General features: G+C 32.5%; 13 protein-coding genes and 8 long non-coding RNA genes across 27 annotated transcripts; 14 read left to right on the top strand and 7 right to left on the bottom strand.

The window, feature by feature from the left end:
• The first annotated feature begins 13,403 nt into the window (after positions 1-13,403).
• On the top strand, positions 13,404-17,514 carry LOC103864026. Its single transcript, XM_033289813.1, has one exon. It carries the CDS (start codon positions 15,563-15,565, stop codon positions 16,493-16,495), a length of 933 nt encoding a protein of 310 aa, XP_033145704.1. The 5' UTR covers positions 13,404-15,562; the 3' UTR covers positions 16,496-17,514.
• Positions 17,515-22,446: 4,932 nt separating this feature from the next.
• On the bottom strand, positions 22,447-26,216 carry LOC103864025 (lysine histidine transporter 1). Its single transcript, XM_009141791.3, has 8 exons — positions 25,983-26,216; positions 24,606-24,760; positions 24,141-24,524; positions 23,472-23,865; positions 23,277-23,382; positions 23,096-23,187; positions 22,946-23,014; positions 22,447-22,788 (listed from the first exon to the last, which is right to left on the bottom strand). Exons 1-8 carry the CDS (start codon positions 26,010-26,012, stop codon positions 22,690-22,692), a joined length of 1,329 nt encoding a protein of 442 aa, XP_009140039.1. The 5' UTR covers positions 26,013-26,216; the 3' UTR covers positions 22,447-22,689.
• Positions 26,217-26,633: 417 nt separating this feature from the next.
• Positions 26,634-35,214, top strand: LOC117133494. The gene is made up of 2 exons (XR_004457343.1): positions 26,634-34,736; positions 34,823-35,214. It is a non-coding gene; the product is annotated as an uncharacterized LOC117133494 (long non-coding RNA).
• A 3,162-nt stretch (positions 35,215-38,376) lies between these two features.
• On the top strand, positions 38,377-45,790 carry LOC103864024. 2 transcript variants are annotated; one of them, XR_004457340.1, is made up of 3 exons: positions 38,377-42,871; positions 43,171-43,215; positions 43,302-45,790. It is a non-coding gene; the product is annotated as an uncharacterized LOC103864024 (long non-coding RNA). The 2 variants fall into 2 exon arrangements; XR_632156.3 differs by having other exon boundaries at positions 38,378-43,215.
• Positions 45,791-52,301: 6,511 nt separating this feature from the next.
• Positions 52,302-56,452, top strand: LOC103864023. Its single transcript, XR_004457349.1, has 2 exons — positions 52,302-55,916; positions 56,319-56,452. It is a non-coding gene; the product is annotated as an uncharacterized LOC103864023 (long non-coding RNA).
• A 1,255-nt stretch (positions 56,453-57,707) lies between these two features.
• Positions 57,708-63,453, bottom strand: LOC103864022. 4 transcript variants are annotated; one of them, XR_632154.2, is made up of 5 exons: positions 59,662-63,453; positions 59,426-59,494; positions 58,869-59,018; positions 58,305-58,418; positions 57,708-58,219 (listed from the first exon to the last, which is right to left on the bottom strand). It is a non-coding gene; the product is annotated as an uncharacterized LOC103864022 (long non-coding RNA). The 4 variants fall into 4 exon arrangements; XR_001958191.2 differs by having other exon boundaries at positions 59,426-59,872; positions 59,999-60,115; XR_004457337.1 differs by having other exon boundaries at positions 57,708-58,168; positions 59,426-60,236.
• LOC117133501 lies at positions 63,239-87,656 on the top strand. Its single transcript, XR_004457352.1, has 3 exons — positions 63,239-63,249; positions 72,031-72,037; positions 87,255-87,656. It is a non-coding gene; the product is annotated as an uncharacterized LOC117133501 (long non-coding RNA).
• LOC103864021 (prohibitin-3, mitochondrial) lies at positions 64,604-66,578 on the top strand. Its single transcript, XM_009141790.3, has 3 exons — positions 64,604-65,045; positions 65,732-66,264; positions 66,374-66,578. Exons 1-2 carry the CDS (start codon positions 64,734-64,736, stop codon positions 66,251-66,253), a joined length of 834 nt encoding a protein of 277 aa, XP_009140038.1. The 5' UTR covers positions 64,604-64,733; the 3' UTR covers positions 66,254-66,264; positions 66,374-66,578.
• LOC117133500 lies at positions 65,052-65,713 on the top strand. Its single transcript, XR_004457351.1, has 2 exons — positions 65,052-65,410; positions 65,444-65,713. It is a non-coding gene; the product is annotated as an uncharacterized LOC117133500 (long non-coding RNA).
• Positions 69,311-70,691, top strand: LOC108871628. Its single transcript, XM_033289831.1, has 2 exons — positions 69,311-69,547; positions 69,739-70,691. Exons 1-2 carry the CDS (start codon positions 69,361-69,363, stop codon positions 70,086-70,088), a joined length of 537 nt encoding a protein of 178 aa, XP_033145722.1. The 5' UTR covers positions 69,311-69,360; the 3' UTR covers positions 70,089-70,691.
• On the top strand, positions 72,850-77,093 carry LOC103864020 (AUGMIN subunit 6). Of its 2 annotated transcripts, XR_004457325.1 has the most exons (14): positions 72,850-73,153; positions 73,222-73,278; positions 73,344-73,438; positions 73,516-73,666; positions 73,773-73,898; positions 74,001-74,157; positions 74,275-74,335; positions 74,415-74,736; positions 74,892-75,017; positions 75,436-75,597; positions 75,686-75,938; positions 76,069-76,533; positions 76,691-76,800; positions 76,912-77,093. XR_004457325.1 is itself a non-coding variant. In XM_009141789.3 (13 exons), the coding sequence occupies exons 1-13, from the start codon at positions 72,938-72,940 to the stop codon at positions 76,729-76,731; spliced, it is 2,232 nt and encodes a 743-aa protein (XP_009140037.1). In that variant the 5' UTR covers positions 72,901-72,937; the 3' UTR covers positions 76,732-77,039. The 2 variants fall into 2 exon arrangements, 1 of the variants encoding a protein (XP_009140037.1); XM_009141789.3 differs by having other exon boundaries at positions 72,901-73,153; positions 76,691-77,039.
• On the bottom strand, positions 77,665-78,652 carry LOC103864019 (arabinogalactan protein 24). The gene has a single exon (XM_009141788.3). The coding sequence runs from the start codon at positions 78,014-78,016 to the stop codon at positions 77,813-77,815; it is 204 nt and encodes a 67-aa protein (XP_009140036.1). The 5' UTR covers positions 78,017-78,652; the 3' UTR covers positions 77,665-77,812.
• Positions 83,388-85,204, top strand: LOC103864018 (protein WVD2-like 7). The gene is made up of 5 exons (XM_009141787.3): positions 83,388-83,625; positions 83,888-84,489; positions 84,579-84,635; positions 84,726-84,771; positions 84,868-85,204. The coding sequence occupies exons 1-5, from the start codon at positions 83,551-83,553 to the stop codon at positions 84,973-84,975; spliced, it is 888 nt and encodes a 295-aa protein (XP_009140035.1). The 5' UTR covers positions 83,388-83,550; the 3' UTR covers positions 84,976-85,204.
• On the bottom strand, positions 85,257-86,311 carry LOC103864017 (ribosome biogenesis protein BOP1 homolog). Its single transcript, XM_009141786.3, has one exon. It carries the CDS (start codon positions 86,118-86,120, stop codon positions 85,437-85,439), a length of 684 nt encoding a protein of 227 aa, XP_009140034.2. The 5' UTR covers positions 86,121-86,311; the 3' UTR covers positions 85,257-85,436.
• On the bottom strand, positions 86,522-88,438 carry LOC103864016 (cystinosin homolog). The gene is made up of 8 exons (XM_009141785.3): positions 88,126-88,438; positions 87,920-88,052; positions 87,664-87,753; positions 87,439-87,563; positions 87,306-87,348; positions 87,104-87,221; positions 86,962-87,011; positions 86,522-86,863 (listed from the first exon to the last, which is right to left on the bottom strand). Exons 1-8 carry the CDS (start codon positions 88,242-88,244, stop codon positions 86,729-86,731), a joined length of 813 nt encoding a protein of 270 aa, XP_009140033.1. The 5' UTR covers positions 88,245-88,438; the 3' UTR covers positions 86,522-86,728.
• Positions 88,439-90,541: 2,103 nt separating this feature from the next.
• On the top strand, positions 90,542-92,785 carry LOC103864015 (ATP synthase mitochondrial F1 complex assembly factor 2). The gene is made up of 4 exons (XM_009141784.3): positions 90,542-91,018; positions 91,905-92,079; positions 92,148-92,425; positions 92,506-92,785. Exons 1-4 carry the CDS (start codon positions 90,608-90,610, stop codon positions 92,617-92,619), a joined length of 978 nt encoding a protein of 325 aa, XP_009140032.1. The 5' UTR covers positions 90,542-90,607; the 3' UTR covers positions 92,620-92,785.
• Positions 92,549-95,446, bottom strand: LOC117133496. Of its 2 annotated transcripts, XR_004457346.1 has the most exons (3): positions 93,577-95,446; positions 93,114-93,388; positions 92,549-92,816 (listed from the first exon to the last, which is right to left on the bottom strand). It is a non-coding gene; the product is annotated as an uncharacterized LOC117133496 (long non-coding RNA). The 2 variants fall into 2 exon arrangements; XR_004457345.1 differs by having other exon boundaries at positions 93,114-95,446.
• A 397-nt stretch (positions 95,447-95,843) lies between these two features.
• LOC103864013 (protein NOI4) lies at positions 95,844-96,946 on the top strand. The gene is made up of 3 exons (XM_009141782.3): positions 95,844-95,991; positions 96,171-96,362; positions 96,497-96,946. Exons 1-3 carry the CDS (start codon positions 95,983-95,985, stop codon positions 96,518-96,520), a joined length of 225 nt encoding a protein of 74 aa, XP_009140030.1. The 5' UTR covers positions 95,844-95,982; the 3' UTR covers positions 96,521-96,946.
• LOC103864014 (uncharacterized membrane protein At3g27390) lies at positions 96,527-99,448 on the bottom strand. The gene is made up of 9 exons (XM_009141783.3): positions 99,355-99,448; positions 98,760-98,868; positions 98,491-98,683; positions 98,284-98,420; positions 97,918-98,206; positions 97,736-97,842; positions 97,525-97,657; positions 97,008-97,441; positions 96,527-96,931 (listed from the first exon to the last, which is right to left on the bottom strand). Exons 1-9 carry the CDS (start codon positions 99,446-99,448, stop codon positions 96,682-96,684), a joined length of 1,746 nt encoding a protein of 581 aa, XP_009140031.1. The 3' UTR covers positions 96,527-96,681.
• A 4,220-nt stretch (positions 99,449-103,668) lies between these two features.
• LOC103864012 lies at positions 103,669-105,958 on the top strand. Its single transcript, XR_632152.3, has 2 exons — positions 103,669-104,850; positions 104,935-105,958. It is a non-coding gene; the product is annotated as an uncharacterized LOC103864012 (long non-coding RNA).
• Positions 105,959-132,704: 26,746 nt separating this feature from the next.
• On the top strand, positions 132,705-134,315 carry LOC103864011 (BAG family molecular chaperone regulator 2). The gene is made up of 2 exons (XM_009141780.3): positions 132,705-133,000; positions 133,804-134,315. The coding sequence occupies exons 1-2, from the start codon at positions 132,721-132,723 to the stop codon at positions 134,010-134,012; spliced, it is 489 nt and encodes a 162-aa protein (XP_009140028.1). The 5' UTR covers positions 132,705-132,720; the 3' UTR covers positions 134,013-134,315.
• The last annotated feature ends 236 nt before the right edge of the window (positions 134,316-134,551 follow it).

Raw genomic sequence — 134,551 nt, 5'->3', positions numbered from 1 at the left:
ATGAACCTTTTGTTATACTATAAAAATGTTTAGGTTAAATATATAAACTGAAGGTCTTTGAGCGGCGTGAGACTCACAAATCCATTTTTCTCTCTTAACCTTAAAGTTTCTTAATCTATTTGGGGGGAGATTTTCTGGTTCTAGTGACGATGCCAGATCGTTTTGAGCTTTTTCACCATTTCCTTCAGCTTCCAATAGACACTGTCAAAATAGTTTCAGTCATTCTGAAATGCACTCTCTCTTCTCTTGGCGAATCAGGTAATTTTTTGGTGCGGGGCCTCTACGAAAGCTCAATGGTCCTAGTGGCTCGTCGGATTCTTAGGCTCAAGCGTTCTGTCTGAAAACAATGTATAATAAACCAAAATCCATTTGTTAGTCATCGAGACATAAGGTTTGTACCGGTTTTTGTGAGGGAAAGCGCCGACGACGGTTCTATCTTCGGGGATGGCGGTTCCTCGGGATGAGTCTCCTTTCTGAGTGTTGACGTAACTACGTACTTTTTTAAACACCCGGTTTCCGTGAAGCTGTGTATACCTAATTAGTAGTCGTCGGTGTTCATCGGAGTCGGTAGCTTAGCTTCCCTTCTCTTCTTTCTCACGTTGTCTCCTCTGACTACCCTTCTTGATTTTTTACTTCACCCAATTTCAAGTGACATAGAGCTGCTGATTATTCCGGTAAACCGGAACTCTGTAACTATTTTTGATCCTTTTTAGAGTGTATTAACAAATTTAATGTTAAAAATTAGTGCGGGAAAATTAGAAGTGTCAAATATTATTCAAAATTTAAATAAATTTTACTCATGAGTATTTTTCTAGTGGTTGCAAAAAAATCATTTAGCTCTTCGTAGATGATTATTCTAGTTGGGAGACTACTTTGGAACCGGGTTTTTAATATATATAGTGGAAGCAAACTTAATGTAATTGTGTTGGTAAAAAAATCTTTGTTCCTAATGGCTAGATGGATGGGCCTAAAAACCTAGGCAACAATTTATGCGTATCTGAATCCGGTTGTTTCCCTAGCGATAAATATTATAAGTAGTGCAGTGTTAAGCTAGTAAGAAAATATTTGGCTGAAGCTTTGGTGACTTGCTGCAACAGCCAAGCGAGAGTACATTGCCCCAAAAACTTGTGAGAGCGTTTGATATGGCCATCCAAGCAAGTACAAGATGTAAGTTTTCTTGCTTCTATCCTTTCAACGTTGTTGTGCATCCCCAAAATTGGCATAATTATGCTTATATTTTCAGCTCTCGTCCATTCAATGTACTGCTTAGGCTTGTAGAAAGTTAATTAAAGCAAGAGAACCCAAAATTTTGGTTCTTGTTTTAAACATAAAAGGCTTCAAAAAAAGCCTAATATTTGTTTTTAAAAGTATTGATACAGAAAATCGATTAAATAATTACATACACACAAACTTTTCCGACTAATTAAATCATTCATTATATGGATAATTTCAATATCAGATTCATTAACCAACTATTCTATATATATATAATATGATAATCAAAGTTTATGTGATGATTATAATATGAACTAGACTTCGATCCACGCAACCACGCGGATGTTTGTTTTCATTTATATTTACATATTTTTTTTGTTTTACATCATTAGTGATATATAATAGTGTATATGACTTATTTAAATACAATAGTGTTATATTTTAGTTGTTTGTTATCCAATTGATTGTTTCAAACCGTCAATTGTATTTGCAGCTACTTATTATATTTTATTTTGTTGAATTTTTCGTTTGATTATTAGACATTATAATATATGTAAAAATATAATAAACATGAAAATTATTTTCATGTCCAATGAATTTTGTTGTGAACTGTATGATAATGTATTCTGTGTATAAATTTTTCACTTGCTTGGTTAATGTTCGTAATATGGTACTGCGTAAAATGAAACGGGCAATAAACTATGATAGACGTAGTTTTCTCTTTGTTATATAAAGCGACGAATTGTGTTTGTAATATATAAATTAATATATTGTTTTGGCATAACCTATGCTTCGGAAACTAATTAAATCTTAGTGACACAAATTATAATATACCATGTAATTATAAGGTTAGTTTCAAAATATTTTCCTGTTTAGTGGTATTTATACTTTTTAAAAAGATATAGTAAGATTTTATTAGATTACAATTTTACAAAAATCTGTAGAATATCTTTTTATTTATTTTATTTTTAGTTTATCAGAGGGGTTTCGTAAATGATTTAGGGAAAACTGTTTTTTTAGAGCAAAAAAATGGTAACTATGTCCCTTTAAACTAATCTATACTACTTTATGTCCTATTAAACTAATTTTTTCCAAAATGGCAGTAATATCCTTAAAATTGTAATTTTTTAAAATAGATATATATTGAGTTCGACAAGGGGGATCGATCGATCCCACTTTACAAGGTAGAGTGGATCGATCGATCCCGATCATTATGCAGAACAAAAAAAACGCGAAATATATATTGATCGACCTGGTCCATTTCACTCGATCGGCGAAGGTCGATTTACACAGATCGACCGATCTGTAAGTATAGATCTGAAAGTATGACACCATCCCGGATATCTACCATCCCGGATATCTCAGTCGATCATACTCCAAACCCTTCTATGGAGTATTTGTTACCACCATATACTGGTCAGTTTGATTCTGGAGCACCACCATTAGATGGTACACAGCAGCAGCAGTTCGCATGGACTGCCGATACATTAGTCAAGCTCTCGACGATGATGCAGACTGTGTGGGGTGCACTCGCAAAGATTAGATGTCCATCTACTCCTTCCTGCTGCCACGCTCCACAGACTTCAGAGGCAGCTGGTATGACTAGAGACGACGCAGGAAATGAACCATCTGATGAAGCAACCGATGCAGAGCGAGGTTCACGCCTCCATAGGAGCAGACAAGCACCAGGACAGAGTAGGAGCTGCAGTCCTGACGACCACCAATGATCAGTATCAGTTATATCTTTCCATTGTATTCCACCGGTTTGTTAAATTTTCTGCGCATTTCGAATTCGGATATGGGTTGTTTGCATGTTTTATATATCCAGTTTGGATTATAACTTTTATTAATTATATAACCTATAGTAAGTTACCATTCTATTAAGTATAGTCATGAAGGAGAAGATAAATAGAGGTTTTTATCATATGCTCTCTATTTTGGTGAGTTAAATTCGGTTCAAATAAGATTTATCAGAGTACAGGATCGATCGTTCCAAACGGTCGAACGATCGATCCAAATTGCTGATCGATCGATCTAAATAGTCGATCGATCGGTCGGTACGAGATCGAGCTTTGCCGATCGAGAGAACTGTACCAGGTCGATCAAAAGATTGTCCGTGTTTTTGTTTGTTTTGCATATTGATCAGGATCGACCGTTCAATATACATATCGATCGATCCAGACGTAGTGGACATCACAGTTTGTTTAAGGGATTGATTGACTCAGATCTTCTAACCAAGTTAATACGTCATGAAAATTAAACAAAGTTCTTCCAAACTGAAACAAAGTTACTAAAATTCAAGCAAATATAATCAGAAAACTGAAACAAAGTTGTCACAAACAGAAACAAAGTTACTAGAAATCAAGCAAATAAAGTCTCGAAAACTTTCACTAAATTGTGAAGAACACAGCAAACAAATCCACTATATTGGCATCTTGCAAGTTGCTCTATTATGACCACCAAGACCACATCTACTGCACTTACAAAACTGACCCCCCTGTGATCCTTGTGATGATCGGATTTTGTCTTCAACAGTTTTATATCTGCGTTTTCTATTTCTTCCAAGAGATCTTCTTGTCTCAGGCGGTAGCACTTCAGAATTTTCCACAACTTGTGGGACAGACCAACCATCTTCAGGAACTGAAATGGGATTTATTCTTTCTTGATAAGCTTCTCTCCAAGCTCATGTGGTATACAAAAAATCAGTCAATGTATATGGTTCTCTACCAACAAAGAAACCAGCTTTTATTGCGTGTCTACAAGGGATTTTCAAGAGGTCGTACTTCCCACAAGAACAAGTCTGTTTGTCCAAATCAACAAAGCAGTCAATTGTATCGCCTTTAACAAGCAGCTGGCTATCGGTTACAGGGTAAACTCCAAAAGTTTTCCCCTTTTCAATTCTCCTATCAATCTTTTCCTCCACATCTATGGTCAAACGGTGGGTGTGCTTTGAAATCAACTTCTTACGCTTAAAAAACCAGCGTGTCAGCATTTCTCTAATATTGTCTAACAAAGAAATTACGGGAAACTCTCTCGGCGAACGCAACGCAGAATTTATCGACTATGCATGATTGTTTGTCCTAATGTCATACCTGTATCCATGAAATTGACATCTAGCCCACTTTTTGACATCTGCTTCCATAAGATAATTTCCAATTGCTGGACTGATATTGTAAACATGAGCAAACGTCTTCTTGAAATCAACCACTCTGTAAGCCTTTGAAGCCTTAGAAATCAACCCAGCTAATCCCTTCCCCTTGAAATATGATATCACATTATTCAACAAATGATGAATACAAATACCATGTCTCGCTAGCGGATACACTTTCTCCAGTGCCTTCGCTATTGACACTTGTCTATCCGAAATAAAAACTAAACCATTATCATCAGCAACAACAACTTTTAATTGTCTCATAAACCATTCCCAAGACTATTCATTCTCAGAGTCTACTATCCCAAATGCAATAGGATATAAATTTGAATTTCTATCTATAGCAGTTGCAACCAGTAGCACCCCTTTGAATTTACTCTTCAAGAATGTTCCATCGACAACAATGACACGCCTCATGACTGTGTTAAAGCCTCTGATCGATTGGCCAAACGCTATAAACAGATATCAAAATCTACCATCGACGTCAGTCTTGTAAGAGGAATGTGTACCCGGATTGGCCTCTCGCAGTTGGTGCAAGTATTTTGGTATTTTCCCATAACTTTCTTCTGGAATACCTCTAACAGTGTTGACTGCATATTCACGGGAATCCTATGCTAAAGAATCAGAGATCTCACATCCATAATCATTACGCATAATCTGAACAATATTTTTCGCTTTAGGCCCTTTCTTGATACCTTCATATTTATGCATTATCAGACTGCCTATCGTTTTCGCTGAAGCTGTCTTTCCGGCACTGGTTTTGTTTGAAGGTGCGCAGGAATGTACACCGACATACTTCTTAATAATAAAATATGTGGAGCCCTTCAAACACTCAGCTCGAGCACCCCAAAAGCACACCTTATCAGCGCATCTAATACACCAAACTAATTTATTGGAGTTGGTAACTGTGTAGTGAAAGTTATGCTTCATTGCACATAACTCAAACCTCGCTTTCAAAACTGTTTTGTTGAGGAAAAGATCTCCCGTCTTAACCAATTTGACCACCTGACTCTTTGCCAATTTTTCTCTGTTTTCTTTTTCAGAATTGATGTTGTCAGCATCATAATCATCTCCTTCAACCTCGTCTTGCTTCATCTTTCCTTTCTTCTTCTCGTTATGCTTGTCAGCATCATAATCATCTCCATCAACTTCACTTTGCTTCATCTTCCCTTTCCTCTTCTCGTTATGCTTAGCCCCCTTTACAATATTTGAAGCGGCCCCAATGTCAGAAGGATTTCGCTCGTTCTCTTCACTAGTACTTGCATCAGTTGGCATCTTATTAAGATCAATGTCGATCTTATTTGGATTTCCTTGCTTTGCTTTATAGCTGACACACAATTGAGTTGACTGATGCTTCTTACAAAACCCTAGAAAATTTTGAACTTGCCTTGAGTTTCCAATGATCACTGGTGGACATTTTGATGAATTGATCAATCCAATAGGAAGGTAACTCAACTCCAAATCAGCATATGTTTCTTCAAAACCAAAATCCTCTATAACGTTTTTCTGTAACTCTTCCAGAGAAGACTTCAATTCCAAAGCAAGTAACCTTCCCCTTTTCTTTTTATCGACATTAAAACTCCAACCTGAAGATACAACCAATTCCCAAACACCACATGAAGCATAGACATGAATCATGGTAGAAATAATGTGAAAATTTTGTGAACAATCAATGGAATATAGAAGACGGCGAAGAAGGTTGCCAAGGTTTTTTTGTCGTTTTTTTGTTCCTTTTTCGTTTTTTTTTAAATCGATTTTTTTAAAAAAATATAAAAGTAAATATTCTCAAATATTTTGTTTCCATATTTTTAGGAACTGATTTCTTATCCGTAGAATACAACTATTCTGTAGAAATCAGTTTCTACAGTTTTTTAGAATTATAGTAATGTTTAGAATTTGATTTCTACATGTTTTAGATTTATAGTAAATCTGTAGAAATCGGTTTCTACATGTTTTAGAATTAGATTAATGTGTAGATTTTGATTTCTAAGAATTTTAGAATGGTAGGTTAAGCGCGGAATGTGTATTCTACATATTTGTAGAATACTCCTATTTACGTAGATCACGTATTCTAAACATTGTAGATTCAATGAAAAAAGTAGATTTCGTTTTCTACTTCGTAGAATGTCATTTCTACTTTTTTTAGAACATAATCTTAAATTTAAAATTTTAACTTTTTTATAAATGGAAAAAATACCATTAAGTTCATATAGGTATTTTAACAAATGTCACTATTTTTCCAATTTTTTTTTGTTTGTAAAACTATTTATTAAAATTATTTTCATAAATATTAAAGGGTGTTATAGGAAAATATGACACAAAATATAGATTAGTCTAAAGAGACATAGTTACTGTTTTTTTGCTCTAAAAAACAGTTTTCCCAATGATTTATTGCCAGCCCAGCTATTGGGGGAACTTGTGTAATGCAGTTGTAGTTGTACTGAACAAAGGCGTACGAGGCTTACCAAACAAATAACCAAAACACATTATATTAGACTAAATATTATGTCTAATTTGAAAAAAATATGTGGCTTCGATTTTCTTTATAATTTTGGAGCTTACAGCAAATGTATTTTTCTAATATACATGAAAAACGAACCCGCCATCAATCATCCGGTCTATTTCAGGATTCGGGTTAAGCAAAGAGCTCAGACAAAAATGTCATAATTTGAATTTTTTTTTTTAAAGCTAACCCGTAACTTTTGTTTGCTTAATTATAACTTTTAGTCTAACTATAACATTAACTATAACATACATGAATCACAATATAATCCGCGGTATTCAAATGCTTAACCAACGGATTAGTCTCCTCTCGAATTAAGCTTAACTACTTTTGTCATTGTTATGCAAATTTTCAACTATATAATATATACGAATCTCTACTAATAAAAGGGAGCTTTTGAGGCTCCATAGGGCGTCCACATCAGCGGAAAAAATTTCTCCCAAAATCTGACACGTGGCATAAAATATAGTTTTACATTTTAATATTACTTATTTTTGAAAATTGTAAAAAATATGTAAACATACAGCATAAAAAAATGGAAAAACTACATTAAACATATGTAAGATTATTATTTTTCACTTAAAAAAAGACGGCTTATCTCCATAATGTAACATTCCCGTTTTATAAAAAAAACAAAAAAAATTATATATAATTTCGAAAATAATAAATATATGTAAAACATACAACATAAAAATGGAAATACTACATTAAACATATGTAAGATTACCATTTTACATTTAAAAATAACAATAATATGTAAACATACAACATAAAAAATGGAAAATTTACATTAAACATATGTAAGATTACCATTGTTCACTAAAAAAACGGTTTATCTTCATAATGTAACATTACTATTTTATAAAAAAAAGAAAAAAAAAACATAAATATAACTTTTTGACTATTTGTCCAAGTTCGTCTATTAAACATTTCCGTTTTACATTAAAAATGGAAAAATCTCTACTAATAAAAGGGAGCTTTTGAGGCTCCATAGGGCGTCCACATCAGCGGAAAAAATTTCTCCCAAAATCTGACACGTGGCATAAAATATAGTTTTACATTTTAATATTACTTATTTTTGAAAATTGTAAAAAATATGTAAACATACAACATAAAAAAATGGAAAAACTACATTAAACATATGTAAGATTATTATTTTTCACTTAAAAAAAGACGGCTTATCTCCATAATGTAACATTCCCGTTTTATAAAAAAAACAAAAAAAATTATATATAATTTCGAAAATAATAAATATATGTAAAACATACAACATAAAAATGGAAATACTACATTAAACATATGTAAGATTACCATTTTACATTTAAAATAACAATAATATGTAAACATACAACATAAAAAATGGAAAATTTACATTAAACATATGTAAGATTACCATTGTTCACTAAAAACACGGTTTATCTTCATAATGTAACATTACCATTTTATAAAAAAAAAAAAAAACATAAATATAACTATTTGACTATTTGTCCAAGTTCGTCTATTAAACATTTCCGTTTTACATTAAAAATGGAAAAATACGTAAAGATTTAAACATCTATCTTAAAATATAAAATATAGACATTAACTAAATATAAAGTATTACTTATTTTCGAAAATTGTAAAAAATATGTAAACATACAACATAAAAAAATGGAAAAACTACATTAAACATATGTAAGATTACTATTTTTCACTTAAAAAAAGACGGCTTATCTCCATAATGTAACATTCCGGTTTTATAAATAAAACAAAAAAATTATATATAATTTCGAAAATAATAAATATATGTAAAACATACAACATAAAAATGGAAATACTACATTAAACATATGTAATATTACCATTTTACATTTAAAAATAACAATAATATGTAAACATACAACATAAAAAAATGGAAAATTTACATTAAACATATGTAAGATTACCATTGTTCACTAAAAAAACGGTTTATCTTCATAATGTAACATTACCATTTTATAAAAAAAAAAGAAAAAAAAAAACATAAATATAACTATTTGACTATTTGTCCAAGTTCGTCTATTAAACATTTCCGTTTTACATTAAAAATGGAAAAATACGTAAAGATTTAAACATCTATCTTAAAATATAAAATATAGACATTAACTAAATATAAAGTATAAGAAAGAGAAATACTCAATTAAAAAAAATAATAAGTAAATATTATAAATATATAAATATACGAATTATATATACAATAATAAGTAAATGCACAATTTTAAAAAAATGGAAAGAGTACATTAAATATTAAACATCTATCTTAAAATGTAAAATATAGATATTAAGTAAATAGAAAGTATAAGAAAAAGAAATACACAACTTAAAAACAATGGAAAAAATATATTAAGATTTAAACATCTATCTTAAAATGTAAAATATAGATATTATCCAAATAGAAAGTATAAGAAAAGGAAATACACAATTTAAAAAAATGGAAAAAGTACATTAGTATTTAAACATCTATCTTAAAATGTAAATCAATCTTAAAATATAAAATTATTAGTAAATAGAAAGTATAAGAAATATAAATACACAATATAAAAATAAATAAATAATAAGTAAATATAAAATATAATCCCGAAAGATGACACGTGGCATAAAATAGAGTTTTACATTTTAATATTACTTATTTTTGAAAATTATAAAAAATATGTAAACATACAGCATAAAAAATAGAAAAACTACATTAAACATATGTATAATTACTATTTTTCACTAAAAAAAAAGAAGGCTTATCTCCATAATGTAACATTACCGTTTTATAAAAAAAACAAAACACATTATATATAATTTCGAAAATAATAAATATATGTAAAAAATACAACATAAAAATGGAAATACTACATTAAACATATGTAAGATTACCATTATATATTTTTATTTTAAGAAAATAATATGTAAACATACAACATAAAAAATGGAAAAACTACATTAAATATATGTAAGATTACCATTTTTCACTAAAAAAAACACGGCTTATCTCCATAATGTAACATTACTATTTTGTAAAAAAACAAATGATATATAATTTCGAAAATAATAAATAATATGTAACTATACAACATAAAACATGGAAATACTACATTAAACATATGTAAAATTACCATTTTACATTTAAAAATAACAATAATATGTAAACATACAACATAAAAAAATGGAAAAACTACATTAAACATATATAAGATTACCATTGTTCACTAAAAAAACGGTTTATCTTCATAATGTAACATTACTATTTTATAAAAAAAAAAGAAAAAAAGCATTAATATAACTATTTGACTATTTGTCCAAGTTTTTCTATTAAACATTGCCGTTTTACATTAAAAATGGAAAAATACGTAAAGATTTAAACATCTATCTTAAAATATAAAATATAGACATTGACTAAATATAAAGTATAAGAAAGAGAAATACTCAATATATAAAAAATAAATAATAAGTAAATATTATAAATATATAAATATACGAATTATATATACAATAATAAGTAAATGCACAATTTTTAAAAAATGGAAAGATTATAATAAATATTAAACATCTATCTTAAAATGTAAAATATAGATATTAAGTAAATAGAAAATATAAGAAAAAGAAATACACAACTTAAAAACAATGGAAAAAGTATATTAAGATTTAAACATCTATCTTAAAATGTAAAATATAGATATTATGCAAATAGAAAGTATAAGAAAAGGAAATACACAATTTTAAAAAATGGAAAAAGCACATTAGCATTTAAACATCTATCTTAAAATGTAAATCAATTTTAAAATATAAAATTATTAGTAAATAGAAAGTATAAGAAATAGAAATACACAATATAAAGAAAAATAAATAAGAAGTAAAAAAAAACATAAATATAACTATTTAACTATTTGTCCAAGATTTTCTATTAAACATTGTCGTTTTACATTAAAAATGGAAAAATACGTAAAGATTTAAACATCTATCTTAAAATATAAAATATAGACATTAACTAAATATAAAGTATAAGAAAGAGAAATACTCAATATATAGAAAAATAAATAATAAGTAAATATTATTAATATATAAATATACGAATTATATGTACAATAATAAGTAAATGCACAATTTTTAAAAACTGGAAAGAGTACACTAAATATTAAACATCTATCTTAAAATGTAAAATATAGATATTAAGTAAATAGAAAGTATAAGAAAAGGAAATACACAATTTAAAAAAATGGAAAAAGTACATTAGTATTTAAACATCTATCTTAAAATGTAAATCAATCTTAAAATATAAAATTATTAGTAAATAGAAAGTATAAGAAATAGAAATACACAATATAAAGAAAAATAAATAATAAGTAAATATATAATATAAGTAAATACCAACTTTAAAAAATGGGAAATTACATTTTTTTAACGCTGATTTATTATGATCTTACAATTATGATATAGGAAAGATTACGTAGACGATTCGACAACCGACAATACTACCTGCATTATGAAGACCTATGCCTAACTGCATCACCTGAGCCGTCCTATGAAAATCCACGCTTGACTAGATTTACTTGCACCATGTTGAAGATCTCTTGCAAGCCATTCCTCTTTAGTCTGTATAATTGTTTAATAAACCGCTCTCTCCAGGACTTGAAACTTGGATTTCCTGTAATCTGCAATAAATTGCATAGTCTGGGATTCGAACCCCAGACCTGGGTGTAGAAGCCTTTAAACCTTAACCAATAGGCTACGGTGCTTCCACATGGGAAATTACATTAAGATTTAAAAATATATATTAAAATTTAAAATATAGATATTACGTAAATAGAAAGTATAACAAATGGAAATATACAATTTAAAAAATTGGAAAACGTACATTAAGATTTAAACATCTTTCTTAAAATATAAAATAGAGATATTAAGTAAATGAAAAGTACAAGAAATGGAAATACATATACAGAAAAATAAATAATAAGTAAATAATGTAAATATATAATATATGAATTATATATGTAATAATAAGTAAATACACAATTTTTTAAAAAATAGAAAAAGTTCATCAAGCATTAAACATCTATCTTAAAATGTAAAATATATAATATAAGTAAATACACAATTTAAAAAATGAAAAAAGTACATTAATATTTAAATATCTATTTTAAAATATAAAATATAGATATTACGTAAATAAAAACATAAGAAATTGAAATAAACATTTTAAAAAATGGAAAAAGTACATTAAAATTTAAGCATTTATCTTAAAATGTACTTATATCTTAAAATGGTAGTAAATTATATAAAAATGGAAATACCACATTAAAAAAAAATGTATAGTTTTACATCAAGAAAGTCCCTATAAAACTCATTATTCCATCCACATCAACCTCACAATATTAAGGAAAATTTCAAAGCACTCGAGCAAAAAAATGGTTTCACCATCAACTCTTGCCGTCCCAGAAACCTTTAATGACCTTGACTGAGATTTTTTTATAACAACAAACTTTTTGTTAGGTGGATTCATTGTCGGGAAACCCGCAACTTCCAAAAGCCGAACTTATTCATGGGAATTGAATTGCTTTTCATAGACTCAAAGGTATTCTTACAAATTTAAATTAATCTAATCCATAATTTTATTGTTAATATTCATACTAACTCTCTCATGACCAAACCATTTCAGTTAGTAACCATTCAAACGTTTATCCCGAAACACTTCCTTCCTCGCCGAATCAGGTATTGATTCATGTTGGTTTAGTTTTGTTTTTGGTTTACTAACCGGTTTAGGATGGTCCTATTGTAAATATAATTTAAGTTGGTTTAGCATATATTATATTTAAAATAACTTAAATTAAATAATAATAATATTATGCTTAAAATATAATTTCAGAGAGTTTTCAAATGTAGTCAATATATAATATCTTAAATTTTTTTTTTAAATATACATAATTTATATATATAGATTAATCTTCCAAACTTAAACCATTATATTATATATGAATAATGTTTTTAAATAAAAATAATTTCTAATTTAAAATAAAAATAAAAACAACAAATGGTTATTTTCAAATAATGGATGTAATTTAAATTATACTATCATTTAACAAGTATTAGATACGTTTTGATATATCATTATTTTCTATTTCCAGAAAACAATAAATTGTTTAACATCAATATCATCTAGGTTAAGTATACGAACAACACAAATTCAAACATCACAAAAAATATTTACATAACCATTATAATACAATAATTTAATCAAAAAATATAATTAAAAAATATTAAAAAGAATAGTTATATACTTAATATTTGAAAATAAAAGATATTTTTGCTAAAATTGTACTTACCTGGCCAAGGAGATCGACCATCTTTTTACGGATCGATCGAATGTTGAGCATGTGGTCGATCCGAAAATACTCTGCAGTTTAATAAAATCTCTAAAACATTTATTCCAACGCTCAAAAGATAATTTTACTAAATATGATAACTAGATAGCCAATAAAATTACAAAAAAATATTTAAATAGTAAAAAATATGTTAATTTAACGTTTTAAAATTTAAAAATAAATTTTAATTATGATATGCATTTTAACATTTATATAAATATATATCAGAGCCTAAATATAAATAATTTAACAACTTAAATTAGAAAAAATAAAAATCCCGGGCGTAGCCCGGGTTAATCCCTAGTCAAAGAATAAAACCCAAATCATATCTCTCTGTATGGACCTATCAGAAATGGTCCTAAAATTTATATTTATATATAGACATTATGTGGTGGGGAAAAATGAAGAGTGACGCTATTGGTGAGGAGAAAGTCCACGTGGACTTTAGCTTTTCCATAGTGGTAGAATAGATGGTTGCTGCTTATTGGTCCAGCGCTCTGTTTGGACCAAAATCTCAAACCCATATCACGATAGATACGCTTAGAGCAAGAGCATTAGAGGTTCAAGAGGAGGTTCACACGTTTTACGAGAAAAAAAAAATATTAAAAAAAGCAAAAGTGATGAACTCACCCCTTTTCACCTCTTCTGCATGATACCCTCTCTCTTAAAGTTCATCACTGTAGCGCGGGCCCCACGACACGTGGCGGCCCGCGATTGGTCAATTTTTTTTTTTTTTTTTTAAAAAAAAAAAAAATCAAAATGAGGAAAAGAAAAACTTTAATAATAAAAAATTAAGAAGGTGAACCCCAAAGGGGGGTTCACTGATGCTCATGCTCTTATATCTATATCTTGTCGTGCTTTTTAAATTCAAAACTCAACAGTCCTCTTACTATTGGTTCCCTTTCTTTATTATTTATCTGTACTTGTTTGGCTCGATATAATCCTGAACACGTGTGTATATGTATGTTATGTATACGTACGCCACATAGTTCATATATATACACAGCGGACAGATGCATGTATATGATGTACATAATATATACACGTAAATTATTGTATGTTAATGTGACTGTTTGAACTTTATATTTTAGCTATATTTATTTTTAACGAGTATAAAGTACCTATACAAGTCTCTCATATTTATTCAAATTAAATTTTGAAGTCTAAAGAGCATCATCCACAATCACAATTTATTGATGAGTCTTTCACTTCAAAAAAAAAAGTAATTAAAAAGAGAGAAGCACTCCTTCATGCTGCTTCCCTCATCTACTCCACATCTGAATTCACATCTAAGCAATCTACTCACGCTAGTAGCGGTCGACGAAACTCTATAGGGTCCTCGTGTTCACCGTTTGTCATTTTGGTCTTATTCTTCGTTCTTGTAGGACCTGCAGATGGGTTTGCTAACGCATGTCTATCAACCCATCTTGCAAGAGGCACAACTACTATCTAATTCTGCTTTCAGTGAAATTTTATGTTGCTAAAAAAAGTAATTAAAAAGAGGGAATGGTAATTTTTTCATATATGAAAACTTTTAAGATAATTTTACGAAATTCGTCTAGCACTTTTCTTACATATTTATTTTGCATTATTTAAATTTAAAATAACATAACTATGTAAGATTTATAGATATATAATCATTTAGACTTTATATGAATAGACTTTATACTAATTAAGCACGATTGATGCGTTAGCTAGTTTCCGTTTTTATAAACCACTTCCAGGAATAGGTTAGTTACATTATGGAGTAATAATTTTCATACAAATCAGCGTAGATATATTGATAATATGTATAACTATATATGGACATTTTGATCCGTTGATCGTATATATATTTCGGTATTTAGTAAAACATATAAGGTGACCAAAAAAAAAAGATGTAAAACATACGGTTAATCATTTACATTGTGTAAATTACTTAGTTCTTCATATATATCGAATATTTATACGTGCGATGATCTATACTTCATTTTATGTTAATTCGAATACGTATATATAATAAATATATGACTGATTGGCTATTCATTTAATTACATCTTTTTGTTTTGTTGTTGTGCCATCGATTCGTGTATGAAGTTTTGTCTTCAACATAAATATGTTGAAATGCATCGTTGATGAGGGACACATAACACATACGAAACCAATCATAAAATAATTTATTCTCATACGCTAAACACTTGCCCTAGCCACGTGTTCAAATCCTTACTTTCCTCTTCTATCTCTCATACTTTCAAACTTTCAGCATATAACTCTTTTTTCCCATCTTTTATACATCAAAACACCATAAATGAACAGCTAAACTACTAACCCTACCGGAGAGATAGAGAGATGAAGACAGACTACGGAAAGCAGCGGGAAGCTTCTGCTTGCGATGATGTTACAGATCAAGACAAGACCGTTGTAAGCAGGATAATGCAACGGTTCCGTCCAATCGCACCAAAACCACCTGTCGGCGAATCTTCTGACGACACAAAGAGTTGCAGATTCCTCCGAAGAAACCGAAGATTTAAACGAAAGTATGTTAGGGTTCAGAATAAAAACATCAGTAGTGATAGAAGTAATAATAATAAAGATATGATATGTAGTAATAAGAAAGCTTGCGGCGATGGAGAGAAGATAAAGACGGATCTTGATGAAGAGATAGGCGGTGAGGATAAGAGCGATATCGTCACACTTCAGTTGCTTCCGGATAAGGATAAAGATCATCAAGCTGATAAGGATAATACGGATCCGAGTGATATGGATCCAATAACGAGTTTAAATATATCATCATCTTTAGATCGGACGGTGGTGGAGTCGTGGTTGACGGTAGAGTGTGTTAATAACACATGTACTGAACTGGGAGGGTATCACAAGCTACAGCTAAGCCGTATGAATGAGGGGGAGGAGATAGTGATGAGGATGCTGTATTTTGACACGTGTCCTTGGTTAGTTTCTGATGGATCAAACCGGGTCTATTGGATCAACCGGGCGTACCGGAATATGTTGGGAGATCCGAATGCAGAGGTGACTATCAAAGTATGGCTGGTGGTGGCGACGGACCTTATGGAAGAGATGTCGTGCATGGTGGAGTCGTACGGTGCGGTGACATGCAGGGTTAGGGTTCGGTATGATACGTCGACGTGGAGGAATGAGAAGAGTCACTCGGAGTCAGAAGTGAAGATGACTGTGCCGTGTGATGTATGGAGGATGGGATCATCAGGTGGGTTGGCTTGGAGATTAGATGTTGAATCAGCTCTAACACTTGGAAGGTATAACTGAAAACAGAACCACTGGTAAGCAACATTACACTATGAAAGCAACTTAATATATGCATGCATGTATATATACTAACTTAGACTTGTGACTAATTTTCGTCAGAGTTTTATCCAGCTCCGGCTTTTAGTACTATTGTATGAGAAGATCCGAACCATGGATTAATTATCTTATTTTCTTGTTCCAAATATACTGGATGGTGTTGCTTTGATATAATTGTCTTTTCATATAACTATGGCGTGTAAAGAAAATGTGTAGGCAAGATAATTATCTGACAAGTGATTCGCATTTTAGATGATCAGAGCAACAGAATATTTGAGTATGTTTCTGCAGAATAATCATAAAACAAATGTAATCTAATTTTAGTAGATTCACGATATTGTATATTAAGTCATAGAATATAGCAGAATGACTTTTAAAAATATAAATATGAATGTTCGGAAATAATAGACGGGATAATCACGTACGTAAAAAAATGGTATATCATTCATCACTTTAGAATCATAATCCCGTAAGGAAAATAAGGTACGGTATTGTAGTAAAACTATATCCAGTGTATTTTGATATTCTTTATTTTAAAATAGAGGAATTTTATAATAGAGATTTGTTCCAATGTAGTTTTTAAAAGTATCAGTTTCTAAATATAGAGTAAAATATAGAAAAATGTTATTTACTTTTTATAAAAAGAGTAAAAATTGCAATTTTTATTTTAAAATAAAAAGAGTTTTTAGGAATAAAATAAAATAAATTAAAATGTGTTGAAATAATTTTGCTTTTAAATATTATTATAGAGTCAAATATAAAAATGGGTTGGAGATGCTAAAATCTCAAAGTACACGTTTTAGGCCTGGGCATTCGGCGTCCCAAACGGGTTTCGGTTTTATCCAATCGGGTTTCGGTTTTTCGGGCTTATCAAAATCAGCCCCATTCGGATTATATGAAAGTTCGGTTCGGGACCGGTTCGGGTTCTATCGGATTCGGGTCGGGGTTAGTAAATCTTCAAAGAACCGGTACAACGAATATACTTTCGGGTTCGGGTCCCAATCGGTTTTTCGATTTAAAAGTACCTGATTTTTACCTATTTTATAACCAAAACATGAGTAAAATCTGTTCTTCAGTTTTAAAAATACCTGATTTGTACCTATTTTGTAACCAAAACTTAAGTAAAAATCGATTCAAAAATAAGGAACATCAACCGTGATCATTCAAAATCGAACGAAAAGTAAATATATTTACTGATAAAAAGAAAACCAAATAAATAAAAACATAAAATGAAAGCCAAGTTCTCATGAAATGAGAAACATTGTTTAACGAAAACAAAATCTAAATCTAAATACTTCAAGATTCAACGGCCATCTTCAACCATCAACCTTAATGTAATAGAACCACCAACCTTCATGCAATAGAACCACCAACCTTCATATAATAGATAAGTATTTTAGATGTTCAATATTTCTTAATGTATTTTGGATACATATTAGGAATTGAGATCATGTTTGGTACAAGATCTTTTCGAGGTTTTGAATGTTTCGGGTTCTATCGGATATCCATTTAGATTCGGGTTCGGTTCGGATAATACCCATAACCCAAAATACCACAAAACAAGATCCATTTGGTATTTACGTCGGGTTCGGATCGGTTCGGATTTATTTTTATCGGATCGGATTCGTTCGGGTTTTCGGGTTCGGTTTATTTACCCAGCCCTAACACGTTTCATTTTAATTCGGTTATCTACATGCCGCTCCTCAATGTTTTCATCCAACAAATTAGTCGTAAGTTATAGTTTATGAATCGTTTTTTTTTAAGGTCATATTTCAATTTTTCCTCGTTTTTATATTTTGTTGATTGTTTATTTTAATACAAGTACATACAGTACACCCTATACATAAAAATATAGGAGAGTGAAGAAATCATAAGTGAACAGATGGCATTTTTAGTTGGAAGAAGTCATAGAAAGGGCTGTCTTGGTTGGTCCTTGTCTATATATATGGATATTTCTTTCTCTTCTTTTAACGACAGACCCCATGATTTTATGGACTAACCTTACAGCTCACACATGCATATAGCACAAATTTCACTGGACCTAGCTAGTACTTAACTATATTTTGCTATCTACACTATAATATTGATCTGCGTTGTGTGGGGTTATATATAAATACCTTTTACTATGTTTATTTATTATTTACAGCGTAGAAAAAATCTATTGTTTTGTATATGCATATTTTTTTATTTTATGAAAGGATTATCTTTGTAGAAAATAGCAGTTACATATACATTATCTTTCCAATATTATGTTGGAGATTTTTTTCACCTATAAGGAATTGGTAAATGCGATATTCAAATCCCTTGAAGAACTATTTGACGAAATATGTTCTCACATTCTTTTTTTTTTGAATTATACAGAGGTATCCTGGCCTCACATAAGTGATCCAGACTAGTCACGTGTTGCCACGTGTCGGTCCTCTGTCCCTGGCGATGTCGAAATGTTAATTCCCCAGTGGCCGGGATTCGAACCCAGGTGGCGGTACTCACAGCTGTAAGCCCTTTACCACTAGAGATAGAAGCCCCGGTTTATAAATAGTCTCAAACATTGATCCATCAGGAAAATTACACTTATAAGCAAATATATTCCAACCAAATTATCTTGTGTATGTATATCCGGTGATAAGACATGATAAACCGGAATATTAAATGAAAGTGAACAAGAAAACGCCAAAACAATTGTTTATCAAAAATCAACATATTTTGGTAGTTATTAAAATTAATAGTAAATTTGTTTAAACTTCATAAAATATTAATGAGTGCAACCATATGAAACCATAATTATATTATATTTTTATATTTTAATTTATTTTATTAAGTCCTTCAAAATGATAAATTTAAAAAAAAAAAACTGTTGCAAAAATGAATGAAAAGTAAAAAAAAAAAAGAGATGGTGAATTGTTGACAAAAAGTGAAGTAATGGGGTTGACAAAAAAGAGTGAAGTAATGGGCTCTAAATGTATGGGCTTAGGTCTGCAAGATGGGCCATGGGATTAAGGCAGAAACTTGATTATAATTTGTGTTTATCTTCAATGAAGCTATGTTCTTGAATAAGAACCTCAAAACTTCAATTCCAGGAGCCGTTACAACTGGTTCTGGGACCAAGCGCTTATGTAACTCGTATTCGTCGTCGTATTAAGCTACGGTGGTTATAGTGAGAGTTAAGATATGCTATACATGTTAAATTTCTTGTGTTCTTATTGCTTTTAAGATTTTACATTTGAGAAAGAGAGAAATCTTGTGATCAACTAGTTCTTCAGATTAAATTTAACAAAGAAAAAAAGACTTAGGTTATAATCATTACGGTTGTTTAAAAAAAAATGGTTATAATCATTACGTTCTCTAGTTATTTTTCTCAAACCAACTTAATTTTGGGTCATGAATACTAAATAGAGTAAAATCTGATTGTTGCAGACCTAGTATTTAATTTCATTGGATAGGTTCCTTTCAATGACGATGATCCTTCAAAAGTAATTTTCATGTAATATTCAACATCACATAGGGAGAAACTTGTATTTCTACATGCATGCATCTTGTTTTGTAATGGATTAAGTGTCTAATTTATTATTATTATACTAGGGACCGGTACCTCGCGCAAGCGCGGGGTTCGTTTGCATTGTTTTTTTTTTATCTCTTGAATGACATAGAGGCTTTTGAATATACATCACTCTAACAGAAATGAAGAAGACTTCTTTCTTTTGCAGCTTCTGAACACAAGTTTTCAAATGAAGTGTAAGTCAAAAATCTCTTTTGATAGAGTTTGAATATTGTCTAATCCTACTTAAGTTCGAAAGAGAACTTAATCCACCATTTGAACTCAGAATCTGTTTCAGATGTTTGCATCCTTCTGTAGAAAATTCAGTCAAATGTGGTAGTGGGCCGAGGTTTAAAGGTAGCTCCTCCAGCGCTCCCATTGATGAATTATTTCTTCAATAATATGAGCTCATTGATAGTGTCGCTGTCAGGTATCTTAGAAAAGATGCTCAGTGCATCAAATGAATCTTCTGGAGATTTTTAGATATCTGTGCCACTAAGATCTAGCTCTTCCTGTGATGTCAACATTCCTAGACACAAAGTTAACTCTTGAATATATTTTCAAGTCTTTGTACTAATCCTTTAAACATTTTCAAGCTGAGAATTTGATTCTGGTAACTTCTTTGTTGGAGTTTCATCCTTAAGAAGATCTTCCTGGCATGGTATATCACCAAATTTTTATGGTAGGACACTCAGATTTGAACAGCTAGAGAGGACAAGCTTTTCAAGATGCTTCTGTCCAGAAACATCCGCAAGCAACTCAGCGAGCTTTGGAGAGTACCTACAATCCCATGGAAGTAATGTTTTCAAAATACCTACTGATCTAGAAATCTCCACCTGCACCTTTCCAGGAGAAGCTTCTCTAAGGATTTATGGTTTGATAACACAGGAATGGCTTCTAAGCTAAGCCACACAAATTTACAACCATTAAATTCCCATCCACCTGAAGGGTACAAACAAAACTTTTAACGGTGAAACTCTGACTCAAATTACATATACTTGTCAATGTTTAAGGAAAGACGAAAGCTTAGCCCTTTTTTTGTGCAACATCATTTGGTGGAACATCATTTAATGGACAAACACTCCACTGTAACCATGTGAATTTCAGATGGACGAATTTTAAGATCTCTTGCCAAAAATGGTGATTTCAGACCTTTTCGGCTTTTCATCTGTTAGAAATCTTTCAAATTTGTTTTGTAGATTCCAAACCCAGTGTCTTCTGCCCTCGAATCCCTTGCTAATTTTTTTTGAAGTCAAATATGATTCCTTGGATGGATGATGTTCCATATTATCCCATTACATAGAAAAGAAAAATCATGAGAATGTAAGTCAAATACAAATGATATATGAATGTAGCTATAAATAAATTACTTTCATCATATGGTTCAATACAGTCATAATTTAATCATGATCCGAGAGCTTACTTCACACTTTAGGATTCCAGAGTCCGTATGATGATGCTAATATCTCCTTGCATGTAAATATGCAGCTCTTAAAATCAGTAGTTATTGTTAGACCAATTTTGGTAATGATGACATCTTGAGGAAGGACTTGAAGGAGGCTCACTTCTGTTTTGGTAGGATCTATTTTTGGTTTAGAACTAATCGAAATATAGTGTTTTGTCCTTGCTTAATTTATTTATATAATGGCAGAATGGTGTGCGTAATGGTTTCATCTCCGAAACGTTTGTGTAATTTCTCTTCATTAACAATTTGTTGTTTGGTATCTAATTGCCATTATCATCCCTCAGATAGTTGTAACAGTTGTATTTTTATGTTTCGGGAGAATAACATAGCATCTCATCTTGTGTGGGTCAGATTTTAGGTTTTGTTCATATTGTTTGCCCAGTCCCATTAGATCGAAAATGTAGTAGCGTGTCCCAATTTTCAAGGAAAATAATATGGCTGAAGTTGATAAATAATATAATGCAAAATTCAGAAATTTCTTGAGATGTCTTCTAAGCTAACTAACGTATAAAGTGGGTTTGTTGATGGACTTTCTAGTAAATTAAATATAGACTAACAATCAGCACATAAATGTCTCTAGATGTGATTAATTACATAGTTCACCGAAGATATATACAATATATTTACTTGTGTGGGTCACACCTAATAAGAGAAGTGTTGAGGTGGATACTCTCAATGGAGAGAGTGTTTCATTATATATATGATTTCTTAACTCGGATCCGTAGTTTTCTGATTTGTGTTGTTATATGCGACATATAAAATCTCAATCATCAGATATTAATTAATTCATTTGTCAACCATGGATTAGATTAAATGCTTATAATGATGGAACCTAAGAGAGTGTGAAATATCTATCATTTTTGTCTTGAGAACACAAAGAATCTTAATATATAAAATAAAACCAAACACATTGAAAAAAAAGAAAAATATAGTACTATTAGTCTATTAGTTTCCTGGCACAACAAAATATATTGTTTAATATAATAATAATAATAATAATAATAGATACAAACACAGTAACACACACAAAATACAAACTCTAAAGCTATTACAAATTCAGACCTCATGAGACCACTGATTCTTATGTCTCATGTTGATCTTTTAAAATCTTCTTCACACAGAATGTTGCTTAGTGATATGACACACATTACATAGCATTTACGAGTAAAACTTGTATTCCTTTGCTTGAATAACGATCGTCCTTAGCCCTCCAATCGGCGACAAGACCATTAAGAAAATACCAAACACGATACATACCTGAAAGTAAAACAACACACCACATTTTTTTTTTTTTTTTTGGTAAAACAACACACCACATTTGATTTCTTTTCTTTTCAGAAAATTAAATAGTTTCACAAAACACAACCACCGGTTTGATTGCAAAGCTAGAAAAACTAACAATAATGTTACTTACCCAGTTGGCCCACCAAGATAAGCCGTACTTCCTAGGTTTGTAGATAGCTAGCCAAATTATGCAAGGAAGCTGAGAAAATAACAGTATTTAAATTAGATTATTAATAACTAACTCAGACTGAGAAAAAGCGTTTAGAAAACGCAATCTTACGAAGTATGTCGTTGGAGCAAACGCGAATCCACCAAAGAACGCTAAAAGCCCACCAAAGAAAGGAAACGTCATACCTAGAAACATTGTTACAGCTACATAAACCAAAAAAAAAGAAGTCAAAGTCAGTTTTATGGATCGCCATAACACCATTTTCAAAGTTCTATATATACACATAACTTACCAACGTAGAAATTGCGAACACAGAACCGGAGAATCGTGGTAGGTCTGAAATTAAGCTTCTTGACCAACAAAGTTTCCATCATGTCAAAAACTGGCATTGCATAAATCTGCAAAGAAAAAAAAACAAGGTTTAGATTCGGTCAATTTTAAAATTTTATACGAAAAATGATTAAAACCGGTTAAGATATTAACCGACCTGGTAACTACCAATAACGTGGATCACAACGAACATGTTTGCCGTCGCGATTAACCAAGCCGGTTTCTTAAGTGACATGAGGATATTGTCATCAACACCGTTCCCGAAAATATAATATCCAACGAAGGCCACCGGAAAATAACAGAGCGCGACGACGATGTAAGCAACAATGACTCCTTTCCACATCGGACCTTTTGAAGGTTTCTCAGGAGTTGAAGGGATCGTTGCTTGGATCTCAAGGACCACGTTGTGGCCCGCATAAGCGAAGGCAACATCACCTAAACCGCTGAAGAAATTGAAAACCGTACCGGCCGTTGATTTTGCTTTGTAACCGTATTCAACATCTTCTTGAACACCTTTACTCGCCGAAGCTGCCCATGCGATTGTTGAGTAGCTATAGACCAAAGGAAAAGTATTTAAAACCGGTAATGAACTTAACTGAACCAAAATTATATCTGGTTTTAATTTCCACAAAAAAATGCGAACCGAGACTAAACCAAACCAACATTTAATTACCTTTCCCATCCTTAATTTTGAAATTTAAAAAAACTAAAGTACCTAATTTTGTATTGGTTGCATAAACCAATTCTCAAATTGTACCGATTCTCATACCGGCCTATGTATAACCAACACCCTAGCCGAATTTAATAAACCGGTTATAGTATTTACCTGAGAGACATAACCGCGGCGGCAAGAGACACACCGGATATAGAATTGAAATTGGGGAGATGAGAGAGGACGAAGTGAACAGAAGCGAATATCATGATGAAGTAAGTAAGTTTGATGGGTTTACAATCATCACAAACAAGATCATGAAACTTCTTTAGTGATTTGCCTCCAGTGACCATATAAACGATGCAAACGCCTATTTCCACGATCAGCTGTTGCGGCACGACTATGTAAAGACCGAGTTTTTCCCCGAACGCGTGTTGTCCGAGCTCGTGGTAGCGATCGAAACGCTTTCCCGGAACCATTTCGTGCATTTCCACCATTTGCCATAATGTGTATAGTGTTATGATCCATGAGAGAACCATTACTGTAATTCCTGGTCCCCTATAAAACCAAATTAAAATTGGTTTAGTTTTTGGTAGATCCGGTTTAAAATCACTAACCGGTTTGGATTATAAAATTTACCAGCCGAGCTGAGACATAGCGTAAGGGAGGCCGAGAACTCCGGCACCAACCATGGCGGTGACATTGTGAAAAGCAGAGTACCACCACTTAGCATTTCTTGATGAAGTAATTGGTAACCAAGCATCTATTTCTTTTTGTCTCGCCGATTTCTCATCCTGTTTTATTTCACAAAATTGGAAGAAAACATTTAGTTTTATTTTGGTTTTCACAAATATTTATGTCTCGGGCTCAAAAAGAGAGATGTGATAACTTATGGGGCAGAAGAAGAATAAAATGAAAGTTATAACTATGTATTCTTGGAAGATCTTTTGGTTTAAAATGATTTAGGTGGGTCACCAACCTTAAGTTAAGATCTAAACTACGCGCAAGAACCAAAGTGAAGTCGATTAATATGTTCATTACTAAAGAATAAAAGTCAATGATTTATGTCGGTTGCAAAATTCATTTTGTGATGAGCGTAATAGTACAAATAATAAAGTTTGGGGTAAAAGGGAGAAAATTTGAAAGTGTAAGGTGGGTTTTGGAAGATCTGTTTGTCATTTTAGATGGCGGTCTAGGTTGGTACAAGTTCCCTAAACTTTGGAAAAGCCATACGTACGGTATCTGTAAAGGTAAATATCTAACTTATCAACAAAAAGTTATGAACAGTTGTTTATTTCTTTGTTGTCCTGTAACTTGTAATAATTCAATTGCGCAATATGAAAAAGAAATAATAATGGAACATGGTATTTTTTTTTACTCGGAAATTTTTAGGAAGAAGAAATATGATAAAAAATCTATAATTTCCCGTAAAAATAACCGTCCATTTATCTTAAAGTTTCAGCGTTTTGATTTTTCGTAAAATTTCCAGGTTTTTTTCAGTTTATTTGACTACAATTTACTCGGTGTTTTGTCATGGTTAATATAAATATCTCTGGAACAGAAAAAATAGTCAGACGACTCAAACCAAAAGTCACGAAGTCAAATATCTTACATCAAATCTAGTTTTGTATTTGGGTTCTTAACATTTCTTCTCCTTCGTCTATATCTCTGACCATCACAATTAATTTATTTTTTAGATATTTTTTTTAAAAAAATCTAAATTTAAAAAAAAACGAATCTTTGAGAAAAAGGCGACAAAAAATCTTTGTAAGAAGAAAAATACAGTTGGCGATGATAAAGACAACAAAACTAACCTTTTTTTTTTTTACGAAACAAAACTAACCTTCTTTCTCATAATTTTTACTAGAAAGATTATTATTTTAATAAATACACTCCATCCCATTAGTAGTGTCATTCATGAGAAAATATAACTAAAAATACAGTTTGGTTATACCAGAATTCAACAAACAAAATATTTTTAATACAATAAAGCAAAAAAAAGAAAGAGAGACTCACATAATCATCTTGAGGAGGTTGAGATACCATGGTGACACAAAGAGAGAGATTGAGGAAGAGAGAAATGAATAGGAGAGAAGAAGAGCTTCACAACTTTGTTCTCACACTTGAGAGAGATATTATGCTAAATATATAGAGCTCCTCCTGAAGTTATAAACACTCATACATCTATATATATGCACTTAATTAGTTTGAATATTATGAGAGAGAAACAGAGGGTGTGTATGTTAAAAAGTTGAAGTTTTTTGTTTGACTTCACAAACTACTTGTGGAGATGGGCACAAGATTTGTGAGCTGGAATCTGCTCCTAGCCTCCTATATTTAAGCAACTAACAATATAATCTTTAAAAAATCAATACAAATTAATCAATTAAATATTATTCACTATTCATTCATCTACTATAAGTGTTTGTTTATGCATTTTATTTCACATAGTATAGTATCCCTAGGTTCGTAACTTAAATAGATGAGGGCGTTTGCTTATTTTATAAGTTTAAAGCTTATCGACAATTTGTATAAATCAGCTGTGTATGCATTTGATACTATATTGTGAATATTTAAAATTGTCACGTAAAATATGAATGGTGAATGACGTAATTCATTGACTCGGCTCTGTATAAGCTATAGTATGTTTTGCTTTATAAGCTATCCTTTATTGACTAAAATAAAGTGGGAGAAGAACACCGTTCTCTTTGTTCACACATCAATCAAGTCGTCTTAATTGTCGTCTACACAATATATAAACAGTATATAGTATAATATTCGTGAAAAGAAAATAAGAATCAAACTATACGTCAAAAATATATGAGGAATATTTTGCTACTATATAAAACAATTGGTTCACTGTTATATTACTAGATAGAGACGTAGTTAAATGCGTTCGGCAATCTCATTTTTTTTTGTCAACGTTCGGCAATGTCTTTAAACATAATACTAGATTCTAACGGCGGGTATATGTTTTGTTTTATATTTTTTAGAAGTTTAATTTTAATATTTATGTTTTCTTTTGTAATAATCATATTTATGTTTTTCTTTATAATAATATTTGTGTAAAATATTTTTTAAATTATCCGTAAGAGGTTTTGACAATTGCATTAAATTTGTGATGTTGCATTACTATACACTTGTGCCATAGCTTTTTTTTTTTTTTGACAGCAAACAATTCACAGACTCATATTGACTCTGTAAACCAAATTGGAAACTCTGCATCCATGTGTACGACGAAAGACGGTTGATGCCGGGCACTGCGTGCTAAGCTATCCGCCTTTTGATTCGCCGTTCTTGGTACATGAACGATTTCTGAGTTGTGGAAGCTTCTTCTCAAAAACTTGATGTCTTCCAGATAGGTTCCAAATGCAGGCCATTCCTCGGATTCCGAAACCATCTTCACCAACTGAGAACAATCTGTTGCAAACGTAACCTGAAATGTCGTAAATTCCTCATGCATTCAATTGCCCATATCAATGCCTCCACCTCCGAGTGAAGAGGTGATAGACATGCACATACATTTCGTGCCCCTAACAAACCATCAAAGCCTGGTAAAGTACTAAACCATCCTTGCCCTGAGAACTCAGCCTTATCTTTCCAGGATCCGTCAGTACTTGTGTCATAGCTATTTCAAACATTAACCTTATACTTTATTTCTAAACAGTTATTAATTTTTAAATAACAAAGTATAGTTATAATTTTATTTAGTAATCAAATAATAATCTAGATTTAGACCCGCGCTTTAAAAACGCGGATATGTGTTGACTGATTATTTTTACAAAATTTGAATAGTGTTAATTATTCTTATAGGACACACATGATTATTTGAAACATTAAAATTTTACAGTTTTGCAAAATCAGGACATGGATTTTTTTACAATTTTTTTATGTTTTTTAAATATGCTAAATATTTTTGGTAATGATAAATTTTGTACATGTGGAAGACTTTATATTTTGCTAAACAGGTTAAATATGATAACATATCTTGTATATCATTTTTGTATGAACATAAAAAGTCGATAGTTTTTGTGCATAAAAAATAAATTTGAACACAATGATATAAAACAATAGCAGTGTTTTGAAAACTGAACCAGCCGAGGCCGAACCGGCCGGACCGTAACTCGCACTTCTAACAGGTTCCGGATTATGCTAGAATCGGATTTGAGTTAAACCGACAAATCTGGTAAAAAACGGTTAAAAACCATGAAAATTTGCTAAAACCGATTATCCGGTTTGATATTTAAACATGGTTTTATGAAATTCAAGTAAAAAAGATACATTTTTTTTAAAAAAAATCATAAAAATAATATTATTTTAATATCTATATAAATATATTAGTTTTCATTACATTAATATATTGTTTTAAAAATTTTCATTTTATTTTCATATAGTTTTTAGATTCTGAAAAAAAAAATATAATAATAATTTTATATATACACATATATGTGTATATATATATAATTACTTAATTTAAAATTAAATTAAAATTTGAAACTTGATTGGACCGGTCTGACCATTGACCCGATGCCAATGCCCGGTTCTGTTTTCAAAACATTGAGCAATAGATAATTACTTTTCGATATTAAATATTTGAATAAAATTTTTTTACACATCTATTTGATTAATTTAAAACCTAGATAAACATAAGTTTTAAAACTGGTATTACATATGATGCGTTGCAGTTCATGTACTAATGATTTACCTTGGCTTAGTGCATAGAGATGATTTCATTTTTACAGCATGTCACGTGTTCGATCGAATTACAACACTTTTTGTGTTTTAAAAAAAAAATAATTTCTTTTATGAATGGCACTATTGTAAATATATCTTCATCTTTCTTATGATAACTTTTAGGTTTCTGCAAAAACATTTCCATGGCCGTCATAAAAAAATTATCATTATAGGCTGCAATATTGCGGTTTTCTTTTAGATCCTTCATCAACTTTGCAGATCTGGTATATAAATTCCATTCCAAACATTCAAAACCCAGGAATATGGATTATTTTTACAAAACCAATTTATTAACCGAATTTGGCAAAATCGCCACGGTAACTCTCCGCCGAGCGCTCCATCACCGAGCAATTGATCACCACGCCCGCGTTTCTGAACCTAAAAATATGTCTGTTTTTGTGATTAAACCTACGGAAATTTGTGTTTGTATCATACTTACACAAATTGTTAGTTATATGAAATTGTACGATTTGAAATTAATGTTGTCGACAGTTTGAGAGAGAGAGAGAGAGAGAAGTGAGTCCGGCATATTTTGCTAATTGAATTAGTGGTTACAATATTTGTATAAAACTCATAAAAGTCAGTTATAATTGATATTTAGAAGATGGTTATAAAATATATTGGACACAACCTTTATCAACTAGTCATACTGCTGTTTTAATAGAATAGTTTCTGCACAATTTTAAGACGGTTATTATTGTTTTTCTTCTAAGGAACCTGTTGTTGTTTGCATTAATTTAAAAATTTATGGGTTATTTAAACTGACGTTATGTAAATCTTGCTTTCAGTCATACACGAAAATTTTATAATTTCTGTTCAGACTTCCAAGTCACCTAATCAGAACAAACTATATATTTATTACTCGTGGAAAACTACAACAAGTGTTTTATTTGGTTGTGATTTTGAGAGTTACACATCATCTATCTCTCTTTTTTCTTTCTTCTTTTTTTGACATCAAACATACCGTTTTGATATGATACTATATATACCGTTTATATGCTGACAAAAAATATAGTATATATATACCGTTTATATATTGTGAAATAAAATGCAGAAATATAAACTTCAAATAACTTTTATATAAAGACAAGCTAGCTTATAGTTGACCGTTCGTTTATTGTCCATGATTATGTTTCTAATTCAAAGTAAAATCAAAACAAAAGTTACTAAATAATACTCATCGTTTTATTTTATTCACTAAAAGTGTCGTTCTATATTTCCAATGTATATTTTAAATAAAATTTTCGTTTTTACTTTTATTTTTAATTAATTAATTGATAAAACCAAACAAAAAATATATTAAATATGGATAAAACAAAAAAATTAACAATTTTATTAATTCGTGTGCAAAAACCTTATACGAACAGATGACATATAATCTTGTTGGTTTTAAATTGTACATGGTCGATTAGATTGTACCAACTCGGTTTATTAGGATTTTTGGCTTCTTTATCTTTTTAGATTTTTTTATTTTTATTTTCTCGCTTGCAATATAAACAAAAAAAAAATCAAATATGAAGAACTTTTATAAAAGAAAATCATGCTGGTTCTCGTATAGTGATCATAAAAATAAAATTTAAATTTATCACCATATCCATGACCAGAATATTAACCAAAAGGAACTATTACAAATTTATTTCCTCGTCTATCAACTATGAATCCAACAATTAGGCTTGGGCATTCGGGTCTTCGGATTGGGTTCTGGTCGGTTCCTATCGGATGAAGATCTTTTGAGTCCTAAACATTTGGATCCAACTAGATATTTAGAAATTTTTTGTTTGGGTTAAGATCGGTTCCTGTCGGATCCGAATCGGTTCAGATATATAATTTATACACCCACAAAATACCCATAATTTTTTGGATATATTTCGGGTTTTCAGGTCGGTTCGGGTAGTTAGGACCCGAAATACCCAAAAACCAGAAAATACCCGAAAGAAACATACTAAAACCCGAAAAATATCCGAGTTTTTACCCGAAGTCTAACCCAAAAATAAAAAAGATATCCACAATTTTATTCAAATATCCGAACTATATTTCTGAAAATCTAAAATTTTACCTGAAACCCAAAACTATAACCAAAAAGCTGAACCCAAAACTTAAAAAAAACATCCATGATACCAAAAATATACCTGAAGACCCAAATATACTATAAATTTTAGGTATTTCGGGTATCTGATCGAGTCTCAGATAATACCCAGACCCGAACCGAGATCCGCGTATCCAAAATAATTATACCCAATAGGTACTTTGGCCTAGATCCGGATCCGGAGCCGAACCTGGACCCGAACATGTATTTTCGAGTCGGTTTCAGTTTAGATTTTCGGATCCGCGTAAAATGCCCAAGCCTACAACAATATATGAGAAGTTATAAGTAACCATGGCTAATTAAAATTCGGGTTTGAAGTGATTTGTTGGGTTCACGCACCTTTTATGAGCATCTCAAAATGCAATTTTTTTTACAGAAGAAACACTTTCAAAATCATATGGTCACCTTGAAATTTAACTCTAAGAAAATTTATAATTTATTTCTTCATCTTCAATTTTTTAAATAATAAACTATTAAAGCTTCTATAAACAAATAAAACATAATATTTTAAAGATATTAAAATAAGATTTATGAAAATATAATAATTAGTAATCAAATATAACTATAAATAGTATAAAATATATGATTTTTTTTAAATATAACAATACTAACTAAAATATAATATATAAAGTTATTTATGAGATTGTAAAATACATAAATTATAATGGTTAAAGTAAAAGTAAACAGTTTTTGGGTTTCTACTATTCACCCACTCAAAATTTGAAGAGAGAATTGTCTAGCAAAATCCCTAAAATGAGAGGGTAACGGCTGTTAAATATGCTATAAGCCAATAATTCTTTTGTGAAGCTAATACAATAGTTTTATGGTTGCTTATGTAGCAGTTATTCACTATCTTTGTAATACTTTCTATGTTACATCATGAATGTCATTTTGACACATTTCTTTGTTATTAAAAATGTCATTAATTTTTTAATGCAGATTATATTTACTCTAAGTTAATTATTAATTGAAAATGAATTAATATTATAAATAATTTTATTTATTTCAAACATTATTGATTAAATATCTGTAATAAATAAAAAATAAAAATATATCATTTTGTTAATACATGTAAAAATATTTAAATGGCATTTTCATAAGATGTAGTGAATAATGATTTATGGAGTATTTTGACAAAGTATGATAATGTATTTTTTTTGAAAAATGGAGTAAAAGGGATAATGTATTTTAGTAAATTATAAAAAATCATATTTTTTGGCTACCTAGTTTCTTGGCATTTGAAAAGCATAACGAGGAAAATTGAGGTATTTTGTTCAGTTCCGCCTTTGAATTTTGGTTTTATTTGCCAAAAAAAAGATCCCTAAAGAAAGGATAGAAAGAAATATGAAGAAAAAGTACGACAGAGGAGGTGATTTTGGGTAATTATTGAATTTGTGTTTTTTTTTGTTATTTGGCCTTTCCCTTTAATTTTCTGTGTTTTCGTTCTGACATCATCTATTAAATTCTTAAATTAATTTACTGGTTTTAGTGTTTAATATGTGAATGAGGAGGGTTCATAGAAATATCCCATGAAACAGAGGGCGACTTTAGAAAATGACGAGTCAACGAAAAGAAAAGATAATGAAGTGGCTGGTTCGCTTTTAATAATCTCCATTAAACTATTCTATCATTTCCTATATTGTCACGTTCTTGCTATTCGGTCAAGTGGTTTCTTCCATTGACTTTTCTTTCTTAGTCGTTGTTGTGTTTGATTGATTTGGCCTTTGTTTTACGGCTGTAATGGCTCGAATAGATCATTGATGATATTTTTATTATAATTTAGTTCGGTATAAAACATTTCAAGCAATGAAGAAAAGGTTTACGAGAAAAACTATATTTGGTCTTGATCATTGATCAACATAGATAAATGTATTAACTATTAAGCTACAACCATTAGATTTTGGAATTTTGGGGGCTGAATTCAGAACTAATCAAGCGTTTAACATTAGCCATAAGAGCTTTACACGAATCTATGACGTGTAAATAGTGGATGACTTGTCTTTTAATTTAACACCCACTCATCAAACCATTATGAACTTTTCTACTAAAAATTACAGTGACTTTTCTTTTGATACTTTTTTTTGCTGTTGGTAAATTAATCTCAGTTACTTGATTCAATACTTGTATATTTTGTCAATAGACCACATTAACAAAAGGTCTGCATAGTTTCTATTGAAAATGAACATTAAATTAACACCAACGCAATTAGGGATTCGATCTAAACGCATATCTACATATTATTATTATGTCTATTATAGGAGAAGTTATCTTACCCCTACGCATGTGAGCATTTATGAATTATATGGCAGGAACATGTTCTACATGTATTTATCCATTGAATTTTATCCGTTGCTTTCACAGTTCATATAGCGGTGAGCACGAGAACTCAACATTACTCAATTTGCTCTTTTAACTTTCTTAATCATAGAAAACTAGTTAACCTCAAGCATTAATTGAAAGTGCAAAAACTAACCACGACAAAACCGAACACAATAGAAACATAAGAAAATTCTCTACAAATAATATATTTTATAGTTAACTAGGGCGTGATTAGCTTGAGGGCAAAAACCCAATACGTTAAAGCCACCAAGGTTCGATTCTCGGCCACTGAAGAATTAATATTCGGCATCGCCAAGGATATGAGATCGACACGTGGCAATACGTGACTAGTCTGGACCACTTCTGTAAGACCATGATACCCATGTATAATTCAATAAATAAATATATATATATATATATATATATATATATATATATATATATATTTACAAGTGAATTTACAAGTTTCACGAAAAACAATATTTTAGTAGCTCAAAAACGCTCTTGATCTATTGATCTAGCATTAAATGTTCAAGGATTTATACACAATCCAAAACCATTTCAATGAAACCTTTTTAGTTGATAGGCAATCCAAAAACATTTCAGTGAAACCTTTTTAGCTGTTTTGCTTACTTACAATAAGCCTAAAACCTTTTTCTCTAAAGTTCTATTTCATTTGTGTTAAATACATCACTACAAGAAATAATCGTTTTCATAGCACTAGAGTATAGCGTTTTTTGTCTTTCTGCTATGGTTGATATACCCCTTAATTTTAGATAGCGTTTGTATATTTGGAAACGCTATGGTAGAATGGTATATTCGGAATATAATGAAATGCTATATTTAACTTTTTGAATCCCCAAATCCTAAACAAGTTTTTAATCCCTAAACTATAAACACACAACTTAAAACTCTAATATTCTCATACTATAACTTTAGATCTTAAACATAAACTCGAAATTTACTCTTTAATATTAATATATAACTTTCAAAACACAAAGCCTTAAATCTCCAATCAAACTCTAACAATATAATCCCTAAACCACATACTTTGACATATATCATAAGAACATTAAACCTAAAACTTTAAATAAAATATAATTTTTATAATATATATCTCCGATTATGTATAATATTTCAAATTTACATTATACAATTCAAAAATAAAAATAGAACCATTAAATAAAAAACAACACAAAAAGATAATTATAGATAAATGAACAGATAATTCTTATTAGTTTTGTTTTCGGCCTTTGATTAGTTTTGATCCAAAGGCTAAAAATCACTCTTTTATGATCTTCCTCCTTCGTTCTTATTGGTCCATTCGTCAAAATTTGGATTAATATTTCTGACCATTGATTATTTGTAATCCAATGGCTAAGAATTCATCTTTTCATTTTCCTTCTTCTAGACTCTATCGATCTCTTCCTCTCTGTATCATTCCCTTCATCTCCCTCACTGTCTCAAACACACACACACACAATTCATGTAACACACATCTCCTTTCTCTGTAACACTCTCCTCACACACACACGAGTCTGAAGGTGGAGTCGAACCCATCGACCGCGGATCTGAAGATGCTTGACCACCGCCATCTCCCCCTTTCGCTACCGTCTCTCTCACCACCACTGGTCACCTCTCTCTCTCTCTCTCTTTTCTTTTAAATCTGGTTTTCTGTTCTCATTAAAAGTGAGGAAGAAATGGTGATTGTTAGCAGATGTGGTAGTCATTGGGTTTGCGGCTAGGAGGCGATGGAGAAGCTGGTGGTCGTGAGGAGAGGTGGTGGTCATGGGGCTTGCGGCGAGGAGGCGACGGAGAAGCGGGTGGTCGGAGCAGAGTGGTGGTCATGGGGTTTGCAGCGAGGAGGCGACGGAGAAGTTGGTGGCCGTGAGAAGAGGTTGTGGTCATGGGGCTTGCGGCGAGGAACGGAGAAGTTCGTGAGGAGGCTGGCTCAAGAAGATTAGGTTTTGATTAGGTTTAATTAAAATTAGGTTAGATTAGATTTAATTTTTAAAACATTTGGTTTAGTGTTAAGTGTAAACCGATTCTTATCTTCTATCAAATGTAATTTATAATGTTTAATAAAAAAATAATTTATTATGTGTTTAATTATTAAACCTACAAATAAATAAATTTGAAATAAATAAATTCTAAATAATTAATTCTAAAATAAATAATTTAATGTAAATAATAACGGTAAAGATATGCTATTAAAAATATTTAATTGCATACAGAAAAACGTTATAATATATAACAATAAGATAGCAATGCAAAAAACTGCTATCTAATGTGTTTGACCTACTATGACGGACGATGATACAGCGTTTCATAAACCGCTATCGTATCGCTAGATAGCGTTTTCCGTCCGCTAAGAAAAGCTTTTTTTCTTATAGTGCATACAATACTTTTCTACACCTATGTATACTTAAAAGTTTTTAATCTGGAATATCCCATGTCGAAGCTCAGACTAATCTCCAAATTGAAGTGCATTCTACAGATGGACCATTTTTCAGGTTTTCAAATGACGTCCAAAATATGGTTCTAACTATATCCACGTGACCACATAGATAAGTAATCTGAACTAGCAATAACTCGAACCCAGATATCTTAAAAACACTGAGAATTCGCCTCCCGACCACACCCACTTGGTTATTTATACTTAATAGTTTGTGGCTAACATTTCACAAGTAAAGTTATATAAATCACCATGTGAATCTTCCTTTTTTTAATTTTGTACCAAGAAAAAAGAAACTTCTCATAAAGAAACATGAATTTTTAAGTTTTCAATTTTCTCTTCGAGATACCATTTTTTCGATAAACCGCTTCTGGCTTTGTCTTCATCATTAAAATTTGTCCATACTTTAATACCACGTTATCAGCTTCACTTTATGTATAATTTTTAGTTTAATACTATTTTATATAGTATTTCTTCTGTTTCATATTAAGTATCATTTTAGATTTGTGCATACAGATTAAGAAAAATGTTTAATTTTGCATCTTTTCTATATAAAAACATCATTACCCATACACCTAAACATATTTCAACCAATAGAAAAATAAACTGGAAAATAAAGTTAATAAATTCTGTATTGAAATGCTAAAACGACACTTATTTTGCAACAAAAAAAATTTCTCTACCACTACAAGAAAACACAAGTTTAACGAGGAAAATTAACGAGGAAAAAAAATCATCGTAAAATTACGCCGATTTTGCAAGGAAATTACGTGGAAAACTAAAAGCATCGTTATTTCCTCGTAACGTTACGACAAAACAGATTCGTCGTAAAGACGATGTAAACTGACGTGGCTTTTACGAGGAAACACTATTTCTTCGTAAATACGACGTAAACTTCGCGAGTTCTTTACGACGAAATATTTTACGTGTACTTAACGAGGAAATTTTGAATCCACCAACTTTGTAGGTGCCTCACGTTTTTTTTGGGCATCCTATTAATTTTCGTCGTAAATTCATAGAAAAATTACAACTACCAGATTCCAAATTTCCTATAAATATGGATTTTGAACATCATTTTAAACACACCAACAACAAAAAAACGTGAAAGAAAAAAAAATGGTTGGCTCCGGGACTATTTACGAGTTGTGGAAGTGGATGTATATGCATAGAGATGCTAACGGGAGAGTGACGAAAGAATACCTTTCGGGGCTGGAGACATTTATGCATCAAGCAGATTCAACACCGCTCGCCCATGAAAGTGGTAAGATGTTATGTCCTTGTCGGAAATGCAACAATTCGAAATTGGCAAACCGTGAAAATGTTTGGAAGCATTTAATAAATAGAGGTTTCACGCCAAATTACTATATCCGGATTTTATGTTATTTAGTGTTGATTAGGTGGATAATGTTGGGAAATATACTGTTGATGTTAATTTTAAAAATTAATTTTTTTCCCATGGTTCGAAAAGGCAAACTTACTGCCCATTACAGAGAGATGTTCGGTGAGCCAGATAGTCGTTTAGACCCGTCTTCTTCAGCTCCCGGCTCTTCGGGTCAGAAGACTGTCCCCGAGATTCAGTAAAGTCAGAGAGTCTCTGGGTCTCCTTCTTCTAGTGCACCATCGGTTCCTCATATGCCTCCCCCGATGGCTCATCCGACGATGCCTCCTCCTGTGCCTCCTCCGATGGCACCTCCGATGCCCGCCGAGATTCATCCCGATTTGATGGTGCCTCCCAGTGCTCCTTACTCGCAGTACACTGTAGAAGACATTCTCCGTCTGCCAGGCAGAGAAGGTTTACCAGTCATCAACCCCGACCGACCGGACGGAACTTTGTGGTATGTTACATTTTTTTTATTCGTTTTAAATTCTTTTATAACATTAAAAAATAATTTATATTTTAAATTTGTATTTTCCAGGTTTGAGGTTGAATGATGTCTTGCATCGGACGTAACCGACACGATGAAAGGTTACTTCTCCATGCCACATCCGAACTGGAGTAAGACGCTTCACTACGTCAGAAAGACGCGGTTCCAAATTTACGCTGTAAGTTTCTATTAATTAATTATATATATTTTAATTTTTCATGATTTATATATATATATATTTCTTTCTATAAAACTAATTATAAATTTATTTTTTCCAACAGCAAAAATATAATTAGGCCTTGGGATCACTGAGAGGGTGAGGAAGAAGTTTATCGCGAAGCCGAAAGTTCGCTTGTTGGACACGGTCTCCAACTGGAAGGGTGACTGGATCGTGAAGGGGTATGAGCGTGGCAAACCCGCTGAGCTCACCACAGATGTGTGGGATGGCCTCATCCGATATTGGCGCCTTCCTGATTCCTTTAGAATCGCCCAGTCTTGCTCTAACTCCCGTAACACGGTCGACGAGCACGGGAACGGGCCGATACTTCACACTACGGGCCAAAAACCCTACGCCGGTGTCCGTTTGGAAATGGTAATTAAATATTTTATTAAATAACATTTTTAATTAATATATATTTTTATATTTTTATATTCTAACTTTCTTAAATGTTTTTTAGGCCAAAGAGACGGGACAACTCTTGTCTCTTATGGAACTTTACGAGAGGACCCACAAGAACAAGGCGGGCCAATTTCTAGATGGCAAGTCCGAGCAAAGCTACAACGATTTGGCTGCTCGGGTCGAAGAACACCAGACCCAGCTGACCCAGCAGTCCACCGACGGATTACCCGTCACCTTATCCACACCTGAAGTGGATAAGATTTACGAGGAGGTAAATTTTATAAAATTTTAAATTTTTTTTATTATTCATTTAATTTTGAACTTTAAATTTTTACTAACAATATTTATTTTTTGTTTTTAAGGTTGTCCCTAAAAAAAGGGACGGACGTTGGGGATTGGTTCCGTCAACGATGTTCCGAGAGCGACATCGTCTTATTGTCAGCGACGGGATGATGAAGTCTCTCAGCTGCGTATAGAGTCCGATGAGCTGCGTAGAGAGTCCACTGAGCTGCATCACGAGTTGACGCGATCTGCGTTCACAGCTTGTGTGGGTGGACTCGGGGGCTTCTTGTACGTTGTAGCTGCCACAAATCCGGAGTGGGAGATCTTTTTGAGGAACATGCGACAACAAAATCCTATTCCAGGCGAGTCAACATCCGACGACACACATGCCGAGGAGGATGTAGCGAGGAGGAGTGATGAATTCTACCGGGCGATTCACGACTAGCTCTTAGTTCTTTTTTATTTGATCAGTTCTTGTATTATAAATTCAAAACTTATTTATATATAAAATATTTTGGTTTTCATTTTTTTAGAATTTTAATTTTATTAATAATTTAAATAATTTTAATTAGCTTTTTAATTATAATTTTTTATATTTCTGTAAAATAATGAAACAAAGTAAATTCGTAGCTAATTTTGCGACTTCTTTACGTGGAAGTTTAACGAGGTTTTTACGAGGAAGAGTTTACAAGGAAATGACGTGGAAAGTTAACGTGTTCTTTACGAGAAAAACTTTCAAGGTATTTACGTTTACTTTACGAGTATTTACTTTCGAGTTATTTACGTGTGTTTTACGAGGAACTCATTTTGAGGTATTTACGAGAAAATTTAGCGACGTCCTTACGTAGCTTTACGACGAAATATTATTCTTCGTTTTTATGATGAAATCATTTCTTCGCTACGTTACGACGAATTAGCGAGGATATATGCGTTACGACAAACGTATAACGACGAAACGAGTTTCCTCGCTAATTCCTCGTAATACTGTTTTTACGACGAAATCACGAAGAAAACCGCCCTAGTAAATCTTTTGTTTTCTTGTAGTGTACAATTCCGTGAGTATTTCACAACTGATACATAAACATCTCATAAAATTTATATTTTTAGTTTCTAAAACTTAATCTCACTGCACTGATATTAATGGCATCACTATATATATTCTTTTCACATAAGAACCTGACTTGCTTCAACATTTCTCCGAGATATTTTAAGGAGATTTGTCAGGAACATCATATGAGAGAGTAAACTCATTATTGAATTTATCTTTTGAGGTCACCAATTTTTTTTATTTTTGGTTAAGGTCCAAAATGTTTTTGACCTAATAACGAAAAAAAAAGAAGTCCAAACTGTTTTTCAGAATTTACAATTTCTGTGAAAGTCCATAGTAACAAGGGAAGAAATGAATGAAACACACTTCTATCAATGATCATCGCCAATCAGAATGGTCAACCAAATTATTATGTTAGAATGATTGACTCTGTAATTGCTATTGACACGATCTGGAACATCACTACATAGTACCTTCCTATAATCTATTCTTTGAATGTAAGCATCGCTGTGAGTATAACTTACATAATTACGTTCATTGAATCATTGTACTATTACTAGTTTGTAAATAATATATGGGTGACCATTAGCATAGCTTAGTAGAGAAAAGTTATTTGTACTAAACGACAAATGTCGATCATCCATAACAAATTACTTATTAAGCAAAACAAATTAATTATTTCTTAAGCTTAGTTTGAAGATCTGACTTACAAGAACATCTAGATATTTTATATATTGTAGGAGGAGAAACTATTTACGGCTTTACTATGAGCCAACAAAGTCGAGTCAACTCTCCAATGTATCATATTAATTAGAAAAACATAGTATATACAAGAATTTTGAAGGATATTTATATTTCTTATTTTCAAACATGTAAGATTCGACACCGAAACATTTGACATTTTAGATAACGTGCTGAAGTCACCGTGTGTGACTTTGTAAGTAAAACTCCGTCATTCTCTCTATTTTTTCATAGTATACGAGACGAACTAATAATGAATCTTATATAAGTTGGCGAGCACGTAATCATTCCAAATATAAAATACTTGGAAGGTTTATATGTATCCAGATTTAAATTTGATTCACATGCTACCCTAAAATCCGCTAAAAAATAGGATATTCGGAGTGTCCGGTTCCGAATCAAGATAGTAAAATCTTGAATCCGTCCATATCGAATCCATATTTGTATCTTGATTTTTAGGTCCGGATCCATATATGTATTTTTAAAATATATTAATATTTAATTTATTAATAATTATATTTGACATATTAAAATTTATACATAAATTAGTTTTTTAATATTATATTTTATAGTATTATATACATATTTATATTTATAATCTTGTATAAATATTTAATATATGTGTTATTTTTAGACTTCCTGTGTTTTAAAAAAATTTCTTATATTTTTTTTTTCACAGATCTGGATCTGAATATCCGCGGCTAGTATGTTATCTAGACGGATATCCGAAATCCAGATTCGACATATCCGAATCCGGATACCCTAAGTTTCTTGAATTCGAGTTTGTCAAATAATTCGCGTTATATTTTGTTCAAGAATGTTGACTTGTACCAATTGACTTTAGGAATATATATAACTGTGGCAATTTGATTTGAATTATTATTCGATTTAAAAACACTGAATATATAATAAAGTCCAATACATATAAAACTTATTCGATTTAGAAATAACAGTTTTTTAAATAATTACTAGGAGTTTTCTTGGCCATGCGCAGAAATAATAGTTTTAAATACAACATTCTTTTATTTAAAAATAATAATTTAATTTACATTTGGACATTATTATTTTTATATTTTAACTTTAACGATTTGAAAACAAAAAAGAGTATATACATACTTTTGCAGTCTTATTTCTTTTGCTTAGGTTTAACTATTTCAATTTAATTTTATTTCAATTTTAATAAAGTTAAAATTATGTTTTACGAAAAAAGAATTTTTAACTATTTTATATTTTTAATGATTATTTATTTTAAACATATCTCTTATCTAGTTATATATATAAAAGTTCTAATGAATTTTTTATTTTTTTTTCTCGTTAAAATATGTTAAATTGCGAAAATCAAATTTTAATTAACCTAATGAGCCGATATATAAAATTTTAATCATCTGACTATCAAAAAAATTGATTAGTATTATTTTATTTTTGTATTTTTAATGCACACTTACAATTAATTGTGATAACATTTATATACTTATACATAATATGATATAAGTTGATGTAAGAAGTTATATTCATTAGTATATTTATCTTTCTTTATTTATTTATTTGACATATATATATATATATATATATATATTAATTTAATAATGATATATGATATATGAGTTATTAGTTATTAGTATATTTTAATAGTCTTTCCAAAAATAAATAAAAAATATATATACATATATATATATATATATATATATATATATATATATATATAAAGTTTATATTAATGATGATATATAAATTAATAATCATTACCATATTTAAAAAAACTTTACAAAAGAATATAAATCTTTATAAGTAAAATTGTACATGTCATAAAAATGTTAATGTCATGTCACATTTTTTCAAAGACATGTCATCTTTTTTTTTTTGTTGAAATTGAATGTGGTGATGACAGATATGCAAATTAATCCACAAATAATATCTAGGGGTTATATAAAATATATACAGAAAATGTCAAAGACAAAAAGGTAATGTTCGAGGGTTACCCTTTCTCTGTCCAAGCGATGGGTGATAAGGATTCCATCTCTGTTACGACCGCTGTCGGTTTGACCTCTCGTCCACCGTCGAGAATCTTCTTTCTTTTTCCTTCTTTTCTTTTCTTCTATGCATGGCTGGTTTAACACTTGTTACGGGCCTTAGGGTGATTTTTAACCGTTTAAGATTTATATTTATTTAATATTTAAAACTAGTCAATAATATTTTGTATATTTTGTAATGAAAATAAAACTATATATATATAAAATATTTTTGGGCCTTTTTAATTTTACTTATTATGTTTGTTACTTTTTTGTTTGCTTATACATTTCTAAAAATATTTGGCCTTCTTAACTATTAATATACAGAGAGACACGGTCTTAGACCCGAAGCAGTAGGCCGTTTGCCCCCCTTAATTAGCCGGCCCTGCTTCCACGGTCTTGATGATGTTTGTTCAAAATTAGGCTCTGCCCTTGCCAAATCCACCTCAAGAGCCACCAACATTAACTTTTATTCTAAACATGTTCGTTGTGACCTCCTCTCGACCCTCCTAAGATTCACGACCCACCGGATCCATTCCATTCCCTCAGGCGTCCCTCCTTCCATTTGTTTGCAGCTTCTTCTCTAAGTTCTGGTTCAATGACTTTTGGATTAACCGAAGTACTTTTTCGTATTCTTTAGAGAGTGGTTATCTACTGCTTGATTCAGCTTTCAATCTTGTCTCATTCCCAATTGGAGCCATGGCTACCCTTTGTAGAACCTTCCTCTATTTTTGTAGTCTTCACAAAGTATGGTCTCTGTTACCTTTTAGAACAAGTCATATACAATTGAATATTACCATGTATTAGTTGTTGGATGTATCAATATACGACTACCTTTATCTCATTATGAGGATATTGCTCTCTCTTTGAGTCTTAACCTTTGGCTCATGTTAACCAATATGAGGATGGTATACTCTGTTGAGTTTCAGTACAGGACTTATTTTACCTCTGTGTGAGGAAGTCAAGCTCTTGTAGCTCTTTATTATCTCAATATGAGGTTTTTATTCTGACTTTTCTCTTGTTGGATTTGTTGTCTATCGTTTCAGGTTTGACATTTGAAAAAATAGAACTCATTTACTCCAAAAATATAAGTAAGTCTTTGGCTCCAAGTTAGTTTATTTCGTAGTTGAGGTTCTTGCAACTTCACAACTATTCTCCATTGAGGTTCTCTTCACAGCTTTCAGGTTCAACTAGTTGGTGGCCCTGGTTTAAAATAACGTGTCATCCTTTGAGGATAGGAGGAAGGTCAAATTTTGAACGCCTTGCCAACCCAAGGCGTAGTCTGCAGTCTGTAGTCTGAACAATACACATAAGATTAATGAGTCAGTACATAAAAATCATTCTGGTTCTTCCATTCTTTGTCAATATCCCATATCATTAAAATTTAAGATAAATAAGTCTTTCATAAAACAGAGAATCAAATCAACAAAGTTTTAAAACAAAGAATCAAACCAACAAAGTCTTAAAAAAAGCTAAACATAAAACCTAAGTCTTCATATATTTGGAAACCTACTTTATACACTGAAAGTAAAAATCACCGCTGCCTTCGTACTAATCAACACCCACAAACTTATTAGCCACATTTCCAACATATTCTTGAATTTCATTCTCATCATCATCATCATCACTCAACATCACTGGAGATGGTGACGGCCTTTGAGAAACTCTTTGACCTTGAGTTTAGCTTGTGGATGAATTGTTACCTTTTTCGCTCATACTTGAAGATGCTCTAGTAGGGTAACTAGGCTCATTAAATTTGGAGGCCTTGCTTACCAGTTCCCATGTTAAATCATCATCTGCAAACACTAGATCAACAAAGTCATCATCCGAAGATTCTCCATCCATTCTTCCTACCAATTACGCTCACCAATTTTTTCTAGATCAATGTTATCTTTCAGATAGTAACAATGTTTTAAAGCACAATTTTTCTTAACAAAGACCATGTTATTTAACCGGACCTGAGCCAATCGATTCCTTTTCTTGGTATGGAGATGTTGAAACACACTCCAATTTCTCTCACAACATGTTGCACTACACGTGAGACTAAGAACTTTTACAGAAAAATCTCTAAGTATTGGAGTAGAAGCTCCATAAGACCACTACCACTCAGCTGGTGCCTTTGTTGCCCTTTGTCTTAAGGCCATGGGATTACCAAAGAGTAAGAATTCTTAAAATGATCTAGCTCTTTAAGTACATGATCTTGTGTTGTAACTTGAGGAACCAATCTTTCAATGGTGTTGTGTAAATCTGTCATGAGCTCTTAACAATTCATTCCAGGCCCTTTGTACTGAAATTCAAGATTCAAAAAGTGGCCAGCAGCATGAAAAAGGCTGATAGATTTGGCAGTTCCACCTTTAATCAATTATTTTCAGAAATACGCTTGTACTGATCTCCTTTATGGAGGAAGGTTTTGGCAATCGTCTCCTTAGCTTTATTGTTTGCTTCATAAATGTACCCTATAGCTGGTTTTTATCCCCATCTACCGCCCAGTCAACTTGATTCTATAAACAAATTTTTTTCACAAGTTGTCTTACATAATGATTTGTTTCACCTTCTTTGCTCCTAATTCTTTTGACCACTTTGAATCAATCCAATCTTGAGAAGTTATAAACTTTCTCAAGTTATACTTGTGGTGGTAGTACTGTCCAAGTGTGGTGAACGACATAGACAAATCATTTTTTGATGAACTGATGGTCTATGCAATTGTTTTTGGCTTGTGAACCTTCTCATCATATTTACGAGAGATGTATGACCATAGATGTAGCCATTCAAAAAGATGCAGCTTCTTATTGCAGCCTTAAATAAAGGAATCTTTTGTAGATTCTCCAACATGAGATCAATGCAGAGTTGATGATGTTCTTTTGTACAACTGAATCATGTCATCCATCAAACATGATTGAACAGCCTTTCGCTACCCATTAGGCTTTGTGTTCCACCAGCTGATTCTCAGTTTCCTTGATTTCTTTAACCTAGAGAGGAACTCACAGTTCGTACATACTTGGTGGCTTAAAACCAAAACTATATTGAGCTACAAATTCGAGTTCCTCCTTGAAATTGTCATAATTGGATGCATTGAAAAGCACTAAACGCGTTGTCCATAAGTTCTTAATAACATACTCCAAAAAAATCTTGTACGTCTTTTCTTCCTTTCAATACATCAAGTGGAATAGGAGCAACAAAGATGTCTATAGGACCCTTACGTTTCTTCAGATTGAGCAGACATGGACGTTTTTAACTTGTTTGAAGTTCTTCTAGTTCATCATCATAACCAAACGCTGGTTGTTGCATTTAGAGGGAAGCTTTAGCTACAGCCTTGTTAATGAGAAAATTTTGACTTCTTTATTCACATGATCTACGAATTTAGGACAGAGAGTAACAGTTGGCTAGCCTCCAACCATATGTTGTTCAACACATAAAACTCCACCATTGTGACCTTACCACAAAACTTATATATCCAACAATCAAACTTCTTAGAATCAGCAGTGGCATACTTTTTGGCTGGATCGACTTGTTTAGTCGAAGTATACATGGTGATAAGAAAAGAGTATTGATATTTAGAGAATATAGCAGAAGCAAGAAGCAAAAGATTTATGAAACCAGAAGCAAAAGATTTATAGAACCAGAAACACAAGAAAAAAAAAATATATACTTGGATAGTAGAAGAGTCACACACAAAAGTATCTTTATTCAAAAATGTAAAGACGTTAATTATTTTTTACGTGAAATGAAGTTTTGAAACCGCAACAAGAAGTCGGTATTAAATGGTAATCATAATTCCCAATTTTTGAATGCAAAATAACTTGTGATAGGAATCTTACCTTTAGTTGCATAAGTAATTAGGCGTAAGGCTTCCAAGGCGGCTTCAGGTGAGGTTGAAGCAACACTTACTTATATTCACATGGATTCACCTCCTCAAGGCGTGACCCCCAACCGAGGTTCGCCTCATGCCTTAGAGAAGTCTTAAAACGCTTTTTGAAACCCATGTTGGTGCACTGTTGTATGTGGCCCTGTGTGTTTGTTGACGTGACTTCTGTTGTTGCTTATGTACTAATTGTTATTGGGCCTGGGCATTTCTGGTATCGGTTTGGTTTGGTTCGGGTATTTCGGATTTCGGGTAGTTTTGAGTAGGAGGCTAGAGGATCCATTTACTACCTGGCATATGTTTGGTTTGGTTCACTTAGGACAGTTTCGGATTCGGTTTGGTTTGGATAGTAAAACTAGGAACTAAAAAGAACCCGAAAAAATTTGGTTCTTATTTGGTTCCGGTCCGGATTGGGGTAGTTCGGATAATTCAGATAAAATATCAGTTATTTAGGGTAAAATATCAAATAACTAGGATGATTTAGATAAAAAATATTTCGGATTACTTTGAATATTTCGGATAAAACTATCTGGATACTTTGAGGTTGTTCGGATACTTTATAATAATTTAGTAATCTTCAAATATTTTTGGATACATTTAATAGATTTTGAACTACAATATCTATTTAGTTATGTTATATGTATATATAGTTGATATTTTTATATATTCGGATACGGTTCGGTTCTCGATTCGGTTCCAGTTCGGTTATTTCAGATATAGAAATATATGAACCATTCAGATATTTGAAGATTTCGATACGGTTCTGGTTTCGGGTATTTTGGTTTCGGTTTGGTTCTTCGGTTCTGGTTTTTTTGCCAATGCCTAGTTGCTACAGCATCTCTGGACAGTAGATCATCTCATTCTCAAAGTTTCTTTTCACTTTTTAGCAATAATAGAGTTATTAGTTGCTTAGGTTGTATGCTCCTATTAATTTCTTTAATGTTTAGGTTATTAATCTATGTAGTTGTGGTTCTTTAAACCATTTTAGTTTTTGTATCTTCTTGTATGTTGAACAATTTAGAGTAAGTTCCAATATATGAAAACTAGTTTGACGAAAAAGAAGATATACAGTAAATAATAAAATAAACATGTGATTTATTGATACTTTTTTTCAAAACCTTCTCCCTCTATGGATTATTTAAATGTAAATCTATATAATAGTACAGTTTTCTCACTTCTGAAAGTGTCCACGTAGGTGGTTTTGTGGGTCCCACATTTTTTTTTTCTTCTAGGGTTAGTATTCATTTACATTTGTGTATTCTTTAGATAGTTTTTCGTTATACTCCAATTAAATTCTCCTTAAAGTTCTTATTGTTCTCATCCATTACCAAAACTGAGTTTTTCTCTCCTTCGCTACTTAGGTAATAACTGTGATGGCTACATGGCTTATATCTGTTTGTTAAGTGTTAGTGTGGGTCTGTGGATGTATGTTAATCAATAAAAGCAATTGAATTAGATAACTTTCACGCCAAACAACTAAAATGGTTTTGTTTTTTTTTACAGGTTAAAAATTTGGGTTTAGCCCAATTTTGACGTTTAAGAATGTGCAAGTGCTCAACCTGAAGCATATGCAAGACGGATAAGTTATTGCAGTAAGCTCACCAAACTTGATGGAAAATTTACTGGATAAATAAGGTGTTGTCATAGGTAGTAATAGTTTGCATATTAACATGATAAACTCAAGCATCTTGCTTAACTGTTGTTTGTCTTGCGTTGTGTGCTGCTAGCAGGAGCGGATATGACTGTTCACTACAGGTCTGAATGTCAGGATAACTGTGAATATTAGTAAACGTGTTGATCTTATTCATGACTTTACAAAGGTATTTATACAAAGTGTCGATATCTGACTTATAGGACGTCAAGCTTATCACAACTGAATCCATATTTATCTCTAACATATATCCTAGATAAATACTATCTTTATCTAATACTCCCCCTCAAGTTGGAAGTGTGAAGATTTCGAATACCCAACTTGAACAATAGATTCTCAAACTGAACTCTCCCAAGTGCTTTGGTTAGTACATCCGCTAGCTGCTCATTGGTGCGAACATGAACTGTAGAGATTAGGCCAGCCTTTATCGCATTCCTGATGTTATGACAATCAGATTCAAAGTGTTTGGTTCGCTCATGGAACACCGGATTAGCTGCTATATATATGGCGGATTTGCTGTCACAATACAGCTTAACAGCTCCTTTAGGTTCAAAACCCAGTCTTTTGCCAACCTTACAAGCCATTTGATCTCTCTCGTTGCCTCAGACATGGATCTATATTCGGATTCGGCTGAAGAATGCGACACCACATCTTGTTTTTCAGTCTTCCAAGAGATAGGAGACCCTCCAACAAGAGTAACAAAAGAACTTACTGATCTGCGGCTAGTAGGACACGAGTTCCAGTCAGCATCGCAATACACCGAGATGCTGAAATCAGAACTAGAACTCAGCAGAATTCCTTGACCAACCGTCCCTTTTAAGTATCGAACCACTCGCAAAGCAGCCTCCCACTGATTCTCTCTCGGCGTCTGCATGAACTGCGACAAGATATGGACAGCATAGGTAAGATCTGGTCTTGTCACAGCCAAGTATATCAAGCGTCCTACAAAACGTCTATACTTCCTTGCATCTTTCAGAAATGCACTTTTGTCAGTCCCCAACTGATGTCTTTGTTCCATTGGTGTAGCTGCTGGTTTGGCACCAAGTAAACCCGTCTCTTCAATAATATCAAGTGCATATTTACGCTGTGTAAGCATAAAACCTTCCTCTCCTCTTCCAACTTCAATCCCTAGGAAATACTTGAGCTTCCCTAGATCCTTCATACGAAAGCAACGTCCAAGATACTCTTTAAATTTAGTAACCAACTCCATATCATTGCCACACACAATAAGGTCGTCGACATATATCAGAACCTTCAACTCCAAACCATTCTTCTCATACGTAAACAATGAATAGTCTGAATAAGAATGATGAAACCCATACTTCTTAAGCGCATTTGTCAGCTTTGCAAACCAACATCTAGGCGCTTGTTTCAGACCATAAACAGCCTTATGTAATCTGCAAACCTTCCGTGGATCAGGATGATGAAAACCCTGGGGTAACTTCATATAGACTTCTTCATGCAGATCTCCATGAAGAAAAGCATTATGTACATCCATTTGATGCACTATCCAGCCTTTCCCGGCAACAACACGCAACAATCCTCGTATTGTAGTCATCTTGGCTACTGGGGCAAAGGTTTCATCATAGTCTTCACCCTCAACCTGTCGATTACCCAATGCTACCAACCGTGACTTAGGTCTCTCGACAGTTCCGTCTGCATTGTATTTATATTTAAAGATCCACATATTCCCAATGGCGGTCTTCCCAGGCGGCAAATCCACAATGCTGTAGGTCTTATTTATTTCAAATGCTTTGATCTCACTTTTCATTGAATTCCTCCAAATTTCATACTGAACTGCCTCCTTGAAGTTCCTTGGTTCGACTTCTTTTGTCACTGATACCATGTGAATATTAGTAAACGTGTTGATCTTATTCATGACTTTACAAAGGTATTTATACAAAGTGTCGATAGCTGACTTATAGGATGTCAAGCTTATCACAACTGAATCCATATTTATCTCTAACATATATCCTAGATAAATACTATCTTTATCTAATAATAACGTTGACAAGGGGTTTGAGACCAACACACCTATCTCTTGAATCACATCCAGTTTCGAGGAGGATGCTCACTTGCTCAGTCTGGTGCTACAACTCAGTCTACTCTTTCTCATTAATCTCCTGAGTCAGGTTCCCTTTAGAGACAAATATCTTGTCAACTCATGGCCCGCAAAAAACAAATTCTGAGCTGCAAAGGTCTATCTCTTAATTCCCCCATTTTCTTAAATTAATTAAAACCTCTCCAAAAGGTTCCCACGTTACTGTCTCTTTGCAAACATATTAGGGGAAGTAAGTCTTATCAAGACAACTTGCAAGGGGCGGATGCACCTTGTCAGGTACGGGGGCACGTGCCCCCGACTAAATATATATTGTTCAGTATTAGTTGGAACGTAATAGCTTGAACTAGTTCAGTGGCTTCACTTCCCTGTCATCATTCAACTATCCGTGGTTCGAAGCCTCTATTCTATTATTTTTTTCCTTTAATCTAATCTGCTCTTTTATTTTAGCCTCCTGCTGGGTCCCATATATGGTCGAGTAATCTAAAGAGACGTTTGCCATATGTTATTGTGTTTTTCAGCGACTTATTTTCCTTTAAAAACCCCATGTATTTTCTTTTTATTTATGTTTAATAACCTCTTTCATCATGCCGCTAAATATAAATTCCATATATTTAGTTTATACTAGATAATCTAGTTATACTCATTGAAATGATTGTTTTCGTTATTGGAATGATTAAAGGAATTATAAAAAATCAAATGTCACAATAAAAATAAGTTGATAAATCTAAAACACTTTTAAAAAGTCAGAATATATTTTGTGCAATACTAAGAGTTAAAATATTTATAGTTAACTTTTGTTATGTGTATCATTTAAAAAGAAAATATTAATATGTGCATGTGCCCCCGATTCAAAAACTTTCTGGATCCGCCACTGGCAATGACCATGCCCATACAACTCAATTCATTATGGCGAAGATCCCAAAATTTTAAGGTACCTAACACGTGTATCAGCCACTTAGAGCAAGCGCATTAATGAACCCCAGGTTGGGTTTCACAATTTGATTTTTTTATTATTTATTTTTTGATTTTTCTTTTGATTTAAAAATAAAAAATAAGCTAACCAATAGCAGACCGCCACGTGGCGTGGAGCCCGCTAAACAGTAATGATCCGGGTTCATGCGGAAGGAGCGTGGCGAGACGGAGTCATGCATATTGTATTATTTTAATATTTTACTTTTTCGGTAACCGTGTGAACTCAAGTTTACAATCACCAATGCGATTGCTCTTAGAGCATCAATATCACCGTTTCTTAAAACTGTTCTTAGTATTATTAGGATTTAAAGAAAAAGAAAATTGCCTATTATTAGATGAAATGTTCCTTAATTAAGAACAACTAGATTCTGACCCGCCCTTTCGAAGGGCGGGTATATTTTTTGTTTTAATTTTTTTGAGTAATTTAATTTTTATATTTGTGTTATTTTTTTAATTTATATTTGTGTTTAATATCTTATATATTAAAACAGAAGTCACAACCTTGATTCATGTGTGATTTTTTAAAAAATGGACCTAATGGACCTATTCATAGAAATTCATACTGCATTTTAATTCAGACTAATAATAAATAGATTTCTTAAAATATTTTAATCATAATATCTTTTGATATCTTTTCATTTTAAATATAAATATATTTATTTTAAAATCTAACGAATCTGTTTAAAAAGATTTTTACAAGATCTTCATTTTCAAAATTATATTTAAATATTTTCACTAATTTCGAAATTAGTTTAAAATATTATTATACATTAATATATTCAGTTATATAAAATGAAAAATAAAAAATCTATAATATTTTATTTATTATATAATCATAATCAATCATATTAAAATAAAATTATTATATTGAGCTAAATATAATAAAATTGTATTAAATTTATATATTTATATATTTTACTTTCGTAATTATAAAATATTTATGTTCAAAAATAAAATTTAATATGTTGGTAAGATGGGTTAACATTATCAAACTATATAATATTTGTATAAAAATTAACATGTATTTCTTTAAATTTAATAATATAACATCTTTGTAACTACTTTAATCATAATATATTTTTATTTTAAATATAATATATATTATATTTTAAAAATTCTAATAAATCTGTGTAAAAATATTTAAACAATAACTTAATGTATTTTAAGTTATTGTTTAGAAATGAAAATAAATAAATTATATCCTATTTTATCTATTTTTATAGTCTTGATCATGTTAAAATATAATTATTATACTAAAATAAATATGATAAAATTATATTCAATTGATAAATTTATAAATTTTATTTTCATAAGTATAAACTATTTATTTAAAATATAATATGATGATAGAACGGCTTAAAATTAACAAACTATATAATACATGTCTAAAAATTAACAAATCTTACACTTTTATATATACAATAATAAATTATCTAAAATGAATAAGCATAAAAATATTGATAAAAAGAAATCCAGTTTTGAAATACGGGTCAGAATTTAGCATAAATTAAATACAAAATATTTTTTAAATATATTTTCTCATGAATATATTAATTTGCTTAATAACTAAATGCAAATATAATAAGATAAATATATAATAAGAAGTGGTAAAATACATAGGTTTAAAAAATTAATTAATTATAACATGTAAATTATAAAATTGTTGTATTTGAAATAGTTATATAAATATTTAAGTATATGATTAACATTAAAAATATATACCATTTATGTTCTAAAATAATAATTTATGTATAGAAAAGTGAAAACAAACACCCGTACAGTTGCACGGGTCAAAATCTAGTATTCTATTCAAACACGATTATGATTGATATACTGGAACGGTTCTTAGAGTGTTATATCTGAAAACTAATATCAAATTCAATCCGCACCAAAAACCGAACAATGTTTTTTGAAAAATGTTTTAAAAAATAATTTTAATATATTCTGTTATATATATATATATATATATATATATATATATATATAAATGGGTTAATATGATCTTCAGTAACTTTAAGTAAAATCACATTTAATAAATATTTTTAATCGAATAACCTATTTAAATTTCGTTAAATAAATATCATAGAATATATTTTTATAAATAATATTTATATATATATGTAAATGTGTAAATATGATTTTCACTAACCTTAATTATAATCACATTTAATATATATTTTCTAATCGAATAACCTATTTAAAACCCTTTAACTAAAACTCGTTGAATATATTTTTATAAATAATACTTCTATAATAATATCAATTTAATTAAATAGTTTTAATAATCTTAAATTTACTTCCAAAAATATACTTTTTAGATTTTGGTTGGACTAAATTTTCTATATCTTAAATGATTTTGTTAAATACTTCAATTTTGTATTTAGAATATGCTCATATATATTTAGTTTCAGATTGAAGCATGCTATTGATTTTGACAAAATACTACATTATTCGAAGGATTAAAGAATAAATAGCTAAAAACATATACTTTAATCCATTAGACATATTTTGTTTATATTTTGTTTTGCACCTATTAGACATATTGTGACTAAATATTAAAAACATATACTTCATATCTATTCTATCTAATAAATATGATATCTCTTATAATTAGGATATACAATTGATCTAATCCATATTAAATTAGAATTTTATATTTAATCTTACCTATTAGCAATATATGATATATTTTTAACTTATTTAAATATTCCTTATCGGTACCTTTTTTTCCTTAGCGGTACATATAACAAACAATATGTACAGACTTTACAAAACATTTACGATAATTCAAATTTTGGAACATTTTATGAACTGGAAATTAAAAAGTAAAATAAAATTAAAGAAAAACTTCCAGAATACACCATTTATAATCCATGACCAGATTAACTATTTGATAAAAGAAGATATATACTCCCTCTGTTTTTTAATATTACATATTCTAGATTTTTAACACATTTTAATAAAACACATTAAATTTGCATATTTTTTTGTGTTTATCTTTGTTTCATAATTTTAAACCGATAACAATTCAGTAAGTGCAATTAAGTTTTTTGAAATTTGCAATTAGTTAATAAAACATATCTTGAAAATATAAAAAATAGATCTTTTTAAAACAAATTTTTTTCCTAGAATATGTAATATTAAGGAACAGAGGGAGTATTATTTAGTGGGTCAGATAATTCAGTAAAGTGGGTCCTGATTATTTCTAATATAATTGATCAACTCTTCTACGTAACTGCTTCCTACGTCCATTTTAGTTAATTTTAGATTCAGTTACTCAATTATCTACATAATTATGAATATATCAACTGATGCAGTTATATTTGATGCAGTTATATAAAAATCATTTTTTTTTAAATTGGACTCAACTAATATCAATGGGGCATGTTCCTGTTTTAATAGTGAGGACGGGTATATTTTTTGTTTTAACTATATTTTTTGTTTTAATTTTTTTCAGAAATTTAATTTTCATATTTGTGTTTTTCTATGTAATCATATTTACGTTTTTCTTTGTAGTCATATATATGTAAATCTTAATCAAAATCTATTTTATAAAATAATAGTAATGTAAAGATTGATTTGGCATACACTCAATCTTTGTAATTATATGTCCGTATATCCGTTTTTTTAAAATCATATTTGTTTGTTCTAGATCTTTACCCGCGGGTATAATGTCCACTTAATAATATAAATGACCAAAAATATTTATGTAAAATTATTTTTATAAATGCTAAAGAAAATATAGCAAGTGTGTAATGAAAATAAAATAACTGTGTGTAAGGAAAAGAATGATTTTGGTTTCCTATTACAAACGACTAAAATCAGGAATTGATCAAGAAATTTCATTTATGGTAAGTATTAAGAATCAAACTTATTTGATTATGCTTGGAATTGGTTAAACCGAGTTTTGTAATTAATAAATTTGGGATCAATAATATTAAATTTCAGTGGCCTGGTGGCAATTGTTGGTTCAGTTGCTTGGAATTAGTTTCCTAATTTTTTTTTGTCGGCAGTTTCCTAATTCTATACGACAAAAGCTTGTTGTGCATTTTTATTTTTTTTTTTTAATAAGTGGCATAATTGTAATTTTCATCATCTTTTCCAGATTTTTTTTTAGGGTTTTGACACTGTAAATCTATTTTCATGCGGCCATCAACTATTTCCTTGTAAATTATCAAATTGTTGTGTGATTACGTATCAGTAGTCTCAAATACATAGATCTGTCGTAAAAAATCAGTTTTAAACATTCAAAACTCAAAAAAGAAAAAAATCGCGACCTTCGATTTGCTCGCCGCTTATGACGAAATCACCACGCCCAAGCATAGCTCTATATCTCGAACATTTTCGAACATGGCCCTTTGTCTTAATTTTTGTAGTCTTCGACCAGTAAGTGGAGCGAAGGAAATCAGCTAGAAAGTGAATTCAGAAACCACAAATGGATAGATAATATAATTTGTGTACTCTGAATTTGTGTCTGAGTTCTGTATTTGTTTGTTACTGAGTAATTAATCGATGATCATAAAAAGCGCTTTTAAAGAGAACCTGATAACTGCTTCTGCTAGAGGTAGAAGAAGTTATAAATTACAACATAGTTAGTGTTTTAATATAATTAGATGCAGTTATATAAAAATCAGTTTTTTTTAAATTGGACTCAACTAATATCAATGGGGCATGTTCCTGTTTTAATAGTATTGATTTATAATCTATGACCAGATTAACTATTTGATAAAAGAAGATATATATTATTTAGTGGGTCAGATAATTCAGTAAAGTGGGTCTTGATTATTTCTAATATAATTGATCAACTCTTCTACGTAACTGCTTCCTACGTCCCTTTTAGTTAATTTTAGATCTAGTTACTCAATTATCTACATAATTATGAATATATCAACTGATGCAGTTATATTTGATGCAGTTATATAAAAATTATTTTTTTAAAATTGGACTCAACTAATATCAATGGGGCATATTCCTGTTTTAATAGTATTGATAACAAACGTTCCTTATGAACACGTGTCTCTTCTTCTCTTGAAATAAAATTGGACAGTACTTCTCCCACCGCAATCACTCCAACCACCACCGCTTCCCTCCCTTTCCCAGTTCCCACGATTAGTCGCCACTGCTAATGAGAGCTTTACTAATCAATAGCTAGGAGCGAGAAACTGCTTTCCTTCTGGAGATATCGGCGGCAATAATGATAACGGAAACAGCATTGGCAGAGACGATGGTTGGTGGTTTAACGGTGGTGATAAGTCTTGTCCTGCTTCTTCCAATTACGATTAACTCTGATGACTCTTCTTACCACGCTTGATTGAATTGGGTTTACAGTTTTAATGGAATTTAAGTTTCTGGGTTTGATTGTTTGTCCATAAAGCTTTGATCTTTGATGATATCTCTTTTTGAGTTTTGCTTCAATAGATCTCTGTTCTTGCCTTGTTTATTTACTAAGAGACAACAAAAGTATCTACCAATAATCTACCCATTTCCTATTGTACCTTAGTATTGTCTCTTGGTCTTAAAATATTAATAGAAAATGCTAACATACCAAAATTTTGTCCTGACGATAATGTTGCTCTTAGGTTCTTAAATAGCTTTACGTGTAGGTTAATATATTCCTAAGGACCTAATCTGAGTCCACACAATGCAGGTCTGCAACAGCCTGCCTCAGTGTCTTTGAAGACCAAGTGAGGCCTACTTCACAGAAAAAAAATAGAAAGGGCGGGAGTGGACGGTTATTGAATGGTTTTTCAACGTTAAAAAAGGTTGGTAGATTAGTTTCAAAAAAAAAAAAGTTGGTAGATTGGTTTCACAACTCGCTTTCTTTAATACTATTTCATATATGTAATTATGACTCAGTTTTGAGAATAATGACTTCTATTTCTATAATGTTAAAAGTGATGATGCTTATATTTACATTTTTACTAAGATAAAACTTTTAACTGCGGTATATTCCATGAAAATTGTATGATCGAATTCCAAGTTCAAAGTGCATTGCTCCTCACTGGTGATACCATTTGACATTAACTCGATCTCGCACCAAGGGCCTCCCACTTTTGTCGTCGCAGACTGATATGCTCAATTAATAATTTAATACTCTCGCGTAGTCATTAATATAGTAGTTTGATTGTATAAATGATTAATTTAAGCGTTGTATTATTTACTTCGGTTTGTTTTAGTATTTATTAGTATATTTTTTTTCCTGTACGGTGATAAGATATATTTATTAGTATACTAGGGTTTGGCCCGTCCTACGGACGGGTTAGTAACTAAAAAAGTACATAATATATCATATTTTTTATTAAATATTTTTAAATGTATAGTTTATTTAAGTTTTAAGTTATCTCTAAATTGTAATACCAAAAATTACAATTATACGTGTTTCAAATTTTTAATATTGCAATCATACATTTGTATCTATTATCTATTTTGATAATTCATTTTTCTGCATTTCGTGTGGAACATTTGTTAATTTTATAATATTTATTATAATATTTTTTAGTTATAATTTAACACTTATCTTGATCTAACAAAACAATATTTTAGGTATTTCAATTCATATCGTTTTCGTTTGTTTAAAGGGGAGAGTTGTTATTGGATAAGTGTTAATGTCCTTCAAAAACTTATCCCGAAATTTTAGAGGCTTTGAAAATTGTAAACTTTTTAATAATGAATTTAATAGTTTGGGAGTCTGAATAATTTTTTTTACAAATTTGGGGGTTTATATCGATAACATTTTTTTGATCATTTGGATTTGTATTGTGTCAATATTGTTAATTTTTTTACAAAATCAAATTTCAAGTAACTCTTGTATATAAAGACAGAGATATCTATTATTTGAAAACAAACATAGAATTAGAGTGTTAAGGAAAAATAAACATATAATCAAAGTGGACTTTTTTTCTTTTGATTCAAAAATATTTTTTAAGTGATAGTGTAAAAAGAAATAATGTATATATATTAGTTTGAACTTATTTAATATGAAAAATTTCTCGGGAAACTTACTTTAGATAATAACACTTACTTGCAGCAGTCTATGTATTAAAATAAAAATGAGTACTACATCTTATTGCATTCATTCGCTAAGTGAGTACTGCATCATAATCATAAATTATATATATTTAACTTTTTTGCTGAGTTATGATGCAAAACTATATGAGTCAACACTCTCAGTTTCATCTACAAATCTAAGATCTGCAAGCATTAACGGCAAGGAAACAAATGAAATTACTAAAACAGAATACCCAAAGATGTAATCTCACAAATTTATTATATCAAGTCTAGAATTTGGCAATCTGCAATAGAATCCAAGACCCATGAACTGTTTGCAGTTCTTGCTCCTGCTCTCCAAGACTTCAACATCAATTCGTCTTTGTGTCAGAGTTTTCTTCTTGCTTGGCTCAAAACTACACACTATAACTGTTCAAGTCATCAGTAGAAATGGATCACCTCCATTGTTCCTCCTGCTACTATATCTTGAAGATATCCTTTGTAAGCAAGCTTGAAATATCCAATAATGTAAAACTTCAGTCCATTATAAAGTTTTGGTTTCTGCGTATTGGTAAATTAAACTGTTACGATGTTCATATTCTCAAGTCTGTTGGAACATATATACAGAGAGATAAACGAAGCTAACCTTGTTCAAGGCTATGTCTTCCAATATAAGGTCCTTGTCGTGTTCCATGATCATCTATGGAAATCTCATGTAGCTCGGTTATACATTCTATGTTTTTCAGACATGCATTGATCCCTGCAAGAAAAGATATAGACACACTTTGGCAAATTTGTGATTTGACCAAATCGCAAACAAAAGAGTAAAAAAACCATATTTCTCTTCATTTGTAAGTCCTGAACAACATAGAACATATTTCTTGGGTAATCCATGAACAGGCTTGCTCTGGAGCTAAATGATGTCAGTTTTTTTTGATACTTGATTAGGCTGAGAGTGTTGTGGCCTAGAGAAAGTGATTATAAGCAATCTATTTTCAAAAATAAGAATCACCTTATAATTCCTATCAACACATGAAAATGACAATACCCTTTACTGGGAATACACTTGCATTTTATTTCTTTTGGATTAGTCTATCCACAGGGGAACTTAGAGGATGCATTTGAAGGGCATAGCATTACAAAGTTCATTTATTCATAAGAAAAGGTGTTAAAAAGGAACTATCATATATATAATATATGCAACACTTACATTGTCCCATCTGCATTTTGGCATCAGTTTTGCACATTTAACGTGAAACTTTTCTTGCAACTCGCATTGTATCAACCGAGTGATGCACCTTTAGTCGACAGCCACTGCTAGTTATTATCCACGTTCTTGTCAGCTCCGAAGCTAGGTTGACTGCGATAAGGTTGTTGAAGTATACATTTAGAGTCTTGTAAATGTAATAAAGTTTCTTATATTAAGTCAGTGAGTATCAAAAGCATATGTATGAACATTTACTACTATTCACATTTCTTATTATTAAGGACTGTTTTTGTTAACCCCCCACTAAACTCTACAAAGACAGATTCACTTTTATGGTGGTAAGTTATTTCTCCCGATTCTTGTCAATGTAACATTCCAATTAATTAATTGGTTAAAATCACCTAAAGGTCTACATCTAGGACTATAGTGTGAGTTAATGAAGCCTACCTCTGTGTCTTCTGAAGACTGACAAGGGCGAGAAACACAGAATCAATACCATATATATTAAACTGACCAAAAATCCAGAGGACTAAGATATTCCAGAAAGAAAAAAGCAATACCTGTAGATCTTTTGATATTCTGCTTTGGTTTGTCGATTGGATTGTGGAAGATCAGGTTTTGTGAGCTTTCTAAGGAGGATCATCAATATCAGGGGAGAGGCCGTTAAAATCATCGGTCATGATTGAAGATCACCAACATAAAGACATATCATTGAATAGGAAAAATATTTCAAAAAGTTTCTTTTTTTGGGGAAAACAAAGTTTCTGAAATTATGACTGAATCATAAAATAGTCACCATCGCCGATTAAACTGAGTGGATGAACACGTGATACAGAGCCACAATCAAAGGTCTTGAAGAGAGCATCCAACGATTTGACTTGTCTTCTCATCGACAATTGACATGTCTTATCATCGACCTTGATCTGAAGTTTAATAACTTGTTAACTTGATGATTAAGCCTCACGTTCATGTTCAACTTCTTTTCGAACCGTCCTTCTGCTGATCCTCTTTTGTTCAGATCAAATGAAAATTAGAAAAAATTATGTTCCTAAAAAGTTGAAAACGGAATAGTAGTGGGTTCGATGTAAATGTTAAGATTAAAGGAGATGTAAGGGAAAAGCGGATGACGTTACACATGTGGTGGTCGGAGTGCTTAAGAGCCGAAGAGTTATTTATATTTTCATATCGTCAAACGGAAACGAAAAAGAGGAAGAGCAAAAGGAAATGGGGTTTTCTGGGCCATTCAGATTAACATGCGGGATCGTAAAAAAAAAAGAAGCCCAATAACACTTTGATCCGTGTGACGTGGCAAAAAGCAACCTCCCTATTGGATGATTTTCCAAGCTGACGTGGACGTCCTCCCTGAAGTTCATATATCCCTTTTAGTATAGTATATATATTTTCTACAGACTAACAATTTCTAACATTTTTGACTTGACATTTGTTTTTATATTTATTATTAATAAGTGTATTACATTTCACGGAAATGTTTATATTTATCCAAGTACTGATGGTGCGAAAAATAGAAGTACCAGAGAAGCCTACTTCACCAAAAATTAGAACGGGTGGGTGTGGACGGTTATTATTGAGAAAATCCTTCTATTAGCCTTCTTCTCTTTGATACGTCGATAGCTACAAACCTTATGATCATAACTAATGTGTACTAACTGATAGCCATCTTGAACTGATTTTTACTTTGACAAAAAAACACAGGCTAGCCAAAACTTATTTAATCCCAAATAAAAATAAACTTACTGTTACGAGAAGCCTAAGAAATAAGCTCACTCCACTTTATAGAACACTATATGGTGCTTATTAAACCCGACGACCGGTTGAACCAGAATACAGAATTACATGCCACATTGTAAAACCATGACCATAGTTAACAAAAACTCAAATACAAGCCTGTAGATCCTAAAATCTACACTAAGAATCTGATAGGGATCGGGAGTTTAATCAGGATAAGATAAATGATGTAGGCAATAATATCTTTAGAACACAACGATATAATCAGTTTCCGGTAGGCAAAAATAGACTTTTATTGATGAATGAGTTCGAATACAATGAGCAAAACGAGATCGAATGTTACAATCAGATCGTTCAAAGAAAAGATCTAAAGGTTGATGAAAACAAGGTCGAAGTGTGGGTGTAGCTCTCTCTAGGGTTTTCAACGTGTCCTCCTTCGTATCCGTTCCTCCTTCTTTATAGTGGGTCGACACCGTGATCTTCGTAACCGCTCCGCGATCTCCGAGACCTCGGGGTCTCTGTCTCGAGCTCGAATACTCGCTATGGGCTTCGGTTCTCGCGGCCCATGTCTTTGATTGTGGCCCATTAATGTATTGACTGAAATTGGGTCCAACAAAGCTCATTTTAATTAAATCTACACTGTCACATACCCAACGTACAACAATAAAAACTTCTGATGAGGCGTTAAAATATCAAAAAGCAATAATCACGATTTTAAAGAAGTTAGCCATAACCAAGCTGATATCTCCTCATTTATCACACAAATGAGAAACTACAATAATGAGGCTGTTAAAATGGAGGACTAACCTGATTGTATACCAGTGTTACAAAAAAAAGTGTTACAACAAAAAGCCTGTTTGGATACTGAATACATGAAGCATCAAACATCAGTTCGTAGAATGTAACCACCAAACTTCACATTTCATAGTACTGCCACACGTGAACTAACGCTGGGACACTAGATCTAATGTCCCAACGAATCCAAATAAGTAAGTCCACAAACAGAACTCCACGTATATATTAACTCCAATTTACTTAAAATAGGCCCAATCTTATCATAAGGTAAGTAGGAAAAACTTCTTCAACAGGAAGCAACTGCAAACAAAAGACTGAAACATTAAACTAATGCGATCCAAAGAGCCACTTAAAAAGAAACAGACCATAAGCCCCACTAATCATTCAAAACACTGTTACAAACAAAACAAGAACAAACAAATATCAATTGTTTTTTGTTGAACTATACTAAATCTTGCGCGTAGCTATCTCTGGTCAGGTTATTAAAACCGAAATCCTTACAACAACAACCAAGACGGATCATATCCTGCTACCATGGATCATATTGTCACCACCAGAATCCAACCATCCATTCACCTTGAAACGACGCCAGTTTCCAATCCGGGTTTGTTATGCAATGACAGTAAATAAAATCCAAGGACAGACTTTGTCAAACATTGCTCTATACTTGCCTAAACCAGTCTTCAGCCATGGTCACCTATATGTGGCACTGTCAAGAGTCACTAAAACCAAGGACCTCAAGATTTTAAACATGAGAAGAAATGAGGATGGGTGTAGGACGATAGCCAACATCGTGTACAGAAAGGCCTACAATGGCCTGTCACAATCAATCGATATGTTAACAAATAAAACATCAAATCATAAATCAGAAGCCATGGTTTCAGTTCACATATAACCAACCCAAACGAATAACAAAACAAACAAGCAAATTAACATATTCAAACCCTCTCTCTTGCAGGTCTAACTTTCGACGCCAACGAAACCTCCGAAGATCAATGACTACACCGGAGGAAGACGGAGCTGATGTAAGCAAATCTCTAATCAATCAGGCTGTAAAACAATTATCATTTTCAATCTCACAAACTAAAAACGCAAAGTACTGACAGGAAGAAAATTGTGTCGACTTTCCAGAAACGGAAAAACATGAGTTTTCTCAGAAGCAGACAAAACTACAGATTCAAGGCCGAGTTCTTTTGAAAGAAAATGTTTTAAAACCCCGGTTTTACTTAATTACTATATTGGGCTATAAACTATAACAAAATTTATTTATTTGGTCCACCTATTTCAAACTTTTTTTGTCCGCCACAAATTATTTTTAACAAACTCCAGTAAAAATTCAAAAAATAAATGATTTTGTAACTATATAATTTTATAAATTTCTATAGTTATTAATTTTTAAAAATACATTTTATTACAATTCTATATTTCTGAAATTCATTTAGGGAAAATATAAAATATTTTAATTTATTGTTCGGATAATTGTTAATTTTTAAGAAAAAAATTTTATATCTTTTTCCTTACACATTTTTTAATTTATATACTAACAACTACCTAACTAAACACTAACCAACTCCATAAACTTCAGTTTTTGAACATGAAAGCGCTAATACTTTAAGATATGAAAATATCAACACATTTCAACCTAATCAAACTACGTGCCTTCCAATGTTCATTTCATCACCATTACAGACAACTAGGGTGTCAAAATGGGTCAAATGGGTCAACCCAACCCATAACCCAAATGGGTTTATTGTTAATGAGTCATGGGTCAACCCAATCCATTTAATAAATGAGTTGGATTGACCCATGACCCATTAAATTAAATAGGTTAGATGGATTAATGGTTGACCCATCAACCCAACATCTTTATAATGAATTATTTTTAAGTTAAGACCAAGTTGATCGAAATGAGAAAACATTTTTTGTGGTTTTGTCGAAAAAACGCATTTTTGCGGAAAAATGAGTTTTTGCAGTTTCGGCGGGAAAATACGTTTTGTGGTTTTTGTGGAAAACAAGTTTTTGCGATTTAGTCAGGAAACTACGATTTTGTAGGAAAACAAGTTTTTTTGCAGTTTTGGCGGGAAAGCGCGTTTTGTGGTTTTAGAGGAAAATGTGGTTTTGCGGTTTTGGCAGGAAAACACGTTTTTGGGGTTTGGTGGGAAAACGCGTTTTTTGCGGGAAATTGCGTTTTGCGGTTTTGGCAGGAAAACACATTTTTGTAGTTTTGGTGAGAAAACGCGTTTTTGCGGAAAAACTGATTTTTACAGTTTTTGGCGGAAAATTGCGGTTTTGCGGTTTTGGCGGAAAATACATTTTTTGCGGTTTTGGCGCAAACGCGGTTTGCGGTTTTGGCGGGAAAACACGTTTTTGCGGGAAAACTGGGTTTTCAGTTTTGGCGGGGAATTGCGTTTGGTGGTTTTGGCGGAAAAATGTGTTTTTGCGGGAAACGTGGTTTTGCGGGAAAACTAGTTTTTGTAGTTTTGGCGGGAAAACGCGTTTTGTGGTTTTGGCGGAAAAACGCGTTTTGCGGTTTTGGCGGGAAAACACATTTTTTCGGTTTTGGCGGAAAAACGCGTTTTTGCGGTTTTGTCGGAAAATCGTATTTTCGCGGTTTTAGCGGAAAAACTTATTTTTGCGGTTTTAGCGGGAAACGCATTTTACCACCGAATAAATAATTGAACTTTTGAGAAACTCATGATTTTCCAATTCTATCAAACCTTAGAATTGGGTGGTTTACTCATGGTTTTCTTAATTGAAAACAAAATGGGTCAGAGTTGACTCAATCCAATAAATCCATTAACTTGCTAATTCATTAACTTGTTAACCCATTAACTTATTAACTCATTAACCTGTTATCCCATTAACCTATTGGATCAAAAATAAAAAGTTCATTTGGATTAATGGGTCAACTTGGGTTGGGTTAACCCATGGGTCATGATCCATTTTAACACCCTTACAGACAACACACAAAAACAAAAATTCAGAATAAAAAACAAACGACAGAATCCCGTAGACATAACTATGCAATGCATCAACAACGTATCCGGCTCTGCGCTTGCGCAAGGGCTATGCCCCTGGTATAATAAATGTTGCAATCTTGTAAATGTTTTCTCTCCTGTGGGCCAATCTATCTTCTTATATTTTTGATAATTCTGACGGGCTATTAATGGGCGTAACCCCAAGTTATTGGGTAATAAACTTGGCCCATTAAAGCATTTTCCATAGTAGCTTCCATAAACCCTAACAAAACTCTCCTCCTCCTCTCGTCGTCGTCTCAATTTCTTCCTCACTTCGTTCTCCACGCCTCACCCTACTCCGAATCGAGAAATGGGAAGCCAACAAGCAGCGGTTTCGTTCCTCTCCAATCTAGCGAAGGCGGCTTTCGGTCTTGGAACGGCGGCGACGGTGCTGAACACGTCGCTATACACCGTTGACGGCGGAGAGAGAGCTGTGATCTTCGATCGATTCAGAGGAGTGATGGACCAGACCGTCGGCGAAGGGACTCATTTCCTGATCCCGATTCTGCAGAAGCCTCACATCTTCGACATCCGCACGAAGCCCCACACGTTCTCTTCGATCTCCGGCACGAAGGATCTTCAGATGGTCAATCTCACCCTTCGTGTTCTCTCTCGCCCTGAGGTATAAATTTCGAACTAGACTTAGCTTGATCGCCACGAAGATTGAGGTTGTGCTGATGTTATCATAGTTCGAATCTCAGGAATTGGATTTAGGGGAAAAAAAAATTGGATTTAGGGGTTAGGGTTTTGACTATTAAGGAATTGGATTTAGGGGTTAGGGTTTATGGAAATGTAGTTCAGAAAATGATTAGGATAGCACTAAAAAAAGTTTTTGTCACAAATATAGCCTCTAAGAATAAAAATAACCAAAATAGCACTTAATGTTTTATCAAAAGAGATAAATATGCACTTATATCCCAGTGGTAAATTAATTTAGACATTAGTGTTTAGAGTTAAGGGGTGGAGTTTGAGATTTAGGATTTAGGAGTTTAGGAGTTTAGGAGTTTAGGAGTTTAGGAGTTTAGAGTTTAGAGTTTAGAGTTTAGAGTTTAGAGTTTAGAGTTTAGGTTTTAGGGTTTAGAGTTGGGGAGTGGGATAAGATTTCAAATTTTGAAAAATAAAAAAAAATTTAAATTTTTCAAAAGATAAAATGCTATTTTGGTCATTTTAGTTTTTGAGGGCTATTTTGTGACATAAACTTAGAAATGTGCTATTTTGGAGATTTGCCCAATGTAGAATCTTTATGCTGCTTTTAATCCCATTATATAGTATTTGAATTGTTTATGCTGATGTTAATCATGCCTCAAGGTCATGCGTCTCCCATACATATTCCAAACATTGGGTCTAGAGTATGACGAGAAGGTTCTTCCTTCTATTGGAAACGAGGTTTTGAAAGCCGTGGTTGCACAGTTCAACGCTGACCAGCTCCTCACTGAGCGTCCTCACGTCTCAGCGCTTGTTCGTGAATCGCTAATCAAACGTGCCAAAGACTTCAACATTGTGCTCGACGATGTTGCAATCACGCACTTGTCTTACGGGTATGAGTTCTCAAAGGCTGTTGAGCAGAAACAGGTGGCCCAGCAGGAGGCCGAGAGGTCTAAGTTTGTGGTGATGAAGGCTGATCAAGAGAGGAGGGCTGCGGTTATAAGAGCTGAAGGTGAGAGTGAAGCTGCACAGTTGATCTCTGACGCTACGGCTAAAGCTGGTATGGGACTTATCGAGCTTAGGAGGATTGAAGCTTCGAGGGAGGTTGCAGCTACACTTGCGAGATCTCCTAATGTGGCTTACTTGCCCGGTGGCCAGAGCATGCTCTTTTCTCTGAACCGTTGATGAACTAAATGGTATGTGGAAAAAAGCCAAACTAGAATTATGTAGTTATTTTCTTGGAGGAACTTGTTGCTGTGAGATTTGTCTGAATACTTTCGTCTTGTGGCTTTTTTTCTTTTGCAGGTTATGGGGAACCTCTACGATATTTTAATGATCAAGTTGTGAATCTGGATTTAATGAAATGGTGAAATGCTCTTTGAACTGTGAAGAAAAAGAAGAAACTTTTTACTTGGCCAAAATGCTCTTTGAATTATATAACATTTACCTCATTTGAGATCTATCTTATTTTCAATAAATAAACACAAGACAGTCTCAGTTCACAATTACGTAGTTGATGTAAGAGTTAGTTTTGAGGATACGCGGTGGAGTGAAGCGACGTGTTTTATTATAAGACCTTGTGAAACGAACATCATCTTTCATTGCTGATTAATATGCACTCGTATTAGGCATGGGCATCCGGGGTCCCAATCGGGTTTCGGTTTAGTCCAATCGGGTTTCGGTTTTTTGGGTTTATCAAAATCAGTTTCATTCGGGTTATATGAAAATTTGGTTCGGGACCGGTTCGGGTTCTATCGGGTTCTGGTCGGGTTTAGTAAATCTTCAAAGAACCGGTACAACCCGATGTACTTTCGTGTTCGGGTCTCAATCGGTTCTTCGGTTTAAATGTACTTGATTTATATCTACTTTGTAACGAAAAAGTAACTAAAATCGGTTCTTCGGTTTTAAAATACTTGATTTCTACCTATTTTGTAACCAAAACATAAATAAATTCGGTTCAAAAAAAAAGAAAGGAACATCAAATGTAATCATACAAAATCAAGTGAAAGGTAAACATAGTTAATGATCGAAAGAAAACCAAATAAATGAAAGCATGAAACGAAAATCAAGTTCTCATGAAATGAAAAACATTATTCAATGAAAAATAAAACTCAAATCTAAAAACTTCAACCTTCAATTGCCACATTCAACCATCAATCTTCATAGATAATTATTTTAGATATTCAATATATTTTGAATACATATTAGGAATTGAGATCATGTTTGGTATAAGTTTTTTTAAAAAATTTTGAATGTTTCGGATTCTATCGGGTATCCATTTAGGTTCGGGTTCGGCTCGGATAATACACATAAGCCGAAATACCATAAAACAAGATCCATTCGGTTTTTATGTCGGGTTCGGATCGGTTCGGATTCATTTTTATCGGATCGGGTTCGGTTCAGGTTTTCGGGTTCGGTTTATTTGCCCAGCCCTAACTCGTATGATTGATAATCGATGTAATATCCATTCAATGAAAAGATGATGACCAGCCGTGTTTATGACAAAAATATGATTGAAAAAAAAAATAGAATGTACAAACAAACATGTTGGTTTTGGTTTCACTAAAGATTGATGCTATCTATGATCATATGTTTTTTTTTTCCGAGTTGAATTGTTAGAGGCACCTTCCCATCTTTGGTTGTGTATGCCAAGAATTGTTATGACAAACGTTGAGCTATTTGAGTTGTCTGAAAAAGTAGGGTTATCCCTATATATATCCCTTCATATTGTCCAAGAACAACCACCTCTTCATCTTTTATAGGAACCGCTGACTGGACTGATACATGTTCCTCCTACATCGAGAGTTTGATTTTTTTTTTTCCAATTTGGGCGTTCTTTTAATCTTCACGCTTTAACTTGAGAGAAGGTATTGTGATATGCTTGCAGCCATGCAGGCAAGTTACATATCAAGTATGAATACTTGGTGTATACATGTTTAAGAAGATTTACAATTTTTTATTTATTGATTGGTACATATCGCTTAAAGATACATGGGTATATATTTAGCCTTATGGCACAAACGATGAACAAGCAAAAACATTCTCTATACTCTTTTTTTTTTTAAATTCTAAAGACCCAAAAATATACAAATAAGCATAATTTCCCGTGTGGTTATAAAAAAAAAGCATAATTTCCTATGCGCCATAATTATCACATTTAAAAAAAATAAGATTCACGACAATGAAAATTCAAGCAACTTCGTACAAGTGTGTTGCTTTGGTTCAAATTCAAAGGATAATGCAGAGAAAGTATATTAATAATACGTTGAATCCACCAGGTTCTGTTGTACCAATAAAGAAATATTATCGTATTGCCATTGGTATTATTATTACACATGCATCTAATATCTATAACATGTAGTATGGTCAGGGGCGTCCCTGAGGAGAGCCATTTGAAACATGGGCCTGGGGCCCCATTATTAAAAGGCCCCCATTTAAAAAAAAATTTGTTTTTTTTTGAAACATTAAAAAAATGTTTATATGTATAAATAATAAAATCGAACAACAGAATTTAGTGAAACTTACATAAAATAAATCTTTTCTCTTCCCACATTTACAGTTTTTTTTAATTTTTTGTTTGAGAATTAGTTTTTTTTTCTGTTTTGTTTTAAAAAAAAAATTCTTGCTCATGAATTTTAAAATTTTAGTTATGTTAGAAGGGCCCCCATTTTTTCATTTGTTTAGAGCCCTACTTCTTTCGGGACCGTCCCTGAGTATGGTCAATAGCATATACTAAGGTGTTGACTGGTTTTTCCGCTACCACCCGCAAACTCAGCTTTTGCGGTTGGTAGCGGTTGACAGCGTTTCGAAATAATCATATGAACCGCTCTGTACCGCTTCGAACCACTTTGTACCGCTCAAAATCAAAAGCTCCTTCCCGCAAGCGTTTACGGTTGCGGGCGGTTGCGGTTGAAAAAAATATTAAATATTAAATTAGATTTAGATTTCATATATATCCTAACTAATCAAAATCACGTACAGCTACTTATATATCCTAACTAATCCATTTTTAATTAACGTTATATATGTGTATATTTGATAATATCTCATTCACGTTAACCTAATACAGTTTCAATCCATTGAAATCATGGCTTCCAACCAAGAAGGAAGTCAAGAGAACAACGTAAGTGGATTATGATTTTATTCCAGTTTATTGTTTTATGATTTCTTATATGTTTTGTTGTTTAAATTCTCTGAATCACCAGTATATCATTCATATATATATTTGTATGTTTCGTAATTGGATATATGTTAACCTGGTCTTTGAATAGAAACTACAATGGTCAGATGAGATGACTCGTTTCTTGTTAGAACTGATAACGCTGGAAAAACAAGATGGAAATTCTAAAGGCAAAAACTTGAGTGAGCAGGGAAAGCAAAATGTTCTCAAAGAATTTAAAAAACAGTTTCCAGTTGCGATCACTTGGAACAAAGTGAAAAACAGACTTGATACTTTGAAAAAGCAATATGAAATCTATCGTAGAATTACTTTTGGGTCAACTGGTCTTGGATTTAATAGTAGAACAGGTAGTATTGATGCACCTGAGCATTGGTGGAAAGACAAAATCAAGGTACACATAAAGCCATGTTTTCACGTTGCGTTAATTTTCTTGTTTTATATATTTCTTTTTAGTGATTATTTGTTTTGATTTCTAAGGCTTACCCTGAAGCTTCGAAATTTCGCTCACATCCATTGCGTTTTATACCGCTTCTTGACGTGGTATTTCGAGATGAAACTGTCGTGGTTGAGGAGTCATGGCAACCAAGACGTGGTGTATATCATCGTATTCCACGAGTTGAGTTAAGTGATGAAGAAGAAGTTCAGATTCAAGATTCACATGATCTTGATCATATGGAACAAGATGACACAGCCTGGTTAGAAACTCCAATGAAAGATACTCCAAATGTTATCGAGACAGATCCTGTAATGCCGTCACAACAAAGTATGAAAGATACATCTCGTCACAATCGATGTCAAACAAATACACAATTTGTAGTTGATAGCACACATTCTTTTTAGCGACAGAAGAAGGTAATTCTAGTCTTCTTTTATTGTTAACTTTTGGCTCTGTTTTATATTTCTATCAGTCAAGTTTATTTGTTTTCTAAATGAGTTTTTATACTATCTAATGTTAGAATTGATAATTATGGCTTCACAAGATATTTTGGCTTCTGCTTCGATGACGGTATGCTATTTACTATTAACTTTGTCTTTATTGGATTGCAAAGAGTAAATAAATTCACTATGTCTTGGTTTTCAGAAAGTTACATGGACGAACGAGATGACACCTACATTACTTGAATGTATAATTGTGGAGAAACAGAGCAAAGATGAAGGAAACAGATTTTTTTAATCTGTCCCAAAAAGAAAATATTGTCAAGAAGCTTAATGAGCAATTTGGAATAGAGATGAGTTGGAAGCACGCTAAAAATCGTTGGGATTATTTGAAGAAATTTTACAATATGTATAAGATGAATCCAGAAAATCCACGTCTCGGAACAAATTTTTTCGAGTATGTTGCACAGCTTGATGAAATATTTGGTGATTATTAGAATGCATGAAACAATAATCATGCCATAAATTTAATTGTTTTTAATTATTATTTATTATTTTGTTATTGGATTTTAAGTTTATTATTTTTAATCTTAATTTTTTATAATTATTTTTTTGTCTATTAAATATTCTTTATTAATTTTTTTTGTATATGTGGGTGGGTGGGTAAACCAGTCAGAAATGATCCGCAAACACAACAATTTTCAAATGTTGTGCCAGTCATACAAAACGCTTAATAACGCTAGAAACCGCAACCACCCGCATCCGCAAACTTCCGCAACCGCAACCGCAACCGCAACCGCTGCGTTTGAACCAGTCAGACCCTAACATGTAGTAATACTTTCTGTTATTATCCATTCCAACCGTTGGAGATTTTATGTTAAAGAAAAGTGACAAATACGGCAGAACAATAAGACAGTATTTATATGTGATTTGTTGCTAATGCCGTAGGTGCACATTAGCATTAGCCTCGCTTCTACATTTGGAAAATGCCTATGATTAATTGACGTGTCGTTGGGATAAAGTCAAAAACATTTTAGAAAAAGAGCACTCTAGTTTCTTAAACTCAAATTATATCCCCCAATTTTATTTTGTTATAATGTTACCCCATGGTTCTTTTTTATTTTATTAACAACCATGTTGGATTCACATCTTTTATATGTTTTGGGAAATTTTTTTTTAAACCATATTTCTATCGTTTCAAATTTATACTATTATGTTAAAATATGTCTACTAACCATGCTACAATAACTTTAGCAATATTAAATTCGAATTTTGGTTTGGTTTTAAATTTTTCAATTGATTTGTTTTGATATAAGGATGATAATATCCAAAGTAAAACATGATATATCATGCATAATTTGATTTAGTTTGCTTTTGGTTTCAATTTAAATTCTAATTTTAGTCGCATATGATTTTTATTTTATTTTAAAATTATTGAAATTTGATTCAAATTTAAATTTGGTTAATGAAATCTTTTAAACTAGGTTAATACCCTAAGATAGCAATAAAAAAGTTTCTATCACAAATATAGGGTCCGATTGGTAATGGCTGTAGCTTTAAAATTTTTACTCTAGAAAAAAATTTGTAAACTTTTTGATGTGGCTTTAGATTTTATTGCTGTAGAATTTTATTGAAATGATTAAAAAATTACTTTGGATATTTGGCTCTGCAGAGCATTTATACAGCTGTAGATTATTTAAAGAGCTATGTTTTCAAAAAAAAATTTAAAGTTTGATTGCTCTGAATTTGGTGCTGTAGAAATAAATAGGGATGTTGACAACACCTACAACAACTACCAATCATCCGCATAGACTCTAAGAATCAAAATGACCAAAATGTTTCATTAAAGAGGTAAATATACACTTACACCCATAGGATTAACTAATCCAAACCTTAGGGTTTAGAGTTAAAGGGTAGGGATTTGAGTTTGAGGTTTAAAATTTTATAAAATAGAAAATAAATATTAAAAATTTGAAAATAAAATTTTTAAAAATAGTTTCAAAAAGTATTTTCGAATTACAAAAACAAAATTTGAAAAAAAAAGTTTGAAAAAAAAATTTGAAAAAAAATTAAAAGAAAATTTATAAAAAAGTTCGAATTTGAAAACATATAATCTAAAAACTTGAAACATTTTTTTAATTTTTTTATATATCTAGGGTATTAGTGTTCTTTTACCTATTAAATGAAATATTTTGGTCATTTTCTTCCTTGTGATCTATTTTTGTGACAAAAACTTGAAAATAGTCTATTTATGAGAATTGCCCTTTAAACTATGTTAGTATATAATTTGGTTTTTGTATTGAATATTTTGTATGAGCAGTTGAGCACTATTATTTCAAGAAACAAAATATTCAAAAGATTTTTTTTGAAATACCCTAAATTGGATACCAACTTTCAAAAATACCATAACATTTAGATTTAATATTTAATGATTATTATTTAAAAATAATATATTTGGGAATAAGATTAAGTTTACAAACTTCTATAAATAATTTTTTAACATTTATAAATGATTTAAGAAGTTAATTTTATATTAATGAAAACAATTATTATTTAAAAGTAAATTTGAAAAAATAAAATATACTTTGAGTTAAAAAAGTTACTGTCATTCTCGCTAATTCACCACTATTCAGATAGTTAGAAAAATGTAGGGACAGTTTCCTTAAATTAGTTATGTTCAGGGACTTAAATTTAAAAACGTCGCCGGAAAAAACACATTTCGATCGAGATTCAATAAATCGAAAAAGGGCAGAGAGAGAGAGAGAGAGAGAGAGAGAGAGAGAGAGAGAGAGAGAGAGAGAGGAAGATCGGTGATGACGATGGACAGAGAGAAGGAGAGGGAACTAGAGCTCGAGAGCGCAATGTACACCAACTGCTTACTCTTAGGTTTGGATCCGAACGTGATCGGGCTCGGATCCTCCAACGGCACGCCTCGGGTGGGGTTATTCCGCCATTCCAACCCGAAGCTGGGAGAACAGCTTCTCTACTTCATCCTCTCTTCTCTCCGAGGACCCGCTCAGTCTTCAAAGGTTCGATTCCTCTCTCGAAACCGGTTTTGAAATCACTCGTTTGATTTTGAGTTTCGTTGATCTCTCAGGATTTCGATAAGGTCTGGCCAATTTTCGATTCGGCTCAATCTCGCGATTTTCGAAAGGTAAATCATTGAGAATTTGCTTACTGAATCCATAGTTTCTTAACGCTAGAATGATGGCAATGAAGGTTGTTCAAGGGATTATAAGCGAGCTTGAGTCACAAGGGGCGTTACCAAGGAGTAACTCGAGAGTTTCATCACTTGCCACTTGCTGTGGACCAAGGTTGCTTCTGATGTGGTTGAAGCTAATTTTAGCAGCAATAGATGTGTAACTGTGGAACCTCCTGTTTTTGATTGCAGGTTTGTGGAGCTCTTATGGCAGCTTTCACTGCATGCGTTAAGAGAAGTTCATAGACGGACTTTTCCTGCTGACGTGGCTTCCAATCCTCTGCCTTCTTCTCTAACTGACGTATCCTTCTCACATGCAGCTACTTTGCTTCCTGTTACCAAGGTAGTAGTATTCATATAGTTTCTCTACAAGATTGTGTGTTCTATGTGGACGCGTTTGAGTAGTAATGAACGGAATAACCTTCAAATGCTCGTTTTTATGTTTACAGGCACGGATAGTGCTTGAGCGTCGTAGATTCCTTAAAGACGCGGAAACTGCGGTACAAAGACAGGCCATGTGGTCTAATTTAGCCCATGAGATGACTGCAGAGTTCCGTGGTCTCTGTGCCGAAGAGGTATGTTCTTCTTTGGTGGTTGGTACTGATTTGTTTTTTTTTTCTGATTATATCAGGCTCTTCTTGATGCATTTCATTTTTTTTTTGTTTCGTTGGCATCAGGCTTACCTGCAACAGGAACTAGAAAAACTTAACGATTTAAGAAACAAAGTTAAGCAGGAAGGAGAGGTGTGGGATGATCTTGTGTCTAGCTCCAGCCAAAATTCTCATCTAGTTTCAAAGTCCACTCGGTTATGGGATTCTATAATGGCTCGCAAAGGTAAGGTTTTATGATGTTCTTTTCATTCTTTGTGTTAAATTCAGATAACTAGTGTTTGGAAATTAGAATTATGCTGGAGACTTTCATAGTTTGATTTTTTTTTTTTACTATCTTCAGGTCAGCATGAAGTTCTTGCGTCAGGTCCCATTGAGGATTTGATAGCTCACAGAGAGCATAGGTAACCGGCCTCTTATAACACATACGGTTTTGAATTCTCCTTCCTAATATACTGACTTCTGGTTACCTTTGATCTGTAGATACCGAATTTCAGGATCAGCCCTACTTGCAGCGATGGACCAGAGTTCTCAAGTTCCTCGTGCAGAATTGCTCTCTGCCCATTCAGATGATTCAGCTCTGCCACTTGCAGATGACAAAGAACTAAGTGATGGGTCGTACGCAAACATGCATGATCAGCATTCTCTTGGAGACAGTTTCGAAACCAACTCACAAGCAAGTGATGAAACACTTTCTCGAGTAGATGAAAGAGGTGGAAGAATCAACCAGACAGTTGATGTAGCGGAAATCATAAGGCGCTGGACACACGCATTGCAGCGTATTCATAAACAGTCTCTTCAGCTGGTATGTCTTCTCTTATCTCTGTGGGGGATATTTAAGTACTTCAAACAATTCTGGCTAATTGTACGCTTTATGTCATTGATTAATGCTCCACTCTTTTTCTCTGTGAGGTTTTAGTTCCATGGATATGTTGCTTATCTTTTACTTTTGCATGTTAGGCTAAAGCAAATGACGGGGAAGGTCCAGATATTTTGCGGACTGCAAATGATGGTGGTACAAGTGGGCATGTTGAATCATTGGCTGCAACTTTGACTGAACATCAACAACATTTAGCTAGCTTTCAGGTAAATGTGTTGCTTGTTTGTTGCCTTAGGTAGAAGTTGCATTTGGCCAACTGTGGAAGTCAAATGCAAAACGTAGAAAGTAAAATGCTTTTGTTGAGGAAACAGAGCTTATAATCCGATTCAGCAACAAAAAAAAAACTAGAAGTCTACTTTCCGGGCAGTTCTATTTTATTTATAAAAGGCAGTATGTTGTTTGATTGGAGATTTCCGGAGTTCCATGAATAATTGTGTGTATTCTGATTCAGCTTCTCTTGAGAGAGTATAAAAAGTTGATCGATTGAGTAACTACATTTTTATTACCATACTGTTTTTAGGATCTCTTGGAGCATGCCTACAAAATATGTGTTATGAATGTAGCTCATACTTTACTGGTTAAATCTCTACTACGTTCTTACAGCTGATGCCACACTATATGCAGGTACTCATCAACCAATTAAAGGAAGTTTCTCCAGCCATACAGAAATCCATATTAGAATGTACTGAGAAGGTTAATAATCTTCCCCCAACCTTACCTCCAGCTACGAGAAGTAACGGGCAAGCAGCTTCACTTCTACAATCTCAGGGGATTGGGAGAATTACGGTAACAGTTTAATCAGTCAACTTTTATTCTCTTCCGATGCATATTTGATAGAAACGCTAATGTACCTTTCCACCCCATTGTAATACAGGAAGGTGTATCCAATGATGTTGCTGAGCTGACCTCGAAGATGTCTAATGTTCAGCTCGAGAAGGTCTCAGCCAGTCCTACGTTAAAGCTTCCACAATTATTTAGCTCGACTCCTACTTCTTCTGGTAAAGGTGGAAATAGACAAAAGCGACACCCAATGGCTTCTGAGGTCAACAAAATGGAAAGCTTGTCTGAGAAGAACACTACTGAGCAACAACCACTGTCACAGACTCGAGCAGACAACTTGCCGACTGGTTTGTTGCATACCGACTTTCTCAACTAAAACGAAACTTGTATAGTATATCAAAAAGGGCTTTCTTGAACTGTGATATGCCAGTACATTTCACAGAGACCTTTGTCTTACAACTCTAATTTTGGTTTCAGATACCAACAGTTCTTTTGTCCAGAACCTGAAGAAATCTGTAAGGGAGGCTGCTCTATTGATCCCATCTTCAGCAGGATCATCACGGGACAGTCAATCCGATGAAGGCTCCGAGCATTATTTTGTACCTCTTTCAGGAACAGGCTTTTCCCGATTTACATCAGAAACCAAAGGCCTACCTCACAGAGGGTCGAGGTTACTTACCTCTCTGAGCGAGCCTTCCTTTCTTGAATCCAATGTTCCCCATAGGCTAGCGCCAAGCAAGTACAGCGATATACCTGACACGTTCGATGATCTGGATTCGTTCAAAGATTACGATAATGGGAACGGGTTTCTCTCAGTAGCTGGATCAAACAGTGTAGCTTCTGATGCACAACAATCGTTTTACGACGTCGAAGACCAAGTGTTCTCTCCACCATTACTAATGGACTCGTCCCTGTTATCAGATACCTACGAAGACTTGTTAGGTACGTTCATTATATCCTCTTTGGTGTTTACATGACCTCACATTGTGCTGAAGTGTACTCTAATAATACTAACGCATTAATACTGTCATCAATAGAACGGTTCTGTATATTTTCTGTAATCTTATGCGTCTAGGATCTAATTGCTTTTCTTTTGCAGCTCCTTTGTCAGAAACCGAAGCTGCTTTAATGGAGCTTTAGGATGAAGAGGCCCTGAGTCAGACAAAGAAGATGACACTTCTGTTTCTTCCACGATTGGTCTCAATACAGGTGGTTTCTGTTACCAGTTAACAAAGGTGTTTCTTAATTTATCTTGGGTTTGTTGGTAATGTGATCTCATCTTGATGAATGAATGATGATGATCTGACTTTGCGTGTGTAGGAAACCTCTAGCTCAGGTCGCTCTCTCGTGTTTGGTTTCCCTGAAAAATACAGATTGATTCTTTGTTATATTAATTTTAGATGTAAAGGGAAATAGTTAAGAAGAGTTTGATCTGTGTTATTCTTTTATTTTTGTTTCCTAAAATTGATTTGATGAACTATTTTAAAAAAAAAAATTCCGCTCCCGGGAGTTGAACCCGGATTTCAAGCAATTTAGATTGAAATTAACCGGTGTGCTACAACGGATCTAGTTGCTCTATGACTAATAAAACTATATTTATTTACTACATGATCTAATTACTAATACATTTGAGTATAATTTAAATTAACCATCATCTCTCTCTAAATTTGTGTGCTAACCTACGTACGTCTGTTCTGTTAAGGTCGACATTTATCTACTTACATACCTTTAACGATTACGATACGGGAACGGGTTTCTCTTAACCCCACCTTTACTTATGGACTCGTCTCTATTATAAGATACCCAACTTGTTACTTATTAAGTACGTTCATTATCCTCATTGGTCTCACGTAAGTTTTTTAAGTGGATTCTAATTATCTAAATACAGCAACACACTAAGAAAAAGCTGGTTATATATACATTAGATCGTTCTGCAAAAGTTATGCGTAGGTTTACATCATGTGGAATCTAGTTATAGTGAACCATATCGTAATTTTTAGATTGAGATTTAATTTGTGTGGTGTTTCCTATGAATCGGATTTTAAATCCAAAATCATAGTAAAAAACAACAGGAGTCCAATGGAGTTTTGTTTTATTCACCAAATAAGGTAAACAACAAAATGAAACTTTGATAGAACAAAAAGAATATTGAAAGTCAAGAGAATAATCTCATAGAAACTGAACCAAACAAGAAAAGCTGAATGCAGTAGTGATGATGAACTCAGTGGTTGAGACCAAGAACAAGCGCTACGGCAGCAAAAGCCAATCCGGTGAACATGTTGGTGGTTGGAACGACAGCTGAGTTAGTTGCCGGTCCCGGTGCCGGAGCCGGGCTGTGAACGTGACCTTCGTGGCCGGAGACGGCTGCGATCGTAGCCAATAGACAAAACACTGCGATCTGAACAAACATCTTCTTCATCATCATCTTCTTCGTAAAAAGAGTTGTGTTTTGCTTTGGTTTGAACTTTGAGTGAATGAGAAAATATTTGTTGCTGTTTGTTGAGTAATTTGCGAGATTTGTTTATATAGAGAGAGGAAACTATTGATTTAAGATAGGGAATATTGAAATTTATTAAATAATTTTTTTCTTTTTATTTTGGAACTAAAATTAGAGATGTGTATCTCTTTTTTTAAAAAAATTGGCCGGCTTTGATGCATTGATCAAGACAGCTAATCAAGATTATAATTGATCCTGTATTTCACGTTCCCATAAGCGGCCAATAATTTGGATTTAAAAAAGGAAAGCAAAAGAGAAAGGGGTGAAAATATCTTGCAGAATTAGAAAGCTTTTGAAAGTAAAATAATGTTTCTTATCGTTATCATCAAGTAAATTAATGTTTATTGCCTCTTTTAGTTAGCAAATGAATGGTAGTATTAGCTTCATAATGACAAAAATTCTTTAATTGTGATTATCTCGGTTCATAGAATTATTAGTTGTGTTTAGTTTAAAATGATTGTAAAAATAGACGTGGACAGCCCTTTTACAAAAAAAAAATAATAATAATAATAATAGACGTGGAGACAATTCGTTATTTATTGTTAAAAATTGATAGGAAAATGGTACAAGCGTATATCTTTAAATATAATAAGCTCGTATTTTTCCTAATGGTTAATAAGAAAAAATGATAATCGTTTTAAAAAGTGAGTAAAGATCTAAACCCGTTACTTTGCTTATAAATTATAATTATGAAGCGAATTACGTTAGTTACGGATGTGCAGTCAACGCTGATGGAAAAGATAACTCCTAAATATATTTTGTGTTAAATAGCAAATACCAGTAGATTTGGAAAATAATCCGTATTAAAACCTGTATAATATCTTAACCCAACAAATACTGTAATATAAGCTTAGCTAGCCATGTGGGAAACAAAACGCAGACTTGATGATTATGATGATGCTTGGTGTAGTAGTATAAATAATCATACAAAACACAAAGATATTCATATTATGATAATCAGTTATCATATCATCACTATCATGTTTCTCCTTTTGATAAACTAAAGTTGGAAAACATCTAATATACGTCTTGATCTATTATTGTCGTAGATGAACCACCATTTATAGCTGATTTCGGTGTGGTACATCAAGGGATGGGCCATCAAAATTAAAGGCCCCAATCAAATTAAAAATTTTGGGCCTTTTCTTTAAGCTAAAAAACCTTTAAAAAATGGTACATCATCCATTTTCTCGAAAACTTGGCTGCGTTTCGCGTCATGGTGCATGGTCTTCTTTCACTCTGCGTCAAGTTTTTGACCCGACCTGGACGGTTCATTGGGTGAGCAACGGAAGATATTAGGTCTATATTGGGCCCTTTAATACAACTAGTGGCGTTTTTTACATCGTACAGTCTCTTGGACCATAAAGATACTCAATTGCAAACTATTATACACCTTAAAAGTTTTAATCAAGGGAGCATGCAGACCCTAAGAAAAAGTGTCTTCACTAGATCCCCACCAATGTTCAAAAAATTGTTAGGCAGTAACTATTCGTTTTACAGAGGACTAACGACTATATGGATTATTCGGGGCCTAAAAGAATTTAGGTATTAAAGAATTATTGATTTATTTTAGATATATTTTACACTTTATAAAATATTTTAGTTTGGATTTAATTATAAAATTATTTTCATGAATTATAAAAATTAGATACACAAAACAAAAGAAATTAGACAATTCTGAAGATTTATATAAACATTATTGAGTAATTAACAAATTTAAACTAATTTACATCGATTCGGTTTTAACCGATATAAAACATTTTAAACCGACTTGAATAATATAAATTGGATTTTAAGAAAGTCGTTTCGGCTAAGTCATATAGTCGTATCTTGACATGTCTCTAAGTCGATTTTCTTCATCCTCTTGTGTGTCCATTGAGTTTACAAGTAGTTCAAAAATTAAACATTACTGAGCTTTCTGATGTTTATTGAGAGTTGGAGTAGAGAATGTGGAGGACTTTGAACATATTTGAATGATTTAGACATGACACATTATGTAGAGTAACTGCATACCTAATCAAGTTTATGTCTGGCCTAAAAAAAGAAATGTGAACAAACCATAACTCAGAAGCTCAATCCACTCTGATTTCACCTTTGGAGTAGATTTGTAATAGTAAGCATAACTTCGAAGTAAACACCAGTATTTGAAGACAACTGCTTATACAAACAAAAAAAAACAAAATGTTGTTAACAATTCAAAATCAAGATATGAATTAAAAAAATAGCAATGGTTAAAAAAAATTGTTACAAAGAGGTAGAGATCAAATTTGTAGATGCAAGAGTAAGCACCCCAAGCCATACCGCTGATGACAGCAACGACAGATATCCAAAACGACACGTGGCCGACGTTCTTAGTCACCACTGCTATTGCCTGTTGTGATTTAATCAAATACTATATACATTGATCATTCATCAATGAGAGAGAGAGATGACTTTACCATCGAATGTAAGGGAGTGCTTAGCGCAACGAACCAATACATAGAAAATTTTGCAAATAACACCAAAGAATGTTAGTATAGCAGAAAGAATTCCCGATTGCGAAAAGCGTGATCAATCGCCACCACAACAATGATATCAACTGAAAGACGTGGCCAGTGCCGGTCCTGAGATATTTCGGGTCCAATACGAAACCAAAAATATAGTCCCTATCTAATAAATTTATAAAAATTTAAATTATTAAAATTCTAATTTACATTTAAAAATTACAATATCCTTAAAATTTATAAAAGTATCAATTCTGAAAATTATCTTTCTATTCCATTTTATATAAGAGAATGAAACAAAATTAAACATTTATCATGTTATATGCTCAAAACACGTCTTAGAACTGATTTTTCTTTTCATATGCTAGCAATAAAAACAGAAAATGCAAACCCAAAAAATGTATACAATTTGTAGGCCCCATGCAAATGTTTCTTAGGTATCTGCTCAAGCCCAGGTCTGGACGTGGCACAAGGCACCTCTGAACATATGCATCATCATCAATCATCGTATAATTATGAGATTTAAACCGGAGAGCAAAAACCAAACCAAAAACATAAAAACTGAACTGAACTGAAAGAAAAAAACTGAGTCTTGAGAATAGTTTTTAAAATAACTTTTAGCGAAGATTAGGATTTTAGGTTTGAATTTTAATAAAGTATTTTATTAACTAATCACAATTTTCAACAAATACTTTCCTAAAATTAGGAAAATTAATTTTCAAAAGAGAAATTGCTTAAAAACATCCTAAGTTAGCTACTACTTTTCAAAAATACACTCAAATAAAAATACTGTAACATTTAAGCTTAGGGTTTATTGATTATTGTTTAGGATTAGTATTTAAGGGGTGTGGTGTTGAGTTTATAAACTTCTATAGATGTTTTATAAATTAATCTTTTATATTTAAGAATGATTTTTATGAGAGTTAATTTAATCTTCTTATCACAAATTTAAAGTATTTATGAAAATCATCTTTTAAAGGTACATTTAAAAAAAATGGTATTAAATTTGATAGAGAAATTGTCCAGAGTTTTTATAAAATATTGTATCTGATAAATGTACTTTCTATCACTGATAAAGCATAACTTGATAGAGCAAAAAATGTTTAGTAAAAATAACTAAAATACTAGATTTTGACATGCGCTTAGAAAGCACGGGTTTTTTTGGATTGTAAACAAAGTTTTTGAATTAGTATTTTGAAATTGGTGTACATTATTATGTTACAAAGTCATTATATAGAAGACGTGCATTTATTTTAAATGATATAATTTATAAATTAGTTTATATAAGATCTTGTATGTACACTTTTATATAAATTTTTTATTAAGCTTGGACATTTTATCGGATCTAAAAAACTAACCAAAACTGACCCATAAATATAATTGTGGTTTGGGTCCGGGTTCAGGGCAAAGTACATCTTTGATTATTTCTTCAACCAATGGTCTCTGTTTGATTATGGGTCCTACCCGAGACCCAATTGGGTATCCAAAGTATATGGCTTGTGTATATTAGCTATATAGCCTATATTTGGGTATTTCAGATTTATATTTGGTATTTCGAATATGTTTTCAGTATTATGAATAGTTTCTTAAGTTTCATATCCAAGTTTTCGATTATAGTTTCGAGTTTCACATAAAATTTTAATTTTTTATAAATATTTTGGGTATTAGAAAAAGTTTTTAGGTATCGTCCATTTCTTAGGTCAGATTTATGTAATTTTTTTTTTGGAATTCAAATATTTTTTTCTTGTATTTGTTTGTGTTTTCGTGTATTTTTTTTTGTGTTTTTAGTATTTTTGGGTTTTTGGGTACTTCAAGTGTTTTCCGAGTTCTAAAAATCTCAAACCAATTCGGAGCCGTTACATACCCAAAAGTTATAGGTATTTAAATTATGGATCCGGACTCCAAAGGAATCGATCCGAATCCGAACCGATATTTTTTAAATACCTAGTTATGTCCAAATGTTTATGATCCGAAAACCTAAACCCGAAAGGAACCAATCTATACCCGACCAGAAGAGCCGATGCCCAAACCTACTCTTTCATATTATATTTTGTGTGCATTTTATAAGAGTTATATTTGTTGAACTCGTGAAACTTATGATTTACTTGGTGGATTTTGGCAAATTTAATAGTATAGATTGAATATTAACATGAGACATGAATGAGCTTTTTCATAATATAGGACAAAAGTATAGAAATGATGTAGTCTAATGTTACATAGTTGCTGGATTAACGATTTTATACTGGATGAAAGTTCATTTATATTGAGTGAAATGAGACATGTATGGATCTATATGTCGTATATCATTTTTGTGTAGCAAATGATATGATATGTCGTATAACTTTGTCATGTACAAAAAAGTATGATGTAATAAATTATTGTTAGAAAAATTTTAAGTGATTTATTGTTAGTCAAATATTATGGCAAGACCAAAAATATTATTAGTTTTAATGAAATGGTTTAACAACTTTTTATAAGTAGATTTTTTTAGGACTTTTTCCCTTTTAATAGTATAGATATTTTAAAACGCATTACTATTATCTGCCAATTTAAAGGTACACAGAATTCAGTTTAGAAAGCACAGAGTTTCCAAAGAAAAATAACTTTTTAATTATATCATCACCAGAAAATTTCGTTTTCCCCATTTGTTTCAATTCTCAACCACTTCATGTTAACAACCATAGCAGAAATAATTGTGTTTTGGTTAAACTTGTTAGGTTCATAATTTAAGCACAGTTTTGCATTTTTCTATCAAATCAAATTCCCCTATATAAAACTCAAAGGTTCTTAAGTTTTTCAAAATTTTATTTCTGTTTTGTGGGACCCAAATTCGAACAAAACTCCTTCGGATGGTCTTCTAAAACATGTGTTTGGTCTGAGAAAAGAATTGTTTCCGAACGTTCGAATTCTATTAGCCGTTTTGGCTTACAAAAAAAAGAAGGAAAACAATTTTAGAGAATCTTGTGGGGGGGATTGGGAATGGGTGAATCTGCTGTTCTGTTTCATTCATATTCGTTCGGAGCTCCTCCTCTTTCTCGTAATGAAACTCATCAGGTTTGTTCCTTTCCTTTCTATTATTATTGATTGAGTTCCTCCTAATTGCAAAAGTTTTCCGGAAAATTCAATGTTTTCTGGACGATTTTAAATCACAAGTTATTAACTTTATGGATAGACTATGAGACGAAAAATTGTGAATGTTTTTTGTATGAATCTTCCTATTAATTTACTGAGTTTGGGCTTGCGCTTTAGCTAATGATTTGATTGGAAACACTTTGATTCAATAGAAAGTTTACAAATTTGGTTTGTTGGATTGCAGGATAATACTAAACATGCGCTTAGCCAATCAGTCTCATTTGGTAGGTTCACGACAGAGAATCTTGAATGGGGAAAATGGTCGAGTTTCTCGCACAAGAAGTATGTCGACGAGGCAGAGAAGTATTCTCAGCCTGGATCCGTTGCTCAGAAGAAAGCTTTCTTTGACGCTCATTACAAGAAAATCGCTGAATCCAAGAAAGCAAAAACTTCTTTAGATGAATCAAAACAACAACAACAACAACCAGAAAGTGTTGCGGTGTTGCTAAACACTTTGGAGACATTGACTAAAGATGAGGCTAAGGAAGAAGAGAGCGGTGAAACTGAATTAGTTAGTGAAGAACCTGAAACAAAATGTGTTGTTGTAGTTTTGGAACAAGAAGACGTTGTGGTGGGTAGCTCGTTAGCTGAACCGGTGACTGAAGATGATTTACAAGCTGTTGTTGAAGTGCTTGATGAAAGGGAAGAGGATGAAGAATTGTTGAAGAAGAGCTCCTCTGTTGAAGAAAAAGAAGAAGAGAGAAAATTTGTAACCAATAAGTCATCGGTGTTTCCATCAGAAACTCCAGACAAAGCAATGGAGCTTGTTGTCACACAGAAACTAAGGTAAGCAAAGCAGCTTTTGATTGTTTTTTGTTCTTTCTCTAATGATCTTGTCCTCTTATCTGATTGGTTTTATGATGTTAATCTTGCAGCGAGGACTCGATCAAGAAGAACGAAAAATCAGTTCGTCCAAGATTCAGTTTCTTGAAGTAAGCCGGATTTGTTTTCTACTCTGGAGTCAATTTGCATTTGAATTGATGATTTTCTTTTCCTAATTGTATAATTATTTTATGATGTAGGCTTTTGATGGGCAGCAGCACTAAGGCTCAACGTCAAAACTCCAAGGTAAAATTTAGATTTCAACAAATCATGAGAAGAATGAACATTTCTCATTTCTATTATTTAATGTGAAGACTGACACTGGTTGTGTTGTTCTTTCAGAAAAAGACTGACAAGAAACCAAACAAACCGTTTCTATGTCTTTGCTTCAACCCTGAGATGGTTGGGGAAACAGAAGGGCCAACCAAAACACAGAGGAGGAATCTCTGAGGATAAAAGATAGACTCTTCTCCGCTGGATTCAAAGCTCTTAGAAAGATCTGTCCTCAGGATTCAAGTATGGTAAAAGAGAAGAGAATCTTTGAGTGTACAGTAGCTAAACAACTGGAATACCAAGAAGTTTGTATTGTATCTCTATAATGAAAGTTATGTTGTATGTATCTTCATCTTCAGTGAAATACTTTTTTTTCTTTTTTTGCAATCTTACATTCATTTTAATATGTTTGCTAGTGTTGTTGTTCATAGAGATATGATTGCAGGATATAATTTGAGAGTTGGTAAGTAGATGTTTCAAGTTTACAGAAGTTATTATAATTACAAATCATAGTTTTTGATTTAAATAATAAATCACATTTACATAGATAATAATCATTCATCCCCCAAAGTTATTAAAACAATTTACAAAGCAAAAGGAAATACAATTATTTGGGGGGAATAAATCAAATAGATCAATTAAGTCATCATTTCTTCAACCAAACACCATCCTTCTTCATCAAATTCTTCCACATGATCCATCATCATCATCATCACCCCCACATCACAGAAACTCATCCTTCCATCATCATCAGCAGCAGCAACAGGAGACCCATATTCTTCCTTTTCACTATCATCATGAGACACATCCTCTCCTTTTTCCCCATCATCATCATCATCATCATCATCATCATCACTCTGTATATCCACAATTTCCTCTACAACACTTCCTATGTATTCTTCTTCTTCTTCTTCTTCATCAGATTGATAATCATGATCATAACCATAATCATCAGACATAAGATCAAGAAGTCCAGTAGCCGAGAACCCGGAAAGCTTCAAACCGGGTCTGTGCCCACCAGAAGCAACCTGCCAAGTCAGCATCTTATAGGTGACGTCATTTGATCTCACCTTGGAAGACCCTTTACTTTTGACTTTGGACTTGGTGATGGGATGCATGTGGCACTCAAGACACCTTGCCTGGCCACACTTTCCGGTGAACTTGGAGTGATTAGTCGGCTTAGATGACACTTTGGTAAATAAACCGGCGGTTGGACGACAGGTCAAAGGGTTGACCAACTTGGCTTCCGGTCTTGGATTCAGCGACGGAGGCAGGATCCTGTAGGTTCTAACCATACCGTGTTGCTTGCCTTCACGCTTCATCTCAGGAGGTTATTGATGAGACCTTTTACTACACAAAGAAGAAGAAGAATGAAAGATGTGAAAATGATAAAAAGGGTTGCTTGAAGGATATAATAAGAAGAGGTACTTAGGAATATGCTTGCGGGACACGGAATCCTCACAAAAGTCAAAAGAAAATACCCCAAAAAGGTGTAACTTGTGGACCTAATCTAATGGAGTTGTGTAGATAACTTCTTCCACTATACAATTATTGGAGACTTTTTATTCTTGCAGAAGAGGTAAATATATCTTTTTTGTTTTTCTTTAATAACTATTATCTCTCTTTTTTTGAACTACCCCAACTATATCTTTTTATATACAGTAAAACATTTAATAATTAGCGATCCAACACAATTAATATACAATAATAGTACATATTAGTCTAGGACGAGAAAGATTCTCATTCGTCTTGCTCTTACAAGAAACTCAAGATAGTGTTACATATTCGTTGTTTCTAAAACATGATACACTGAAATTATTGAAATAATAAGACAACAACATGTGGATAAACTACAAGTCCGAAGAGTTCTTTTACTTTTTTTGTACAAAGGGAAGGCTGTGGAACTAAGAAGGGTTTTGTGACTTTGATTCTAAACATGTTCATGAGAAGGATCTATGAGAGGTTCATTGGATTCCTCACCAGTTTCCGGAGATTTTGGGGATTTCTTCTCAGGGTACAACACATAGTGTTGAAACATGAAGAGGATATCGAAAAATATTGAGATCTGCACAAAGATATTGAGAGAGTTATTACAAGAGACAACACAAAGAACAGAGGAAGAATCCAAAAAAAAGAAGAGGGCTCTGGATGAAATTATCTTACGAGTGATAGAAGAGTCTTTCCAATGTTGCCATAGAAATTCACCCATGAATCTAAAATAAACAACAAAGAAGATGATGTTAGTTTTTGTGTATCAAACTAAAATCTTAATGATGTGGAATGTGATGAAGGAAAAGATAGTTACTTTGGTCAATAGATTGAATAACCATCTGCAAATAGTTAGCAAGTCCTCCACCAAAATCGAGAAGAATATTCCCAATGCTCCACCCAACAGTGCTCTTCCTAGTGAAGTTCATCTTCGCCTGTGAAGAAACACATGAACATTAGTAATACAGATGAATGAATCTGCTTACAGAAGTGTATAAGGTTCAGGGGTTGTTTCAGACCTGTGGAATGTACTTGACGCATGTCATGGCAACCTGAATCGAGCTATACAACAACAATAAACCATAAAGAAAGAGTCAGATTAGCATTAAAAGAGAGTTGGGCAAAAGGCAGGGAGGGGATAATAGAGCATACTTGAAGATGGTAATGAGCCAGAGCCAAGACTGTGAAGGTAAAGCAATGAAGAAACAGATAGCTGCAAAACCCCAGACAAGAACCACAAGACCTGTAGCAAATCTGGATACTTTCTGAGGTCCACGCTGAGAGCATTATTAAGTCAAATATAAACAAACCATCAGATATAGAGAGAAACAAAGCAGACATTCCAAAAGAAAAAAAAAAAAGAAGCAAACTACTAACTTCATAGATAAAGATCTGGAAGAGTGTAAGAGCTGTGAGTACAACAGCATGGATTGAGAAGGCAACATCATTAGCAGCCACAGGTATCATCTGCAAATTACGAGAAATGATATAACAAAAATGACTATAAAGAAACAAACTTTCTTGAAGAAATGGTACCAAAACGTAACAAACGACTCTTTTAAGAATAAATCATGTAGCAGTCTAATGAAAATTCTCAAAGGAAGAAACTTTGTTGAAGCAAAAGGGTACCCACCTCTTGATCGCCATAAGTGTCAAAGTACTGTTTTTGAATGATGGGGCTGAAGTAAAGGCAGACGTTGTAGATCATATAGGAAGAGTGCTTCGTCAAATTCAACAGCACGAAGTCAAAGTTCAACCCAACCACACTATCGATCAAAGAGAACCCAATTTCAATTTTCCGCTGAAAAGAAAAAACAAATCTAGAGAGATTGGGGTTACCTTTTCCTGCGGAAATTCAGAATCAGCTGCGGGTAGAAGCTAATCGACCACGACGTGAACGCGATCCACCCTACGACCTCGTACGATATTTCTAGCGGAATCGAATTCCACGATGCCATTTCGAATCAATGGTTTTGATTTTTTTTTTTTTTTTGCTTCTAAATTTGTTCTTGGAGTTGACGACGAGGGAGATTGATGATTGAGAAAAAGCTTGTGCTCTATTTGGAAATGAAAATGTATGAGAGAAGCAAAACGCTTGCAAAATTATGGGGTCCCATTTAATGACGTGTCAGGATCCTGGAGACTCTGACACTAAAGATCCCACGTTCTTGGTGTGATGGGTTCAAACTTCAAACAGATGATATGATATGATGATTATCTTCTGAACCTGACGGCTTTCACGGCTATGTTCAATGCCGGCTGGGCCGAACAACTTCGTCTTCCTTATCGCCAATTTAATAAAAATTTGTAACCCATACTACACATAAGTTTCTTTTATTTCATATTTATAAAATTTGGACTACAAGATTGTTGTAGAAATTTCTCAACTTTATCTGTGGAGATGGAAGAACTGCTATAGATGATCTCGTGCATAAAAGAGTTACGTACAGATCCAAGTGATTCGTATTGAGATTGACTATTCAGATTTGATGGAGATGGTTGACAACTGATCTGCTGACTGACCACTATTTGCTTCAGAGCTTTAATTTTCTTTTGCATACTACTTTTGAGAATTTCAGTATTATCTATATGCCGTGGAGTAAAATTGTTTATGTAAATTACCTAATTACCTTGCAGCAAAGGTTAGAAACCGAGGTCAGGCGACCAGATATAAAAGAGATGACTCTTGGACTTGAGTACCTTCATACCAATTAAAACTTCACTAGATTTCCATCCGCACAACCGTGCGGGAATATATTTTCACATTTATATATATATAGATATTTGTTTTACATAATTACTATATATTTTTAATGTTACTCACATATTTAAATCATATATATGTTGCTTATTATATATTTGTCCTATTGAATTTGTGTTTGATTACTAAACTAAATTTTTAATGCATGAAACAACGTATATGAAAACAATTTTGTATTTAATTTATTATAATCATGATCCGTAACTCAAATCGCTAGATTTTTTTAGTAATTTTTAATGTTTATTAATTTTATATAATAAATTACTGTATATTAAAAAGTTTAAGATAAGATAAATTTTTATATATGTATTATATAGTTTACTAATATTAACTCGTTCAACCAATATATTATATTTTTAGCATAAATATTTAATATTTATGAAAATAAAATATGTTAACTTATCAATTTAAAATAATTTTATCATATTTTGTTCAATATAACGTTTTTTATTTTAAAATGATAAATATTATTATAAAATTGATAAAATAGGATATAATTTTATTCTTTTAGTAACATTTCATTACTAATTACAAAATTAGTTAAAAATATTTATATTCAATTGATGACAATAAAGATCTTATTATAATCTTTTTCAAGAGATTTTTTAGAATTTTAAATTTTTTTTTAAAAAAATAAAAGATATAAAATATATTATGATTAAAGTAGTTAAAAATATTATATATATTAGCATTAGTGATATACATTTAATAGAAAATTTAAATGATGGTCCAAATAAAAATATCATTCATCAAAAAATCATAATTTTTATTTTATTAGAAAACAAATTTGAAAAAATTAAAGTAGAAATAAATATTATTTCTAACAGAATCTTTAAAAATTATTAGTAAATGTATTTTTAAAATTAATTAATTTATTTTTATTTAAATTTTCGTTTATAAACCAAAACTATATTCAATTTTAATTTCTAATTATATTTTATGATAATTTAAATTAAAACTAACTAATTTTCAAAAATAAATTTAAAAAGATTCTCAGAAGATTTTCAAAAGATTTTGTTAGAACATTTTAAATATATTCATTTGTATTTCAAATAAAAAGATAAAGATATTAAAAGATATGATAATGAACTTATGTAAAATATGATATTTTCTAGGAATGGTCCAAATTAAAAAAAATCACACATGAAAAAAAGTCATGACTTCTGTTTTAATATATTAGATTTCATTGTATTTATAATTGACATATCTTTCTCGGACCTGTGGAATGTATAATGTATTTGATGCATGCATGTCATGAAGACCTTAGTGGAGCTATAACAATATTATAAACACATCATATGATCAAAAGTGGAAGAGAAAATGCCACGAAAAGAATGGAACCACCATTTGGTTTGTAATCAAATTTGGTTCGGGTTCGGCAATAGCATTTGGTTTGGCTCGGTTTTGCATCTTTTGTTTCCAAATACTCTGGTTGACTTAGAGGGTTATCACTTCCGGTAATGCGACGCCGTTTCCTCGATCGACTTCTCTGATTCTCTGATCTAGAACCCCTAAGCAAGAGGTGTGAGAGAGAGAGAGAGTTCCATTTTCGTCGGGTCAATGGCGGCGATGCTAATCGGAAGAGCCTTCAAATCAGCTAGAGTCGTTCGCGCCCGATCTTTCTGTACATCATCTGCTGCTCGTCAACCCGATTCCGATGGCCAGTCAACGGAATCTTCTTCATCGTCGTCGTTCACGTTCGACAAGGAAAACGAGAAACCCATCCTCGTGAAAGCCCCGAACGCTCGGCGGAACAACGACTCGGATTCGGTGACGATGCCGACGTCTTTCATGACGGGTTCGATAGTTGGGAAGAGATTCTACAAGAAGGTGACGACGAGAGAAGCGGACGATGGGAATGGATGGACCGTGATGCTCGATTACAGGACACTTAAAACGCCTTCGAAAAGACCTCTCAAGCTTCCTTCTTTGGCTCTCGCTAAGGCCATTGCAGCTGAGTGGGAGTATCAGGTTTGTTCGTTTTCAAAAGTCCATCTCTTTCGCCTCTCTGAGCTATGTATCTAGTGCTCTGGAGCTAATTCAGTAATGGGTTCGATAGGGTTTAGCTAGAATCGTTGTAATTGGATCTGTTCATTGTTTATTTAACGTAAAGCTGAGATTTTTCTGTTGTTAGTTTATGTCACTGAACACCTAACCAGAGTTTTTAGAGTTTGATACTTGTAATCTAAAGCTCTTTAGAGTCTCTAATGTTTGATACTGCTTCAGGGTTAAGTGATCTGAGTTCTGTAATATGATCAGTAGTTTGAAAATTGGTTTAGTGGAAGTGAACTTGGTTTATGAGATTTTAAAGCATTAGACTTGGCCTTCTCTGCTCGTTTTTCTCTATCTTCGTTTTCAGATTAGATCTCTTTTGCTTTATAAATATACTTCTCTCGAGCTAATCAATAATGGGTTTGATAGGATTTAGGTAGAATCCTTGTAACTGGATCTGTTTATTGTTTATTCAACCTAAAGCTGAGTTCTTGCTGTTCTTAGTTTGTTTATGTCAATGAACAACTAACCAGAGTTGAATAAGCAAAGAACAGATCCATTTTTGGAGTCCCTAGTGTTTGATCAATAGTGGGTCTCTTTATTGTTTATACAAAGGTAAAGCTGAGAGCTGCTGTTGTTTATAATCTACTGTTTGTTAGAGTCTCTAATGTTCGATTTGCTTCTGGGTTTATGATCTGAGTTCTATATGTGACCAATAGGTTGAAAGTTGGATTTGTGGAAGTGAGTTTGGTTCATGAGATGTTAAAGCATTAGGCTTGACCTTTCTCTTCTCGTTTTCTTTTGTCATTCTACTTAATGTCTGTGCAGTGACTGACTTGGTAACAAATGCAATGATCATGTGTAGTTAGCAGAAGGAATCAGACCATTCACAATGCCGCTGATGAAACTAGCATGTACTGCGCTTGAAAGAGTTCCTCTTACACGCCCAAAGATTATCGAGCATCTATTAAGAAAGTTGCATCAAGATCTCGTCTTTTTCAGAGCACCTGAGGATAACGATCTAACTAGTGACGTCCATGGTATGCATTTTCTCTTCAACTCAACGAACTTGGAGTTTAGACTTATATCGCTTGTGTGGCTTTTGCAGAGGTTCAGGTGGAGAGGATTGATCCTCTACTGGAGTGGGTAGAATCAGAGTTTGGGATCAAACCCAAAGTGTATTCAAGCATCTTTGGAGGAAAACAAGATGACAAGCTAGTGAAAGCAGTAGAAGGTCTGCTCAAGAAGACAAATGATGGTGAACTCGCTAGCATCGATGCACTTGAAGCATCAGCTCACTCTGTAGTAATTGCTCTGGGCATCTACTGTGGGAAGTTGCAGATCGATGATGCAATCAAATTGATTAGACTTGAAGAAGATTTACAGGTTTGTTTCTTCACTCTCTTGCTTACATTTAGACCTTTTTACTTCTAATGTATCTAATCTTCTTCACACGTTTCATACAGGTGGACAAATGGGGATTAGTGGAAGGTGGGCATGATATTGATATTGCTGATCTCAAAGTTCAAATCTCAGCTGCTACTGTGTTTCTTGCTCTATCCCGTCAAAACGGATCTTAAGTCTCTTTTGCTCAAGTACCTTTTTCAGTTATTCCAAAAATAAAGCTTTTATCTGTTTGTAGAATTGATGATTGTAAGGGTTACATCAATACAAGAATGAAACTAAAGCCAGAGTTTCTTGCACATTAGTGAATGAGATTCCAGTGGGTGCTGTGTGGTTTGAGTTTGTTGCTTGACCAGATTTCTCAAGTTGTTTACTTAAGCCCTGTTCGGGATACAGTCGCGGCTTTTAGCGTCAGCGTCGAAATTTAAAGCATGCATCTGAGAAAAGATTTCCAGAGTTTGGACGCAGCGATCATTTTAAGCTTTAGATTAGACATGCTTTGGGACGCTGGAATTAACAGCGGCAGCCGCATCCCCTTTTACAGTCGCTGCGGCAACGCCGGCAAGCCACGATAATTAAATTTTCTTTCAAGATCGCTCATTTTGTTTCCGTCGAAGTGTTATTTGTTTGCCGCTACCGCTGCTCCCGGCGGCTACAAAAAGAACATGACTTTAATGTCTACGATGTGTCACCCTGGCTCAATCCCTTGGGACAAGCACGAGCACTAGGTATGTGCATTTGTAACTGAATTTGAAATCAAAAGTGAAAAACCTGAATCCAAATTTTAATGGATTTTGTAGGGTATTATTTCGGGTATCTTGTATTATTCAAATCCGAAAAAGTGTCCAACAAAACTCTAAAACCCATACTTCTAATTTTTTATAAAAAACAAAATCTGATCTGAAAATCTGAATTAATACATGAAATGTGTTTTTGAAATGAATACTTTCAATAATTAATTTCATGTTTATTTTTAACTGACTCTAAAAATATTTGAACCAAAGTATTATTTACCAAACTCAAAATTTTGAATCCAATATAAAAAAATATACCAAGAGTTTTAAAATCTATGCGAATTTGAAATATGATTAACCAAAATCTGAACATCGACACGAATTCAAACGGGTATTCACCCGCCTAAAAAGTACGGCTCTGGTATTGGTACAGTTGGAATTCGTATTAAATAGCTCAGAATCTTTTTTTTTAGTGTACTCGTCTTAGCTTTCGTTTATCCACCTAAATAGGTGAAGACCCTATTGTTGCAATAATCTGAAGTTCGCTTTGGGTTTAACTTTACTGATGCATGATTAGTAATCATACCACAATTTTGTGTCTCAAAAGGTGATCAAAGTGGTCAACAAGTGATGCGGGGAAGATGAATGAAGATAGACGTGATGGTGAATCTTGTGATTGACTCTCTCAGTCAGTGGGTGTGACTGACTCTCTCTCAATAAGTGGTGAACAAATTTGCTTGAATCACACAAACAATATTGAATCAATGGGTCAATAGGGACATAAGCAAATCACTTAAACAACTAAAGACGAACAACTTGAAAAAAAACTTTCTTCGAAACAAAATATTTATGTATTAACTTAGATTAAAAAGTGACTTACAAATTGAAACAAGGCTAAGTTTATATAGGCTTGATACCCGACCTAAGGAACTAAAACAAGAAACAAAGATTACTTAGTAAATAAAACTAACGGTTTGGACAAAAATAATGGGATTTTGGCCAAATTAAAGGAATTTGATGATTTACTCGAGTCTTAAGAGCTTTAACATATAAGTAATATTGCCCTAGGACGTCCAGGTTGTGAGATAACAAACTAAGTCCCACATTAGAGAATTAGATAAGGAGTGTCTAATATATAAAGAGATGTCTAACTCTAATAATACGAGGCCTTTTGGGAAGGAAACCAAAAGTAAATTCATGCGGACCAACCTCTAAGGCCCAAAGTGGACAATATCGTACTAATTGGATAATAAAGAGTTGGACATGGGGCTTTAACAATCCCAACAATTGGTATCAGAGCTGTTGACGAGAAATCTGCAAGAAAACCGAAATACCCTTCGAGAGATGAATGGTATCCTATGAGTTAGGAATGAGAGGTGTGTGGCAGAAATCAAATCAGAAGTGGACAATATCATACTAATTGGATAATAAAGAGTTGGACATGAAGCTTTAACAAACCCAACACAGGTAATTTGGTTGTTGGTCCTTTAAATCTCAAAGTGTGAATGCATCCAAAAATAATAAGTTAACAAAATGAAGATCCTCGTAATCCTATGATTGCCGCTACATGGTAAGATGATGTATGAGTCTCCATAAATTGTTAGATGTGTCTTCTGAGTGTTTAGATATCTCTTATAGTCGCATTCATCTTGTTTGAAAGGGCTTGAACTCGTAAACTTACAAATAAGGTAAACGAGAACCGGTTTGATCCGTTTTGAAAAATGGATCACAACTTGAAATTAATGTTGATATTTTTTTTTGTTTAAAGCTTTGTTGGAAAGTAAAAAAAAAAATCCATCTTGAAGTTCACGGTTGATTTTGGGACATACCGTTTCATGGTTGGACTAAAATCAATTTCAATAGGTTGATGATACTCACAATTGCTTTAAGTAGAGAACCTCTAATTTGTAATTTGCATAGTTTTTTGATTCGTGCAGCTTTTGAGGTGATTCTACTTAATCGTGGAACTACGTTGAATTGAGAAATCATACCAACTGGTTTAATAGTTTATTTCTTCCTCATTGCCAATACATGGCCCTTTTATTGAAATCGGTTTTTCGGTGGTTCGAGTGGCATGTTTGGTTTGCACAAAAAAAAGTGGCATGTTTGTTTTACTTATGTATCAAACACGTCCATAGATATTGAGTCATTGACCAAACCAGATTCGAGATGCAATCTGAATCGTGAACAAGATGGTTACAGTTTAATTAATTATCTATTGATGATTAGTTGAAAATTGATGATAACTATTAGTGAGGCTTAGCTTCGTCTACGTCGTCATCACCACCGTTGAACAAAGGCAAAATAATCCTGATCGTTTATGAATACCGCTTAAGACTAATCAGTAAAGACTAACGGATATGTTCTGCAACGCGCGTGCTGGCGTTGGAAGTGTGCAAGGACAATCCGAGACGTGCCAATATCTGAGTCGATGAATTTATCGACTAACATAGGTAATCAGTAAAAGAACGAGAACACGTCCCGTTTCGATACAAAAGACAAACAATACATGCCGTTTTCTCGTGTGCTGTTAGTTTCAAGTTTTTTTTTTTTTTTTGTTAAACTGCTGTTAGTTTCAAGTTGCAACAATAAAAACAACGTACCCTATATTTAAACCTTAGAAAACGCTCATTGTTTCTGAATTTTTATTCTTAACATTGATTAAATTCGCTATTAAACAAACAAAAACGTAATCAAAGCGCTCATTCAATAAAGAACACCAAAAACAAAAAAAAAAGCAGAAGATAATCACATTGTCTGAAGATCTTCTCTTGTCCTAAATCTCAAACTTTTACAAATCGTTGAATGGCATCGGTAAGATCTTTCTTATTTTACGATTTCACATTTTTTATTCAAATACAAATTACGTTTTAACATCTAAATCGCCATAGTCTTCAGAAATTTTCATTTTCTTGTAATGTTTTGTATTGATTTTGTTGAAAATTGATTAGAAAATCAATAATTTATTAATGAATATTTAAAAAAAAAATCAGAATAATCAACAAAGACAACAACAACAAGATCGACCATTACCAAAATTTGGAGAATGGGACGTGAACGATCCAGCATCAGCCGAAGGATTCACCGTTATATTCGCTAAAGCTCGAGACGACAAGAAGACAAACGCTAGTGGTCGTGCTCCGTCCCAACGCCGTGATAATAACAAAGGACAAGACGAACCTACGGTAACATTCCTTTTAACACATTGTCAAAACTTAGGACTAAGTTTACACAAATAAAAACATTAGCCTTCAACCGTTACTTTTCAATGAGACAAGGACTAAAAAGTAAAAAAAACGTTTTTGCTATTCTTTTGCAGAAGAAACGATTCTGCTGCTTCTGAGGAACATGATCAAGAAAAGCCAACATTTGTAATATCAAATTGTTAGATCATTGAAAACAGTTTCATATACACTGAATCTGTATAAAGTGTGTATCATTACAGAAGCTAAGAAACAACTGTCGTTTCGTTTCGATCTAATTTCTGTTCACTTAGTACTTACATTACACAATATCAACGTCTCTAAAGCCACGGTTTGGTGAATCTTGATCAGACCCATTATTGTCACTCGTCTTTTTCTTGAACGATTTCTGGCTGAAAATCCTAGAAACGGTTTTCTTAACCGGTCTTGAACCGCCGCCTTCAGACCGGTTATGTTTCTTGTCTAGATCATTTGATAGTTTCTTGACTAGCTCCACAAAATGCCTTCTGAACGTTGGATATCTTGATACTGATTTGGTCAATCCTTGAAGCCTTTTAAAACCAAAACACACAGAAATGGTTAAAAAACCAAAACAATATTTATTTATAATTTTTTTAAAGATTTTACCTGCGAGCAAAGGCGTCAAGTTCAGCTTTTCTTATCTCGGTCAAAGGAGGAGATTCAGAGCTTTTGAGTCTCTCTGAGTCTCCAAACAGCAATACCAACTTCCCAAGATAGTCTTCTTCTTCCTCAGATAGATTGGCTGCTTCAATCTGGTCTTTAAGGATCAGGAAAGGATTCAGAAACCAATCGAAGAAGGTGTCTTTTGGTCGGTTCCTTGTTGTTATCTCTGTCCTACCGTCACCAAGTAACAAGCCGGTGGAGTTGGATTTGATAGAGCGTAAGAGCTCGTGAAGAAGAGAATAAGCGGGTAAGCCAATGCTGATCACTTGACTGCCTTTGCTAGACTTTGCTTCCTCTATGTCTTTTAAGTTTATAATCCCTTTTGTTACTAGAATCTCTCCGTGCTGCCTACATTCCACAAAGAGAGCTTCCAGAAGCTGCAAATACCGTAAGAAAATGATTTCAAGTTTAATAAGCAAAGATGTTGAATAAGCAGTCAATTAGAGGGATTGTAGAGTACATCAAGTGGCTTAAGGTCAATCATGGGGGCTCTGTTTGATCCTCCTCCTCTTGAAGGAGTTGTCTTGAAAGAGTTTGGTCTTGAAAGCCCACCATTAGTACCACCTTCCTCTTCCTTTCTTCGATACTTTGGCCTGTATTATCAAAAGAACAAGTTTCTAGAGTCAACATAGATATAGAGATTTTGATTAAGCAAATGAAGAGAAACAAACCTGGGAAAGCAAGAACCTTCAGGCATGTCAAGAACATCATTGCTATACTCATCGTAAATAGAAACAGAAGCAACAACATAGCATAGGCCAAAGAAGAAGGAAGATTCCTGACAACAAACAATCACAAAGGACTTACTGTTCTGTCTCAAAATCAAGCTGAGGAGTTTGTGATAATAACAAACCTGATATGAGACTACACCGGCGTAAGCACCAAGGAAGACACTAGAGACCACAGATCCTAGAACAGCTCCAACAACACCTAAAGGCCAGAGTAAGATGACAAGGCCAGCGATAGGGACACACATGGTCTCCAAGAAAGGACCTTCACGTCCAATGAGATCATGAAACAAACGGCGCCACCCTTTAAACAGCATGTAGGGGCTTTTAAACAATGCTATGAGTGAAATCATTGGGAAGTCAAGAAGAATTCCAAGAACCGCAGTTATCAAAGCCCCTGGAATCTGCAGTAACCTGAGAATATATTTACATATTTTAAGTTACAAACTGTAAGAAAAAAGCACAATTTTGTAAGTAAGAGATGTGTAGACCTTATTTCATAGTAGTGACGATCATCAGCGCTAGAGGTTCTAAGATCATCCATAAAGGAAAAGTAGGAGTGGAAGCAGACATCTCTAAAGTCGCAGACAACAGTGAAGCTGCCTTTAACAGTGCTCCAAGTCCCATCCTAATTACATGAGTAATGTCACTGAAGGAAAGATTCACAAAAGCTTAGAGAATAAGAGAATGTAACTTACGTAAAAGCAATGGAAGAGCGGATTAGACTTCCCTTGGCCGACAGCATCGAAAGTGGCGAAGATTGGGGAAAGAAAGCCATACAAAGCTCCTCCGAGGATACTTCCTACGATGCTAACCACAAGCCAGAGAATGATGCCGGGAGGAATGCATAAGCATAGAAAGAGCTTCAGGATTGGACCTAGTTGTTTAGCACTGTAACCAGAACAAAGATACACTTTACAATGTCGAGTAAGAATAATATTGTGGAGAAAAGACGAGAGAAAGTTACCAAGAAATGGAATAGAGAGTCCAAAACAGATGAACTGGGAAAAGGCCTAAGATGATTGCAGAGTTTCCAATAGCCACAATGATGCATATAACCGGGCACAAAACGATACCTAATCAAACAGAGAATGAGTAAAGAAACGATTATTACCATAATAAGTGACGGATTTGGTTACAAAAAAAGGAACTTTATGGTATTGAAGAACACTAAACTGTGAACAGATGAAAGTAAAAAGGCTAATTCAATATACTTTCACTAGCTTTGTAAGCAATTGGTAAATTAAATAAAGGAAAGTTACTCGACAATTGTTGTCCTCAGTTAAAGTTTGGAACTTTTTGGGTATTGAAGAACCCTAAACTGGGTTAAAACTGCTAAATTCAAGTGACTGTAGAAGCACTCTTGAGATTGACCTAAGGGGCCCTAAACAGAATAAGCAGTCAATCTTCAGGTCAACATCTGGACCACAAAATAAGTTACAAAAACCTCTGATAAAACCTGTCTCAAAAAGATTCAAAATTGGGAATAATGGTGAATTGAATGAGAGAAAAGAAATAAAACCCAACAACGAATTCGAGTAGGATGGAGTGAAAGTTGATACCTTTGAGAACACCGAGAAGGAGTAAGCCAGTGAAATAAGGAATGAAGAGTATGAATTGCCACAGAGATGACAAGAATCCCCTTGGAGGCTCCATTGAATTATCTCTTCTCCTCTCCTCCTTTTCCAACCCTAGAATTAGAGGAAACGGTGAAGCAGAGAGAAAGAGACAAACTGTCGCAGACACGACAAGAAGTAATAATCTTTGTATCCGAGGATTTAAAAAAAAACAAGAGAGAGAGACAGAGAGTGTGTGTGTGTTTGTGTGTCACATGGGATTTGTTAAGGTTAAGAAAACCGTGTTCTCTACGAGTAACCCCCTTCTACCAAACAATTAACCAAACATCAACGAGAAAACGACAATGAACTACTGACACTTAAGCGTCAGACACTTTATGGAATCACACTATTATTGTTTTTTCTTTTTATCAGATAATATAAAAGCAAGCAAAAGGTATGGTGTTCACATTTACAACTACTATGAACTATCTTTTCTTAACATCAAACCGAATATGACATCCAATAAATGAATAAATTTTAAAATTTAAGTATTTAAGTAGATCAAGAATTTGTATTTTGAACAAAAAGGTATGTAGAGCTTTTTCTATGATGTATACCTTTCTTGTTTTTAATTAAAGAAGACTATTGTTGTTCAACAAGTTGATTTGGTTTGATCTGTTTTAGTGGGGCAAATCTTTTGCAAATAAAATATTGGCGTACGGTTGTCTTAAAACAACCTCCACCGTTGTGACGTATAGGTGAGTTTCATCAATAAATGTTTTTTGAAAAATTTACCTTCCGAGGCACTTTTTGAGTTTGCTATTACATTTCAAGCCACTTTGCACTTGAGACATACATTATAGTGTATGAAAGACATTAATATCCTCCAACTAAAGACAAAACTATCTATCGTTCAATTGAATTACTAAAACAACACGTGGGCCATCTCTTTTTTTCTTCCCACTTTATCAATTCGAAAATTAAAATAAACAAAAAAAGAATCCAGATTTTTTGTTATTGACTTCACAAAACGACCATCTATTTTTTTGCATCTACAATTAAATATACCTTGTCCACGAAACTTTGTCCATGGAACCTTGTCCATGAAACTTTATACACAAAATGTTTTTTTTTATCAAACTTCTTGTACACAAAACAAACTTTATTCACCAAAATTGTAAGTTTAAGGAAAAGCTGAAAATATATAAATTGAAGAAAAAAAATGTTTGATATGAACTCGTCCACATGAAAATAAGATGAAAAAAGTTCAATGTGGATGGATTCATTGTGTATGGAAGCATCGTGGATGAGAGCTTTGTGGACAACTATTACAGATGAAAGTATCGTGGATGGTTGTGTTGTTTATGGTTTTATCATAAATGATTTGTTTCTCCAGAACCTGAAATTAGATCGCTGTATACACAGACCATGTCCACACATGCGTTGTCAACACCTTCCCTTGTGGACAGTCACATTGCGCATGCATCTCCTCAACCATGCTCTATTGTGTATGATAGCAGTGCTCATCCACAACCTGTATGACAATATATCCCTATGTAATATATTAACAGAACGTATACTAGTTTAGTTTCTATATCCACAAACTTGAATTAGCATTCTTTTAATATGTGTACATGTTAACGTCCACATCCACACGTTACAATCATTGTGTATAGATTTTAAAATATTACAAAAAAACATATCAAAGTGGATATCAAATTATAGAGAATAAAAAAACATAATTTATCATATCAATAAATTAGTTATATATACCTTTAATTTTAAAAATATACAAAACAAAACATTAAGATGTATACTAAATAATAATAATAATTAAAAGTCATTTTTGGAAACACAATTTCTCTCTCTTGAAAACAAATCGATTTCCTTCTCCTTTCATTAAGGGCATTATTGTCTGAAATTTAACTTCAACCAAGAAAAAGTGCCTCTAATGTGGAATGTGCCTTTGAATGTAAGGCAAATTCAGAATGTGACCTCTAGTGTAATCAACTCGCTTAGCTTTTCGGAAAAATAGTTATATAATCAAATCATATTAAAATTTTAACATAATTTTTTAAGAAAGAATCTCTTATGAATTTTTAAACAATGGAGCTACTCTTAGAATTTTTAAGGAATTGACCAAAAAAAAGAATTTCAGTGTGATGTTTTCAAATACTCTATAATTCTGAAGTCAATATTTAAATCACCAAAGTTGATCAGAATTTTAGAAGAAGAAAAAAATCTTCATGATTTTACATAAATAAATATGTGGAAATAAGTCTACTGTTGCCTTTGAAAAAAGAAGTCTATTATTGTTGCGAAATTTTTTACTTTTTGAGTCCGTCTTATTTTGGATAGTCTCCAAATATACTAGTGTAGTGGTTTTTAAACTCTCTGGTTTTCCATGTATTTAAAATTCAATCAGGATTAGAAGCTAGACAAAAAGAACAGAATATATATACATATATATATGCATCATGTTAGTATATTAGGTTATTTCATGACTATTTTGTCGATTAATGAATAGAAAGAGACAAATGTGTTTTTGATTTTCGAGCAAACAAAGTTTTTGCTAAAGACTGATAGAGTTCATAATCCGATTTCCTTTTTGATGAGAAAATGAATGGTTCACTGATTTTTTTTAGTCTAATTCTAAAGTACATGGTTAAGCGGTGAGCTAAATCAGTTGAACATATTTAAAGCACTTGATACCTTTGCATATTTTGATTGCTGTTTGTGTCAGTTGGTCAACAAACGATTTTAGATAGACACGGAGTTGGCTATCTATATATTTATCTATAACAATAAAGTTGAGTTTTATCACTTCTCAAGTTGTTATATCGGTAGACCATGTTCCTTATATACATGACCAGGTCAATTCTTAAGGTTTAAAAAGCTACTATCAATTTTGTTTCTTCATTTGACAAGCTATATTTCGTGGACTTCTTATATCTAAGCCTTCTAAAATGATTATGATTATGGGCTTCAAACGTACGAGCTTGGTAAGAAAATCTATATAAAAATAAAGTTGGGTTTTGCCACTTCTCAAATCTCCACATCAGCAGACCATATTCTATATTGCGATACGTGTCAGTCAATTCTTAAAGTTTAAAAAGCCACTCTTGGATTTGCTTCTTCGTTTGACAAGTTATGTATTTCATGGAATTCTTATATATAAGCATTCTAAAATGATTATAATTCTGGGCTTTAAACGTATGAACTTGGTAAAAAAATCTATAACAACAAAGTTGAGTTTTGTCACTTCTCAAACCTCTACATAAGAAAATCATATTTCATATTACGACATGTGTCAGTCAATTTTTAAAGTTTAAAAAGTTACCCTCGGTTTTGCTTCTTCGTTTGACAAACTATATATTTCGTGGGCTTCTTATATCTAAGCTTTCAAAAATGATTAAAATTAACATACGAGTCTAGTAAGAAAATCTATAATAATAAAGTTGAGTTTTGTCGCTTCTCAAACTTCCACCTCAAAAGATCGACCTTGTTCCATATTGTGACACGTGTCAGTCAATTCTTAAAGTTTAAAAAGCTACTCTCAGTTTTGCTTCTTAAAGTTTAAAAAGCTACTTTCGGTTTTGCTTCTTCGTTTGATAAGCTATATATTTTGTGGACTTCTTATATCTAAGCCTTCTAAAATGATTGTAAGTTTGGGCTTCAAACGTATGAGCCTCGCAAGAAAATAGGTTCTAAAAGTAAGTAGGGGTTATTGGTTGTTTTATTCTAATGGATTTGAAAATCCGAACTAAATCTAGTGTTATTGGTTCTGTGATTTTCAAATCTGTATTAAAATCATGTGTTATTGGTTTAATGATTCATAAATTCTATATCAAATCATGTGTTATTCAATCATACAGATTTACTAATGTATTTGATTTTATAATGGATTTGAATAGATTTGTTTGGATTTTTTAGTTAAAAATACAAAGACTCAAATCAAAAGAAAAACCTCCGAATTTGCATATTTTACTTGGATTTATAAAATACTATATAGATTTCTAAATCAATCAAAATATATAAACAAATAACACTTCTGCTAAACCGTATTCTCTTAGGCCCAACTACTTTTCTCCTACCTCTAACCTTTGCCTCTTTTCATCTACCAGTTTTCTCCGTCTGCTAAAATTTTACAACTAATAACTTCTCACATTTATGGCCTTTAATCCTTCAGTCCCACTACATGCTCATTAATTTACGAGTTATTCTTGGGTTCACCTATAGGTTCACCAACCAATAAGATTTAGTTATTTTAAATCTGATATCTTTTAAAAAAGGAAACAAATTATTGTCAAATTATATTACGCTTTTAAAATTTTTAAAAAGTATAAATAAATAAAAATAATAGTAGTTGCAAAAAAAAAGTTTTCAAAAAAAAATTAATACGATAAACAAAACACTAAACTCTAAATCTAAACTCTAAACCCTTTGGTAAACCCTAAACCTTTTGATAAATTTTAAATTCTTGAATTTAAAAAAAATATTTTTAACACAATCAACAAAACACTAAACCCTAAATCCTAATCCTAAACCCTAAACCCTTGGGTAAACCCTAAACCCTTGGGTAAACCCTAAACCCTTAGATAAATCCGAAACTCTTGGATCAAATTTTAAACTTTAAGATTTATGATTTATTTAAGAGTTTAGAGTTTATCTAAAGGTTTAGGGTTTAGGGTTTAATAATTGTTGGCAGCGTTAAAAATACTTTTGAAAAACAAATTCTTTTTTTTTGCGATTAAAATATCTTCTTTTTGTGATTAATACAATTTTTGTTTTAAAAATATAATATAATTCGATAATATTTTGTTTCCTTTTTTAAAAGATACTGAATCTAAAATGACACAATCTTATTGGTTGGTGAACCTGTACCTAGGGGGTGAACCCAAGAATGTGTCTTAATTTACCTCAAAACCTCCTCCTTTTTAGTCGCAAATTTCTAAACCTATAAATATGAATGAAGACAACACCAAATCTCATCGCTCTCTCTCTTTTTTTTTCTGTCAATAATCTCATTGCTCTCTCTACTTCTTCGGTTTCTTTAGCTTTCAAACAAGGGTGAAGAGAATGCTATTGCCGATCTCATGTTTCTCAGTTGAAGACCGGTCATTAAAGGCAGACAGTTGTTAGGCGTCCACTTTGTTTTGGCGAGGCACGAGGTGCGAAAAGAGAAGGGAGCTCATGCGGGATGAAAAAGTACGCCTGCAAATTTTTCTACTTCGTTTTGATTATCAGACTAAACTCAAACTCATACACTCAACCATCTCCCTGATTCCTCTTGCTCTTATCGTCGACTCCATCTTGAAGCCTTCTTGGAAGATTGGGAGCCAACAATTCTATTAATAATTACACAAACTCTTGTCTGAGACGAGCCTATGAATTGATTGTCTGTTTTTTTATGTTCTGGCTCTGCGTTTGATGAGGGAGAAGATAAAATGGGTTTAAATTATCTTGAAAAACAAACCCCTTTATTTCGGTTTAATATAGGTTTTGATTCAAAATTCTTTTTCATATGCAACAGATGAAAGCCTGCAGTTAATCAAGTTTTAATTTTTGAAAATTATGATACAGAAACTGAAACCATACCTTCACCAGCAGGGTACTCAACAACATTTGCAGAAAGAGTTTGTGGGAATCCTTGGTAGACAATCTTTTGAGAGAGTTGGCAGTGTGATTAAATCTTTCCGCCGTAAATTTGGATTTGTGAGTCTGTAATTTCCTAACGTCTAACTAACTGGAAAGTAAATTTTACACCAAAAAAAAAAAAAAAAAAAAAAAAACTGGAAAGTAAATTATATGGTGAACTAAAGAGATGAGAACAGTTTCCAGTACTGTTGAATGGAAATGATGTAAATCAAAGCTACCTGCCTACCTTCTCGACCTGTTTTTTTTTTTGTGTTGAACCTGGTGAGTTTATGAGCACAGAGCACTTGCTGAGTTCCTCTACGTTTACGTTCTTTGGAGTTTTCAAGTGTGTCTCCTGCTCTATGTATACGATTTTGTCTTCACCATATTCGGTAAAGAGTATGTATTGTTATTTTTCTTCTGTAAATTTTAACTTAATTAGTCTTCAGATGCTATAGATGTAGATGTCGATGAAGTATTTGTGTTAGTGTGACTTTGATGTTCCAAGGCTTTTGGGAATGTATGTGGTTTCAAAACTTTGTGGTTGCTGGACATTTCTAATGAGCCTCACAAATGGGTACAAAAGTTATGTGGGAATTAAAGCTAACTCCAAGTAGATCAATACTATTAAAACGGAAGGAGTTTTAATAAATCTACTTAAAAAAGTTGTTTGAACCCTTTCTATAACTAACAATACTAGGTGGACCGCCCGCACGCATGTGCGGATATTAACATTAATGTTAAATTGATAATTACATATTTACAACTATATAATACCTATGTTACATGTATATGGTTAATATGAAAGATTCGATGTTACATATTGATATTTATATTATGTTCATATGAACAAAGAATACATTAGAATGTTTAGAAAACGATCACATTTAACACTACTTAAAACATCAGAAAAATATAATTGAGAAAAAACAAATATTTCACGCATAACCCCAATAAAAAAATCAGCCATGAAATATAAAAGAGAGATTTGAATTACCTGAGATTTATTATCATTGGTTTCATTGTAACAACATAGATGATTTACGGTTTCCTTCTCTAAGTCAGAAAAGAGGTAATTCTAACAAAAATATTTAAAGATGTAAACAATCCCCAAAATATAACAAATTATATAATTGATAGGACAACGTCAATAAGTTTCAAAGTTTTTAAAAAGTTTTGAGATTACCTTTGGCTCTCAGACGTACTGAAGAGGATAACACACAATAAATAAATTACACTTGATTAGCATACACATCTTATATTATATTCTTGATAAGTGATTTAATTTTATAAAAAAAAAATTACCTTTTTCGAAAGGGATGATCAGTTCCTGGATAAACAAAGTCGTCTCTTTTTGTTAGTTGAATCACTACTGATGCAAAAATATAGATAGATATACAACATGGAGAGGAAGAGAACAAAAATAAACAGAGAAGAAGAATCTCCCATAAAATTACCAGTAATGGTGTTCCCGTATATGAGTTACTTATTGATTATCATACACTTGCACAAGATCACAAAAGTAGAATTTAAATTAGAACGATCAAAAACATATGAAAACTTAAAAGATAGATGCGTGAAACTAATGGGGTGGCGTGATATTTATATAGCAAATTAGTTTAAGTTTCTAAATGACCTAGTTTTCAAGAGAAGCTATGCGATATAATATCCTCTAATAAATTTTAATTCAGCTATGAGATAGAATATCTTCTAATAAAATTTTAAAGATATTCTCGTTATAATATATACATAATTTTGGTAACTCAAATCATGCTATATATATTTTTAAATATTAAATGCACAATATTAGGAAAGAAGATATCTCGTCAGTTGATTGCAACTGGTTTTTGATAAAACAAATCTCACAATAAGGATTTAAATAATAGATAATAAGGAAATAATAAGAAATTTTAACGTTAAAACTCCTCAACTAAGTTTATTTTGGGTAAAAAACTTCAAGCTAAATATTTAACGAAAAACCACCGAAACTAACTTTATTTAATGAATTAAACTCTAACAGGTCATAATTATTATTACTACCATTAAATATTTAGTTTATGAGTTTCTACACCAAGTAAACATAGTTGAGGAATTTTACCATTAAAAATGAAACAAATTCAAAATATTGTAATAGGGGGATAAATTTTCAAAATACATTTTATAAATTAATGTATAAGCTTCTATAAATGATTTTGAACCTCTTATAATAATTTAAAACGGCTGATTTTTATAAATGTATTTATAATCTTATAAATGATTTATAAAGCATGCATTGAATTATTAGACATTAATAGTTATTATGATACTTTATATACAAATATAATTCTTTCTATACGAATATAAAATCATTATATGAATTCAAATAAACAGTTTTGTTTATTATTTTATGGAATTTATATATAAAAAAAAATTGATCGCATTAGTTACCATAGTTTCAACAATTAGTTACCATAAATAATTATTTCTAATATTATGTAGATTATTTGGAAAGTGGTAATTGAATTATCATTTCCTTTTGAATATAATTATAATAAATAAAATTAAAAATCATCGGTCAATCAAATTATAACAATTTGAAGGGTTCATTTATGATCAACACGTAATAAAAATTACTTATGTGACTTCTCAATCAATATATAGTAGGATTTATATTTTTATAAATAATTTATAACACTATATAAATCATTTTAAAATTCTGATAAATTTATTCTGTAAACAACGATAAATAATTTAAAAATCATATTAATAAACATGTTTGGATTTTGTAATATTTAAAATAATTATTATATAATTATATTCGAATACAATTCATCAAGTTGAGTATAAAAATATTATAATTATCTTATATAAAAATTCGTTCATTATAATTTATAGTTTATAAATATTAAAAGTAATAATTATAACATTATTAATCATTCTGTAATTTCAAAACTTAGTTGCCATAAATTGTTATTTGTAATATTCTTTAGATTATATGGCAAGTGATGTTAAATTTTTTTAGACTTACCTTAAATTTTTAGATCTAATTAAAATAAATAAAAATTAAAATAATCGACCAATCAAATTATAACAATTTTTTGAAATTTTACCTATGAGCGACACGTCACCAGATCTCACTAAAGTGACTTTTTTTTTAATATATAAGGGGATTTTTGGTCTTACCATAATATTTAATTAACAATAAGTAACCAAAAATTTCTCTAACAAACATTTAATAATACATTTATCTACTAGACCATAACATGTCCGAATTAGTTTGGGTATTGAGGAACTAAAAAATACTCGGAGTACCTGAAAACCCAAAAAATATACTGAAACACATACCCAAAAGCCCAAACAAGTACCCAAAATATTGAAATACCGAAAAGATCCAAAATTTTACCTGAAATCTGACCCGAGGAACCGATAAATACCCAAAATATTTTCTGAATACCCTATATATTTTTTTATTACAATTTTTCTCAAAACCCAAAACTAAAATCGAAAACCTGAACACAAAACTTAAAAAGTATTCACAATACCAAAAACATATCTGAAAAACTCGAATATACCTAGTATACACAAAAAAATCAGGTACTTAGGTATTAGGTCGGGTCTCGGTTAGGATATTGACTCAAAGAAAACTTGCGGGTCTAAAAAAAAATTGAATATGTACTTTGCCCTAGATCCAAACCCAAACAACACCAATATTTCCATATCTATTTCAGTTTGGTTTCACGGATCTGGTAAAATGTTCATATCTAAGAGAGAAAATTACATAAGAATATATATATATATATATATAAAATCATAAATAAACTAATTCATCAATTATACAATTTTAAATAAATTTCCTCTACGATATAATATAACTTTTGTTACATAATAATGCATAACAATTTTAAAATACTAATTCATAATTTTTGCTTACAATCCAAAGAAAAATCCGCGCTTTCGAAGTGCGGATCAAAATCTAGTTAATGTTAATTTAGCTCAGTAAACTATTTAAGCAACCCATGTGAACGTACATTTGAACTGCAGAAAGAAAAAGCCCAAAAGTTTAAAGACAAAAAATAAAAGAAAAACTAGACATTGACCCGTCCGACCGGACGGATATTTATTTTATATTTTTAGTTTTTTAGTTTATATTAAATGATGTATTTGTAGTATTTAAAAATAAATTTATTTTGAAAATTAATCTTTGCAGTTATAATAAAAATTAAAATTAAAAATTTAATAAAATATTCTGATATAAATTTTATCCTAATTAAAATAATAAAGAGGTGGGTCATAATTTTTTCCAATTTCAAAATCTTAGCATCCCTTTAAAACAAAGAAAATAAATTTATAAATACATAAAATATATAAACATATTTGGAACTATAATATCTATTAAAATAAATTTGTTAAAGAAAAATAATCTTGCGCTGTTGTTGTTTATCTCTAGAGCTTGGCCCGTGACCGTATAAATATTTGCTTTCACTTTAAATTTTTTCTTTGTACTAATGGTATAATATATATTTGTAAATTAAAATTTATTACATAATTGTTAATATAATATTTTAAAACATAACAATTTTATTTATTACTTTGAATAATTATATTTTGTGATTTTAATTGTCTATTATATCACAATGTATCATATAAAAAATCCAATATTTATAACTAATTGGACTTATATTATGAAAGCATTATACTAATAATATATGAATAAAGAATTTTAAATTTTTATTTATATGTTATATAAATTGATTTTTTTACATCTGTTATATAAATTGATTATGATGTGTAATTTTTTATTTTATTATTTATTACTAACAAATATTAAAAATATTTAATATGTTAATATAAAATATATTAGGAAATATATTTTAGTTAAGATTTGATTAAAGAAATCTATTATATAAATTAGGAAAATACATTAAATGCTTAAATCTATTATTTAAATGAGGAAAATACAAGCATACTTAAATATATGTTCAATAAATATCTCAATGACATTCTAATGTAAATCCTCCTATACATTAAAAGAGAAGTCACTTTAGTGATTTCTGCTGAGGTGGCACTCATATAGAGCTTCTCAGAAAAAACGTTATAATTCTATTGGCTGGTTTTTTTGAATTTTTCTTTTTCATTTATTTTAATCAATCGCTTATGTAGACAAGCCCAAAACTATTATCGATTTCGTTAAGCCCATATATAGCTAGGGGATAATAATTATCGATTTAGTTTAGCCTTGGGTACCCGTTCTGATTCGTGTCGGGTATTTCGGATTTTCAGGTATTTTGGTATAGAGGTGTAGAACCCGTTCGGGTATTTCTGTACTTCGGGTTGGGTTCGGGTATTTTTAGTTCGGATTCGGTTATTTCGGATCTGGTTCGGATATTTAGATTTTGAAAAAAAAAATTAAAATTTTCATGTCTCAAGTTTCTTATATTTAAAAATATAACTTTCAGTTAACTAATTTTTTATTTTTAATAGATTGAATAGTTAATAGATTTGGACATAACATTTTAAAACTAAAAAAAGCATTAATTTAGTTATTTTTTTTTAAATTTCGGATGTAACTTTTTGTTAATTTTTTAAATTAAAAACTTGACATGCATTTTAAGTGAGTAGCAAATCATTTTTTTCGTAATTGTATGTATATCATATAAACTTAAAGTATGTGTAGTATCAATATAAATATTTTATATAAAATGAGAGATGTAAACTAGAAATATAAGGTTAATTATACATATGTTCGGTTATCTTCGGATATCCATTCGGGTTCGGGTATTATCCGTTCGGATTTGGGTATCCAATCTCTCCTTATTCAATACCCGTTCGGGTATTTGCTACTTCGGTTCGGATTTCAGTTCGGGTTTTTCGGATCGGGTTCGGGTGCCACTTCGGATATCGGGTAAAGTGCCCACCCCTACTAATTAGGTTGTTTGTTTTTAATAACTTACCTTTCTAATATGGATTACTTGCACAAGTTGAAATCATTAAATATGCAAATAACTTATTGACAAAATTTGTTTTTAATAACTTACCTTTCTAATATAGATTACTTGTGCAAGTTGAAATCATTAAATATGCAAATCACTTATTCACAATATGGATTACTTGCGCAAGTTGAAATCATTAAATTTTATCGATTTAGTTTACCCTTGAGCAAGATTTAGAATTAAGACAAATATTAAAAACTTTTCTTATTATTCAAACGGTAAACTTGCGCATGTTGATATCATATTTATTATATTGCTTACAAAATATTTTAATGTTTCTAATTAGGTTTTTTGTTTTTAATAACTTACCTTTCTAATATGGATTACTTGCGCAAGTTAAAATCATAGCATATGCAAATCATTTTTTGACAATACACATTTAATATCTTTCTTTAAACGATTTTATTATTTATTGTGCAAAATATTAAAATCATTAATATGAAAATAAATCGACTGTATATATATAAGAGACACCCAAGGTCTTAAAATACAAACATTCTCTTTTCATTCTTTAAAGTATTATTCACAAATCTCTCATCTCATACTATTAAGGTATTACGACAATGTTGTTTGTGTGCTAAGAAAAATGTGTTTAGACGCAAAGGCTCCTCATCTTTAGAAACTTGAACTCAACTCTTTGTGTCTTGTCTCCAAAAAGCATGTCTGGTCTATCTTTTCCATGTGTTGAATACTGGTAACGACAATATGGTCTTCCTTTTTTTATATGTAGACCAGAGCTTTAATTGGTGACCATTTATTGAATGGAATATATGAAAAAAGAGTTGAACAAAATTTCCATATCAAAATTAGAGGAGGAAAATATTTCTTCTTTAATTCAATTTATATGAGGAAAAGTGAGGAATGAAATAGGACCCACATATTACTAATTTGACAAAAAAATCAAGTTAACTGGTATCATTTTAGAGGAATAACAAATTCATCATATTTTTTTCCTTAAACCATGGTTACCAATTACAGCTCAGGTCGTGAGAGTGATAGTGATCCAGAAAACCTTGATTGAACATGCTGAGAAGCTTCACCAAGTTAAAGCAGTTCTTGAAGAGGTTCTTTAGTACTTTCTCTCTCTTTATTGAATATTGTCCGGAAAAGTATTACATAGTATCATTTAATAATACTATCTTATATCATTTTTTTTGTTGAATATACTATCTTATAAGTAAGCTAGCATTATGCATTTTTTATTTAATTCATGAAGTCATTTTCTCACAGCAGAGAACCTTTTGGAATGACGCACGGAGGAAATTTCTCAGGGATATACAGGAAGGTTCAACTGAAGCCGCTGAAGTGGGATGGTGAAGGCGAAGAATAAAGACCTGTAGAGACCCTTATGATTCTTAAATACGACGGTGTTCTAACTCACACTGGTAGAAAACAGGTGTTTACATACTCTACCATTTAATTTGTCATTGTTATATATATATATATATATATATATATGTTTTCCAAATATGGAAGAATTATTTAACTTATTGACGTTTAACATCACTTGCCTTATAATCTAACGAATATTACAAATAACAATTTATGGAAATTATTCTCGAAATTATTGAAAGACTAATAATGTTTTATTTATTACTTTTAATATTTATAACCTATAAAATAAAATGAACGAAATTTTATATAAGATAATTATAATAGTTTTATCCTCTACTTGATGAACTGTGTTCGAATATAATTATATAATAACTATTTTAAATATTACAAAATCCAAAAATGTTTATTAATATTATTTTTAAATTATTTATCGTTGTTTAAAGAATAAATTTATCATAATTTTAAAATAATTTATAAAATTCTTACAAAATGCAAGGCAAAGTTGCACTTTCAAGAGTTAAGTCGAGATCTGGATTAAAAATCCTAATAACTGGTAAAAAAGGGAAGCTGAAGACAAAAACATTGAATGTTGTCTACAAAGAAATTTTTCAGAATATTTCGTAGTCACGGTACGTAATTTTAATCTACTTTTTTTCAAATACAAATTTTAAAATATATAAACTGTTACAATTATTTATTTTTTGTATTTGCCAGATGGGTTGTGATGAGTTAGGAGACCGATGACGGTATGTCAATTTAATATTATTTCATGTTCAATAAAATTTAGAAATTTATAAATCTATCAAATAATGTTAACCCGTCAAATTGCTTACAAAATTTATTTAATTTTTTGCACGTTTCTAATTGAATTTGCTTTCTTTATCGAGAAATGTACTTCATAATTTATATTATTTATGGATAATATTTTGATTTTTTTATATTTTCTTTTAATATGTCTTCATAAATTTTTGTTTATTATTTATGGAAAATAATAGTATTCACCTAAATAAAGAATTACGACACATATACAATACAATTCTAATTAATGATAATATAAAATCTGTTACTTCTAAAACTATACACTATTTATTCTATTTTTTTAATGAAAGTATCTTCTTAAACACACAAAATATTTTGTGACGTTGCAATTATATGTACACACAATATCTGCCTCTTCATACTGACGTTACTGTGTTCCCTCTCGTCCATCTCAAATATTGACTACCAGTTTTTTTCCATGACTGATGAATTCTCCCGAAGACGGTGGTACTATGTTGTAAAATCTGTTACTTCTAAAAACTATATAATATTTATTCCATATTTTAAATTTTCTTATGTCCGCACAGAGTGCGGGCCGGTCATCTAGTAAATGATAAAATTAAGGAGTATTTTTATTTTGTACTTATGTTTTAATAATAAAGATACATTTGAATAAGAGTTTTACCATATATAAAAAAAAGTTTTACCAAAATCATGAAACACCACTGGAGCAACCTTCACTTGCTGGTTTAACGTACAGTGTCAGACACTTAACTTGGTGATCAATTTATCCCAAATTTTTGGGATGGTCTCATGGATCTTCTATTATCTTCACTTCATTGCTTATGGTATGAACTCCAAATTCTGAAAGCTATTGGTTACCTGATACACACATACAAAAAGAAGTAATTTGTTACAATATTATTCACATTTTTTCAATATAAAAATAGTATATGGGCTGGTTAGCATACATGACTAAGAGCCTGAGATGCCATAGCTTTGTCCATGCAATTAAGAACCAAAAAAGGAAATCTAAATCAATAGGGTGAAAATATACAAAGTGAAACTCGAAGGCTGCATCATAAGTTGCAAAGAACATGTGTAAATCACTCCTTCATCTTCCAGTAAGGCCTGCATCATACCATCTTCCCCAATTCCTCCATGAGCTGATGGTTAGCATTCGAAAAAAAAATCACTAAAACACTACATAGAGAATTACGTAGTATTTTACGTACATAGTATCAAAGTTAGTATTATATTTGTACTTCTGTTCTATCCACTAAGAATAAACGTCTCCTATAACTCAGCTTCTAGGGTAAAATCATACAGTCGCCAAAACTGGCTTTTTCAACGAGACAACAACAATCACACCACCAAGACTATTTATATATATGTGCTACATCACAACAAGTATACCGAACGTAGGCTGCACTGTACATACACCCTCCCCATTATGTAGAAATAGTACATGAAACATCCGTTGAAGAAGGCTACCTTTCCATCACTGTTAGGCTAATCACTGTACTCAACAATTGATATATAAAAGCGAGAGCCATTCACTAAAAAACTCGCATCAACATTTCGCTTGCCAAAAATGACAGAAATAACCAATATCTAAGGTTCATTTGGTACCTAGAAAAAGAAGTTCATCACTCAGATGTGTGTACTAAATGAAATATCATGTGGTCAGAAATTGAGCTAAGGCATCCATGGTTACTGACAAATATCTAACATCACCCCACTACCAAAGAGATATATATATAATTTCATCATTACTTTCTTACTTTCAAATTCACCAATAAATTGTTGTCTTTTTAAAGAAAACAAACAAAATATAAGCTTCCCTTTTGAACTTCCTTTCAAAACTCCCATTGTGACAAAATCTCTGGGAAAACTAAATCATATCATGAAGACATTCAAACAATGTTTTGTAATACCATTCTTATCAAATATGAATGATACTTGTTAATCATGATCAATTTTTAAGCTTACGTGGGTCTCGAGAACACATGTGGTGCATGGCCATCACCACAACAACTGAGAACAAACTTCTACAAGAAAATCAAACAATAAAATTAGTATCATTCATATAAATTAACATGACACAACCGCAAAACTAAGATCACGTACAAAACGCGGACCAACCACTAGTTGTTTCTATATATTCTTCTTAGTAGCTGGATCAATCTTATCTTAGATATTTGTGAAGAAGATGAGATTTGAATCTTCATCTTGTAAATCTCTGATTAATACTGATTCTACAAACATTGTCATTGTCACTCATCTTCATCTTGTAAATCTCCATTGAGTTGAGTGCCCACCAAAAATATATATTTAATTATTTTATTAGAAATTCTAAACTCTTCTCGTCCTACTTGTATAATAAGTTAGTAACCGTCTTCTAGTTGTTTTTTTAGTGTGTTAAAAAAAATTGTTTTTTTAGAACTGACATTCTAGTCATAATCATACCGTAGAGAGAAGAGAGAGAAGAGAGAGAAGAGAGAGAAAGTAGATCTGGTTCTGGTGAGCGGTCGGCGCGTCTGCGCGCGTGCCGTCACCGGAACCTCTTGTTTTGTCCGTTTAAGCAGTCCGTTTTCTTGTCTCCCTTCCCTTGATTCGCCTTGCTGGAGCTCTGGTTTAACTCTCATCCGGAGGCGCTAGCTCGAGGAGTGAACCGTCATCTACGGTGGATGGGTTGCTGGAGTGAAGGCGCGGTCGTGTGGAGGGGAAAGCGTGGTGAAGTTATTCTCCGGGAGGTGGAGGCTACTAAAGTTCCGTCGTCGCCGGCTCAAGTCTTCGGGAGGTATTTGGCTTCTTCAGCATCGCCTCGTCGGTCCTGTCTCCGGGGGGTGAAGGTTTACATAGCCTTGCGTCGCCGGCTCTAGTGGAGCAAAGTGGTGGTTTTGTTTTTGGATCGAGCATAGCGTTTGATCGATGAGTTCTGTGGCTCGCGGCTCTCATAAGGCGGATGAGATCTCGAAGAGATCGAGGAAACTCTCCGCACAGAGGTCAGAAAGCTGAAGAAAAGAGGTTTCGGTGGAGGCTCTCCGGTTTCGAGCTCCGGCGTAACGAGGGTTTCGGTGGCGGTGCTCAGGGGCTTCTCGCTTCGATGACGGTCAGGTCAAGGCAAAGGTTGACGCGTGTTGCGCTGAAAAGGAGATTACAACACGTGTCCCGCCTCCTTGACGCGTGGGTCATAAGGGGAAGTCCGGCCCGTCTTGCTTGAGTCGATTGGTGTAGGCCTTAGGCCCGTCTAGTGTCTTAAATTTATGCCCAGCGGTTTGTGGGCTTTAGTATTGTAACTTGTTTATGGGTGTTGGCCCAGCTTGGTTGGGCTCAGACCCCTGTTTTTTAAATATTTAAATAACTTTGACGAAAAAAAAAAAGAACTGACATTCTAGTAACGTCCTTCTCTTTTACTGGGCCTAGTGTAGTTTTTAGACATAGGATAGGACCAATCAGTTTTTTTTTTGTTTTTTTGAACATCAACCAATCAGTTTTATAACAAGATAATCTTCTAACTAAAATGTCGAGACATAAACCATATCTAGCCCAAACTAGAATCTCACGTCCATCAGATGGACTGTAACACCCCAAAACCAGCTCATTTAAATTTTTTAAATGCTAATGGGTCCTCTGCAGCCCAATTGGAAAACCCTAGGGTTTTCCCTATCTCTTCCCCTATAAAAGCAAGCCTCCACTTCTTTTTCTCTCATCAGAAATCTAGAAGCGAAGCCCTGCAGAGAATTCCCGGAGACTGGAAGCCCTAGCCGTCGACTCTCTCTCTCCTCGCGCCGCCTCTCTCCTCCTTCTCTCTCTTCGCCGCGTCTCTTCTCTCTCTCTCTCTCTCTCTCCTCGCCGCGTTTCCTTCTCTCTCTCTCGGCCACGTCTCTCTCTCCTCGCCGTGAGCAGCCGCGAGTGGTGGTGGTGGCCGCGTGGTGTCATAGATCGCAGATCCCGTTTTCTCTTACCTCCTATTCTCAGATCCAGATCTAGGCTAAGGTGAGGTGTTCTATTCCAGATCTTGTTCATGTTCTTTTATACTGTTGAATGAGGAATTAGGATGGTTTAGATCCTGATTGATGTTAGGTTGATAGATCATACTGCATAAGAACGCTCGTACTGATTAAGGACAGTAAATGGATTGGTTGTGTTGATTGAATGATTGAATGATTGATTGGTTGATGATCTATTCTTGTTTGTGGTTGAAAGCTAGGATGCTTAGAAAGAATTAAAAGTTAGGTTAACACTAAACATTAACCGGTTGATTAGATGAATGATAGGTCATCCGTGAAATGGTTGTTTACTGAATTGAGTATGACACCGAGAACGGGTGGCGTCTAGAAAGGAAAGTAGGAAAGAGTCTAAAGAATAAGGAAAAGGAAAAGATAAGAAAAAGGAAAGAAAATGAATGAATGATTAGAAAAGTACCCGGGAAGGGTGGAATAAGTTACCCAAGAAGGGTGGAATAAAGTACCCGGGGAAGGGTGGAAAGAAATGAAACGCGGCGGCCGTAGCGTTCAAAAACGGCGGAGAAGCGGGGCCATAGCATCGGATAAAAATGGCAGGGTAAGAATAGAGGCGCCGGTAAGATTGAGTCACGCCGAGTCTTGGCGGGAAGGGGTCGTAATACACTGCAAAGGCGGACCGAACCCGAGGAACTGGGCGGCGGTCCTACCAGGGCAGGCGACTTCACAGGAAGCAGCAAGAAAAGGGGAGGAATGGTCCGCTTGAGCTGTGTAGGTCCTAAAGTCCTAGGATGATGAGTGTCTTAAATTAATAAACCGAATTCTATGAATTGAGTGATGACTGAGCTCATTACAGTGCTTGATTTGTGAAATGAAACTTAATAACTAGCGGATAGGTTGCATCGACTGAGTGTAGTGACTAGACGGTTCTCGTTCCGCATTGAGCCGTATAGAGGCTCATGGGGGAGACTGGTCTAGAATCGCTTCACTGAGTATTAATACTCACCCCTCTTTTCCCTCTCCCATTTTGCAGAACTATAAGTGGAAATGTAGACGGTAAGGAAGGAAATGCACCTGAAACTCATGGGACCAGAAACGGGACACACAAAGATGTCGGAAAAGTAGACATGTGTGTCCTAAACCCCGTGCCCAAGAACCCCGGTTGGAAATGGGAAGGGTCGGATGTTTCAATTGGTATCAGAGCCAGGTTAAGGTCCCTTAATACTAACTTAAGGGATCATCATATCTCACCATTGCCCATTTCCCTTATGGTTCTGTTCGACCGTCATAGCTAATGTTGAAGGAGAATTCGAACAGCTCAGAGTTTCCGGCCGAGATCGGGTTAACAAAAAGTCTTCGTACTGCGGTGTAGTGGAGTTTCAGAGGTTCAGAAATGGGTAACAAGGAGTTGTAAGGCAAGTATACAGGGGGATTAGTCGCCTAGCACGTCAAGTCAAAGGGGTAATGGAAAGCCGGACATTCGAGCTGGAGGGAAGCGTCTCGCGGACGACACCGCCCCACACCGGGCCGGGGAGGCCGGGGAAGGAGAGACGGACGCAAGGCCGAGGCGTGCGCAGCTTCACGGAGGGATTAAACCCTGCAAAGAAATGGACTTCTGGCATTCAGATATCACCGTGAAGCTTGTTCCCAATAAAAAAAAAAAAAAAAAAAACATGGGCGTGGGCCCCACCACCAGGGCGTGGGCCGCCGACGAGGAAGGAGCAACACTGGGGCGGCCAAGGGACGGTCGGATGCACAGTAGGAGAAAACTGATTCCAGATTAGGGTAACTAAGCTAAGGAACATCTTGGGGTAAAAAAGACGATGGAGGATCATCTTGGGGTAAAAAGGATGATGGAGGATCATCTTGGGGTAAAAAGGATGATGGAGAGTCATCTTGGAGCAGAATGCAAAATGTTAATAAGGATATGAGATCTTCTTAGGGAAAAAGGGTTGACTGTAAAAAAGATCATCTTGGGGCAAAAAGGGATGATAAGAACCACACTGGGGATATTGTCTGTTAAAGCAGCTCTAGTTTTAGAATTGATTGAAAACTGCCATCTATGCATGACTACTATTATGTTCTGATCAGGTCTTTGTCTTTACGCTGCAGGATGTCTTCACCAGTGCATCACGAGCTCGGAGAAAGACGCATGCGCTATGGACCAAAAGGGACAAGGGCTTACGCCCGCAAGCCCTACCGTGACGCTTGGGGCGATGTGGTACCTGCACTCTTCCCAGACGAAGAGGAAATGGAGTTCGCGGAGCCGCCGAACGCCCCCATCCAGGAGACGACCGTGAGGCGTCGGATTTTGATGCCCCATTTCCAGCGGGCAGCCGAGTACAGGCGATTGTACCAGGGTCAGGGTACTTTCCAGTTTGCACCTGAAGTTGACACGACGCCGCCCACAAGGGGCCGAGGGCGCCCAAGGAAGACGGGGCCGACCAGGGAAGGTCCGGGACCGATCCGGATGGAGGACAGTGTACCAACGAGGAAACGGGGACGCCCAAGGAAGATTCCGAGCATTGATGCAGAGAGTCTGAGGAGAATAACCGGAATATGTTGGTGTGGAACATTGACGCAGGCCAGGCAAGGACCGCGCTCAGTCCGGGAGTACACAGAGGAATTCCTGGAGTCAGCCAAAAGATGCAAGCCCAAGACAGCGGAGGATTGGTGCCGGTGGTATACGGCAGGACTCCGCGAGGAGATTCGGGGCAAGCTGATTGGTGTGTTGGAACCATGGGAATTCGCCTTGGTGAACCGGATGGCCGGTCAGGCAATGGAGGCTGAACGGACACTTTCTCGTCGGGTCGTCGCCATCTCGAGCTCTGAGGAGGACGTAGAGGTGGAGGAGGATCCATCGGAGGACTCCGAGTGGGAAGAGGAGCCGGCGTCGTCGACAGGGAGTGGCCGTGTGGCTGGTCCTAAGCCGGAAGGGGAGCAGAAGTCTCCAGTACGAAGTGGCTAGATGTGATTTATGAGTCAGCTAGAAGGAGTAGGACACGGTTTTTCTTCCTTCCGTATTGGTTTTAGCTTTTCATTTCCTGTTATAAGGTTATTCGCGGATTTTGGCGATACCTTGAGACCTATTTATTCGTTGTAGTCCTACTCCATTTCATTTATTAAATTCATTGTTGGTTTTAAATGATCTTGAGCAAGTAGGATGTCATTTCATGCTTCCCTTGATTGTGTTTGGAAACTCACCCCAGTTTTGGGATGTTAAGTTCGAACTGAAGATTTGGAATTCGGGACGAATTCCGAATAAGAGAGGGAGAATTGTAACACCCCAAAACCAGCCCATTTAAATTTTTTAAATGCTAATGGGTCCTCTGCAGCCCAATTGGAAAACCCTAGGGTTTTCCCTATCTCTTCCCCTATAAAAGCAAGCCTCCACTTCTTTTTCTCTCATCAGAAATCTAGAAGCGAAGCCCTGCAGAGAATTCCCGGAGACTGGAAGCCCTAGCCGTCGACTCTCTCTCTCCTCGCGCCGCCTCTCTCCTCCTTCTCTCTCTTCGCCGCGTCTCTTCTCTCTCTCTCTCTCTCCTCGCCGCGTTTCCTTCTCTCTCTCTCGGCCGCGTCTCTCTCTCCTCGCCGTGAGCAGCCGCGAGTGGTGGTGGTGGCCGCGTGGTGTCATAGATCGCAGATCCTGTTTTCTCTTACCTCCTATTCTCAGATCCAGATCTAGGCTAAGGTGAGGTGTTCTATTCCAGATCTTGTTCATGTTCTTTTATACTGTTGAATGAGGAATTAGGATGGTTTAGATCCTGATTGATGTTAGGTTGATAGATCATACTGCATAAGAACGCTCGTACTGATTAAGGACAGTAAATGGATTGGTTGTGTTGATTGAATGATTGAATGATTGATTGGTTGATGATCTATTTTTGTTTGTGGTTGAAAGCTAGGATGCTTAGAAAGAATTAAAAGTTAGGTTAACACTAAACATTAACCGGTTGATTAGATGAATGATAGGTCATCCGTGAAATGGTTGTTTACTGAATTGAGTATGACACCGAGAACGGGTGGCGTCTAGAAAGGAAAGTAGGAAAGAGTCTAAAGAATAAGGAAAAGGAAAAGATAAGAAAAAGGAAAGAAAATGAATGAATGATTAGAAAAGTACCCGGGAAGGGTGGAATAAGTTACCCAAGAAGGGTGGAATAAAGTACCCGGGGAAGGGTGGAAAGAAATGAAACGCGGCGGCCGTAGCGTTCAAAAACGGCGGAGAAGCGGGGCCATAGCATCGGATAAAAATGGCAGGGTAAGAATAGAGGCGCCGGTAAGATTGAGTCACGCCGAGTCTTGGCGGGAAGGGGTCGTAATACACTGCAAAGGCGGACCGAACCCGAGGAACTGGGCGGCGGTCCTACCAGGGCAGGCGACTTCACAGGAAGCAGCAAGAAAAGGGGAGGAATGGTCCGCTTGAGCTGTGTAGGTCCTAAAGTCCTAGGATGATGAGTGTCTTAAATTAATAAACCGAATTCTATGAATTGAGTGATGACTGAGCTCATTACAGTGCTTGATTTGTGAAATGAAACTTAATAACTAGCGGATAGGTTGCATCGACTGAGTGTAGTGACTAGACGGTTCTCGTTCCGCATTGAGCCGTATAGAGGCTCATGGGGGAGACTGGTCTAGAATCGCTTCACTGAGTATTAATACTCACCCCTCTTTTCCCTCTCCCATTTTGCAGAACTATAAGTGGAAATGTAGACGGTAAGGAAGGAAATGCACCTGAAACTCATGGGACCAGAAACGGGACACACTGAGATGTCGGAAAAGTAGACATGTGTGTCCTAAACCCCGTGCCCAGGAACCCCGGTTGGAAATGGGAAGGGTCGGGTGTTTCATGGACTCTTATCACAAATCTGTTTATGTATAGCGAGAAAAAAGCAAGACCACATGAGCAAATCTGTTGGGAACCGTCCAAGAATCAGCCTTGTTTTCCAACCGATAGATAGTACTTTATTTTCATGCAATCTATACTATTAAAAACGATATATAGTTATTTGTGCAGCATGAAATAGTTTATGTTGCATACTCTATATTTCCCACGTCCCCTTTTTAATTATTTTCCCCTGATTTTAGGTTTTAGTATCGGTGTCTGACTGTCGAATACATGAAAATACAGTACTTATTTTACAAACATTTTCAAAACGAAGAAAGCTACCTGAACGACAAAAAGTGTATGATACTATATGGTTTTATCGCACACCTACAATAAACAGCCAATGCCTTTATACCACACTAGACATTTTATAAGTTTGTTAACTTTTAAACATGAAACATTGATTTTCTTCTTACATTCTCCAATTACTCACGCATAACGTGCTTGCATTAAAAACTCTTGTACTCTCCTTTAGTTTGCTACTCCCTCTGTTCCTTAAAATTACATATTCCAGAGAAAAATTTTGTTTTAAAAAGATTCATCTTTTATATTTTCAATACATGTTTTATTAACTAATTGCAAACTTCAAAAAACTTAATTGCACTAGTTAAATTTTTATTGGCTTAAAATTATAAAAAATGATAAACACAAAAAACTATGCAAATTTAATGTGTTTTATTAAGATGTGTGAAAAATCTAGAATATATAATTTTAAAGAGTAGAGGGAATTAAATAATAGTGTGTGTGACCTTTGGTATGATTAGAAAAACTGGAATCTCTTCCTATTGTAAAAGAAATAATTATTTTAAAGAATAGAATGCACTCTTTTTTTTTTGTCGACATAATTTACTCTTTAATAACTTTAGAGTATGCTCTATCCCGTCATATGTTTTAGATTTTACGATATGTCAGTAATATACTATTCTAGGAATTCGAACCAGATATATTGACCTGCGTGGTGTATCTCTTGTCATATCTGTCTTTTGACCAAGAGACTAAGATTTCATTTCTCTTTGCTTTCGTGAGAATTTCAAGATCACGGTTAGTTAGCTTTCTTTTAGGGCAATTAGTTATATTAACACTCCATGTCATTATAACTTTAACAATATATATATTGTCTAGCATGTCGACATTCCACAAGAGGATATACCCTTTATTCGAAGTTTGGCTACAAGCCAATCCAATGGATAGGATAAATATAGTCGGGACTATATAAAGAGAGGACTGTATATTGTAAAATTTGGATATTAGATTGCAAGAAGTCTCATTCTCAGGAAGCCTGAAGTTATGGTAAACGAGCCTGAGTATAACAAAATTACAAGTATTCGTTAGAAAATTAACACTCCTCAAAAATGGAACATCTAATATGACATATGGCATTTGATTATTTAGGTGTGATGGGAAACCTAACACGTGTCCGAGATATATACTCTTATTTTTATAAGGGATTAATAAAATTTATTAATGACATTAAGTTTTTTGGTTTTGAGACTACGTATACACCTAAATGAGCATATATATATATATTTAAAAGATATATTCACTTTAAATTTAATATAAGTATAAATATATTATGAACCATAAATAAATTAACAAATATTAAAAAATATTTTCTTAAATATACGTATCAATATTCAAAATAGATCATTTGAATAATATACATATTTTCAATACAAACCAAAATCATCTATCCTACACCATATATCATATACATATTTGAATATCATTTTTCCATGTATAATATCTTTTTATACATAATATTGATATGACAATTACGAGTATTCAATAATATTTTAAAAACTATCTTAAAATCAAATTTTAAATCTAAAATAAAAACACAAACATATAATAGGTTATTAATAACGAAAATAAACTAATATTGTCATATCAATAAGATTTTTTATATTATCATTTTTTATTTGGATAACATAATAAAATTTCATCAAATTCTAAGGAATCACTAATTTATGTAATATTAAAAAATATATGAGTAATTTAATCAATTTTTTTAAAAAATACTATCAGATATTTTTTTGTTTTATCGGATCAATGGTATCAGGTTGCAGGTTAATAGCGAGTTTTTGGGTTTTTATCAGGTTATATCGGATTTTTAATTAACGATTTTTTCATTAAATCTTAACCGTAGTATATACAATGTATCGGGTCTATAGGTTCAACCATGAATCTAAGTCGGATATAAAAACAAATCTTAAAACTCAAACATTATTATAGAACAACTACCATATTTCGAACAAATACCTTATTTTGAAGAGAAAAAAAAATGATAAAAAACTAAAAACGCAATTGTTATGGAGCGAAAGAAAAATAAAAATAATAGTAGTTTGTCAATCAGTTTTCGATAAATAAATAAAAAACAAACAAACCCGCGCTTTTTAGGCGCGGATCAAAATCTAGTCTAATCTATTAAAACAGAAGTAGAAAAATAAATTACTCTTTTGTTTTTTTAATTTATTTACAATCATATGCCATTGAAGTAATAAATTTACCTACTTTTTACATTTTTTTATTTTAAGTTCAATTAATGCATATCCTAAATCTAATTTTAACTAAACAAAACGACATATATTAACTAACCGAATCAAAACATATATTAACTAACCAAATCAAAACAAATATTGGCAAACTATTGTAACAATCTAAAATATTGTAACAATTGTGAAGTTATCTTCCACGTTTTTCGTTCTTATAACTTACCATATTTCACACATATATACTACCATATTTAAACAAAATCAATTTTAATTAATATAACTTACCAATAAAATATTTAGCATATATATTAGGCATGATTCACTTGTGTTTCAACCTTCCTTATTATAAACTTATTAGAATAATGTCATCGTTTGTTTTATAAAAAAAGATTATTCCAGCAATATCATCTTCATATTTTGCATATAATATTAATTTTATTCCCATGGTTTTTGTTAAAATAGGCGAGTCAACTTATATCCCAGCCGATTTGGTCAAACTAAAAATGAGTTATAAATATTGAAAAAACCCAATAGGACGGGATATAAGTTGACCCGCTTATTGTTTTTTTTTCAATATTTATAACTCATTTTTAGTTTGACCCAAACACATAATATACTAATAGTATATTTCAATCGTACAATAAAATATGAAAGAAATATCAATATAAATTTCATCCAACAGTATATTAATATATATATCAAATATTTTTTGTATAGTTACATAACTGATCTAACACACATCTAATAAAAAATATATATAACACGATAAAATAAGAAAATATATCATATGAATAATAAATTAAAATAACACAAGAAAGCCATTAAATTGTTATGTCTTAAAAATATATATATATATAAATAGTTAAAAAAAAACGCTCGTACGGCCGCACGGGTCAAGCTCTAGTTGTAATGATTAAATAAGAAGACCGACGTTGTTTGAAATCTCTATAATATTTTTTTTTTGTTTGTCATCGACTTATACAGACTCATACTGACTCTTTGAACCAAACCGGGAGATCTTGATCCATGTGAACGACAAAAGGCGATTGCTTCCTGACACTGCGTGCTAGGCCATCCGCTTTTGTATTTTGCGTCTTTGGTACATAGATAATCTCTGAATGGAGGAAACTTTCTTTCAGGACCTTTAAATCTTCTAAATAATTTGCAAAAGCTGATCATTCTTCTGTTCCAAAACCATCTTCATCAATTGAGAGCAATCCGTTGCAAATGTAACATGAAACTGACGTAAGTTTCTCATGGATTCCATTGCACAGACTAGTGCTTTCATCTCTGCATGAAGAGGAGAAAGACTAGCCCGGACATTTCTCGCCCCTAACAGCCCATCAAATCCTTCTAGAATACTAAACCAACCCTATCCGGAGAAAATATCATTCTCTTTCCAGAAAGCATCTGTGAAACACTATCTTCCTAGAATTGACGGGAAAATCGTAACCTCTATGTGTCAATTCAATTCCTATATGTCACACTAATGTTAATTATTATGACAATTTAATACATAAATATCTTTAAAATATTATATTTACTTGTTATCATTATATATATATATACTAATTTTAGTTTTTTCTTTATACTCTTTCCAAATAACATTTATTAAAGAAAATTTATTATATTTAAAATGCACAAAATATTATAAATAATATGATTTCATAAAAAGGAAAGTTCACAAAAAACAATATTGATATTAAAAATAATAGTCCTTGTAAAGCATAATCTTAAATAACATAATATTCATTTTAAAAGTAACAAAAAGTGTTTTCTTTATATCAAGCTATTTTCTCAAAGAATTAAAAATAATTTAAATAACATAAAAGAAAGATCTTTAAGGAACTAAATGATTAAGAATTAATATTACTGAATATTTTTTCTTAAAGTTTATATTTTGATTTATTTTTTTTATAAAACTACATAAAAATATATATAATTTTAACTTCAATTTTTACTTATATAACATGATTTCTCAAAAAATAACTCACAGGAAAAAAATGGTATTTATTTATATCTAATATTATCTGATAATTCACTTTCTTACATGTCACACTAAGGTTAATTAAAAATTACACTTAGTGAACTAAATATATTATATCTAATTTCCATTATTATTTTTGTTTAAGTTTTGTTTCTTTTTCTTTATATTATTTCCAAATAACATTTATTAAACGAAATAATTATAAAATTTAATTAAAACGAATATTTTTTATTAATTAAAACGAATATATATACATAATATGATTTCAAAAAAAAAAAAATTAACATAAATAATTTTGATATTAAAAATATTATTCTTTCTTAAGCATAATCTTAATTAACATAATATTTTTTTAAGTAACAATAATACTTTCTTTATATCAAGTTATTTTCTTAAAGCATTATAATGATTTTAAAATAATATAAAGTGAAATGTCTTTAATGAACTTAAAATAATGTAGAACTAATATTACTGACATCTTTTATTTACGTTTTACATAATCATTTTTCTAAAAAAAAATAACTTTAATTTATGACTTATTGATATTTTAAAACTACATAATATATTGAAAGCATCACTAACTTCTGGTGTGCTGCTTTTTGCTTACCGCAAGCATGCATAGACGATATTGAAAGCATGTGCTCTGCTTTCTTATGGAGTGGGTCTCCAAACATCACTTCTAGGGCGAAGATTGCTTGGGAGGATGTGTGCTGTCCACGGGAGGAAGGAGGTCTGGGTATCAGGAGAGTGAAAGATGTTAGCACAGTGTTTATGCTCAAGCTCATCTGGCGTTTGTTCTCCAATACTGCTTCGCTTTGGGTCTCTTGGGTTCGACAGTATTTACTTCGTGATGCAGTGTTATGGGATGCAAAGGACACTGGGATGGGATCATGGGTTTGGCGTAAGCTTCTGAGAATTCGCAATATAGTAAAATCCTTTGTTCGATGGGATATTGGCGATGGTCACACGGTGCGGTTTTGGACTGACTTGTGGCACCCAAGTGGACGGCTTATTGATATTGCAGGGGAATCAGGTACTCAAAGGATGGGCATTGGTCGTGAGAAGAAGATCTCTGAGCTTTATGTTGATGGAGAATGGAGGTTCAGAAGGTGTCGGGATCAGCATCTTCAGAGTATGATCCGTGATGTCATTGGTCATCCCATCATGCTTTCCCAACGGCAAGACACTATGCTTTGGAGGAGTGGTGATGATGAATTTGGGGATAAATTTAGTGCCTCTGAAACTTGGCACCAAATAAGACGTCCGCGAAACAGAGTGCTGTGGAGTAAGATAGTATGGTTCTCACAAGGAGTCCCGAGATATGCATTCATCACCTGGCTTGCCATTCGTGATAGGCTGTCGACAGGGCATCGTACAAGTCAATGGGGACAACCGCAAGGCTGTCTATACTGTGGTGAGCCGGATGAGACGAGGGATCATCTCTTCTTTGCCTGCCCATATACGTATACGCTTTGGCTGAAGGTTGTGGGTAATCTGTTTTCTGTTGAACCCGACTCGGACTGGGACACCACAATTGGGCATCTGCAGAATGGAACGTATGACCGGCTCACTTTCATTCTACTGCGACTCGTCTTTCAGGTGACTGTTTACTTCATCTGGATAGAGCGTAATGACAGGAAGCACAATAACCGTACAAAGTCTGTGGAGCAACTTGCCAAGCTAATTGATAAGGCGGTTAGAAACAGGATCTCATCCACCCATTATTTCCTCAAGCCGCAGCTGAGAGGACTCATGTGCAGATGGTTTGAAGCTCACCCCCACCAGTTGTGACCTGCGGTTTGGAGCTCTTGAGGAGGCACTATAATTTTTTTCATAGGTTCTCTAATTGTTGATTTTTTCAATAAGGTTCAGTTAGGATATTCCTTATAGATGTACATAAACTCTTATTTCCAAAATGATCAATAAATTTAACATTTCATCAAAAAAAAAAAAAAAAACTACATAATATATATATATATATATATATTTAAAAATTAACTTAAATTTAACTTATATAACATGATTTCTCCAAAATATTTTTAAATAACATAATATTTTTATATAACATGATTGCTCAAAATAAATTTTCAACTATGATCTTATTTTTAAATATTAAATAATATTCTTTTATATTTTATTTTATGCAAGACAATAAATATTATATAATGAAACTCAATTTTTTTTTAATATAAGTCCATTTTGATTAAATAATTAGAAAAATCTTTTTAAATATCATAACTAACCAAACATATTCTAAAACTGGCTAGGTTTTATCTATCTTTGATTTCATTAACACTTTAGTTTATTTTTCATTTGGTTCTCCAAAGAAATATATATTAAAAACATAAACTTAATAAAATATATTTTAACCAACCAAAATTATAGTTGATTTTACAGAAATAGATGCCATACAATACAAATAATAGCACACTGAATAGTCATTATATATCTAAAATCACATATCAAATTAAAATAATATAATATTGTTTATAACAAATCATACATCTAAATTATAAAATAAATCAAAATTAAAATATTAATCAGTTATTAATAATATATTTATTTTGTTAAAATTTATATTGTACATGATCTGGATTATAAATATTTCAAATCAATATAGTAACAAAAAATATTTATGACTTTTCGACCCACGTGGGTTGATACCCTAAAGGATAACAAAAGTGGCCTTCTCTATCGTAAAGTAAGCCTCAAGGGACATCTTTAGAGGAAGATATATGAAAATAAAAGATTTTATTCACCTAACTAACAATGCCTTATTAACTAACACAAGAATCCACACGCTTTACTACGACAGGACACGAATTATAGGTTTATAAAGTGGATGAAATCTTGTGAAATTACGTTTTTACCTTTAACAAGTAAATAATAGAAGAATATTCAAAAATGATAATAATACAAAAATAGAAGAATATACACAACCATTTTAAATATTCCAAACACAACTAGTTAGGTATTTTCGTCGGTGTTAGTTTAGATTTTTTGGGTAAAATGTTAGTTTAGATTTTCAGTTATAAAATTATAGGAACCGAATACCACTATATCTTATGAGTAAGCTAAGCTAATGGGTAACCCTGGTGTTTCTAGTCTTACTAAAGAAATATTCAACCGAAGTTTTAGATGTTGAAGTTGTACAGATCACCACAGAAAAAAGAGGCAGTTTGGTAGTCATCATTTCTCTTAGACAATTAGATTCCTTTGTGGACACTAGCTAGGGTTGTTTTTGATAATCATGATGTAATAGACTAAAAATCAATCATAAAGATATTTGACTCCTGAATTACAACAAAACCACGTTAAAATAGACAAAGAGAGGAAGGTCATATTATGGTAATCAATTAATAAATCATGATTAATTGGGGGGGGGGGGGGGGGGGGGGGGGTTGTTAGGAATTTTTTATGGTATCACTTTTCATCTTTACCACCACTAAAAATACATTTTTAAAAATACTTTATTCATTAAGTTACAAAAGAATTTTATACCTATATATATATAATAACTCATTATTTAAATAAATAATAAAAAATAATTTTTTTTTTATGTTTTCGAATTATACTTTTTCAAATTCGAATATTTTTCTATTTTTTTTTTATTTTTTTGATCGAAATTATGTTTGAAACTATTTAAAAAAAATATATATTTTTAAGTATTTATTTAAATAATTATTAGAATCTTAAATTTCACATTCCAAAAATTCTACTCCACCCCTCTACTCTAAACCCTAAATACAGGTTAGTTAACCCTAGGGATATTAGTGTTTTTAATTCTTCATTAAAGTGGTTAGTGTAAACATGAAAATGGTACTATGAATATGATATTTGTGAAAATTTCCCACTACAAAAAGAGATGACGGTGCATGACTCTCTCTCTCTCTTTTGTTTGTTTTTGTATTTTTAGACTATCTCCAATGTATTTTGTTATTTTTTTCTTTAAAATATTTTTTTTATAGTAGAGATGAAATATACTCTAATGTATTCTTCTAAAATAGCAATATTCATTATACAGAAAAAAACATGAGTTGAAACAATTTTATTTCTAAATGCTATTATAGAAATAAAAAATTAATGAGTTGGAGATGCTCTTATGGGCTGGTTCATGAAATTATCTTTAACAACTACAGTTGAGTTAAAGACACTAGATTTAACCACTGGTCTTCTACCTAGAACATGAAAATGAAAATAATCATGAACATTGTTTTCCCATACATAATTGACATGAACTTGTACGTACTCGACTATGGTTTCAGTTTCATGAAATTATATTTTTCAAAACAGTAATTAACTCAGCTAATACAATAAACAAAGTCTGATCCATACGTTAACTGTGAAATGTAAAATGCTGCATAAATCTATTTGTCAAGAATTTTTAACCCTGATTTTTAACAAGATTCATTTCATAAAAAGATCGTGGAGCAAAAAAACAAACTAAAATGAGCAAAAAGAGAAAAGAGATCGACAAATAAAGATTCCAAGAAAGAGAAACTGGAAGAAGAAAACCATAAAAAGTGGAGAGAAAGAGAACCCACAAGAGAGAGAAATGAAGAAATTAAATAGAAGAGTATTTGAACTATTATTTTATAACTTTAACAAGCTCTTTTGAGCAAATTAAAAATGAAGAATATACGCTCTTTTTCTTTACTTGCTTTTCCAAACATATGATGATTATGAAATATTTTATTAAGTGTGTATCAGTGGCGGAGCCAGCCACAGTTTTTACTGGGGTCATTTTAATTCAAATCATATATTATAGGGGTCACATAACATAACTTTTGCAATTTTCATTAGAATCTACTCTATTAAAATAGAGTCCTAAATTTATCTACCATTAAAGTTGTCATTTAAGTTTTGGACTGTTTCAAGTTTGTTACTATATTACTTAATTTTTGGACCATATCTGAGTTAGTTACAATATAATTATATTAGACACTATTATTACATTAAAACCGGACAACTTAAATTAAACTAACAATCTACTCTATTATAAGTAAACCAAACGAATTATGTTCTATTAAAATTAAAGTAGACCGATTGTATTTTTTTTAATTTATTAGCACATACAATAACTCTCACTTGGACCTCTTTTACTATAGATGAAACTTTGCTCTAAGTTGATTTATATTTTTTCTTATCGACATCATATCAGCACACAAAGAACATGTATATGTTTGGTTCCTCTTTGCTTCTATAACAGACTAGATACGCTAACTCTTTTTACACCTTATTTTTGTGCTATATGTTAACTGAATCTAAGTTGATTGATTCTTTGTTAGACTTAAAAATAGCCTCGAAGATAACAATCTATTTACTAATAATTAATAGCAAACTATTTAAAAAACAATTAGAATTCGATGATAGCCTCGAAGATTACAAAATATTATCCCACATAATAAGGAATCCTTAAGCTACAGCAAACCTAACCATAAACATTATATATAGACAACGCTCGATTGCATTTTTCTAATCACAAGTTCACAACAACACCTCAAGCGTTCAAATTAAAAAAATCATCTGAAGCTTATTCATTTATGGATATTTGTAAAGGCTATGAAACCTAAATTAAAAGAATAGATTATATATTCGTTACAATAAATCTTAATTATCAACATATATAATGATTGTTACAAAATCGGGTAAGATTGATCTTAGGAATGGGTTGAGGATAAAACCTGATCCGCGTAATTTGCAAAGTAACAAATTTATAACCGCATAACCCGCAAAAAAATGTTGGTAACCAGCAGGATCTGCCAGTATTATTAAATATAAAATATATATTTTAATTATTTAGCTTAAAATTATTTAACTAATATATTTAAAATCAAAATAATATAAATATTTGTAATATTTAATATATTTCAACAAAAATATTTTTAGAAATTTGCGGGTTGGTGGTACATGTCCCGCCTAAAATAATTTTAACCGCACTCGCAATTCATATTTTTAAAATAAATCGATCCGCAAGTCAAACAGGACATGATCCATCGGTTTAGACTAAATTTCTCAGCCATAAATGTTTCCGCAATAGTGACACAAATCCAAACAAGCAAATATCTAATCTAATATTTTGAATTAACAATAATTTTGATTATCGATTTTATAACTAAAATGAAAAAAAAATATAACCGCGTTTCAACGCGGGTCAATATCTAGTTTTTGTTTAAACAATAAGTAAAATTTGTTTTCATCAGACTTCATAGGGGTCATATGACCCCCCTACCGTAACGGTAGCTCCGCCACTGGTGTGTATCAAACCTTGTTTTTCTATAAATATAAGACAGCACGTCTATCTTCTTCTTGCAAGCAAAAGAAAGAAAGAGAGAGAATGGGAAAGCTAACGGCAAAGAGGTTTTGCATTGGGTTTGTGTGTGGAAGAAGTGGGACAAGCAACAGCAACAACAAGAGGTCATCATCATCATTATCTTCTTCTTCGTCGTCATCATTATCATGTAACAATAACAACATAAAATGGGAGATGAGGCCCGGAGGGATGCTGGTTCAGAAGAGATCAGAAGATTCCAACACTGAAGATTTAATCAGCCTTAAAGTTTCCACTGTTTCTCAGCTTTCATATGAAATCTCCATTGATGCAAACTCCACTTTTGGTAATAATTACACATAGTGTTCATATATGTTCGCACATTAGGGTATATATTTGTTGTTTGTTTTTGTCAAAGCCAGCTTAGACAACTAAGTAGTCAGTCAGCATAATATTTTCCAGCAGGTAGGATTGTATTAAACTTTAAAGTATTAAATTTAAACTCTGACTTCCTCATGTAGACATAATTAAAATACCGAACATAAAAGTAGTAATTAGTAAGAGTGTAAGATCGACTAGCTAGAATATATTGCAAACTTTTTTACTTATGGCATACTTTTTATTTTGTAATAGTTGACTTTCTATCTTTCAAAAATACAAATATTAACCTTGCGTTCGAATTTCAAAATATTAAAATTATATACAATGAATAGTGTAGCCATCCTGTTTTTTTTTTTGGTTCAGTGTAAGGACTTTCAAATTCCACTTTATGTTTCACTATAAAATAGAGTTTACAGTAAAAATGTTCAAATACTATTTTTTTTTTTGGGTTTTTTACTTTATTTTCCACTGTGAAATATAGTACAATTGGAGTATATCATGATTTTGTTATAAAGTTATTATATTTTAGAGTAAAAATAGAGTAAACCATTGGAAATGATATCACTTTAGTATTTTTTTCAGTTTAGCATAAAATAGTGACTGTTTGGCCAAAAATAAATAAATAAAACAGACGTTGATTCTAGTTTGGCTGGTAATTGATGAAGCTACTACTAACTGTATTTACATTTAAATTAATTATTTCGCCTTTTGATACAATCGATAACTTGTTTATACAGTTCCTCATTTAATATATTTTTTTCTTCCCAGGTGAATTGAAGATGATGATAGCAATAGTAAGTGGAATTGAGCCAATAGAGCAGAGACTCTTGTTCAAAGGGAAGGAAAGAGAAGACCGAGAATACTTGCACATGATAGGTGTTGGGGATGGGGACAAAGTCTTTTTATTACAAGATCCTGCTTTTAAGGAGTTGAAACTTCTTCGTTTTTCTTCACCTCCCAATTACTGCCTAATTTGATTCCTTACTTTAATAATCGATTAATCAGTCAATCGATTAATTAGCTCTAATCTATTTGAAACACTCTCTATAAGAGAAATTCGATAAGTTCTTTGTAGGAGTATTATGTCTGTGTTGTAATTTGTTGTATTGTCTCACATTTGTTAGGTTTTGAATTGAGTGATTAATTATATGTTGAAGATCATAGTTTCTGGTGCAGAAGTGTTTGCATACACGATACTATTCTAGTTTTCAGTTTTAGAGATGTGGAAGGCTTTGCATGTGATGTAATATTTTCTGTTTACGTAAACACGTATTGTATTCCTTTTTTTTTTTTTTTGGAACTCAAACACGTATTGTATTCCATGAAGACAAATCCCTTTTTTATTATTTGAGGAGCATTTTAAACAATTAACCTTATCACCATGTGTGATTAACAAAAATGCCATTTCCTATGTGTCATCATGAGAATCATTCTCACACCCTTTATTAAATAGCCCTTTATTGCCTAGACTAATTACATATAATGCCATTGCTCATTAAATTTAATAATATGAAGA

This window comes from Brassica rapa, chromosome A04 (assembly GCF_000309985.2).
Source record: "Brassica rapa cultivar Chiifu-401-42 chromosome A04, CAAS_Brap_v3.01, whole genome shotgun sequence".
Taxonomy (NCBI): domain Eukaryota; kingdom Viridiplantae; phylum Streptophyta; class Magnoliopsida; order Brassicales; family Brassicaceae; genus Brassica; species Brassica rapa.
Note: the sequence above shows the minus strand (reverse complement) of the source record. Positions and strands in the feature narration are given on the sequence as shown.

Coding starts and splice junctions, on each gene's coding strand:
- LOC103864026 (XM_033289813.1), top strand. CDS start 15,563: ATGAAGACAGACTACGGAAAGCAGCGGGAAGCTTCTGCTTGCGATGAT.
- LOC108871628 (XM_033289831.1), top strand. CDS start 69,361: ATGACTCGTTTCTTGTTAGAACTGATAACGCTGGAAAAACAAGATGGA. Junction 69,548..69,738: donor AAAGCAATATGAAATCTATC/GTAGAATTACTT, acceptor CTTACCCTGAAG/CTTCGAAATTTCGCTCACAT.
- LOC103864019 (XM_009141788.3), bottom strand. CDS start 78,016: ATGATGATGAAGAAGATGTTTGTTCAGATCGCAGTGTTTTGTCTATTG.
- LOC103864020 (XM_009141789.3), top strand. CDS start 72,938: ATGACGATGGACAGAGAGAAGGAGAGGGAACTAGAGCTCGAGAGCGCA. Junction 74,158..74,274: donor TTCTATAATGGCTCGCAAAG/GTAAGGTTTTAT, acceptor TACTATCTTCAG/GTCAGCATGAAGTTCTTGCG. Junction 75,939..76,068: donor AGCAGACAACTTGCCGACTG/GTTTGTTGCATA, acceptor TTTTGGTTTCAG/ATACCAACAGTTCTTTTGTC.
- LOC103864016 (XM_009141785.3), bottom strand. CDS start 88,244: ATGGCATCGTGGAATTCGATTCCGCTAGAAATATCGTACGAGGTCGTA. Junction 87,564..87,663: donor TCCAGATCTTTATCTATGAA/GTTAGTAGTTTG, acceptor TAATGCTCTCAG/CGTGGACCTCAGAAAGTATC. Junction 87,012..87,103: donor TATTCAATCTATTGACCAAA/GTAACTATCTTT, acceptor TGTTTATTTTAG/ATTCATGGGTGAATTTCTAT.
- LOC103864015 (XM_009141784.3), top strand. CDS start 90,608: ATGGCGGCGATGCTAATCGGAAGAGCCTTCAAATCAGCTAGAGTCGTT. Junction 92,080..92,147: donor TCTAACTAGTGACGTCCATG/GTATGCATTTTC, acceptor TGGCTTTTGCAG/AGGTTCAGGTGGAGAGGATT. Junction 92,426..92,505: donor GACTTGAAGAAGATTTACAG/GTTTGTTTCTTC, acceptor CGTTTCATACAG/GTGGACAAATGGGGATTAGT.
- LOC103864025 (XM_009141791.3), bottom strand. CDS start 26,012: ATGGTATCTCAACCTCCTCAAGATGATTAT. Junction 24,761..25,982: donor AACCTCCTCAAGATGATTAT/GTGAGTCTCTCT, acceptor GAAATAAAACAG/GATGAGAAATCGGCGAGACA. Junction 24,525..24,605: donor GCTATGTCTCAGCTCGGCTG/GTAAATTTTATA, acceptor TTGGTTTTATAG/GGGACCAGGAATTACAGTAA.
- LOC103864018 (XM_009141787.3), top strand. CDS start 83,551: ATGGGTGAATCTGCTGTTCTGTTTCATTCATATTCGTTCGGAGCTCCT. Junction 84,490..84,578: donor GTTGTCACACAGAAACTAAG/GTAAGCAAAGCA, acceptor TTAATCTTGCAG/CGAGGACTCGATCAAGAAGA. Junction 84,772..84,867: donor CTCAACGTCAAAACTCCAAG/GTAAAATTTAGA, acceptor TTGTTCTTTCAG/AAAAAGACTGACAAGAAACC.
- LOC103864017 (XM_009141786.3), bottom strand. CDS start 86,120: ATGAAGCGTGAAGGCAAGCAACACGGTATGGTTAGAACCTACAGGATC.
- LOC103864013 (XM_009141782.3), top strand. Junction 96,363..96,496: donor AAGGACAAGACGAACCTACG/GTAACATTCCTT, acceptor ATTCTTTTGCAG/AAGAAACGATTCTGCTGCTT.
- LOC103864011 (XM_009141780.3), top strand. CDS start 132,721: ATGGGAAAGCTAACGGCAAAGAGGTTTTGCATTGGGTTTGTGTGTGGA. Junction 133,001..133,803: donor TGATGCAAACTCCACTTTTG/GTAATAATTACA, acceptor TTTTCTTCCCAG/GTGAATTGAAGATGATGATA.
- LOC103864021 (XM_009141790.3), top strand. CDS start 64,734: ATGGGAAGCCAACAAGCAGCGGTTTCGTTCCTCTCCAATCTAGCGAAG. Junction 65,046..65,731: donor GTGTTCTCTCTCGCCCTGAG/GTATAAATTTCG, acceptor TCATGCCTCAAG/GTCATGCGTCTCCCATACAT.
- LOC103864014 (XM_009141783.3), bottom strand. CDS start 99,448: ATGGAGCCTCCAAGGGGATTCTTGTCATCTCTGTGGCAATTCATACTC. Junction 98,421..98,490: donor CGCTCTTCCATTGCTTTTAC/GTAAGTTACATT, acceptor TCATGTAATTAG/GATGGGACTTGGAGCACTGT. Junction 97,658..97,735: donor GAAGGTTCTTGCTTTCCCAG/GTTTGTTTCTCT, acceptor TTGATAATACAG/GCCAAAGTATCGAAGAAAGG.